Below are 144,179 nucleotides of genomic sequence, written 5' to 3'. Positions count from 1 at the left end.
ATGAAAATATTCATGCATTCGAGTGCTCAGGTAAGATGACCTAAAATTAGAACAACCTTCTGTCTGTGTTGTCACAACTTATTTGCTTGCTTTCATAACTTTTGCTTATATTCTCGTGAACTGACTGGTTTGCTATACTGAACAGCCAATCAGAGTTCTCTCTCTCGCCGACGGCCCGACGCCGATTCAACATGTCGAATCAGCCGAAAAAAGCCGACGAAGACCAACTTCAGCCGACGGTGCGGAACACACTGAAGAAACTTAGTCGGCCGACGCACAAAAACTGCCCGACTGCCAGCCGTCGGCTTGGCGTGTTCCGGGCTTTAGGGTACAAAATTGACTCTTAAGTGGTACAAAATTATAGGGTACTATTGTGTTCTTATAACTAGAAGTACCACCCCAGTGATGGCCATTTGTGCCTTAAAAGCTACAGTTTAGTGCTTCCCTGAGAGCGTCATTAAGAAGATACTTTCATGTTTTGCTCTTCAAATATGAGGGTAAGTACCTACTTAGAAAGATACAACACAAATAGAAACTATTCTTGAATGTACAGTATGTACAGAGTTTTAAAAAACTATGTTTGTCAATACAATATTCATTATTAAGGGTATATTTACACGACAACGATGTCCTAAAAACGGAAGTATTTTTACTTTGTGTTTTTCGTATACAGATGACAACGTTGTCAAAAACAATACCCGTTCACAAGGATCCATGAAAATGATTTAAAACGCTGTGTTATGGTGCCAGCCAGTAGCTGGCGATGTCACTTTGTAAAGTAACACTACGTGCCTACAGACTGAACACATAATATGCATGCGTGTGACGTCACCGTGTTCACAAATTCATGTTTTTGTAGTTTACATGGAGACGATAATGGTATCGTTTTTAAAAACGTGCACTTTGAATACGTTTTCATAAGTTTGCGTTTTCTGGCAAAACACTGTTGTCGTGCAAATGCATGGCCAAAACGCATAAAAAGTTTTCTGTTTTTAGTTGAAAACAGTGTCGTGTAAACGGCCCCTGAATCTTAAATTATAATCATTACTGTACACTTATTAAATAAAGAGGTGGATATTAATTATTTAAATTGTAATTATTTTATTGTCCTACTTAAAGATAAGATTTAAGTAAAGCTTCTGCTAATAAAAAGTTCATTATACTGTAGAAAACAATCAACCACTGCAACAATAGTACAATAAGAATAGTATATTATTAATATATTTTATTAATGTTTCATTTATAACATTAAAATTTGGATAATATTCTAAATAGCAGACTCCACCCTCTCAGTAGTGGATCTAATGCAGATCTGGTGGACAGTAATGTCCTATAAAATTAAAATCTTTACTGTGTCTTTCCTGGGAATTTTCTGTCAGTTCCTCTAAATTAGAGTTCAAGATAAATCTTTCCATTACTACTGGAGCTGCCAGTTTGCTAAGTTTCAAATGATTATTAAACAGCACAAACTATGCAAAAGCGGCAGTCCTTCCGGCTCAGTGTCTGAATTCACTCACCCCCTCAAGTGAACTATATTAGTGGACTAATGTAGGGAATAGTGAATGAGGGTATAGGAGGCGATTTCAAACACAGCTACGTTTTTTCATTTAGGTCTTGTTTGTTTCCATGGTTACTGAGTATGTTCACCACCTGTTTCATGGTTAGTTTCTTGTACAGTCCTGCCTCTTTAGTTTGTACTGTATTATTAATAATAATAATAATAATTAATAATTCATTACATTTAGATAGAGTTTTTCTCTGTACTCAAAGCGCTTTACATGGAAGGGGGGAATCTCCTCAACTACCACCAATGTGCAGCATCCACCTGGATGATGCGACGGTAGCCATATTGCACCAGAACGCCCACCACACACCAGCTTATTGGTGGAGAGGAGACAGAGTGATGAAGCCAATCAGTATATATGGGGAGGATTAGGAGGCCATGATGGACAGAACCAATGGGCAAATTTGGTCAGGATGCCGGGGTTACACCCCTACTCTTTTTGAAGAACATCCTGGGATTTTTAATGACCACAGAGAGTCAAGACCTCGGTTTAACGTCTCATCCGAAAGACGGTGCTTTTTTTGACAGTATAGCGTCCCCATCACTATACTGGGGCGTTAGGACCCACAGAGACCACAGGGTGAGCACCCCCTACTGGCCTCACTAACACACATTATTCTTTACTATAGCGTGTAAGGCTGTTATGATTTCCCCTACGCGCCATGATTTTGGTAGGGTTAGGGTTAATAATAAAAATAAACTGCTGCAATTAAGATCCACTTCTCCTCTCCTTGCCTGCCCCGCCATAATGGAATACAGGACCTAAAAAGTAATTTGGATTCAGCAGCAGTCTCCCTGAGGACCAACTTCTGTCCCTTTATCAAGGGGGTTGATAGCTGGAATGAGGGCAAGTTGAAGATGCTTTTGGAGTGGGCTGGATGACCACCTCCACAAGATGTTGCCCATGGGAGATACCATTAGCTCGATCCTCCAATATTGTGACTGGTTCTCCCCTAAGGCCAACTCCACTGTGATTGGACGGCTAAATCAAACTGCTACACTACCTGACTCCTGAGCCTCTTCTTTCCTTCAGTCCTGCTCAAACCATTCATGTTCTAATATATGCTCTAACGTTGGTTTGTTGGATTCATAATATTGCAGGCAATGCTTTATCAGATCACAGCATTCTGTACAAGTTTTCAAAGAGGAAAGAGCTGGTTAGTCATGTATGTTATTTATGACCATGTGGCACATGAATGCTGTCATGTACGAAAATAGCTTCTAAAATGCATGGTATTTAGTACTGCATTCAATTTTAAACAAACAAGGGCAATCTCCTGTCATCAATACAGTGGTTACCCATTGATCATTTTTAGGTGTTCCAACTATCCCCTTTTATATTCAGTGGTTAAACTCCCTGAGATTTTGCCAAGGCTTTGTGTGTGTTTAACGGTGTTGTTGTTGTTGTGTGCTGTGGTCTCACCATTGGATACATGCGGATCATGTTTCCCAGATTTTTGAAGAACACTTATGGGCTGGTCTCCACTCACCATGTCTAAAAGCACTCTACCCAGAGACCAGACTGTTGATTGGACCGCCAAGTCACGACCTGAGTTGAAAGGAAGAGATCATTTCATTTGCTAAAGTCACCTGTGAGCCATTAGTCTACTATTAGATTACATTTGAGAGAATCTATAAAAACTATAATGGCATCCAATCTAACACAGTAAATTCCAGTTGTATACAATAAGATTGAATCATGTACAATATCTGACATATTATGGCCAAGTCAACTCACCAATAGAGGTCTTAAAAAGTTCACTACAGCCAAAGTCTATTAATTGGAGCAGCAGCGTCTCTGTGTTGACCAGGATGTTGTCCGTCTTGATGTCATTGTGAAAGACGCCCCGGTCAATGCAGTGTTTGGCTGCAAGCACTGCTTGGCGCAATAATCCACGTGCCACAGTTTCATCAAGGAAACCTCTGTTGCGCATGATGAAACTGAGCAAGGTCTCGCACGGATACGGATACTCCATAATTATGATGTGCTGATTTGGCATATCAAACCAATCCAACATTTGTACAATGTGAGGGCTTTTCGGAGGTTTGCGCATCAGCAGATTCACAGCCACTTCTGCAAGCAGAGGTTCGGTAGACCCTGGCTAGAGAAACAGGTTTGACAAAAGATTAGCTGTGACCTTTCACTTTTATATTGAAACAGCAGAGGTTCAAGTTTTAGACAACTTGTATGTTATAATATAATATAATATATATATAATATATATAATATGTTTATTGAAAAAGATGCATGTATTAATCTTGCCAACTTACCAAATTAATACATTTGTCCCAGCTCCTCTTATGTAGAAATTTGATAGCAACCTGCAAAAAGACAAATAGTTTTAAAATCATTTTGATCTAAATAATCTGCAATTATCTATATGTTACATTTCAAAAATAAAGAAAGAAAGAAAGAAAGAGAAAAACAAAAATAAAAAAAATGAAGAGAAATTAAAGCAAGAGTGGATTACCATCTGGTTATCAAATCTACGTATCCCTTTACACACAGTCCCAAAGCCTCCACTTCCCAGCAATTCTTTCACTTCATAAAAGGAGGAAAATGATCCTGAAACAACATGTAAATAGAACAGATTATGATTCCTACATAACGTGGCTCAAAAGAACTAGATCCATCAGAATTCTAATACTGAACAGGGAATTAGACAAGTAGCATAAATACTAACTAACTAGGCACAAATGTGAATTAATGACAGATGACTCACCTGTAGCTGGCCAAAAACTAGATGGACCTGGGACAGGCTCTACATCAAGGGTATATGCACCTGGGGTGAGTTTTGGCTCAGGATCAGCCAAATCCATGCCAGGTGTCAGCTTGAGACTGGATGAACCTGGGATGGATTTTGGCTTAAAATCGGCCAGACCCATCTCAGGTGTCAGTTCAAGACTGGATGAACTGGGAACAGGCATTACCTCGTGACTGGATGGTCTCGGGACAGATGTTAACTCTGAAACAAGATAGGATGGACCTGGATCAAGCATTAACTGTGAATCGAAGCTGACTGAACCTGACTGGGAATCAGCTGGATCCTGGTTAGCCGCTGGTTCCAGACTGGATGGACCTGGGACAAGTGATGACTCAGGATCGTCTGGATAAGGATCAGATGTCCGCTCGAAATAAGATGGACCCGGATCAGTTAACACCCAAGAGAGGCCAGATATACGTGGCTGGAGATCTGCTGGATCCATTGGGTTAATTCCGCATGGATCTGAGCCCACTTTGTTGTCCTCGCAACAACAAAGAGTGGACTTTATAGTCCTCCATGCACGTTGGAAGAATGCCCTAATGTCTTTCTTAGTGCTCCTTTTTGTTTGTTTTCCTATAAAAAAAAATAAAATAAATAAAAGGTAATTGAAATCACACCATGCTAAGTTCAGACAGAACAGGGACTTCAAAGGAAAATCATGCTAAGGTAATAAAACAAAAAAATGTGATGGACTTATAATAGCTTGTGATTGTGACATGGGATACAGTAAAGAATCCCAAAATCATTTTCATATTAATGGTTGTTTCTTTTTTTGATACGACACTGTCCCAGTTTGCCACTGCTCCCTTTTATAAACATATCACTAAACTCACACAAACAAATACCTTTTAAATTGTCCCTTAAAAAATAAAATAAAAATTATACTAAAAAAACAAACAAACAATAGAACTAGATCCCTGCATGCTAAATCTTGAATACTAATAAAAGGGAACAAATACTTAACTAGACACAAATGTCAAACAGCAGAAAGTAATGACAGTAGACTAATAATGACAGTAGACTTACCAACAGCTTCCGTTATCCCAGAATCCAGAGTGGATGGACCGGAGACAGAAAATGGCTCCGGATCAGTCCAATTAGTGTTAAGTGTCAGCCAACTGAGACTGAATAAAACTGGCATGAGATCTTCTGAATCCTGTTGAGCCACTGGCTCTTCGGCAAACGAATCTGGGGCCACTTTGTTTTCCCTTTGAAAGCTGAAGACAGCACGCTTAATAGCCCTCCATGTTCGGCAGAAGAACTTACACATGCCTTTCTTCTTCCTTTTTTTTGTTTGGTTTTTAGCAAACCACAAGTCAAATACTGAGGAAAGACATCATGAAGAAATAATACAATTGTTAGGTGAGACAACTGGTAAAGTGGGATGCTTAAGCGTAATCTTCTGAAAAAGGATTAGACAAAATAGCATAAATACTAGGCACATATGTGAAATGGCACACAAGGGGAAAACAATACAACTAAATACTAGGGCTGGGACGATACAACTATCTCCCGATTCAATACTATCACGATACTGGGGTGCCGACATGATATGTATTGTGAAGGACTAAAATAAAGCAATTTAATATGAATTAATATCGATTCTAGAATTTAAAAAAAAATCGACTTTAAAATCATAAAAAATGGCGATAGGTGAATCATTTTTTTCCCCAGCCCCACTGGTTCTAGTACTGACAGTAGAATAATAAAGACCATAGACTCACCAAAAGCTGGCCCTAAACCAGATGGACCTGGGATCTCAGAATCCAGTGCAGATGGACCCGGGACAGGTGATGGCTCCAGATCAGCCTGACTTGAGTCAGGTGTCAGCTCGATACTGTAAAGGCTTGATACAGGTGTTATCTCAAGAATGGATGATCCTGAGACAAACATCAACACTGGATCTAGAGTCAGCTCTGGACCTGTAACAGATGATGGCTCCGGATCTGCCCGATCACCCTCAGGTGTCAGCTCAAGATTGGATATATCTGAGACAGACATCAACTCCAGAATGCATGGACCTGAGACAGATGATTTCTCCAGATCAGCCGGATCGCTCTCAGGTGTCAGCTCAAGACTGGATATGTCTGAGAGAGATGACAGCTCAGGATCGGCCGGATCTCCGTTAACTGGTGGCTCAATACCAGATGGACATGGTATTGATAACGCCCATTCGAGGCCAGATAAATCTGGCTGGACATCCGTGTGATCGCTGCATGGAAATGGGGTCACTATATCGTCCCCATTGCAACAGAGAATGTAAGACTTTATAGCCTTCCCTATTCTCCGTAAGAATGCACAGATGCCTTTCTTCTTCTTCTTCTTCTTCTTCCTTTTCTTTTGTTTTTCTAAAGAAAGGTGAAAACATTACCACAAGAAACTGTAAGTCAAATATTGAGGCTAGACATCATGAAGAAAGAAGAACATTAGGTGAACACAGTTAGGTGAGACAACTAGTGAGAACTACTGTTGTCAAAAATAGCGATATTTCGATATGTATCGATACTGACATATCTGAAACGATTCCAAAACTCCTTTTCTACAGTATCCATACACTAATACCAGCTGCGCGTTCTCACTTTTCTCTTCTCTCCGACGGCAAAGTGACACACACCCTCCTCCTCTCATGGTGCGTATCCACTGGCACGGAGCAGAGCGAGTGTTTTCAGTTGATTCTTATGGAAGTTGAGCTTCACGTTCACACACTCCACACCAGTGGACACGCACCATCACTCGTCTCATTCGCTGCGGTTGGATATTGCTTGCCTTGCATAATTTTACTCATTCCCACAGGTTTTGCACTCACACCAAAAGTGTGTGCGCCACTGATTTTTATAAGTAGCGCTCTCATAAAGCCGTCTCTCAAAACACCTCGCAAGTACCAAATTGACTTGGTTTTCGTGGCGTATTGCGCTCAAAGTTTTACTTGCCCTGCCAAACTTTTCACTGACCCCACCACAAAAAAAGAACTAAATAAAACAGGCCTAGTTATTGTCTTCATTGTTTTTGACCCATAACCTTAATAAATAAGGCTGTGACACCAAAAACTACTAGCCTAACTCATAAAAATTTCAAATATTGTTTAAAAAAGACAAGTAAACTGTCATTAATAAAATCAGAACAAGTAATCAAATTATGAGCAATAACACAAATACAATAGAACAAACATACAAATAAAATACAAAAACACTTTTCATGTTTTTCAGGTAAGTCTAACAGTAATTTTCAGTTAGAGGAAATGAATAATCAAATGTAAAATAGCACTGTATAGTCTTCACAGTATAAATTAAATACACATTAATCCTTATTAAAGTTACAAAAAGTTTTTCAGTCAAGAGCAGTGAGTGATTTTTTCTTCGTCCTTTGCCATTTGATTAACATTAAAACAAAGACAGAAGCAGGTTTATTAGGCTGCTGTCACTTTAAGAGCTGCACGAATCCAATATACTGTTAAGCATGCATTTTATTTCTCAACTGTTTATGTTCACTTGAGATAAAACACACTGTTTAGTAGGATACTCGCCGAGACCTGCATTTTTTGCCATAATTTTGTGTGAATATGTCCATTTAAGCGCAAGAAGACGTGAAAGAGAGCTCAATTCAGCATTCGTGCGCTGTCTGAGAAGCGGCTTTCTGAGCATACGCTTAGGATGGGTGCACTCACAAAACTTCTCACACTATCACACTATTGAGTTTCGCGTCTTCTTGCACTTGAATATTTAAATTGGCAAGGCTTAAAAACACATGCAAATGATAAACTTTCATCCTTATTGTCAAACCCTGCCCTCTGCTGAAATAAAAGATGTAACTTTCCTCTGCCTCGTCTATAAGCAAGGACTAAAATAAAGAAATTTAACATGAATTACGATCGATTCTAAAATAAAATAAAAAATTGATTTTTTCCCCATCCCAACTAGTTCTAGTACTGACAGTAGAATAATAAAGACCATATACTCACCAAAAACTGGCCCTAATCCAGATGGACCTGGGATCTCAGAATCCAGTGCAGATGGACCCTGGACAGGTGATGGTCCCGGATCAGCCTGACTCGCGTCAGGTGCCAGCTCAATACTGTAAAGGCTTGATATCTCAAGACTGGATGATGCTGAGACAAACATCAGCTCTGGATCTAGAGTCAGCTCTGAATACAGGATCTGTGGACCTGTGGCAGATGATGGCTCCAGATCAGCCATATAACCCTCAGGTGTCAGCTCAAGACTGGATATATCTGAGACAGACATCAACTCCCGAATGCATGGACCTGAGACAGATGATGGCTCTGGATCGGCCGGATCGCTCTCAGGTGTCAGCTCAAGACTGGATATGTCTGAGACAGACATCAACTCCATGATGGATGGAGCTGAGACAGAAGATTGCTGCGGATCGCTCTCAGGTGTCAGCTCAAGACTGGATATATCTGAGAGAGATGACAGCTCAGGATCGGCCGGATCGGCGTTAACTGGCAGCTCGATACCAGATGGACATGGATCGATTGATAACGCCCATTCGAGGCCGGATAAATCTGGCTGGACATCCGTGTGATCGCTGCATGGAAATGGGGTCACTATATCGTCCCCATTGCAACAGAGAATGTAAGACTTTATAGCCTTCCCTATTCTCCGTAAGAATGCACAGATGCCTTTCTTCTTCTTCTTCTTCTTCCTTTTCTTTTGTTTTTCTAAAGAAAGGTGAAAACATTACCACAAGAAACTGTAAGTCAAATACTGAGGCTAGACATCATGAAGAAAGAAGAACATTAGGTGAACACAGTTAGGTGAGACAACTAATGAGGACATTTAAAGCTGTTTCCCTAATAGACCTATTTTGTGTTTGCAAACAGCGATGACGTTCTTGTGGGCAGAGCCTATCTGGTGGCAGAAAGTGACAGTTCTGCAATAGCACTCTATGGAAGCCATGGAATAAAAGGATAAAAAATGTAATTGAGAGTTTAAATTTCTCTTTTAAATCTTTTAAATTTAATTTTAAATCATCTCTCTTTTAAACATTATCGCTGATTATGGCTAATACATTATGTCCCCTATGAACTGTGAATATTTTGTAAATCTGTTGTTTACACCAATGCTTTAACAGTGGACTAATCATTGCAGGTTTCATCAGCTCAGTTTGAGGCTTGCAACCATAAATGTCTGCATTTAGCATCAAAGGGCGTCTTTGACGGCGATATTCTCTAAAAATTAAGACTATCTTTTTTGTATTCTGCTTCTGACATCTAAAAGCATTTTTCTGTTCTTATTCCATGGATTTCGCCCGTTTTCCTGCACTTGTTACCACTGTTTTTCTGCCACTACAATGCGCGCGCAGCTGCAAGTGACGTAGCTGTGACGTCTGCTCCCAAATAATCTATTCCAGCGCCCCAATTACAACCACCCACACATAAACACAAACACCTGCTTTCCTTTTTTTCCCGTAAAATAAAAATTACAGCTATACAGTAGTGAACAAAAGTATTGTCCGGGCCTAGGAAAATTGACATCTTCACCCCTTATTTAAATATTATTAATAATATGTTAAAGATTTTGTAATCGTATTGCGTAGTTGTGCTTTGAGTCGATTGTTTTATTTGTGATAATAACACAATGAAACATGCCAAATTGTGCTGACAATTTTTTTTCCAGGCTGTCATACAAAGAAATCATGAACACATGCAAAAACAATAGAGAAACAACCAAATATTAATAACTGTTCATGTTGTAGTCATTGTATGATTTTTCCTGTCAGCTTTTTTTTTTTTTTTTTGCATAGTAAAATAAAACCTGTAGCTGTAGTTTGCCTTTTCCGACAAATAATTGGCGATAAATACCTTAACCAAGGTTAGTTTTTTGTTCTTCCCACAAATTTTAAATATTTAAAAAAAATAGTTTCCTCATATTTTGAGGAAATAACCCATCTGGACATCACTTTGGCCACTACTGTGTATGTATACAAAAGCTACACAGAATTAACAGCAAAGAAAAAGAGCAACCAGCATTTTTCCAAGTTTTTTTTTTTTTTTTTAAACTTAAAGGTAAAGGTCTTTTTAGGATTATACTGTACTAGATTAAATCCGTATACGTTATGAAAAAGATTTTCACTTTTTTATTATTACAGCTTTCTTTTATTTTTATTACAGTTATTAATTCCAAAATATTTCAGCTACATGAAAAAATACTATAGTAATTCACAGTAAATACTATAGTGTTTTTGAACCATACTATAGTGAAGTACTTTAATTTGTTTTAGTAATTCTATAGTTGCTGTGGTAATATAACAACTATAGTAATATAAACAAATTACTTTACCCAATACTGTACTAAGTTTTCTACAACTACAGGGTATATTGTACTACAATATACACTACAGTTTACTGTAGTAAAAACTAAAGTACACTACAGTATTTATTACAGTTTATCAGTTCACTATAGTTAATATGCTGTAGCATTCATTAACAAAGTGTTGTAAATACTATAATATATACAGTATATTACAATTTACTATAGTATGGCTCAAACACACTATAGTATTTTTTCATGTTGGTGTTTTCATTTATGTTTTTTTGATTGTTTTAATCTGATTCTAATGTCGTGTCGTCTCTTACCCGATGGGCTGTTCTCCACAGCGGCTGCGGCAGGAGAAGCCTCTTGTTCGGAAGCTCCTGGTGGGTCGGTGGTGTTTCCTCCAGCTGTCTGTGTAGAGTTACTCAACATCAGATGAGCATCTGCTGACACTGGACTGCTGGTTTTGATCTCCACTGACTCCATCGCAGGAGAAACGCGTGTGGATATACAGTACCGCTGTCAAACTCTCAGTATGTTTGTTCGCGAGTGTACTGTATCGCTGTCAAACTCTCAGTATGTTTGTCGACTTTATGTCTGGACAAAATACGAGTTTCTGCACAGGTGATTATCTTCGCTACTGCTCGGACTCACTGACTGAACTGAAGCGATCGTTATAGAGCGCGCGGATTTATGTGGGCTCCAGTGTGACGTCACAATCAACCTGTTTGAACGAAGAGCGACTGTTCATTTCTGCTCAGGAAGGATCTTTTATTTTATTATTATTATTTTTTTAATCTAATTTATATAAAATAGGACACCACCTTTATTACAGGGCTTCCGCACTTTGTCCATATAAGGGATTTCATAAGTTTGTTGACTTTATAGGCCTAAGTCATTTGTTTTTTCTGAGAGATGGTATTTAACATCTATATTGTTAATCAGTTGATAGATGACAATGGTCAGTTTTATTCCTTTTTTACAATTCTCCAGAAAATTTGACTTTGGGGCTCGTTAAATGAGTATAATATTGTATTCAATGCCATTCCTGGTGGTACAAAAACTGTTTTGAAAGGAGAGCAAACCTGCTGTAATCCTATTTATTTGTATAACACTTCTGTTTCAATTGAAGGGATTTTGATTACTGATGACAAATTCAATAACCTCTTTGTTCGCAATCACATCAACAGAAAATCTATTCCAGCATCTTCTTTTACAGTGTGTAACCAGGGCTGAAAATGGCTTAGATTCACTGGGGGGACTCTCGGGTAGATTTTTTTTTTTTTTTTACTTTCAATTACTTTTCAGATGTATTTAAATATAAAATATTATATAACCTATAATAACATTAAACAGGCCTATTTCATGTTTCCTCCAAACAATATTTTCTTAATTATCAAGCAGGCACATGAACGGTCAATGAACAACATTTATGAATTGTGTGTGGCACAAACATGTTCATTCAAAAGAATCTCTGCTTGGAGAAATTATTATTTTTTAAAAATCGGTTTGAATAAATGATTCAATGACTCAGTTATAAAGATGTCTCTTGTTTCATTACTAGATGAATCAACGTTTTTGAACAAATCTTTTTAATGAATGTTTCAATAACAAATACATTTTTAACAGTCACTTGTCGCCACCTACTGGTGTAACGATGTAACTGATGCAGTCTTTATTTGAAGCATCAAGTTACTTTCAAAAGGTGATTTACTCTATTTTGTTCACTTGCTTTTGGGATGGGGGACTCGTTGTCTCCTTCGGTTGCCAGGGTGTAGTTTGGGTTTGCTCCTTCGTGAGATTTATTTATTTGTTGTTTGTTGTATTTTTGCAAAAGGGTCCACACAAATAAAGTTGGTTGATAACACAACTGCAATAAAGTAAGGCTACTGGATTAATTTCCTGTCATTTCTTGGAATACAGCCAGGTTTTTCCTAATAGGCATATCTGTACTCACATTTTACACATGAGGAAAACCAATGTTTAGTCAATAATTTAAGAACGTCCATACTTTTAAGTGCTTGATTCTAACTTGTACTTGTACCATGAAAAAGCAGTTCTCGTAATTGTTTACCCAGTTAAGGATATAATTGATGGCTCCTCATTGCATGCTTAGGGCAATGTTAACTTTTTTTCTTTCTTATTTAAATCTATTCTCTTAACAGATTATATATTACAAATTCTTCAACAAGTTAGTTAAAATGTACCACAATAAACACAATAGATGTGATCAATTCTAGTAATGGTGATCATGAGAAGTTTAAAAAGCTTGCTGGATCATCATCATGTTTTCCCCTCTTTTCATCAGTCTTTTTAGTGGTTGTTTTTTTTAGACAATGTTTGACTTTCTCCATAGCGTTTTACTACATTCTCAATAGAATTCAAATGGGTTGCACAGTTTATCATAGGAACGGCTCGTGCAAATCTTATCACACGTTTGGAGCGCACTGGTGAATGCTTATACAGGTGCATCTCAATAAATTAGAATATCATGTAAAAGTTTTTTTTTTCTGTAATTTAATTCAAAAAGTAAAACTTAAATATATTCTAGATTTATTAAACAAAGTAAAATATTTCCAGACTTTTTTGTTTTCATTTTGATGATTACAGCTTGCTGCTCATCAAAATCAAAAAATCAGTATCTTAAATTATTAGAATATTTAATTTCAAGTTCTATTAAATTACCATTCTCAGGGTATAAATACTGGGTTTAGGTCAGTAATCCCAACAGCAGTCATGGGGAAGTCTGCTGACTTGACAGTTGTCCAGAAGACAATCATCAAGACCCTCTACACTGAGGGTAAGCCACAGAGAGTCACTGCTGAAAGAGCTGGCTGTTCGCAGAGTGCTGTGCCAAAGCACATTCATGGAAAGTTGACAGGAGTTGTACAAGTGAAAGGAATGACTGCAGGCTTGAGAAGATTGTCAGGCGAAGCCGATTTAAGAACTTAGGAGAGCTTCAAAAGGAGTGAACTGAAGCTGGAGTCAGTGCATCAAGAGCCACCACACACAGACGTCTTCAGGAAATGGGCTACAACTGTCACATTCCACGTACCAAGACACTTCTCAACCAAAGACAACGTCAGAAGTGTCTTACCTGGGCTAAGGAGAAAAAGAACTGGACTGTTGCTCAGTGGTCCAAAGGAAGAGTGGAGAGGCACAGAAACCATGTTGCTTGAAGTCCAGTGTAAAGTTTCCACAGTCAGTGATGATTTGGGCTGCCATGTCATCTGCTGGTGTTGGTCCACTGTGTTTTCTGAAGTCCACAGTCAACGCAGCCATCTACCAGGAAATTTTAGAGCACTTCATGCTTCCTTCTGCTGACAAGCTTTATGGAGATGCTGATTTCATTTTCCAGCAGGATTTGGCACCTGCCCACACTGCCAAAGGTACCAAAAGCTGGTTCAATGACCATGGTGTTACTGTGCTTGACTGGCCAGCAAACTCGCCTGACCTGAACCCCATTGAGAATCTATGGGGTATTGTCAAGAGGAAGATGAGAGACACCAGACCCAACAATGCAGATGACCTGAAGGCCGCTATTAAAACAACCTGGGCTTCCATTACACCTGAGCAGTGCCACAGGCTGATCGTCTCCATTGATGCAGTAATTCATGCAAAAGGAGCCCCTAAGTATTGAGTACATATACAGTAAATGAACATACTTTCCAGAAGGCCAACAATTCAATAAAAATGTTTTTTTTTATTGGTCTTATGAAGTATTCTAATTTTTTGAGATAGTGAATTGGTTTACAATTAAAAGAACCAAAGACTTAAAGTACTTAAAGTACTTCAGTCTGTGTGCATTGACTTATTTAATACCCGGGTTCCACAATTTGAGTTGAATTACTGAAATAAATTAACTTTTCCACGACATTCTAATTTATTGAGATGCACCTATATAAGCTCCGAACGTGCATTGTATTCAATAGACCTTTATCACACTTCCTATTTCCGGTAAGCGAAGCAGTGTATCGCTATTTCCGGTCCCATCGCAACGCAATCAAAACTAATGGCTGAATTCTCTCGCTGGTGTTACTGCTGGTGTTAATTCTAAACAACAACACCCTTACCTCAGTTTTCATGATTTCAGGACACAACAAGAATAGAGGAAAGCATGGCTGAGACTGATACGACAGGATGAAGATCATTCTTTTAAAATAATATGAGGCGCATACGTTCGTGTGTAGAAGACCTATGCATTTCCAAACTGAGGATGTTTACATCTCATATCTTCAACCTGCTGAAATGATCCTATAAATATATTTCCCTAACCTGTCACAGTCCAGTGCTCGTCTTTTGTGTTTTTCTCTTACTGATCATATTTCATACCTGATAATTTACATTTTTAAATGAATTTGATTTAATGAGAAAATTGTCCTGTCTCTGAAAATGTCCAGATTTTAAAATTATTCCACGGATGCTTATTTTAAGAAGCGTTTATTCAACTAGGTGTTAACATCACATTGAAAATATACATAACCGGAAGAATCGATGCACTGCTTTGACGAGCACTTCCAGTAATCAATTCCGCTGTGATAAAGGTCTATTAATTATTAGCCTGATTCTATGTTTCGGTGTGGGGGTCAGAGTACCGGCAACATGTGACCGACAAGTGTCGGTGAGTAAGGTCATGTGGGTATTTAAATCTAGATCGCGATCTTTTAATGATTAACCATGCAATTTTATTGCCCTATGATTTTGTGCTAAATTTGTATAGTTTTCATAGGCTATGGAGAGAATAAAATACAGAAATCCCTTCACTTCCCTAAAAAATAGAACCAATTTGAACTGGAATGCTGTCGCAGTGTCGCCCCTTTAAATTCACTTCCCAGACGCCGTCCCCTGCGTTATTCCCCATTTATTTCCAGCCCTGTGTATAACATCATCCATTCCACACAAATATCTATTAAAGGCACAATCTGTACATTTTCGCCGATAGAGGTCGCTTATTCAAAACAAAGGCATGGCTTGAAGACGCCTTGATTTCGCGGAATCATGGGAGGTGTTGTCTTCACATCTAAATGTGAAAATAATGTTCACTTTTAATTATATCAAATTTTGCACATATAATTACTATTAATATTATTTTTCTTTATCACAACTCAAATTCTCATATTCAATACATTGTTAATCTTTTTATTACACTTGGCAATTTTTTATTCACAAATGCAAATTTTTGGGTAAGAACCCATTACTGTCATTTTTTCTGGTAGACTATAAGCCTATGTTTTGTCTTTGATGGGCATAAAAAACAAAAAATATTTGAAAAGTAAAAGATTGCTTTCAGTGTTTAACCTTGTATAACTTTAATTTATTTATTTCCACTCTGGCTCTTGTTTAATTTGTATTTTTTTGTGATATATGTCTTGTTTTCTATTGTTCTTGTTGTACATGTGTGTACTTGTTACAATTCATCTAAGTATTTTGGAATTAAAAACAGTACTGAAAACAGTATACAACAAATGCATGCGAGAGATGAGCTATGTTGTTGTACAGGAGTTTTTCTCAATGGATGCGGCTGAGGCTTATATTTCATATTAAAGGCATCAATTCCGTTTTTTATTTTTATTTTTATATACAAATTAAGAAATTACTGTTACTATTAGATTTTTAGTCAAACATTGAAGCTTGAGACCTTTTGAATGATGTAGCCTATAGGTTGTCAAGTTAATTCTTTTACATCAAATCTAACAGAAAAAAAAAAAACATAAATCTAACAGCAACTTTGAACTAATGTAAACAAAGAAGAGCTACTCACAAGTGTCCAAGTCTATAAAATAAAAATAATAATAATAAAAAAGTTCAAGAAGCCTGATTATAGTGTTTCTGCCACAACGAACCCCTTCTACCTTCCTGTGAGCTCTTTCTTTTTCTTTCTTTCAACCTTTCAACCTTTTGTGTTGTTTTACCGGCGGGTCTCCTTCTGCACTGAGACACTATTGTTGACGAGAATTTCATAAATTTGGCGTAGACTAGGCTAATAATAATTTGCGTAACTTGTTCTGACAAGAAAATGAACGAAAGCAACACTCACATAGCCTATGTTAGCTCGATAAATCAGATTTCCCTCAGACGAGCCGCTAAAATAACCATTGAAATTTAAATGGAGATTCATTGGATTCGCAGGGATGAATTAGGAACTGTTTAATATTTATGGGCAGAGCATATGACATCACTGCGGGTGAGTAAAGACTTCAGTGAAAGTGAAACTGGAAACTTCTTCACACAACGTTTCATTTCCGAAACTCTGAAATTAACAATCAAATCTGATATTCACTCACAGGTAAGCGATGAAATGCAAGTTCTCTAGTTTAATAGCACGAAGCATAAGAATGTTGGTAAAATTAAAATCTGTGTTCATGTAAACTGTGAACTGCGTTCATGTGAACTGCAGACAAAATAAACAAAGTTTCGTGAAAACTCCGTTAAACAGAAATGACACCTGGTGTTTACAGATGTTTATTTAGTTGGTTATTTGTTCAAAAAAAGTACACTTCCACTCATTTTATGTGTTGTCTTTTATAAAAGATCTTTTCGTGATGGTATTAAAATGTTGTAAAAAAAAAAACTGTTACATTTGCTGTACTGTGGCGAGACATATCTAGTTTCTGTATTTAGTTTCTTCTGTTTTTTTTTCTACCACTCAATAGTACCCAACTGCGGTGCCACTGAGCTATCTGAAACAACAGACCAGCAGTCTCAGACCAGAAGATAAAGCGTTAGTTCACCCAAAAATGAAATTTCTGTCATTAATTACTCACCCTCATGTCCTTCCAAACCTGTAAGACCTTCGTTCATCTTCAGAACACAAATTAAGATATTTTTGATGAAATCCGAGAGGTATACAGTGGGTACGGAAAGTATTCAGACCCCCTTAAATTTTTCACTCTTTGTTATATTGCAGCCATTTGCTAAAATCATTTAAGTTCATTTTTTTCCTCATTAATGTACACACAGCACCCCATATTGACAGAAAAACACAGAATTGTTGACATTTTTGCAGATTTATTAAAAAAGAAAAACTGAAATATCACATGGTCCTAAGTATTCAGACCCTTTGCTCAGTATTTAGTAGAAGCACCCTTTTGATCTAATACAGCCATGAGTCTTTTTGGGAAAGATGCAACAAGTTTTTCACACCTGGATTTGGGGATCCTCTGCCATTCCTCCTTGCAGATCCTCTCCAGTTCTGTCAGGTTGGATGGTAAACGTTGGTGGACAGCCATTTTTAGGTCTCTCCAGAGATGCTCAATTGGGTTTAAGTCAGGGCTCTGGCTGGGCCATTCAAAAACAGTCACGGAGTTGTTGTGAAGCCACTCCTTCGTTATTTTAGCTGTGTGCTTAGGGTCATTGTCTTGTTGGAAAGTAAACCTTCGGCCCAGTCTGAGGTCCTGAGCACTCTGGAGAACGTTTTCGTCCAGGATATCCCTGTACTTGGCCGCATTCATCTTTCCCTCGATTGCAACCAGTCGTCCTGTCCCTGCAGCTGAAAAACACCCCCACAGCATGATGCTGCCACCACCATGCTTCACTGTTGACTGTATTGGACAGGTGATGAGCAGTGCCTGGTTTTCTCCACACATACCGCTTAGAATTAAGGCCAAAAAGTTCTATCTTGGTCTCATCAGACCAGAGAATCTTATTTCTTACCATCTTGGAGTCCTTCAAGTGTTTTTTCATGTGTCTTGCACTGAGGAGAGGCTTCCGTCGGGCCACTCTGCCATAAAGCCCCGACTGGTGGAGGGCTGCAGTGATGGTTGACTTTCTACAACTTTCTCCTATCTCCCGACTGCATCTCTGGAGCTCAGCCACAGTGATCTTTGGGTTCTTCTTTACCTCTCTCACCAAGGCTGTTCTCCCCCGATAGCTCAGTTTGGCTGGACGGCCAGCTCTAGGAAGGGTTCTGGTCGTCCCAAACGTCTTCCATTTAAGGATTATGGAGGCCACTGTGCTCTTAGGAACCTTAAGTGCAGCAGAAATTTTTTTGTAACCTCGGCCAGATCTGTGCCTTGCCACAATTCTGTCTCTGAGCTCTTCAGGCAGTTCCTTTGACCTCATGATTCTCATTTGCTCTGACATGCACTGTGAGCTGTAAGGTCTTATATAGACAGGTGTGTGGCTTTCCTAATCAAGTCCAAGTCCACAGCTGGACTCAAATGAAGGTGTAGAACCATCTCAAGGATGATCAGAAGAAATGGACAGCACCTGAGTTAAATATATGAGTGCCACAGCAAAGGGTCTAAATACTTAGGACCATGTGATATTTCAGTTTTTCTTTTTTAATAAATCTGCAAAAATGTCAACAATTCTGTGTTTTTCTGTCAATATGGGGTGCTGTGTGTACATTAATGAGGAAAAAAAATGAACTTAAATGATTTTAGCAAATGGCTGCAATATAACAAAGAGTGAAAAATTTAAGGGGTCTGAATACTTTCCGTACCCACTGTATATCTCGTCCATAGACAGCAATATAATCAACACTTTCAAGGTCCAGAAAGGTACTAAAGACATTGTTAAAACAGTCGATGTGACTGCAGTAGTTCAACCTTAATTTTATGAAGCGACGAGAATACTTTTTGTGCGCAAAAACAAAACAAAAATAATGACTTTATCCAACAATCACTTCTCTTCCCTGTCATTATCCATAAGCAGTTGCCCCAGTAAGCACAGTGAAGGCTTCAGTGTTTACACCTGAATGCCGGCTCAGTTTTGGCCAAAGCTGATCACGTGAGCAGCATGACACATGCGTGTGATGCTGACGCAGGAGTCGGCCAATAATGAGTCGGCGTTCTGACATAGAACCTGGAAGTGCTGGATGTAAACAACGTATGAGAATGACACAGAAGAGAAGAGATTGTTGAATAAAGTCTATATTTTTGTTTTGTTTTTGCGCACAAAAAGTATTCTTGTCTCTTCATAACATTAAGGTTGAACCACTGTAGTCACATGAACTGTTTTAACGATGTCTTTAGTACCTTTCTGGACCTTGAAAGTGTCAGTTAAATTGCTGTCTATGGACGAGTCATACACCTCTCGGATTTTATCAAAAATATCTTAATTTGTGTTCTGAAGATGAACGAAGGTCTTACGGGTGTGGAACAACATGAGGGTGAGTAATTAATGACAGAATTTTCAGTTTTGGGTGAACTAACCCTTTAAGGGCGAAGCTTATAGGCTCAGTGTGGTTAGGGTTAGTGGTGGAGGCAGGTTAGACATTCTTTGTCTTTGATATAAACAGTGGCACATCATTTATGTTAGTTATAATAGTATTTGACATGCAACATCCATTCAGTGCACTCAATTATTCAGTGCACTTAACTATCAAAATTCCTCTCTTCAGCAATGTAAATTACAGTATCTCACAGAAGTGAGTACACCCCTCACATTTTTGTAAATATTTTATTATATCTTTTCATGTGACAACACTGAAGAAATGACTCTTTGCTACAATGTAAAGTAGTGAGTGTACAGCTTGTATAACAGTGTAAATTTGCTGTCCCCTTAAAATAACTCAACACACAGCCATTAATGTCTAAACCACTGGCCACAAAAGTGAGTACACCCCTAAGTGAAAATGTTCAAATTGGGCCCAAAGTGTCAATATTTTGTGTGTCCACCATTATTTTCCAGCACTGCCTTAACCCTCTTGGCCATGGAGTTCACCAGAGCTTCACAGGTTGCCACTGGAGTCCTCTTCCACTCCTCCATGACGACACAGAGCTGGTGGATTTTAGAGACCTTGCACTCCTCCACCTTCCGTTTGAGGATGCCCCACAGATGCTCAATGAGATTTAGGTCTGGAGACATTCTTTAGCAAGGCAGTGGTCGTCTTGGAGGTGTGTTTGGGGTCGTTATCATGTTGGAATACTGCCTTGCGGCCCAGTCTCCGAAGGGAGGGGATCATGCTCTGCTTCAGTATGTCACAGTACATGTTGCCATTCATGGTTCCCTCAATGAACTGTAGCTCCCAGACCATGACACTCCCACCACCATGCTTGACTGTAGGCAAGACACACTTGTCTTTGTACTCCTCTCCTGGTTGCCGCCACACACACTTGACACCATCTGAACCAAATAAGTTTATCTTGGTCTCATCAGACCACAGGACATGGTTCCAGTAATCCATGTCCTTAGTCTGCTTGTCTTCAGCAAACTGTTTGCGGGCTTTCTTGTGCATCATCTTTAGAAGAGGCTTCCTTCTGGGACGACATGCAGACCAATTTGATGCAGTGTGCGGCGTATGGTCTGAGCACTGACAGGCTGACCCCCCACCCCTTCAACCTCTGCAGCAATGCTGGCAGCACTCATACGTCTATTTCCCAAACACAAACTCTGGATATGATGCTGAGCATGTGCAACTTCTTTGGTTGACCATGGCGAGGCCTGTTCTGAGTGGAACCTGTCCTGTTAAACCGCTGTATGGTCTTGGCCTCCATGCTGCAGCTCAGTTTCAGGGTCTTGGCAATCTTCTTATTGCCTACACCATCTTTATGTAGAGCAACAATTCTTTTTTTTAGATCCTCAGAGAGTTCTTTGCCATGAGGTGCCATGTTGAACTTCCAGCGACCAGTATGAGAGAGTGAGAGCGATAACACCAAATTTAACACACCTGCTCCCCATTCACACCTGAGACCTTGTAACACTAACGAGTCACATGACACCGGGGAGAGAAAATGGCTAATTGGGCCCAATTTGGAAATTTTCACTTAGGGGTGTACTCACTTTTGTGGCCAGCGGTTTAGACATTAATGGCTGTGTGTTGAGTTATTTTGAGGGGACAGCAAATTTACATTGTTATACAAGTTGGACACTCACTACTTTACATTGTAGCAAAGTGTCATTTCTTCAGTGTTGCCACATGAAAAGATATATTTACAAAAATGTGAGGGGTGTACTCACTTCTGTGAGATACTGTATATATTCTTGTTATTTTGACAGTCATGGCATCCTTCAGTGGTCCAGCACTCAATGAGGAGCTCCAGTGCTCCATCTGTCTGGAAGTGTTCACTGATCCAGTCACCACTCCATGTGGACACAACTTCTGCAGAACCTGCCTGAGCAAGTTCTGGACAAACACACAGACCTGCTTCTGTCCATTCTGTAAAGAAACATTCAGCAAAAGGCCTGATCTCAAGATTAATACAACACTCAGAGAAGTTGCGCAACACTTTAAGGAGAAGCTCAATCTAGGAGAATCTGAGGGGTTCTGTGACATCTGTGATGAAAGAAAGCAAAAAGCTGTAAAGACCTGCCTGATGTGTCAAAGCTCTTACTGTGACTCTCATCTGGAGCCTCATCGCAGGGTCCCACGTCTAAACAAACACACACTGATCAACGCTGTGGAAAATCTGGAGGATTATATATGCCAGAAACATGAGAGACCTCTGGAGCTGTTCTGCAGAGATGATCAGACGTGTGTTTGTCTGTTCTGCACTGAAGGAGAACACAGGACTCACAACACTGTTCCTATAGAGGAGGAGAGTCGAGAGAAGAAGGCAAGAATTAGAAGCAAAACACTTTAAAGGCCCGGGTATACTTCATTTTCCACGTTTCACTCTGTCTCGTGCACAGTTGAGAGCGCAAGCCTTTTTTAAAGTATACTTCTTTGGCCGAAAGTGTGGAAAGACATTGCGGACAGTGTGTGCGTACGTCCACGGGCCCTCCTAATGATGTAAATTACGTCACAAGGACAGTGCACAGACTGTTGCGGAACGTGGACGGCGAAGTATACTTTGGGCTTTTACCCTTATAAGCTAATCACATTGGCTGCTCCTAAGAGTAGTCAGTAAGCGTAGAAAAGTAAGAGTGTAATTTTTTTTTTTTAATGAAATGTTATAACACTATATTCCCTGAAGTAGTAACAAAAAATATGCACTTTTGGAAGGAATTTAGGTCCTTTAGGTCTTAGATCTTATTTATGTGCAAATTTCTCTATTTCATTTGTTTAGGCAAACCTTTGGAACTTCACTACAGTAAAAATCTACACTTCTCTAAGTTGAAGCATAAAGAAAATATTAAAATTTATGATGCATTTGGTACAGATTGCTGCCATCTGGTGAAAAAAGATCAATAACATTTCTTCATGTCAGGTCAAAATCATGTTATGACTATCCCGCAGACTCAATCGCAACAACAGCTGTCAATCCCCGTTTTTATAGCATCAGAAAATTTACTAAAACCAAACTTACTGGGAAAACGAACACTTGAACATACGTCTGCGTGAGGAGAACTACCTAAAATGACAGAAACCATCTCTGGAAAAAAATTATTTGAAGTGTAATTGGATTTTTTTATTTGGCTCGCGTCACATTACATGATTACATGGAGAGGGTGGGGTTTAAGACCTATACTGCAGCCAGCCACCAGGGGGCGATGGAAAACTTTTGCAGCACTCTTGTAATTCACACTGCACAGATGCCGACCAATGCAGACAATCACCAGATTATACTATGTCACTTGTCTGACATTCCAGGACCCAACAAACGCAAACAAGCACAGAATCATGATTTAGAATTACAAATGAAGTCCCTTTTTGCTTGTTCAGATTGCATATCTAAATAAAATCACCAAGTTTTGAACGACACAGATTACATCTAAAAATAAATAAATAATAAATAAAATGAAAGCTTATATGGGTTAAATACATGTGAAATGTATCTTTTCTGTGTTGTGGTGGTGCAGAGGATTTTGAAGGACTCGTCCCTTTTTGAACAGCCAATAGTATTTCATTATATCTGCTAAAATCTGATTATGTCAACTTTTAAGAATACAGTGTTATCTTCAAGCTGAAAGACATGGACTAATACCTACAAACATTTTAATTCATGGAGTCTTTAAGATTTTTTTTTATTTTTTATCATACAATGGAAGTTAAAGCCAGGCTCACACTACTGGAGTTTTAGGCCAATTTATATATGTTTACATCCGCTACGCCATGAGATTACGTGAGGTGCTCCTCTGGGCATGATATAATCTTAAAAATATACTGTAGTGTGTGCTGCACTACAGTTTTCAAATCTTGTAGTGTGTGCATGTTTATTTGCGAGAATAAAATCTGTGAAGATTCTCCTTATGTGTGTACTGCAACCAGATTTCACAGTTGGTTAGGATTTTAAAACTCTTGTATTGTGAGCCTGGATTAACTGTTTTTCTCTCTATGTAGAATCAGCTGGTTCAGACACAGACAGACATTCATCAGATGATCCAGGACAGAATGAAGAAGATTCAAGAGATCCAGCACTCAGTAAAACTTAGAAAAGTGAGTGGAAGATAAATAATGTAAAACTGATAATGCATTATAGTATTTCAATCTGCTTAATAAAGGTTGCCTATCAGTCAGTCATGTTCACCGTTACGTTAGAATGACTGACAAATTGGGATCTCGCCTGTGAGCCCAATCACCCTCGAGTGGTAAGACGCCACTTTTTTTTAAGACGCCACTTCGTCTGTGCATTTCTGAATGTGGTCGTTTCCTGTCCTCATCTGATGGCCACATTCGCTGTCCCACATGCCTGGGCATAAGCATGCTGAGACAGTGTTCATGGGTGGCTCATGTACTCGTCATGAGAACATGACCATGTCGGCACGCTGGTCATGACTCGCCTTTCTTGTAAAGGCACACCCACGGCACAACACTTTGAGCTCTTCTGCCGGGTCGTGTGCCATTCTCTAGCCTGTTGTTCCCGCTCCTCTAGCGTGTTGTGTGCCGTTAAGCTACTAGGTGATAGGTTGTCACGGCAACCCATCACGTCAAATTTGTGCCAAAATCAGCTTCAAAAGTTTTTCCTCTCTCACTATCCTCAATGGTGGGGAAATGTGGGGGTTTGCAGGGATTCCCCAGATGGAATGTGCAATTTCTGTGCATTTATGTCCGCAAAGTGCTGCCACCTGGAGGGGTCGTCTGCAACTCCCGTCCAGCACCTGTGAGATGACAGCAGCTCTTGGCTGCTAAGGCTTACAGTGCCACAGGACAGACCGCCTCCGCCCGGCAAGCAATGGCCACCCTGCAAATCCACCAGGCTAAAGCACTCATAATGCACAAGGGTAGTTATGAACTGGGTTTGATGCAGGAATTGAGCATTGCGTATGACCTTGAAAAACACAGCGCAGGCCCTAGGCCAGACGATGTCCACCTTGGTGGTCCAGAGGTTAAACCTTGCAGAGTTTCGAGATGTCAACAAAGTACTTTCTCGATGCTGCCATCTCGCAAGGTGGCCACTTTGGCCACACTGTCGAGGAATGTGTCCAGCACTCTCAGCAGTCCAGAAGCGGGCTGAGGCAATAAAGAGCCTGCCCTGACGTGACCTCTGCTACCAGACTGTAGCTCACTGTCCCTCAGTCTGCTCGTTGTCAAGGGCGTCCATCCCCCTGTGGCCAAAAAAAAGAGAAGCGCTCCGGCTCGGCCAGCTCAGTGACGTCGAGTCCCCTGCTTTCAGTTGCCGCTAAATCCTCCAAGCAGTCGGCAAAACACTAACCCCCGAGACGGGCGACCCAGAGATGGAGGGAGCTGCTCTTCCCCCGGAGGAGGGCCAGGTGGAAAATCTTTTGATGTTTCTTAAAGAGTTAATTTCTGTTCCTCTACTGGCCTCACGGCCTGCGGTACCCAAATTATCAATAATTTGGGTTGGATACGTGCCCCGGCCTGGATACGTGCCCAAAGTTCCCACCACTCCCTTCAGGGACCAGGTGGTGAACTTGCAAGCGCTGCCCCCCTGAGAAGGCAGACCCAGTCATTGCTGTGTCCCGTTTGAGTCTTGCCTTTGTACGTGGACCGTGGACCAAGCTTCAGGACCTCAGAATAGCTCTTTGTCTGCTTTGGAGGCCAGCAGAAGGAAAAGGCTGTCTCCGAACAGAGGTTGGCCCACTGGATAGTGGATGCCATCATCTTGGCGTACCAGTCCCAAGGCAAGCCATGCCCCCTTGGGGTGAGGGCTCACTCCACCGGGCGACACCTAACACATTTACGAGATTCTACAATCTCCAAGTGGAGCCGGTTTCTTCCTGTGTGTTGGGTACAAACAGAAATAATGTGCGGGAGGGCTAGCTCGGTGTCTCATTTGCAGCGCCATTTCCCTCTAATGACGGGATACAAGCACCTTTTTTGCTCCCCAGTTGAGTTGCCCATCTGGCAAACTCTGGATGAATTCCTCCAGCACCCTTCATGCTGGTCTAGCACTTGTGTGTATGCCCGGTTGGTCAGACCTTGTGCTAGACTAGGTGCCCGTATGTATTTATTCCCCCTCTGTGATCCCATATGTGTATTCTTCCACGGTACAACTTCCCTGTTGGTGAGCCCGCGTCTTTCCCACAACAGAGTCCAACTCTGCCATCTCTGTAATGGTATTGACAATATCCCTGACAAGGCATGATATACCACAGAGATTTTCCATATGTAGCACTGCCCTAATGGCCAGTCCATATATGTAACTCCACATGGTACCTCCCAACGGACAGGATGTGGTCTCTGTAGCGTCCCTTTCCGTTTGGAATAGGCATGCTACCCCAGTGTTATCCAATTATTCATGCTGAATAGGGTGTAAGAAGGAACTCAGCGATCGACGTTCCCTGCGTAAAGCCCTGTCCTTTTCCTGCCCCATCAGGTGCGGGGGGACTAAGCGGCTTACATAGGGCGCTGGGGCACTGGGACTGATAGGGAACGTCTAGGTTACTAAAGTAACCCCCTTTCCCTGAAGTAGGGAACGGAGATATTACATCCCTTCGCCACAATCCCTGTGCCACCGCTGAACGTCTGGTACACCGTCTCGGCTCCTTAGCGTAAAACTTAATGTGTGAGCGTTTGCACGCTGCCTTTATATTCGTATGTACGGGGAGTGGCTTGCAATGCAAATCTCACTGGCCAAATGATGTATCATTAACAAAATGAGGAGCATGTTCAAATGATCTATCCAACCAACCTGTCATTAGCAATTACCACGTCTATCCTATCAGCATGAGAAGAAGCGTATATATATATATATACACTGTTGACTTACCTACATTTCTCAACAGTTTCTCAGCATCCCTCCACCACCCCAACTCCTCACTCTTGGCTTGTTCCTACCACAGCCAGGAATACAGGGGGAGTACTCTGGATTCGGGCCAAATACCGAGCTCGGAGCTCTCTCCTCGGACAGCACGCCAAATACGCATATTTTCTATCTGACTTATTTGTAAGTGTGAACTCGTGAATGTTCATTGGCCTGTTTTGTTACCACTCAAAGGTGATTGGGCTCTCAGGCGAGATCCCAATTCGTCAGTCGTTCTGACATAATGTATTAAATGGATAAAATTAAATATTATTATATGGATAAAACACATTTCAAATAACATGAGGTCTGTATGATTACAAAATTTGTAATTTTAAATGAACCCTTTAAATATACATGGAAATACTTAAAAGATGAATTTGCTAATCGATCTCATAGAGAAACACAGAGGAAGAGAAATCATCCAGTGTTGAGCTCTTCACTGACCTGATCCACTCCTTTGAGAGATGTAAGTCTGAGCTGCTGAAGATGATGGAGGAACAGCAGAAAGCAGCAGAGAAACAGGCTGAAGATCTCATTAACGAGCTGCAGCAGGAAATCACTGAGCTGAGGAAGAAAAACACTGAGCTGGAGCAGCTCTCACACACTGACGATCATCTGCACCTCCTACAGGTATATGAACATCTGTCTCATCAGTCATAATGTAGAATATTACAGGACAAACACTGTTCCCAAACCTGGTGGACCTTTTTTTTTTTAAACCAATCTTTTAGAAATTGTACAAAAGTGAATCAAACTGTAATAAAGTCAAATTTTAAAAATGAACTGTGTTAGAAATGTATATATTTAAATGTACATATTTAACAGTCCTCTCTCCTGCTGTAGATGTACTTATCCCTGTGCAGTCATCCACACACAAAGAACTGGACTGAGATCAGGATTGACTCTGATGTGAATGTGAACTCACTGCATAGAGCTCTGACACAACTGAAGAAAACTCAAGAGACACTAAATGAAAAACTCAGTCAAAATGGTATGTGATTATCAAACACAGTAGATTTTTTTTGTCAGTAACTAAGACATTTTTTGCAAGGAATATTCTGGATTAAATCCAATTTAAGATCAGTTTGTAAATGATCACACTGTAAAGTTCAATCCATGTTAACTCATGTTAAATCAGTACTACTTTAACAACAGATACAGACTGTAACTATCTGTGTACAAACTATAAAAAAACTATAATCTGTCTAAAAAAAGTTCCCCCGTCACAAGGACAATTTAGACACTTTACAGCTCAAATAACAAATTTTTTACTGAATTATTGATAGAGCTTTGATAAAAAGTAGGGGTGTAATGGTACATGTATTCATCCTAAACCGTCACGGCACGGACATCACGGTTCAGTGCATACAGTCAGATGGCGAATACAGTCAATCACAGGCAATCCATACTACAATTTAGAAGGGGGCACACAAGGTAATGCATTGTAGCCTAACCACTTTTAACCAGCATTAACCAGCAATAATCGCAACAAGCTCTGTGTTTTGTTACTTTCGATAAGAAACAAAATGTCATCTTTCAGATTCTGTCCATTTTATCACGAAATTCAAACAATAAATGCCATTTTGACGCTTTTTGATGTGGCGTAACAGATCGCTGTATAGGCGCCTCATCTCAAACAGCAGCACAGAGTGTGAGTGAACCCAATCATCTCTTCCTCTTCACTAGTAGTTACAGAATGAACATGAATGAACATCTGAAGGTACAGTATGTGGAAAGATACAGAACAACTTACTGAAATGTATCATATCTCGTGTAATCACTCAATCTGTGTTTTAACCGCGGAAAGACGTCAATAAAACAGCTCGTAAACAGTATGCCACATAGTATTACATTTACCTCAGAAAAGCTATTCAGTGTCCACAGCTTGTTAGTTCGCTAGAGAAATGAACTCTTTCACTAAATATAGTATGCAGTATATTAGCAAATATATTAATTATATTTTACTTAACCTGTTAGTGATATCTTAATTATTTAATGTATGTTTAAATAAATCCGTCATGAAAACAAGTTATGACAACCACTGTGTAAATGATAATATTTCAACAACGAATTGGAGAAACATATAATTAGATATTGAAGTTAATGCACAAACTGCCTTATGTGCAATTTACATGTTTACATACATTTTTTATTATTATTACTTAAGCATTGATGATTAGGCTATATCTAAAAATAAATAGCAACTGAATTCAATAGTTTAAGGTCTGTTTTTAATTGTAACCTTTAATATTATAGTTTTTTTTTAATAATATTAATATTATTTAATATTATAATGTAGAAGTAAGGACTCCCTTTATAGTTCACAGCATTAGCAGAAGGTAGATTTTTTTTATCCTTAAAAATGTTTTAATTATAATTGAATGAATTTAAAGACAGAGACACGGTTTGTTCAGTAAACCAAAAAATGTCAAGTTTTCTCACCCTGCTGTACCAAACCCATTCTGAACGGTGACTTCAAAACTGAGGTACATACCAAACCGTCATTTTTGTGTACCGTTACACCCCTAATAAAAATACAAGCTTCATATTTCTTCTCTTAAAGGGTTAGTTCACCCAAAAATGAAATTTCTGTCATTAATTACTCACCCTCATGTCGTTCCAAACCCGTAAGCCCTTTGTTCATCTTCAGAACACAAATAAAGATATTTTTGATGAAATCTGAGAGATATATGACTCTTCCATAAACAGCAATTTAACCGACACTTTCAAGCTCCAGAAAGGTACTAAAGACATTGTTAACAGTCGACGTGACTGCAGTGGTTCAACCTTAATGTTATGAAGAGACGAGAATACTTTTTGTGCACAAAAACAAAACAAAAATAACGACTTTATTCAACAATCTCTTCTCTTCTCTGTCATTATCCTTAAGCAGTTGCCCCAGTAAGCACAGTGAAGGCTTCCGTGTTTACGTCCGAATGCCGGCTTAATATTGGCCACGACGCATGCGTGTGATGCTGACGCAGGAGCCGGCCAATAATGACTCGGCGTTCGGACGTAGAACGAGAATGACACAGAAGAGAAGATATTGTTGAATGAAGTCATTATTTTTTTGTTTTTGCACACGAAAAGTATTCTCGTCGCTTCACAACATTAAGGTTGAACCCCTGCAGTCACGTTGACTATTTTAACAATGTCTTTAGTACCTTTCTGGACCTTGAAAGTGTTGATTATATTGCTGTCTATGGACGAGTCATATACCTCTCGGATTTCACCAAAAATATCTTAATTTGTGTTCTGAAGATGAACAAAGATCTTACGGGTGTGGAACGACATGAGAGTGAGTAATTAATGACAGAAATTTCATTTTTGGGTGAACTAACCCTTTAAATCCTCAATGTTTGCCCCATAGACCTCCATTGTAAGTATATTTAATGTAAAATCATTCTACATTCTGTTTTATAAAATCAGGGATAAGCAACATGCCACTGATTATGTCAATAGAGATATACTCACTGTTAATCTAAAATATTCCTATAAATAATTCATCATTGTATTATCATCTGTGCCCACAGGGTTGAAGTGGACTCAGAAGTATGCAGGTACAGTGTGATTGACACCATTTTAAAAAAATATATATATATTTCAATTCTTTGTTTATTTGATTGTTCTGATGTTGACTGATAATGTCTGATCTCTCTCAGTGGATGTGACTCTGGATCCTGATACAGCGAATCCATATCTCATCCTGTCTGATAATGGAAAACAAGTCAGTCATGGAGACACTGAGCAAGACGTCCCAGAAAACCCAAAGAGATTTTATGAGGGTCTTTGTGTTCTGACAAAGAAGGGATTCAGTTCAGGGAGATTTTACTATGAGGTGCAGGTGAAGGGAAAGACTAAGTGGGGTTTAGGAGTGGCCAGAGAATCCATTGACAGGAAGGGGAGGATCACAATGAGTCCTGAGGGTGGAATCTGGATTCTGGGTCTGACTGATGACAATGAATATATAGTTTGTGATAATCCATCTGTCTCTTTCCCTCAGAGTGTGAGACCTGAGAAGATGGGTGTGTTTGTAGATTATGAGGAGGGTCTGGTCTCTTTTTATGACGTGGGCTCCAGCTTTCATATCTACTCTTTCACTGGTCAGAATTTCACTGAGAAACTCTATCCATACTTTAACCCAGCCGATAATGATGAAAGTAAAAACTCAAGTCCACTGGTCATCTCACCAGTCAGTTAAAATGAACAGATAAACCTGGAAAGATTATGGACCATGAAATTCCTAAATGAGATGTTCATTTACACAAACGGAAGCTCATTTCTATAAATATTGAAAATTTGTGACTTGATGTGCAGATATTGTAAAGGCACAATATGTAAAAAAATTTTGGATTAAAATATCCAAAAACCACTAGAACAGTGTTATATATTTTGTTAACTGTGTACTTACATTATCCCAAATGCTTCCAAGAATGTTTAAATCCAGAGAAATAAGCAATTTTAACCAGGACTCGGACCATGTCCGTGCGTCGCCTATCAATGAAATCATACCTGCGTTACCCTCGGTTTCTGGTTTTATTTTGTAGAAACCATGGAAACAGCAAAGACGCTTTAATATATTATATGTTTTATTAGACAGGTGAGCAACTGTTTGGATACATTCATCAACAGAAAACTAATCATGTTTTATAGCTCAACACAGCAAGTCTTATTGTTTGAATCTCGTTTCCTTGATTTACAAGTGTCTCATAGTAGCCGCCGAGCGAACGCACAGAGTAGCAATATAACAACTTTCAACACATGTAATGACTGAGACAAATCAGACACAATTATTTGTCACATTTAACAAATAATCTTTAAAACTCACTCTGGGGTCTGCGGAACCCTCCCCCAACGAGCCAACTTGGGCAAGGGCCTCAGTTACCATGGACACCATCTGATAAGACTTAGTTTATTGCCTAAAACTATGTAGCCACGTGGAAAAGCAGAGGCCATAGAAAACCCATAGTCCTCAAAACAGACTTTCCTGCATTAATTTATAGATTAACTGATCTATAAATGAACATGCATCCCAGGACATTGTGTTTATGATTATGGCTGTTTTGTGTAGTGTATTTTGTATGGTATTTTTGTTTTATGCATATTGTATGATAAGAACCAATGGTTAGCGTAAACTCACCTAAACCAAGTTTGGTGCCTATGAGTTTGTATTTTGAAGATTTAAATGCTTGTGTATATATGTTGATACCTGTGCAACATATCAGTATTACAAGAGTCTTTAATAGTTTCTTCTCCATCTGTAACCAATCCAGTTACATCTGCAAACGATCTGCTTAAGACAAAGGATCGTAAACTTTGCTTTCGGAAGCTCGAGTATGATTGGCCCATTGACCCAGAGGAGGAGAGGCCAGCACCAGAGGTTGAAAGCCAGCGCACAGTGCTCCTCTCTCTTTCTCTTGCCTGCTCTGACTGAAACTGCATCTGCGGGGTGTTGCCTGCTCCTCAACAGCTTAAGCATTTTGCAAGTATCGTACATTTGAACACTAAACAGCGATGTAGTATTAATTTGTGAACGCCTTTGTTAGCAAAGGTGCTTTATTACTGAGAAAACTGATGGTCCTTCCAGCTTGTTTAATTGACTCTTCTCATTGCTTCATTCCCGTTATGATATGGTTCCAATTCATTTCCACTCTCTCATTTCCTATGTATGCGTGAATTGTATGTTTGTGTTTGTTAGTTTAGTTATGTGTTCGTGATTTAATTAATAAAACTTGTGCACAATACATATTTGGTTCTGCCTCCCTGCCTGCTAATAACTGTCACTTAAATTATCTTGATTTTCTTACAAGCTCTAAGCACTGTAAATGCTAAGGAAGAATTATTTTTCTGTGGCCATGAAAAATACCCTTCTCTTAGAATTAATTAATAATCAATACTGAGTGTTCACAGAATGAACTGATAGATTATAATTTTAATGTAGCTAAATCAAGTTAATCTGATTACCTGATTCAAATATTCATAATTAATCATAATGAATAATCATACTGAGTTATGAATAATTATTAATATTTCCCCTTTGAGCTAAAATATCGCTACACACAAATGTATCTAATATGATAAACAGTGCTGTTACCCCTCATACGCTTGAAGAAACGAAAGTGGCGACTGTGGCATACTAAAAGCTCTACTGCTGTCGAGCTGCGTGTCGCGCCCGTCTCTCATTAGCAATCGCTCCAGCGGCCTCGTTCAGCTCCCACATCACTCCGCCCTGCTCTGCTTCATACCACAGTAACATTAATAATCTCATCCATGAACATGATTTCTGCCCAAGTCCCATCTGATTCTTTTCCACCGGCTGTAGACGTGAAGACAACACCTCCCATGATTCTGAGAAATCAAGTTGTCATCAAGCTAGTAACTTAGTTTTCGCTATAAGTCACCCGCGCACTCAGAGGATCCCCCTATTCTTGACTACTTTTCAGTCAGATTTGTAAATTCAGTTCACTGGAGACTCGCTCCGAACGGATCATTGAATAAGTGAGTTGTTGACTCGAGAACAGCTGCAATCTGATCAGTTCAATTCGCGAATGAATTGTTTGATGTGATTTGCGAACCGATTTAACAGGAAGATTAAAAAAATCAGTTTGTGCACGAATCGGACACCGCTTTTGCGTCTCTTGAACGAAGTTCGAAATACATGACCAGTGATATACTGTTAGTCAAGTCAAGTCACCTTTATTTATATAGCGCTTTTAACAATGCAGATTGTGTCAAAGCAGCTTTACAGTGATAACTGGTATATAATTTTGGCTGCACAGCAGCTCTTAAAGAAAATGGTGTCATTATCCATCTTAAGTAAATTCAATATTGATTGATTCCGATGTAAGAATCAGTCGTTATTAATTTAGTTAATTTATCTATATCAGCACTGGAGTAAACAGTGATATCATCCAGCTCAGTTCAGTTCGCATACAATGGTGTCAATGCAGGCAGATCAAAACACTGTTGAATATCAAATGTCCCCAACTAAGCAAGCCAAACAATTGATGAACAACCGATGCTGCCCACACTGTAACAGACACTGCCTGTCACATGGTTTCTCATGGTTTTTATTGTCAGTGCTATGTTCATCCCGGCCACTAGGGGACACCAGTAGCACACATCCATTTTGAATAAAAGAGGAAGCAATAGAGTAAGAGGTAGATTCAGTTTGATTTACCACATGGGGTGCTTTTCAATATCCATCCTCGTTTCCTCGCTCCTCCGTCCTCCGTCCTATGACCCGGAAACCAATTGAACTCAGCCATCTTGAAGGACATCTCAATTTTCTAATTGTGCCACGAGGAGGCGAGGAATGGGGAGTGAGGAAGCTTCCTGAGGAGTCATGAGTAAGGATACACAGGTGTATCCTTTGCGGAAGTCTTTCTCGTTGAAAAACCTGACGCACATATAAATTCTCCTCTCCCTTTATATCTGTCACAATAATTTAAATGTATGCTTTACTTTTGCAGTTTAAATAAACTTTACATCTCACATATTTCATCGTGGCATCTTGCTTTATTAATAATGATTATAATTTTTTCAAATAAATAAACTACAACATATGGGTAGATCCCTCAAGTACGCTTTGAAGTGACGCTAAAGGGAGAGAGGATATATCATTTCACTTGATTCAATTCCTCCGTCCTCGCATCCTGAAGGGGCGGAGCTAAGACGCGAGGAAAGGAAACGAGGATGCACAAATAAGAATTGAGAAGCACCCATGGTATCTGCTGTTCTCACTAACAATCCTGGCTTGAGAAATGTTTGGTTTGCTGCTCAACTGTGAGTTTATTGTTATTTATCTTTTGCTTTTGTGAAGAGTTTGTGATGTTCATTGTTTGGGTAAAGGTTACTTTTTTGAATGTTTTGGATGCTATGTTTGTTTGGTTTGTAAAAAAGTTAATGAGTTGTTTTCTTTTGTAGAGGATTTTTGTTACACATGAACTTACACTGCCCTTGAGGAGTGCTGAATTTGGAGCTTGCTTGGGTACTGTTGTGCAACTGCCCAAGGATTTTGTTCAAAGAATCCAGGCCTACAACAAGAAGGACTTATAATACTACCTTTCATCATTTCATCGATTCCTACCATCTACAGATGAGACTGTTCTTTCTAATGACTGCTCACCTTACCAAACCAAATCATTCATCAACATCTTTGGTGGACATTTCATGCTCATACACCCACACCATTACTTTGGACTTGACTATTTATTTATTTATTTATTTATTTGATCATTTAATGTGATGGAAGTTTATTTGTTTTGTGTTATTGAAGATTTGTGTTTTGTAAATAATTCAATATATGCTGGAAAAAAAAAAAAATTTTTGTTGTCATTTGTTTATTCATGCATTCATGACCCAAACCTGAACACAATATCCAAAAGGGTATATTGCAAGATTGATTCCCCCTCATTCCCCTGTAGCAGGCCTAGTTTGAAATAGCTGGGCCATTTCCTCTCAATAACAAAACAAACACTCAACAAAACTGAGAAAATAGCAAGCATTTTTTTCTTAAAATAAAGCATTAGAAAAGCATCTGATCATAGCAATTTGGATAAGTTTGCACAAGCTCTTCCATTCGGCACTCTAGTAAAGTCACGTCAGGTTTATTTATATTGCACTTTATTCAATAGATTGTTCACTTTGGCAAGCTGTTCTGAACTCCCAAAACAAACTCCAAACAATCTTCGTTTTGGCCTGATTTTGTCTGAAATGACGTCACAGTAGTTTGTTCTTTGATTTTGCTTGAAGTATATCGGGGCCTATAATGCCTATAAAAAGGACTTTTCTCCTTTAATTCATAGATAAACCTTTCTATGAATGAACATGCAGACTATACCCGGGATATGGTGTGTATCATTACTGTTTTGTATATTGTCTTTTTGTATTGTATACTCTGTTTTATGCATGCCTTATAATAGAATAATTCGATAATGTACCTTTTCCTACACAGTTCATCCTAATCCTATACCCTCTAAATACAATCCCTTCAGATGTGTACAATCATGTACGCAATTTTCCTATGTAATCATATGTTCGTTTATAGTGTTTCGCCTAAGTATCAATCTAAACTCTTATATCTAAACTCTTATATCCAAACTCTTTGAATGAATGTTTTAGTATTACTTAAGATCGCACATAGGGGTGGGTGATATACGGGTAGACACAATTAACTGGTAGAAATTTGTCACCCGGTAGAGATTTTGGACTACCGTCTCTATCGGGGTTACGCTCACATGATGTTGATATGCTGCAGGGTCACAAAAGCTTATCGTTTGCATGCGTTCGTAATCATTCAATGTAACAACATAACCGATACAATCGTTATTTGAAGCGCCATGTTACTTTCAAAAGGTGATTTACTCAATTTTGATCGCTACCGTAGACATCAGTGTTTATATCCAAACTATAAACTTTTATCCCGGTACTCCTGTTATCATTTACATATTTGAAATAATGATACTTTGTGGTTGAAAAGACTGTTTGTGAAGCTTTCATAGCCTGCCTAAACATGACAACTCTCTTTGGATCAGAGGCAGCACCAACACAGATTTGAATGTCCTGGTATGATTTCGTCAAAGGTTTAATAGACACAGGAGAATCGTCGCGTGGGTGTTTCAATCAAGATTGCAAATATTTTTATTTTATTTTTTTAACAATTAATCGTGCAGCTCCACACACACCCCCCCTACTATTATAGTAATGAAAACAAATTTCACGAGCAATTGACAGATAACACTGAAATAGGAGCGTGCAGTTTAAGTTGTGGATATTTTCAGCAGTTTGCTTAATACATTCAGTTTAACAGCATTAAAGTGATAGTTCATCCAAAAATGAAAATTCTGTCATCAAATTTCTTTGTTCTGCTGAACACAAAGGAAGATATTTGGAAGAATGTTTGTAACCAAGCAGAACTCTCTCTTAACTATTTGAAAGATTCATGTTTTCACTTGCTCATACGCATGTCCCGATCAGGTCATTCGGTACAACTGCTATAAAACATGGAAAATGTTGCAATATTTTAAAAACTTGTACTAAACATAAAATGTTTGGTTGTTAACACGTTTTTGTTTGATATTTTCAAACAGCATTGTTTGAAAAAGAACATCATTTGGTATAACCAAAAGTCATTCGGTTTAACCAAAATTTTGGTTTTACAGAATGACTTTTTTGGTTACAATTTTTGTCCATCTTGTAAAAAATGACAAAAGCAGTGTTAATTGATTATAAAAACCACATAATCTCATGAACACTTAAAAAAAAAAAAAAAAAAAAAAAAATTATATCTCCATTATGTTTTTTTTTTACACTTTTAAAAACCTTATTAAAACCAAAACTTATTCATCAATGACCCTTATATACAAATTAAGAAATTTTTGTTAGATTTTTATAATAAAACAGAAGTCAAAAATTGAAGCTTGAGACCTTTTGAATGATGTATAGGTTGTCAGATTAATTACATTCTTTTACATAATTCTAACTGTAACTTTGAACTAAACAAAAGATGAGTTACTCACAAGTGCCCAAGTCTGTTTATACAGTGTCTGCCACAATGAACCCCTATGAGTTACAACACACATATCATCAAAAAAAAAATGGTATGTCTTCAAACAGATCCACACACATAAAAACATTACAAATGTAATTACTACAACAATACTCTGTTTGCTTAAATACATTTTCATTAGGTCTATGCTTTTAAAAGCTTGTTTTATTTTAATTTTGAAGATTATAATTTTTCTAGAATTGAAAACTTTTTAGAATTGTCTTGAACAAGTGTGTATTGAGTAAGGAAAAGGAAGACAAACTGAGGATTGTTTATTGCACCAAAAGTCATTTGAAAAGAATCGGTTTATACAGACAAATTACATAGGAAATTAGTGCAACGTGCCAATAAAAATAATTTAGAACTAGAAAATCTGGGTTCACGGAGTAGTGTAGAAGATTCAGTCTGCATTTTTGCTCGATATGGCATTCGTTTTGGACTCCAAATCATTTCCACAAGAGAAAGTTTGTTACCAATGCTGTTATAGAAATGCATTAACAGAGTATGATAGAGTGAGTGAGAGACACGTTGACAAGCAGGCAAAAAAAGTTGCTGGTCATTTCTTGGGAGACAAAAAAAAAAAAAAAAAAAAAAAAAAAAAAAAAAAAAAAGGGTGCTAAAGAGTTACTAATCTAACGCCAGTCGTGTGCACAAGGTTTCCGATCTAGCCAAGGATGTTGAAATTTTCATGCAAGTATGAGAACAGACATGGTTTTTAAACATCCATAGCATAGCGATTTATTTCTCACATAATAGCAAGTTTTGCACCACTTCCCTTAAATGCACACACACAGATAACACAAACAAACACCCAGTCATGATCCCTAGACGACTGATCCATGTCAACGGGTCTCAGAGGAACACGGCTTAACCCCGTTTACAACAGGCAAGATATTTAGGGAACTAAAATGTCCATGAATTCATAGGCATTACAAAAACGAACTGTATGAAATAAAACGGAACAATGTTTTAATTTCAAACACTAAATGTGTGGGACTACTGCAAAAGATGGCGATGAGATGATTGACTTTGCTTTGGTCCACAATGCAAAACGGTACAATAATAAATAAAAGTTCTTCATGTCAGATTCAGGTTGTATTCGTTTTTACAAAAACAACTGAAGCTCTGCCAGAGAGCAACTGATGCCTCGCAACCAGGCACAATCATTTGAGTTTAAAACTGCAATAAATAAAATCCAATTAACTAAAAGAACTAAACTATTACTGTACTTTAACAGCAGTCAACTCAATCATATTTTACAGTATTCATTCTAATATTCCCGACACCGTGTAATCCCTACAGGAGTGAGGTCACGGTCAACTGGAGAACAACTCCACTGTGTAAAATGACCCAACACACTATTCAGGAACCAAACATGTGACTCTGAGTGAGAAGAATAACGTGTCTGTGGATACACAAGCCTAAGAGGATGATTTTAAAAGGCACATTCGTATCAGAAGCACCAAACCCAAAACTCTCTGAAGAGGAAAGCTGAACAAATAAGACCCTCAAGACCCACTACTGAGAAGCCCTTCCCTTTATGGGCAGCGTCTCATCTGTTGGTCTCTGTACTGGCTTTGACCTACAGCGGGTTTTTGTTGCACTGGAAGCTCATTGATTGACAGGATCCTCCAGCAGTCCATACTTGCCCTCGAGTACTTTCACTGTGGCAGAGAGAGCGCTGCAAGAGAACAGACAGGAGAATGTGTTATATGAAGCAGGGCCGTAACCACCACAGACACTGAGAGGGACACGGTTTGCTGACAGGAAGTTACATCTAAGGCTGCTCTGCCTCAGCGGTGCAACTGCGCTTGTCGATGTCAAAATGAATGAGATGGCCAATCAAATCAAAGGAGGCGGGGCTTAATGTTCACAGAAGACGAGTGCGAATTCCATCGTGATGCTTTCGTTTTAACAGTGAATGCGGAAGAGTGTGTGGAAAGATGCAAGTAGCAAAACATTTAATATTTGACAACTGTTTCACGATAGAAATGTTGATTGACCGACAGAAATATCCAGTGATACAAATTACTCACTGTTTTAAAGTGAAAATATGCCATCATTTACATTATTCAGGTAATTCATAAATGAATGTGACGAGACAACAAACGTCTTAGGTTTAGGGGTGCGATTACTTCGATAATTGATTAATCTGCCAATTTTTTTTTTTTTTTTTTCATTAATCGGATGAAAAAAAAAAAAAAAAAAAAAAAAAATTCTTTAAAATTAAAAATTGATTTTAATCCATTATTTTAAACAATGTTCCACATCCTGTCCAGTCCTGTCCTCCAAACAATGTGTAATATAAAGCCTATTAAAACACAAAGTGAATGAGGAACACACACATTCACTCGTCTGAACACAGTAATTATACTACATTAATGGGCTATACCAACAATAGTGCCTTTACTGTTACTGCTCTCAGAAATATAATTACTTGCATGTATATTTTTAAACCTACACATAAATTAACAAAATGTGTATTTAAGTCTGAAGTATTGCGCTCCTATTCTGACGCACATGAGCAAACCGGCGCTCGTGTTGTCGACACTTGTCAGAATCATAGATATATTATTCATATCTATGGTCATAAATATGCAAAATGGAAATACTCGCGGGACTTTCTAACATTTACAGATAACGATATAACCATAAAATGTAAGTTATGCGCTGAAGAAAACAGGTCAGAGACATTAAAGATGACCTATAATGCCCCTTTAACAAGATGTAATACAAGTCTCTGGTGTCCCTAGAATGTGTCTGAAGATTCAGCTCAAAATACCCCACAGATCATTTATTATATTTATTATCATTTATTATATTTATCACTATATCTCACTTTTCAAATTTGCCCCTATTTGGGTATGAGCATTTTTGTGTGTGCCCCTTTAAATGCAAATGAGCTACTGCTCCTGGCCCCCTTTCCAGAAGAGGGCGGAGCTTTAACAGCTCGTGCTTCGGTTGCTCAACAACAACAAAGCTGGAGAATCTCACGCAGCCAAAATGAGGATTGTCAGTAACGGTGTTCAGGCTTACATTGTTCAAACCGGAGTCGACACTGATGGAGAGACTCAGGAAGAAGTTACAACTTTTAGAATGAAACTGGACGTTTCTGAATGGTTAGTGGATAAATTTATGTAGTTGCTGTGGAGTTGATTCAACTCATCGACTAGCATGTGCCGTCATTTTAATCTTTTGTGCAAATCCAGCGTTGAATTGACCCTCGTTTGTGAAGCAGTCCAGTGTAAAATGACGGCATGTCAACAACACTCCACTACAACAACTTTTCCTCTTCTCTAAAGCAGCCCAACATGGCCTCGCCCCCTTTGTTGTGTGTTCTCAGGGGCGGGGTTTATGTAAATTTTGGGGTAAGTATGTATCTTTCCTGGAGCAGCTCACTCGGTGTCCTCCTCTATTTCCATATGTGTTTTGACCCATAGAAATGGGTTATTCCCTAGTGTAAAACAATGTGAGTGCCAGATGGGTTTCCTAAGCACAGCGTGCAGACCTGACTAATCGATAATCAAATTCGTTGTTGATCATTTTCATTATCGATGATAATCAATTTTTATGGATTAGTTGTTGCAGCCCTACTTGTGTTTTTGACATATTAGACATATGAATAAGAGTGAATGTGTGCATATTTGAACAAATAAATATTATTTGAAAATAGTTTAAATTGAATAGGCCTACTCAACAATTACAATTACATCTAGAACATTTACTGTTCTTATTTATTTTTCTTTATTCCCTTAAAACTCTTTTAGGGTACATTTACACGATGTACTAAAAACGGTAACGTTTTTCCTTTTTTTTTCTTCGTGTACAGACAAGAACAATGTCAAAACAATCCCTGTTCACACGGATCCACGAGAATTATTAAAAATGCTGTATTCTGCTGCCAGGCCAGTAGATGGCGATGTGACTTTGTAAAGAAACACTACACGCCTATAGACTGAACATGTAATACACATGCACATGACATCACTGCTTTCAGAAATTCACGTTTTTGTACACGGAGACAATAACGCTATCATTTTCAAAAACTTGCACTTTTAAACCAGTTTTCAAAAGTTTGCGTTTTCAGGCCACCAAAACGTGTTGACTTGTAAATGAACGACCAAATCGCATTAAAAAGATTTATGTTTTTAGTTTAAAACGGTGTGGTAAACGGCCCTCAAATCTTTGAATTATTTAATTTCTTTAAATAAAAAGACCAATTGCTCTCCTCTAGACTAGTGGATTAGGTTGACTGGTGGGTTTATTTTTATTTATTTTTTTTTGAGGTGGTGCATTTAAATAATTTTGCAACTCTCAAATAACTCAAAAAAAAGCACCTTTTAAGAAAGTGTTGTAGTTTGCTGATACAATGCTGTACTTAGTATTGTGCATAACACTGGCACAAACAAACGCAGCGTCCAGAATTGCATATAGTAGGTACTACATTTGGTTTGAAAATTACTTCACAACCGTTAAAAAGTATATTCTAAATAGTATGAATATAGGTTGTATTGTCATTGTCATGTGACCTACCAGCATTAGTTGTGTCACTTCATATGAGCACTTCAGAATCTATTAGTAGTAGCAGTAGGACATGAGGGGACTGTTCACCTACTGTTTTTCGAATACTATGCATTTTGGACATACAGCTGTTTTAGTGTACTGTTTAACACATACTATATAGTAGTGAAGTATTCGATTTTGGACGCAGCACAAGTCTTTAATGAACATGTTAATATGGTCCTGAGAGTCACTCACCATCCAGGTCTGATTATCCGGTATCTGCCACACACGGACAGATCCACAACTGTCGAACCCAAGCGGCTTTTATCTCCAATCGGGCCACCGTCCACCACAACCGCCAGACTGGGCCACAAATCCTCAAACTCCTGCAGAAAACATTAGACCTGTGAAACTCAAACCAAAGCCCCTTCAGAAATCATTGGGAGTTATGTGCTTACATTAACAGCAACCGTGCTGGTTTGAGCGCTGACGTTAGCACTGGTGAGAGCGAGCGGCTCGCCGCACATCTGACAGAGGCGTCTCATGAACGGGTGGTCTGGGATACGGACCCCTATGAGCTAAAGCACACAACATTAATGACACGTTCTAAACACAGACAACAACAGAGGACAGCGTTTAGAAACACACTAACAAAAGGCCACTTGTGAAAAAGAAGTGCGCTTAATTGTACTTCACATCTTAAATATATCTTAAAACCGTACTTGCAGATAATATAATATTAATGAAATAAAAGGCCACTTAAGTGCACTTAAAGAGACTTTCACGACTATGTTTGATAACACTTTATTTTACAGTGTCCTTGTTACACGTTACATGCATTTACTGTAGTAATAACTATAAATTATGCATAATTACATGCAACTCAACCTAAATCCAACCCTACAGTAAGTAAATGTAGATTAATTAATATTATTCTTACTTAACTGTATAATTACACTGTAACAGACACCTTAAAATAGTGCAGCCCTATGTACACTTTTAAGATGTGCACTTTATAATAGCTCCAAATAAAGCATTTTACCTTCAAGTACATTTTAAATCAGCGTTTTAATAATATTTTTTGCATGTTTTATAGAAGTACACTGATTTTGATGTGTTGACTAACATACTAAAGCACAATGTTAAGTTCTTGATTATAATTTTAGCTGTAGTGTGTTATTTGATATTACATTTAAAGTTAATATATTTTAAATGTACTACACTGCAACTTAATCATTAAAATGTGTAATTACAAATGGGTCAAAGATTTTATATACATAGAAAGCACATTAAATGCAAGTAAAATGTCTACTTTTAAGGTTTCAAATAAGTTTTGGGAGAATAAAATGTTAAAATGTGGGTGAAATAATGTTCCCTTGTCATTCAGTGTAACACATATTTATGTAAAAACTGAAACAACACACTTATTCTGACCTGTACGTATTAAAATATATAAAAGAATAAGTGCTAAATTATATTGCATTTTAAATAAATAAAAAAATCTTGCTGACAAATGGGCTAAAACCCTAGGATAGTGACAATTTAAAAATGTAAAATTACAAGTAATTAGAATTTGGGGTAAAAGTAATTAGTCTTTAATATGGCATAAATAGATGTTGTTGTAAATATTCCTGACAAGATTGTTACACTGAATGACATTTTAGTGGGTGTCTTCTGTAAATCATAGTAAAAATGTATGATTTCATTTTTGCTCAGAAAAAAACAAAACAAATTAAACAGGACCCATTCTGATGTACTGAAAAACAACAACAATTCAAAGCTGTATTACTCTTATTGTTTTGATGCTTGAAAACCCTTTTTTTGTCTTTGACCCTAATATATTTAAATACATGACATACAAGTTTGAATAGAACTATTTTAGTTTACCATAAATATTTTAGAACTACATATAAAGATATTTTTACGTGGGTCAAAAAAAAAGAAAGAAAGAAATGCATTTAGTATAAATCTCAACTATAATAGATTCCTATTTAATTGCAATTAACTTGCAGTTCAGTATCTGAAAACATTACATTCAGTTCAAATTCAAGTATATTGTTTTAAAGTTAATTATTTCAGTAATAAGTACTCTTTATACAAGTGTGCTAAAGTGTTCGTCTTTCACGAGGGGTGCATTTAAGCAAACAGAGCATAACTGAAAGCAACCTTGGTGAAAGGATTGAGATCAGCGTTCAGTGTGGTGGATCTTTCCAGAACTAGTGTAACGGGTCCAGGCAGCAGATCTGAGAGCAGCTCCTCCTTCACAGACACCTTACAGTACCTGAAAACAGAAACAGAACCCGTCCTTACAGTACAGTCATACCATGGTACTTTGATATATAGTAAACCAACATGAATTAAGTATTTGAACACTTAAAATCAATATTACTGCATTCGATCAAATAAAGTATATTACCATAATGCAATGTCAATATAAAACATGCAACAACAATACAATGGTACTTTTGATCGGTGTCAGAAAGATTTTTTCAATGTTTTTAAAAGAAGTTTCTTCTGCTCACCAAGGCTGCATTTATTTGATCAAAATAGTAGAAATTGCAAAATATTATTACAATTTAAAATAGATGTTTCCAATGTGAATATATTGTAAAATGTAATTTATTCCTGTGATCAAAGCTGAATTTTCAGCATCATTACTCCAGTCTTCAGTGTCACATGATCCTTCAGAAATCATTCTAATATGATGATTTGCTGCTCAAGAAACATTTGAAAACCATATTTTTGTGGAAACTAAGAAACATTATTTGAAATAGAAATTATTTGTAATGTTATAAATGTATTACTATCACGTTTAATAAACTGAATGCATCCATGCTGAACAAAAGTACTCATTTCTTCAGACTGATTAAGAACTGCGAGCGAACCTGTATATGTCCTGTATTTCTCCGACACAGATGGCTAGAGGTTTGTCTCCATTCCTGCCCTTGATGTCATAAACTCTGCGGATGGCCGTGGAGTTCTGAGCCACACAGGCCAGACCGTAGATGGTGTCAGTGGGAACAGCCACGACCTGCCTGGCCTTCAGAGCCGTTACTGTGGCGCTCAGGACCTCCGTCCACTCTGTGTGCACAGCCGACAAAAAGAGGATCAACTACAGGCACCAAGGGCTTTAACGTTCTTCAAAATAACATTTTTCTTCTTATTATTATTCATATATCAGGGTCACATCAAAAGTCTTGGAAACATTTACCATGTCTAATTTAATTTTTGCAAAAACCTTGTATTTTCAGATCCATCAATCCTATAGGCTAGGGATGCATTATATATCGGCCACCATATCAGTATCGGCCAATATGCAGTATGTTCATTTTTAATGTTATCGTTATTGGCTTGATAAGAAAATTTGGCTGATATATCAAAGCCGATAAATAATGGATTATTTCCTTCAGCTGAGACACTTTAGATGCGCACTGTTCGCCTTGCTTGAAATATCAAAAAGGAAAATACAGTTAAGCAAAACATTTACAGCGCAAGTTAATCATATAGGCTACATAAAATTATGAGAACATTTATAATTGTGTGCAAGGGTCATGGCTTTTAATGGTGAGACTTTTGTTTTTGTAATCAGACTCTCAAAAATTATATAAAAATTTGGATTTAGATTTATCAGCCAATTTATTGGTTATCGGCTTTCAAATATAAAGAATTAATCAGTTACCGGCCAAAATTCTCATATTGGCGCATCCCAACTATAGGCTATTATGAAAATTACATTTTTACAAATATGATGATCATAACAAAGACTGAAATAATAGCTACGAGTTGTGTGCGCAATTATATTTTAATTATAAATCGCCCCAGTGTTAGCACCACCAACCATTTCACCCCAAATAAAGTTATCAAAAAGTATGTATACGCGTTTCATATTTCATGTAAAGAGCATGCTTGACAATGACATAAAATATGAAACACATGTGAAGAAATTTAATTGTTAAATTTGCACAGTAGTAATATTCTGTTAATAAGTGATCACCTTTAAACAAGTAAATTATGCAAAAACAAAAGGTAAAATTATTTAATTCTATGTAATGAAATGCATAAAATGACATCTATAATATCATGACTAATATAGTTTAACAAAAATAGACAAAATAAGAAAAAAAAAAAAAAATTTAAAATGTCATTTACACCACAGCATGTTACTGCAGGGTCATGAACCCCCTTCTTACGCTCAACATGACTTGAAATATAATGGAAATGACTCTAGTAGAAATATTAAAGATAAAATTGATGTAGATCCACCGTTGGACATTTTGGAGGACAATTTACATACAGAAACCACATGTTAGCTAGCCTCTCTGAAATAGCGTACCCTACCTTTAAGTCCCTAGTTACTAACTAGCAAATGTGTGACGAATTTATTTTGATGATAAAGTGTAAAACACCGATAGAAGATCAAGTAAATGTCTGCGTTATAAAAAACGAGCAGAAATATGCCTGTTTGTTTATGGACGGATATCATAAGGGACATATGAAGCATCACCGAGGCGTCTCACCCTGCTGCTGTGAAGTCATATCGTCTGAGTTTTGAGGTGAAATCCGCAGGACTCTCGTCTTCAGCTCTTTACACATGCTGACACTCTTCAAGGACTTACTTCGTGTGTACGAGGAAATATTTAAAAGTACGCTGGTCGTACGAATAAACCTGAAGAAGACCATAAACAGCTCAGCTCAATGACAGCATACAGCATGCTTTCATTCAGTAGGAAGCCATGTTTGATTTCAAAATAAAAGTCCCGCTGAGGCAAACCTGCGGTTGTGGTAGAAATATTATTTAAATTATTTATTTATTTAGACAATTTCGCTGTGGTATTTTAGTCTTGTAAGAACAACACATTCAGTGTAAATACCGCAGGTGCATCTTGTTAAGATCAATTAACTTGCTGATGTAATTATGACTAATGAATAATTAATATAATTAAGCCCAACCGCGTCCGGATTTACAACCAAAACTAAAATGGCGTCAATTGCAGGTAAGATATTTTCGTACATTTAAAGTACCATTTCATAGGTTAATATTTCTTATAAATGTCCACGCTTCAGAAAAACCCGAAGATACAAACACCCAGATAAAAGATCTTCCTGTAAATCAGGTAATTACATGTTTTTGCATTTATGTTAGAAAACCACAGGTATTTAATTCAATAATAAATGTCTTTTTTGAAACAGTGTCCTTCTGTGAGACATCTGGAGGCTCTTGATGGCAAAATCTCTGACAGACAAGAGCAGATCGAGCTCTGCAATATGATCCTAAACGACCTGCTGGAAATCCAGAAAATAGTTGCTGTAGGTTTTTGTTTTATAGAGTTTGTTTTAAAATGCTGTTCGCAACACTCCTCATTCAAGTGTTTATTTTGGTAGGAAAGAGGACTTGAGAACACATCATGTGGAGACCCGGATAACTGAGCGGTTTCACTACGATTATGATTTGAAATCTCTACAAGTGTGTGTGTGTGTGTGTGTGTGTGTGTATAAATAAAATCTTGATGTTAAAGTGTTGGGATGGAACGATTTCTCTCTGAAACAAGAGAAATTGTGAAATAACAAATCACACAGGATTTTACTGGTATTGTATTGCTTTTTGATTCAAAAAGTTATTACTTTGCCATAATACATAATACTTTATACAAAACAAGCATATGAGAAAATTTTTCACATTATACATTCTTTAAAAATACAGATCTTTACAGTTTCCTCACACTTTGGGTATCAAAAGCAGTCGTTATGGAAGCATTTGTTTCCTCTTTACCTCAAGCTTTTGAGACTCAACTAACATGCCAGACCATCTTTCCCACTTGCCTTGGATGAAGCAGAAGATCAGAATTTCTGAATAAATATGTTTAATAAGCTATTTTGTTGCACTGAAAGAACAAATCATAACGTAATGCCTCCAAAAGACCAACGTGTGAATGAAAGATGATGATGGCACCTGACAAAGGTGGAATGAATGAATAAACGGGGAAAAAAAAGAAAAAAAAAAAAAATTGTGGGTTTACATGGAGAAATGGATTCAACATGGACAAAGCTGATCTTGAAGGTCAAGCAAGTAGTTCTTTCACCACTATTTTTCCAATATTAAAACAAATGCAAGATTTTCATGTCATGTGGGTGTCAAAGAAATTACATAAAGCAGCAAAAGTTTTTAACAGGAATATATATATATATATATATATATATATATATAAACATTGCAATGCCCAGATACAAAACAAAACAACAGATTAAGTCACATCAAACATAACTGTACACTACACAACATTTTGATGGGTTAAGGAAAACAACAAAGGCTTTTAAACATGAAATATTCAATACAACAGGACACAGCTGTTTTACTCTATGATGACTTGCATATGCTAAAAATGAGCACTGAACGCGGATGCATGATATTTCGCGTGTGAACGTACAGATGGAGTGGTTTGAGGCGCTATGACACATTGCATAGTTGTTTTTTAGTTGGTGAATAAAAACTGGCTTCAATCGAAATCTTTTTAAAGTAATTTAGTAAAGTAACTAGTTCTATGTGAAATGTCAACAAACAATAAAGTCAAAAAGCATGTGCATTATTATTATTATTATTATTAAGGTACAGTTGATCATGTTTATTGGCTGGACCCACAGTAAGTGCCGTTCATTGTGTTGTTCAAACTATAATGTTGAACTATAATGTATAACTATAAGTTTGCACAGGTCCCATTAATGGATAAAAGGAAAATGTAGTGGATAAATAAAGCAACTGATCAACATTAAGGGAGCGACACACTATGGAAGCTTGTTTCTGCCATGAAATGTGACTTTTTATCTCACAATTCAAACTTTTTTTCTCAGAACTGCAAGACATAAAGTCAGAATTGCGTGATATAAACTCAATTTGCGAGAAATAAAGTCAAAATTGCGAGTTTATATATTGCAATTCTGAGGAAAAAAAAGTCAGAATTGTGAGAATAAACAATTGCGAGAAATAAAGTCAGAATTTCAAGTTATAAAGTCAGAATTGCGAGACAAAATCGCAATTGCGTGTTATAAAGTCAGAATTGTGAGATATAAACAATTGCAAGAAATAAAGTCAGAATTGCTTGTTATAAATAAACAATAATTAGAAAAAATATACAATAATTAGAAGTCTTTATAACTAACTTTATAACTCACAATTCTGACTTTATATCACGCAATTCTGACTTAAAACTCGCAATTTTGAGTTTAAATCTCACAATTTTGAGTTTAAATCTCACAATTCTGACTTTATAACTCGAAATTCTGACTTTATATCACGCAATTCTGACTTTTTTTCTCGTAACTGAGTTTAAAATGTCACAATTCTGACTTTATTTCTCAAAATTGTGAGATGCAAACTCGCAATTGCGAGAAAACAGTCAGAACTGTGAGATAAAAAGTCGTAATTACCTTTTTTATCTTTTTATTCATTGGCGGAAACAAACTTCCGTAACACAGATTCTACGACGGCCTACCAGCGTACCACCCACAACTGAGGGTTTCGCTGTCAGCTCACGCTTTTTTATTTGGCACTGGACAGGAAAAGGCTCAGTGATATCTCGCCAAATCAAATTCTCCATCGATATCTGAAATGGTGTGGTTCACGTGTGAAATGAAATAACTATTGCGAGCTGTAAGGCAATCCTTGTCCTACGTGAGTCTGAGAACACAAGGATCTGTGGAGAACTACATACTGCATTAGAGATGCTCCGGTGACAGAAAAGGCAGTGCAGAGTCACGTCTCTCATCTCACACCCACAATCGGATATCACATAGTTATATACAAAAATACGAATACAGTCTAATGGCTTAAACATGTATCATTTCAAATGTACTATATATTTACATTACGGTCAGCTCTATACAGCAGTGGTATATAAGTGAGGGGCGCAGGTAACGCTGGCTGAACCGTGGTCGGGTAGTGCACTATAAGCAGGTTAAAAACAATAGGTGGGATGAGTTGTGTCTGGTTAACTGGTCAGGGACCCATTCGAACACACATACACACACACACACACACACACACACACACACATATTTATATATACTGCTGCTTGTTTTTCTGTATCCCTGAGCGGGTCACAACAGAGACTCACGTGGGTTTTAAAAGGGGTTTCATGAAATGAAAAGTGCAGAGACGCAGATGAGAGGCAGGAAACACTGCGATCTGTAACAACTAATGAGAGAAAAGAAAGGAAACCCAAGCACATGCCTGTCACAAAGGCAAGATGACAGCATCTGATTCCATCACAGAGTATTCAAGAGTGTTCATATTTCATCCAAAAATCAAGAGGAAAAATATATATTTTTTTGCATAAGGAAAAATACTTTTTTTTTTTTTTTTTGCATTTACACCATGAAAATTAAAATGTCTAAATATTCAACTTCAATTCAGTTTAAATAATATATATTTTTTACATTACATTTTTTTATATTAACATGATGAGAATCGTGGATGAAATGGTCATTAATAGTCAAAAAATTATAAATGATTCTAAAATTGAGTTCATTTTCTTTATGCAAAAAAACATTTCATATTTTGATTTTGATTGTGGGAAATATGACCCAAAGAATTTCTAGACAGGTTTCATGAGATCCACTTTAAAGTATATTAATCTGCCTAGTTAGGGAAGATAGAAAAGGAAAACTGAGCGAAAAGGTGGGAAATAGAGCTACATTTATCCAACAATTGAGTATTTTAATAAATTAACATATATAAAATTAAATACTAAGTTATAGGCAGCCAAGCAAACCTCTAAATTACATTTAAAAGGCAGGTACATGTTCATCGCAGTTCATCCAGAGTGACGAACTGTAAAATAAAATATCTCAAAAATCACATTATTATGACCACTGCAGCCTTTCCAATAAATTACACATCATAAAATACTTCAATAATTCAATGTGCAGGACTTTGCGTAGATGACTTCATTACCCACAAACCATGATGAAGGCCTTATTGTTGAAGTCTCAGATATATCAGTGAACATTCCCACGATCGATCTAGTGGATTTCAAGTTTAAACTCAAGTACGGCACATGGCCGGGCCAAACGCGTCTTGTTTTGTACGGTGAATCTCTATAAGCAAGTGTCAAATTTAAATAATTCTGCGGGGTTAAAACGCTAAAGCAGCTAACCTACTCTGCCTGATACCCTCCCTTAAAAGTGCACCAAAAACCACTCGTTCCAATCACAATAAACCTCTGGAAGACACGCCGGGGAAAAGCCGTGTGCCTTTAGCAGAGGTACGGGTGTATGTGAGCTACACATCTGTACACGGTACAGATGAACCTCTGCGTCCTCTAGGGGGCGCTGTTGCTGCTCCCTCCATCAGCCATGGAGAACTCATCTGCCAGCAGAGCCTCTATGTTGGCCGTGGTCTCTGGGCTGAGCAGATCTGAGACATCCATGCTGGCCAGGCCGTCGGTGGGAGGGTTGGGGGTCACCGGAGCGGACAGGCTGTCCTGCTGGGGTGGAGCGGGGTTCTGTTCTGATGGGCAGCAGGAGCGAGGTTCTTCAGGGAGGGCTGGAGGAGCAGGAGGAGGCGACGTGGTCTTTGACTTCTCCAGTGAGGAGGCAGCGCTCTTGTCTTTAGCTGAGTCTCTGCAGGCACACTGACACTGGCAGGACTCCTCCTGCTTGATGATGATCACCGGCAGGCTCAGACCGATCTGCTGCACTGCATTCCCTGAAACACAAACACAACTAGCTGTGACAGATGGCTGATGACAATCTGCATTACATTCTGTTATAGGGCTGCGCAATGATGGTTAAACTGATAATAGGGCTGCCCCCTAATAGTCGACTAGAGGCTTAGTCAACCAAAATTTTATTAGTCAGTAAGTCACAGAAACAAAAAAAAAAAAAAAAAAAAAAAAAAACTCGTGGCGAAGTCACAGTTTTTTTTAAGGATCCTTGTGGTAATTACAGTATGTCGGGCAGGAGATCCAAACATTCGCCTGTCATCCATCAACCTCAAATATGGCTTATCATCAGAAACATGCAAGTAGTAGCAACTTTACATGGCCGCTCGCTCTAACGTTAACATAGATAAATGTGCGCTATTCAGGGTTCGTACACATTTCTACCAATACATTTCCATGATTTTTCGGCAAATATTCATGACCTAACGTTCCATGAAACGTCTGTGTATACATGTAAAATAAGAATTAAAAATCCATGTTCAAATGTCAAATCACAGCATATCTGAACTAATTAACAACAAGCTATGTAGTTTAATACAAAATAAACGCTGACACACCAGTAAGACCGATAAAATACTGTGTCTGACCCTAGCAACAGATTAACATACATCAATGGGAGGCAATGATGTAAAAAAAAGTGTACAGTAACACTGACTGTAACTTTAAAAGGTTGCGGGGTTAGAGACAAACTTTTTGAATACAAAATTTGGTAACTAAGAAGATTTAAAAACAGCTTTGCCTCCTAGTCCTATTTACCATTAATCTCATTGGAAAACCATCAATCATTAACAAGATAACATCCCTTTTTAAATTCCCCCAAAACAGTTGAGTTTATTTATTCATTTCTGCAATTTACACCTATACAAACTGCAACTGCCAGACATTACCCCATGCCAGGGTCAGAAATAAACTTTTCCAATATAGGGCCCCTTGCAATTGATTTCCAGGGGCATTTTATTTATTTATAAGTGCAATTTTTTATGATTATCTGTGTTGTCGTTTGTCAAATACTTAACTTTAACCAATTACTTAAGTCAATCATAACACTATATAGACTGTTGACAATAAAATTTTAGCATTAACAAAAGCCATCTTTACACTGCAAAGGTGGAACAGAAGCTGCACCTGAAATAGCAAATGTTTCTTTACACAGACTGTTTAAAGTTACTCAAATTATAAAATTAACAGGAACTCTTTACAGAGTAATTTTTGTCAATTAATGCTCTTGATATTGTAATAATGATTATTAACGTTGATTAATAGATACATAAAATGTTTTTGTGTTTGGGGAAACTGAACTTCATATTCTGCTACAAAGATAAAACAATCTTAGAACCATTTATGAATTATTTTAATGCATTTTACACATTAGAAAATGAAGACTTCATTTGATCTTACCAGCATGATGAATAAATTATATTAACTGGAATAAACTGTATACGTTACAGAGGGAGCAGAGAACGGGACAGATTGTGAATCTGTCCATAACTTGGGTGTAGCGCGAGTTTAAGCGCTCTCACAAACACTCCTGTTAAAATCACGGACGCTGATGACACTGCGACATGAATCTCTTACATCCAATCTGGAAATTGGCCTTGACAGAAACGCATGTGATTGGTTATGTGCAGCAGTCGGGTGGATCGAATAAACGAAGTATGTTTACGAAGTTTCAAAGTTTGTTTAACCAATATTATCACTTAAACATATATTCTATTATTACATTAATATTTTCAAGCAAATTTTCATTAATTTTTTCAAAACTTTTCCAGGCCTGGAAATCGCTGTTTTAAAATTCCATGACTTTTCCGGGTTTCTCATGACTGTACGAACCCTGGCTATTATTAGGTGCATATCCAAGTGTTTGTGGAAGTGTGGAAGGTGAAGTATTAGCATGGAGGCACTGACACGATTACTTGCATTTCTTCTGATAGCAGTAGAAACAACTTAAAATACTCATTTTTTGTCATACAGATAAGAGTAATACATCATTCAAACCTGTAAAGGTTTACTTTTACCACTTTTATTTGTGTAAACTCACAATAACAACAAAACACTGTGCTTTTGTAAAATAAAGAAAACAAACAGGATGCACTTTCTGCCATCTCGGTCTCTGTAAAATGGAGCATGTCACAAAAATGAACCGAAACTCAGCGTATAAGCTACTTGCCTTGTTGACATGAGAAATATATCTATAGAGCTTGAAATGTCTACTTTTAAATGAACCAATTCAAATAGAAATAAATACTCTCTGCTTATCTAATCCACATGAAAGGTGCTTTTCTCTACACTGCGGAGTTCACTACACTGCGGAGATGACGAGTCAGAAAACACTAATTTATTGATAAATAATTAAAATGTGTCCTTGCTATTTTTTCCTCCGACACAGTCATAATCATAATTACTTTTGCAGGTGTTTTGTGGCAGCTTTATGCGTGTGCTTCAGCGCGGAATAGGCTATATATTACCCCCATATATATATTAAATGCTCATTATGGTTTAGTATTCTCTTCAGTATATATGTAAGTAATTAAATTAATATAAACATGTTTTTAGTCGACTAATGGCTTAAATGATTGACTAATAGAACAACTATTAAATAAAAATCTATAGTCGGGGGCAGCCCTACTGAAAATCTTGGTTATTTTGCTCAAAAATTACAACCACGATGACATAATACAGAAATCCAATTCTTCTTCATGCCAGTCAGATTCTGCACCACATTCCTTTTAAAACACTGTACCTCTGTTATTTCTGCTCCCATCTCACACCTTGTAAACATGTCTCTTATCTCTTCCACTGTCCCAATATCACTCAAGACTGCTGCTGTTACTCCTATTCTCAAAAAATCTAATTTTGATCCAGCAGACTTTTAATTATCGTCCAGTTTCAAATTTACAGTTTGTCACTGAGGCGCTGTTTTCACCAGTGTTGGGTAAGTTACTTCAAAAAAGTAATTAATTACTAATTACATCATCAATGTTGTATTTAAAATACTTTTCTAATTACTCTGTCTGAAAAGTAATTTAATTACTCAACAAGTAACTTACTAATTACTTCTTAAAATCCCTATAAACCTTAACCGGATAGATAATAGAAAGGAAACTCTTAATAATTTAGTCAAACATGGAATAGTTTAGCCTTTTATAGCTTTTTAAAACATTTTACCTTTATTAAAACATATACTATAATACTTTTATTTACTTTATAATACTTAATTTTTAGGGATGTCACAATACCAAAAATCTAGTAGTCGGTACCGATACCACCAGAAGTGCACAATACTCCATACCAAAGTCGATACCATGGAAAAAATATATAAAGATACAAATAAAACAATGCTATATATTTTTTTCCAGGTAGGTCTAATAGTAGTAAGTAAAAATACCACAGAAATTGATTAATCAAATATAAAATAACACTGCATAGTCATAACTGTATAAATTAAATATAGATTAATCCTTAAAGCCATTAAAGCTTTTCTTTTGTTGTTTGATTATCATTTATAATACAGACAGCCAATAGTAGACAGTAGCATGTTTTAAAGGCTGCTGTCACTAAGACCTAATGGACGGACACAATATGCTGTTACACATGCTGTTCACATTCACATAACCAACGCGAATATACGCCAAGACGGGCATTTTGACGTAACTGTGTGTGTATCTGAACGTTTATGTGTAATAAACCGAAAAAAATTTGACATTCGCGAGAGGCGGCTATGTGTGTGCGCTTTTGTCGAGAGCGCGCTGACTGAAGATTGTCTCTCAGAGAGCGCGTGCAGTTTTTTCTCCTTTAGACATAGCTTACATTTTACCGTAATGTTATTCCCTACCTGTGTCAAAAAAGTAAAGTAATTGGAATATTTCCATTCTGCAAAACAGCCACTCGCTTCTGCCGACATCTTCAGACAGCGACTACGCAGCCAACTGGTGCGAAGTTGTGAACTCACGTGCAACTGCACTACAGCTAACGATTTTAAAGAGGCAGCGTTCACTTTTACCTTTAGATGACAAATTTAGATTTTAAATTCAATATTGATTTAAACAGAACTGTTGAACTCATTTACAGTATGTAACGCAAGTACATTATAAGTAACTGTAATTAAATTACCTAAAAATGAACAGTAATCCCTTACTTTACTTTTTCAGTGGATAAGTAATTTAATTACAGTAACGCGTTACTTAGTAACGTAGACGACGCTTAATACAAGTGTAAACCGGGTGTAAAACGTTTTGAGCTTGTCCACTTTCAACCACTTCTAGAAGTAGTTAGCTTTCATAATGTAAACACTCATGTGATCGAATGGGTTCGAACAGCCGCAAAAGACTACTCTCCTCCTATTGACCTAATGCGTAAACATTATGGGAAGCGCTCTAGCCAGACAGGATTTAAACTTTGTTGGCTGAAGACCCAAGTTTAGTTTGGAGACAAAAAAAATTGTACCAAGCACAATGTTCTCTCATCATTCCTGATTTCTAACACACACTCTCCGCGTTCAGACGGTCTTGCCGCTATCAGAGCAGAAACCAAAGCTGATGCTCTCCATATGTTTTTCTGTCTTCGGGCGTGTTCATATGTAAACTGTGTGAGCTTATTTTGTCCCTTAGATCAAAAGATCTGAAAAAACCCATACATTTACCCAACCTTAGACCCTACCTTAGAAGAAATCAGGACAGAAGTGGATGAAAGTGGACAAAAGAGATGGATAAAAACAGCAGGTGTAAACGGGTATGTGTCTCCCTTGTGTACTTGTGATCCGAATGAACAAAATGCATCTTAATACCAGGTGTAAACAGGTGTAAACTTAAAATCATGGCCACTCAGCAACAAATCATTTCTAGCTCACTAGCACTGAAACTGCTCTAGCAAAAGTTGTCAATGACCTTTTACTCTCTGGTGACTCAGGCAATCTCTCCATTCTCTTATTACTTGACCTCAGCTCAACTTTTGACACTGTTTGCTACAAACTATTACTCTCTCACCTTTCAGAGATGGATATCTCAGACATTGCATTATCCTGGTTCTCTTCATATCTCAGGGATAGGCAGAACTACATCTCTAGCTACAATTAAAAATCCCCCACTGTCTCGCTTAAACAGGGTGTTCCCCAGGGTTCAGTTCTCGGCCCATTATTATTCATATTCTACATTTTGCCTCTTGGACAAATCATTCATTGTCATGTTTTTTATTACCACTGCTACGCTGACGATATTCAAATATATACAGTTTGCAGGACAGATTCCACCAGACTACCTCATTATCTTAATGTGTCAATGAATTGAAAGAGAGAGCGTGTGCACATGGTTGCCAGGTTGGGAAGATTAAGCAAAAAATTCAATTAATTCAACAGAAAAACCCTGATTGGGGGATTTAAACCCTTGACATCTGGCAATCCTGAACATAAACTCTCATCTTGGATAAATAACCAATGGGCCAATATCGCGGACAATTGTGCTTAATCGAGAGAAGCAGAAACTAGAATCGCAATTAAACATTTAAATGTGTAGCCCTATTCAGCATCAACAGAAATAGTACAGCAAAAACAACAAATAACATAACAAATATTCAATCATACCTGAATGTCCACCGACTGGTATGGCTGTTGTAAAAAAGACCTTCTCTACTTTTGGGCCCTGAAAATAAAAGCAGTAGTAATGTGAAAAAGGAAAGCATTAAGATTGTGGCATTAATTCAAACCCTAACTATACAATTACTAAGATCCTAACTACGACTAAAACACTCAGAATATCTGAATATCTCAGATATAATCAGACACATATTTCTGGCAAGATTAACATCATTAATGAAAACAAAAAGCAAACTGAAATATAACTTTCAAAATAAGTGCATTTGTGGGGGAAAAAAAAACAAGTGCTAAAAAAAATGCTAAATAATCAACCATAATAAAAATGAACAAACAATAAAAAAAATTGTCACTAATGTCCGTTTGAAGGCAGAGAGATGGTTGTTACAATTTACTTTTAAGTCAACTGCTACAATGTACTGCTGGATATGAAAATCATTGTGAGGTTTGCAGAATCAAATCTTTAAAAGTCTTTCTGGTTCGTGATTAAGTGACTGATTCTTGGCCAGAATAAATTACAATACGCACAAGACTCGCCTTCATGTCGATCATGTCGTTTTGGTGTAAATTGACTTTTAATGGGGCGACAGAAATCTCTTTATTAAAAATATCTTCATTTGCGTTTCGAAGATGATGAAAGTCTAACAGATTTGGACCGACATGAGGGTGAGTAAATAATCCATTTTTAGGTGAACTAACTCTTTCCCCATCATTGATGAGTTTTTTTTCCAGCAATCCATGTTTTCACTGTTAAAAATAGAGGCTCTGTTCTTTCTTTTGACATACTGAGTGTTTACATATTAAAATAACAAAATATTCTGAGGGCCATGAAAGTTTTGTGAATATGATAAAAAATGCTGGCACTGTCTGGGAAGTTTTTCAAAAAACACTGGCAGGGAAAGAGTCAATGGCATCTTAATCGCTAAAATCTTGCTTGTAAATGACAATGAAACCAAAGATAAAAACGTAAAGATGAAGCTAAAATAAAATTGAATTTAGTTGAATGATAAACTGCTGGACCTGTTGTTCGGGGTTTTGCTGCGCACTGGCGGCACTGCTGAGGATCCACTGCAGGTTCTGATCGGACATGACGAGGCTGGGCTGCAGGCCGAGCGTGGGGGCGATGGTGATTGTAGGAGGAGGAGGAGCCAAAGGCACTGTGTGCGTTACTGCCGCCGTCACCTCTGTTGTCATGCCCGCCACGCTGGAGGCACCGGGCGCAGTTGGCAGGGGACCCGGCGGAGCCGTGGGGGGCAATGTCACGTAGTGCTGGGCGACTGAGGGTGCAGATGGAGCGGGCACTTCTGGTGAGTGCGATGAGGTGGCCGGAGCACAGGGGAAAGTGGAGGTCAGTAATGTGCTGCTGGCAGTAGGAGGCGGAGCCGGCTGAGAGGGGAGTGTTGTGGGCGGAGTCTGAGCCTCAAGTGCAGGGGTTGGGATGGAGCAGGATGGGGATGAGGTGGATGAAGGGGGCTGAGGGAAAGTGGGGTGAGTGGACACATCTGCAGCGGCTGACTGAGGAGACGACTCCAGCCCAAAAGACTCCGTGGGGTTATCTGGAGAGACAGAATTGTGACGTCAGACTGAGCAACAGGACATGTGATGGGTCATTCCTGCTATGCAGTACATTGCATGTTACCATCATTAATCTACTGGTTAAGCTTTTCAAAGAAGTGCTAGCAAGCTTTAGCACATCACTAACACAATTCTATCATGTTTTAACACATTGCTAGCATGTTTCCTAACATGTTTTAACATGTCGCTACCATTTTTTAGCTTATTGCTAACATGTTTTAACATATTTCTAACATTTCTTAGCATGTTGCTAACATGTTTTATCGCGTTGTATGTTTAAACAGAATAACATGTTTTAACCCATTGCTAGCATGTTCCTACTATGTTTTAACACATTGATATTGCTAGCATGTTTCTACCCGTTAACAATATTAATGTGAAACATGCTGATACCATGTTTCTTTGCTTTTGCACATGGGTAGCATATTTTAACACATTGATAACATGTTTTAACATGTTGCTTCCAGGATTTAACAAAATGCTAATATGTTTTACTATGTGGTTACCATGTTTTAACACATTGCTAACACGCTTTAACAATTTCTAACATGATTTAACATTGTTAACATTTCAGCATACTGTTACCACATTCCTATCATGTTTTACCATGTTGCTGACATGTTCCTAACATGTTTTAACACCGTTAGAATGTTTTAACATATTGTTTGCAAGTTCCTAACGTTTTAACATTTCTTAGCATGTTGCTAACGTTTTAACACATTGACACATTTTAACCCATTGTTAGCATGTTCCTAGTATGTTTTAACTCACTGACATTGTAAGCATGTTTTAACGTTGTTAAAAGGTTTCTAACATGTTTTAGCAATAACAAGTTTTAACAATTGCTAGCATGATTTAACATTGTTAACATTTCAACATATTGTTACCACGTTCTTATGTTTTACCATGTTGCTAACATGTTTTAACACATTGACATATTTTGAGCCACTGCTAGCATGTTCCTAGTATGTTTTAACACACTGACATGGCTAGCATGTTTTAACATGTTGTTAAAATGTTTTAGCATGTTGCTAACATGTTTAATGTTTTAACACATTGATATTGTTAGCATGTTTCAAGATGCTAGCAATATCAATGTGTAACATGTGGATACCATGTTTAAAATATGGCACATGGGGAGCATATTTTAACACACTGATAACATGTTTTAACATGTTGCTACCAGGATTTAACACATTGCTAATATGTTTAAACATTTGGTTACTATGTTTTAGCACGTTGCTAACATTTTTTTAATTAGTGCTGTTTATAACTAATTAAATCACACATTATATAATGTAACGTTAGCCAAAGGTTGCCAGGAAAAAATGGATGTTGCATTAATTGCTTTAAATATTTTGAACATGTTAAAATGAAAAAAATTAATCACAAAATTAACGTTTATTTTTACAGCCCTAGATTTAACAATTGCTAACATGACTTAACATATTGTTAAACTTGTTCCTAGCATGTTTTAACACATCACTAGAATGTTTTACCATGTTTTTAACATGTTTTACAATTCCAAAAATAAAAAGTGTACTTTAAATACCTGGATGATGTGCTTAATTAACCGAAAAAATTAAGTGTACAGTGTTGGACACTTCGTGCACTCAACTGTCACAGCTTTCCTTACGTAGCGAAGAGGGAGGGGTGATCAGACTCCAATAATGAATGACGACAAAACCTTACAAAATTCATGCACCACACTGTAGAGTGCATAGTACAAGTGTAGAGTGTAATTTGGGACACAACCGTTGTTAATATGCTGTTGTTAACAACGCATTGCTACCAAGTTTTAACACATTGCTAGCATTTGTAACATTGCTATCATGTTTTAGCACGTTGGTCACAGGTTTTAGCACACTGATAGCATGTTTTCAACATACTGATATTTTGTTAACAGGTTTTTAGCATGTTTTAACGCATTGTTAACATTTTGTTAACAGGTTTCTGGCATGTTTTGATTCATTGCGAACGTGTTTCGAACAATTTTTAGGTATCTGAGCAAGTCTCTGAAGGTCCGGCATACACAAAAATAATAAAATAAATAATTCCTGCCCAAGGATCATGTATAATAAAGGGGTGGGGCCTGGTTAAGTTTGGTTTAATAGTGTGTTGAGGATGTGTGGCATTTCCCAAACATGCTCAAAGCCCTTGACCAATCACAACACACTGCTCCAGCCGACCAATCAGAGCACATTGTGCTTTTCAGAATGAGGGGCTTAATAGATACCCGAACTAAACAGAGCGTTACCGATAGCCTGGGAAGAGAGGAACTGCAACAATGACAAATATGGGGAAAAAAAAGTGTTTTTTGAACATTCAAAACATGAAAACCTGTTCTAGTAGAGCCCAAAAACAAAATCAAGACTTTGAAAAAGGGCATAATATGGTCTCTTTAGCACATTTAGCACAATTATTCATTTTTAAAAGTTCAAAGCGTACTGCATAACAGAAGTGACCCGAGTGTCTTTGAACACAGTGAGCTCTAAAAGTTCTTGCCTGTGGGTTTCGGCTCGTCCTGGCTGACACTGTTCTCAGGACTCTGGAACATCAGCTCAAAGATTCGTATGGGGGTGACGCTGTTCAGATCCAAACCCTGAGACTGAGACATGAACATGTGCTGAGATGTACTTGTATCTGGGAGACGACTGAAAACAGCTCTGTGTAAATGAGGACGCAACTCACATTATTATGGTTCTCCTGGAGCTCAGAGTCAGTGGAAATGAGGCTCAAATCACTGAGGCACAGCGAGTGATTCGCATCCTAAGGTTGAACAAGTACAACAGGACCAATTAAGTCCACTGTCAAAAAGTGTGGGTGTAATACAGCAGCCACAGAGGGCTGTGACCATGTGAGTGTTCACCTCTGACAGCGGATGACCGCTCACGGTGAACGTTGGACCTTTATCGTGACCTCGGATGTGACTCTTCAGGCTGTATTGAGAGCTGAAGGTCTTCTCACAGCCATCGCTCGGACAGAAAAACGGCTTCTCTCCTGGAACAGAAAAAGAGATAGTAGGAAAAGAAATGGAGAGGTTCTCTTGTCTAAAAAAAATGGACATTTTAGCAAAACAATTGTTTGTTGCAAACAAAGCCAGAATCAATTGCATAAGTATTGGTTAAGGTGAAAAAGCGGTGTTTGTAACGTATTCGTTACGTATTCGTATTGAAATATTACTAACAATATCAAAGTTATTCTTAAGTTTACTTTATACAGCAAAAAGACACGTGAACCACAAGTTGAAGGTGTATGTTTGTACAATCATACTGAAAGGCCTTTTACTTCCTAAAAAAAAGTTTAAACTATCAAATCGGAAAGCATGTAGTAGATCGTGTGCGACAGGTTTTTCAGGTCATCATTTATACACCTTAAAAATTTGCATATCAAATATGATGCAGTAGGCTTTCTAGGACTTAGTGACAGTAAATAGCTGCTTTATATTGTTTTGATTTTAAAGCTGACAGACTGACAGTGTCTTACCAGTGTGTGTCCGTACATGTGTTTTCAGGTGATGACTAGCAGCGAAAGCCTTACCACAGCCATCATGGTCACACCTGCAGACACAAACACAATAGTGTAATAGTTCACCAACCTTTGCTAATATGCAAACGCGTTCATGATTTAGCACGTGTTCTGCAGTCTCAAGCTGTATCAGGAAGCAGATCACTGTCTCCACTCTCAGTGGCAGGGAAAATTAAAACGGATCATTTAAATGTGATTGGCTGTTAATTTTGTAAAGCACTTCTGAACTAGGGAAAGGTGCTCTATGAATCAATCAGATGACCGTCACATGATCTCCTGCTCCTCACCTGAATGGTTTTTCGCCCGTGTGCGTGCGGATGTGCTTCCTCAGGTCACTGAGCGTGGTGAAGTACTTGGTGCATCCCTCTGATTCACAGTTAAACGTCTTCCCAGTGTGCAGCCTCTGGTGTGCTTTCAGTCTGACGAGAGAGCAATACAATAATCGCACACTGATCAGATGCCTTTAAACAAAGTACGAATGTAGGGGTGGGTGATATGACCAAAATCTTATATCAAGATAACCTTATTTAAAGCAAAAATAACTATTTTATGATATCAAATGTTTTGATACCTGTGAAATTTCATAATTATTATCACCAATAAACTGTATACGTTACAGAGGGAGCAGAGAACGGGATTGATTGTGAAGCTGTCCATAACTTGAAGTATGTTTACGAAGTTTCAAAGTTTGTTTAACCAATATTATCACTTAAACATATATTCAATTACATACATATTTTGAAAAAAAATTCCATGACTTTTCCAAAACTTTCTGGTTTATTTATTTTTTCAAAACTTTTCCAGGCCTGGAAATCGCTGTTTTAAAATTCCATGACTTTTCCTTGTTTTTCATGACCGTACGAACACTGCCAGTATCGTGAATCGCATTGCATCGTGAGTTGAGTGAATCGTTACATCCCTTGTGAGCATATGTAATTAGATAATGCCTCAATTGCATATTTAAAATAACATTTCAGAAAACTTGTAATACAAAACAAGTCTCCTAATGTACTGTGAATGATCAACTGTGGAATGTATGGTGATGTGATACCAAACAGGCGGCCAGGCCACTAGAGGGCCTCAGAAAACTTGTATTTGTGTAAGTCATACTGAGGCCTTGAGATGACTTGATTTACACAAATATAAGACAAAACAAACATTAAAATAAGCTAAAATAACTACAAATCAAGATATTTCTTATTTTAATTTAAAAAAAAATTCTATTAAAAAACATAAGAAAAAAAGAACCAGGATTCCCACTGAAAACCTGGACAAGTTTAGACCTTCTAGACCTGGAAAACTGCAAATAATGTTTAGAGAACAAAACTTCTCTAAACATTATTTGAAGCGCCTGCCATCCAATAATCACAATAAGCTTTATGCTTGGATACCTTTGGTATGAAACAAGGTCCTAACTTTCATATTCTGTCAATTTTATTACGAAATTCAAGCAATAAATGCAGCTTCAGCCAATGTGTGGTGACCAGGGGTGTGACGAGATCAAAATTTGGTCTCTATTTGCACTTTGATTATGGTTGCACTTATTGTTTGCACTTAATAAGACTAAGAGAAAACTGTGTTATTCATTTTTATTCATACTGTTTTTATGTTTTCTATGATCAATTTGTGGAAAGGAGTTCAGTTAGGAGGTCAAAAGTTGTAGAAGCTCATAAATCATGTACAGTAAGATCTGAAGAGAATCGTGTGAGAGAAGCCAGTCAGTTGAGTTTGTGGCAAATCCTTTTGCAGTGCTTGAGTATTGTTGTCTTTTACTGCATATGATAATTCACACTCAGAAAGTAGAACTGAAATTACTTTCATTACAAGATGATTAGTTAAAACATTTCAAATGCACCTGCAGACTATTTTTAGTCATTTATTTCGTCATTGACGATTTCTTAAAAATACTGTGTAAAAATCTTGTGTCTCATCTCGTGAGCTAAGTGTCTCATCACACCCCTAGTGGTGACAGATCGCTGTAGCGCCTCAGTTCAAGCAGTATATCAACTGATCATCTCTTCATCTTTATTATTAGTTACAGCACGAAATAACTCTAAATATATGCACTATATTACATATTCCTTATATTTTTACTTAACCTGTTAGTGACGTCTTATTTATTGTACAGTTTGATAAATCTGTCATTAAAACAAGTTATGACAGCCACCGTTTAAATGTTTACATTTCAACAAAGAACTGTAGTAGAAACATAATTATATCATTAAATCTAAAAACTTAAACTGCCAAATGTAACTAATGAGTGTTGCCCTAATGAGTTTTGGAGCATTGATTATCATATCTAAATATAAACAGCAATTGAATTTAATATTTTGACCTCTGTTGTGCACTGTACAGTTTACAGCATTAGTTGACAGAGATTTTTTTCTTAAGAAAACTTCACATGTTCTGTACCTGATATATATATATATATATATATCCAAATGAATCGATATCAAATGTAATTAAGAGCTTGTGAATTAAATCTAAGAAACCAACAACATGTCATGTTACTCTTAGCAAACAGAGGCTGACAGGAAGTGAATGGTGGCAGATCTGCGGCTTCAGGCCAGCAGTCACATGAGTTTCTGTGAGACCCACACGCTGCCATCCACACAATGCAATCACTGTCTAACAGCAAAGCCCACAGGGCAGAAGGAGCTATTTAGGCATGCTAATGCAAAATATCATATTCATATTCACCTGTAGAGAGTGTTGAAGGCTTTCTCACAGCCCTGGACATCACACTCAAAGGGTTTTTCTTTTGTGTGGACGCGGACGTGAATCTTCAGGCTGTAGGACGTGAGAAAGGCTTTGCCGCAGCCCTGCTGGTTGCACACAAATGTGTATTCGCCGCGGTGTGTCTTCTGATGTGTGCGCAGGTTTCCCGCCGTGCTGTAGGTGCGCGTACAGCCCTCGAACATGCACTGGTATCGCTTCACCTGAGATGATCAGAAAACAGCCAACAGTTACAAAGAAATAGGCATTATGCCTGTTTCACACATCATACGTTTGCAGTAAATATGCGGACCGTATTTTTTTCAGTGCCTGTCTTAACATGTTAAAGCATTCTCGATGAATTAAAATGAGTCAAAATGAACACCGATTGACATTTAAATGTGGTAATTTCAACATAAATGCATTTAATTAAAGTATACTACTATTTTTAATCTTATTACTTTAAGCAAAACACCAGAAGTCACAAAATTGTTTCTGAACTCCCTGAAATGCCTCCATTGTAGTCTTGAGTTTTCTTCCAGGAATGAACATGTCACAATATTCCTCATTTAAATAATTCCTGCCCCAAAAAAGGGGGCGGGGCATGGTTGAGTTAGTTAGTAGTGTGTTGAAACTCGCAGTTATGGTAAGGGGCGGGACATTTCAGCAAAAAGCGGTTGACTGATCACAACACACTGTCAAGCATTACAACCAGTTCTGTTAAAGGGGTGGTTGATCATGATTTCACTTTTTTAACTTTAGTTAGTGTGTAATGTTGCTGTTTGAGCATAAACAACATCTGCAAAGTTACGACGCTCAAAGTTCAATGCAAAGGGAGATATTTTCTTTTACAGAAATCGCTGTTTAAGGACTACAACAAACGGCTGGTAGTGACTACAACGAGCTTCTTCCCGGGTTAGTGACATCACTAACACTAAAACTTACATAAACCCCGCCCCCGAGAACACACAACAAAGGGGGTGAGGCCATGTTGGGCTGCTTTAGAGTAGAGGAAGAGTTGTTGTAGTAGAGTGTTGTTATCATGCCGTCATTTTATGCCGGACTGCTTCACAAATGAGGGTCAATTCAACACTGGATTTGCACAAAACATTAACATGACGGCACATGCTAGTCGATGAGTTGAATCAACTCCACAGCAACTACATACATTTATCCACTAACCGTTCAGAAACGTCCAGTTTCATTGTAAAAGTTGTAACTTCTTCCTGAGTCTCTCCATCAGTGTCGACTCCAGTTTGAACAATGTAAGGCTGAACACCGTTACTGACAATCCTCATTTTGGCTGCGTGAGATTCTCCAGCTTTGTTGTTGTTGAGCAACCGAAGCGCGAGCTGTTAAAGCTCCGCCCTCTTCTGGAAAGGGGGCCGGGAGCAGCAGCTCATTTGCATTTAAAGGGACACACACTAAAAATGCGTGTTTTTGCTCACACCCAAATAGGGGCAAATTTGACAAGCTATAATAAATGATCTGTGGGGTATTTTGAGCTGAAACTTCACAGACACATTCTGGGGACACCAGAGACTTATATTACATCTTGTGAAAGGGGAATAATAGGTCCCCTTTAAAGCCCAAAAGCAAAATCAAGACTTTATAGATGGGCATAATAGCTACTGCAATATACTGCAAACAGATCACGTGTTAAACGGGTATTACAGTCTCCTAAGGAGAAACGAGAGGTCAAAGCATGACTCAAATCAACAAAACATTTCCTTTTTGATGAACAAAACATTTCCCTTTTATTTAACCAAACTCCAATAAACTACCACAAACAATATTCTCCCACAGATGCCAGGCTCTACATTGAACAAAACATACTTTATCTAGAATATGTGTGTACAGGAATCACTTGACAAATGTTTATCAATTTGCATTCCTTTCTAATCACTTGTGGTTAAGTGGCACACTGGTCAGAGATGTGGCCTAGTGGTTAACTCACATGGTGCTCATGTGTGCTCATTTCCCAATACACCCACTCCTTATCTCCTCATTTCCTGTCACACTTCTGGCAAATGGTTGCCATACAACCGATACTACTTCTGAAGTACTGTATGCATACTGTGCATAGTGGACCTATGCAGATTTTCTGCATACACAGAATACAGTGGCGTGCAGCGGTGCTCTGAAGTGAGGCAAAGTCCTCAGGTTTTTTAATAAATCAAATGTAAATTCATGTCCCAGTTACACTTAGTGTTGTCACATTTTCCTGGTTAAATAAATATTACATTACAGGGCTGGGCGATATGGCCAAAAAGTCATATCTCTGTATTTTCTACATTTTTCTATTTGTATTTAGAAAAAAAATAATCTGTATTTACTTTTTAAAAATCTTAATTTAACATCCTGCCTAATGTTGTCCTACAAACAGTGTTTATATTGAAAGCTATTAATACAAATATAGTGAATGTAACCATGTAGTCTGGCACACTAATAGGCCTACAGATGTGCAAAAAAAGAGAAAGTTACTTTACATTCTAACATTGTAACATTACAACCTAAAAATAAAATAATGCTTTTTAAAGCAGAAGTTAAATTCACTAGTCTAAAAATTAAAATAGAAACAAAAGCACAGACTGATAAGCTATTTATGTATTTATATATATATATATATATAGTTACTGCTACCATAAAAATACATTTACTTGTAGGTTTAAAATTCTACATATGGCACATTTATTCTTCAACAACACACATTTTATCAAAATGTATATTTTAGTCAGAATTATGGCGATCCCGTCTGTTTGGCGGAAATGCGCGCGGCGGCGCTCGTTCACGGAAGTCTATGAAGTTTAGAGATTGAGATTCGCTAGCAGAAGGCTCGTCCACTCCTGACAGCACAATGGAAATATTTGTATGACTTTCTAACATTTACAGATGGAGAATATACCTGTGAAATGTAAGTTATGCGCTTAGGAAAACACCACATCACAAAAGCATTAAACAGCGCAAATATCTGTCAGCACATGAATCTGTCCGAGCATCTGACGGGGCAAGCCGCTTTAAACGATAGGCCTATGTGTTAACTATATCTTAATCTTATGATTTATTTTTAAAGCCTTTAATATTAAGCATATCTCATGTTTAAGCCAAATTGTATTATGAATTTCCCCCGCAGCAGCACTCTGCGACGTCCACCGCTGTTTGTCAGATGCGTTCGTATAAAACTACTGTATATCGATATAAACGGTATCGCCTCATTCCGTGTCGTATATTAAAAATATATCGGTATATTGTACAAACTCGATATACCGCCCAGCCCTACATTACATTAAAAAAACCAAACAAAAAACAAATACAATTCTATTTTGTATTTTTACATTAACAATGTAATTAATGTTCTATTTATTAAAACCAAGTATAAATCTCTTCAAATTAGTGTTTTAAGCATTTAAAAAAAAAAAAAAATCCAAAATAACTAAAGGCAGTAACAATTTAACCAATATATTTTATTTATGAACTGAAGTTCAATTGTTCTTTTTAATAGTCAACTTATTTTCGGATCATCAGTCAACCTCAGTAAACACTGTCAAAGACACGAAGATGTATCTTTAATTTCACCAAGCTGATTACTCACTAAAACCCCCACAGTTACAATTTTTTCAGGCCATTTCAAGTTTGATTTTGATGTGACAAAGTGGTGATATCTAAGTGGCTGAGTTGTTTACCTGCTTTTTAAATAGTCTTCCCACTGTTGCCGTCATTTTTTTTTATTCACACTGATTCGCAGGATTTATCACATTAACAAATCATAACCAATCATTCTCAATTACCCCCCACTAAACCCAGCGCATGCTTTAGGGGGTCTGTTAAAACTCAATGGGCTCAGGGGAGGCACGAGAGATGCGGTGTCCCGCTGTAACTTTACCTGCGGTTGTCGCTGTTGGACAGTGTTACTTTAGAAAAACAAGTGATTTATACATGTTTAGATGTCACATTTTGTAACATTTGCATTGTTTTATTTTTGTAATATGGATTATTTGAGGAGGCACTGCCTTCCTTGACTCCTCGGAGGAAACGCCCCTGATAGAATATCAACTAAAGGTGCAGAATACAGCAGAGAACATTGCATGGAATACTGTATCCCACAATGCAATGTGTTTGACTTGACCTTTCATTTCCAGTGTGATCAAATCACCTTAGTGTGATGGGAGCATTCTAATAAAGTCTTGCTACTCGCTTTCAACCTATTAAACAGCAGAATGACAGTAAAGACTCCTCAAAGAGTCCAGAAAAAATGTATCACAGTTTCCACAAAAATATGAAGCAGCACAACTGTTTTCAACATTGATAATAATCATAAATGTTTCTTGAGCAGCAAATCATCATATTAGAATGATTTCTGAAGGATCATGTGACACTGAAGACTTGAGTAATGATGCTGAAAATTCAGCTTTGATCACAGGAATAAATTACAGTTTACTATATGTTCATATAGAAAACAGCCATTTTAAATTATAATAATATTATTTCACAATATTGCTGTTTTTACTGTATTTTTGATACATCATTGGTGAGCATAAGTGACTTCGAAAACATTAAGAAATCTTACTGACACCAAACACAAGTCCATGATAAAATGACTTTAAAAAAAACAAAAAAAAAACAACAACACTTATATTCTTTACAGTTCAATGTAAAAGTAAAACCTAAAATATTAAAATAATAAGATATATTAATCAAAAGTCCAAATCAAAGGTCATAATTAATAATAATTAATACAATATCAAGTTATTATTTGTAACATTCTGTGAAGAATTCTGCTCAAATCTTTCATAAGCAGTGTGTGTGTGTGTGCGTGTGCGCATGTGTGTGAGAGAGAGAGAGAGAGAGAGAGAGAGAGAGAGTGAGAGTGTGTTTCAGCAGCAAACAGACCCTCTTTTACATCAAGCCAATGATCAGTATTCAGCAGCAAACTCTTTTGTCGTACATAACCGTCAGCAAAAAACATCAGAGCCCTGAGATAATGCTGATCTCTCCCTGCTTTTAACAGGCACACACAAGACAAACTACATAAACATCAATAGCTAAAAAAAAAAAAAAACACACATTAATTTCATTTGTTCTCAAAGTGTGTTAGACTCACTTTAAGACACAGCTAAATCTAGCCCAAATCTGATTTTATCCTCACATGTAACAGGTCTACTGTATGCTTCTATTGAACCTCAATGTTTCATCACACTATTTGCTTCTGACCATGACGTCTTCATATTTTACCATCTCCTCACATTTTCATATAATACTGTACATAATCAGCACTTTCATTTAGATCTCGTTAGTTGTTTACTGTAGAGCAATAACATTCGTTAACCAATAGCACTGGTCAAACAAATAGTTATTTCTCAGTTAATGATTAATCAGTTAACTATTTACATTCCCAAATTAACACTGTCAAACTATCACAAGTTGTCATACAGTAAGTCATATTTCAACAAAAATGCATCAGTGTCATCCAGATGGATAATGTTAGTTAATTAACATGACATCTTTAATCTTTGTTAGAAGATTGTTTGGAAGAACTAGTATGATTGACATCCCTGACAATCCTTGCTTATTTCATGTTAAAACAATCCATCAATCCAATCCTTGAATTTCCCCTTTGGGGATTAATAAAGTAAATCAATCAATCAATCAATCAATCCATTATGAAAATCATTACATTTTGAAAACTGATAAAATTAATATAGACTTCCATTCAAAAGTCTAGAGTTGGTAAGATTCCCATCCATCTTTGATCACTGGATATAAATTACACTTTACTATATATTCACATAGAAAAGAGTTATTTTACATTGTAACATATTATTTCACAATTTTTACTGTATTTTTGATCAACTAACTGCAGCCTTAGTGAGCAGAAGAGACTTCTTTCAAAAACATGACAAAATCTTACCGACCCCAAACATTTGAATGGTAGCATATATTAATATATTAATTAAAAACTTGTTTAAAAATTATTTCAGTGTTTTATGCATTTAAACCAGTTAAGGAGGTTCTTCTGTTCAGAGCAATGTCAGATATGGGTCACATGTGAAAAACATATGATTTGAGCATAAAATTGTAATCAGGATAATGTTGGATAATGCAGTCTCTCATACACATTATCAACATCAGTCACTTATGTAACAATAAGGCATACTAAAGATACAAGTTCAAACGTATTGATGTATTTAGGTTTATTATGAGACAAAGCTGTGTGGATTTTTAGTGTGTGATGAACAACCTTTCAATGTGTGTGTGTGTGTGTGTGTGTGTGTGTGTGTGTGTGTGTCAAAATAGGCAGTAAAGGACGTGATTTGCAAGTCTGTGTAATGCAAATAGACCACCTGGCGCCATTTGTTACAACCAAATTATTCTATTTGTGCTTCACGGTGGCCATTCCACATGAGTAATCTAGATTATGACTATATTTGAATTTTTAGTTTTTTTTGCATCTTCAGTCTGTTCAGCATTAAATGTCACATAATATCGGTCAGTTCAATAGAGTCAATCTTTCACATACAGGCTCTGAGACTACATGCCTTGATAATGTCAATGTAAGGCTTTTGGTAGGACATCTGAATGTCTTCAACACCACACTGGCCGTGTTTAGACTGAGTCATCATCATTAATCACAGAACAAAACGGATGCAGCACAAACAAGCTCATCGCACCCACAAAACTCTAAACCCACACCCATCTGAAGTGTAAAGATCTACTAGTGATTTTGGTGGTCGAAATAGTTTTGAAGGGCCGAAAGAAACAGTTGTTGCAGTATATAATTGTATAATTCGTTCAGCTGAAGTATCAAGAGGAGCTCATTGCCAAAGAAATGGTTTGAACAAAAACAGCATGCTGAATTTAAATTAGTTACCCAAATTTAATTACAGAAACTTTATTTTTGGTTTCAGTATTTATGCATGTTATAAGTCTTATTGTTCACAATAAGATCTATAAAATGCATTTAGAAAATAGGGTGAATTTTCTTTTTATGCCGACTTTAATGAATGTGTCAAAACGCGAACAGAACCGCAGAATCCATTCATAAAAATGGAATTTACTATAAAATGCAGAATGTGACAGAATTTGGCAAATTTTGGATGAATAAATCAAAAAATAGGGCTGTACAATTAATCAAATTGCGATATGGACTAGTGTTTGTGAACAATGAAACATGAAGTCACTTTGTTCGCCAAGAAATAAAAAAAATTGTTAAATGTCATTACATTTTAAAAGATAAATTCAATTGTTAAAGATTTATGCATTCATTCGATTATCATTTTTAATAATAAATTTGCATTAAATCATAAAACACAGAATGCCCAAATTGCATGCGTCACAAAAAAAACAAAAAGGGAAAAAAAGTGTGTTCTAAGTATTGGAACCGGACTTTGATGATTGATGATGACAATGTACGAGAACACAAGGATGCACGATCGCTCAAGAACACATAATAAAAAATGCCCTAGATGTTCAGTATGTGGTTAGGACTAATGTGGGGTCTGGGTTGTGCAAAAAACAGTCCTCTTGTGATTTTGCCTGACTCACAGATGGGGGAAGTTTAGTGGACCAGCAACCTGCTGTAAGAGCTGAGGATGGCTGGATCCAGAGCTCTGATGTGAAATCATGTGGAAACACAGATCCTGTGGGGATGAACGCAGGCCTGGAATTGAACACGTTCTCTATACCAGCTTATCTGATCTGCTTTCACTGAACAAGCAAATCTCTCAAACATGCATGACTGATGGACACACAACTGGCCTTACCGGTCCAACAAGATTTAAGCACAGACAAAACAACATCTGCTATTTCAGGATCAGAGGGTTTTCATGCTTGAAAGTTCAAAAAACACATTATTTTCCTCGTATTCTCCATTGTTGCAGCTCCTCTCTTCCCAGTCTGTCAGTAACGCTCTGTTTAGTTCCTGTCTCTATGAAGCCCCTCCTTCTGAAAAGAGCACTGTGCTCTGATTGGTCGGCTGGAGCAGTGTGTTGTGATTAGTTAAGCACTTTGAGTGTGTTTGGGTAACGTCCCGCCCCTTACCGTAACCACCAGTTTCAACATGCTACTAACTAACTCAACCAGGCCCCGCCCCTTTATTCTGCATATGAATTATTTAAATGAGGAATACTGTGATGTGTTCGTTCCTGGAAGAAAACTCAAGACTACAATGGAGGCGTTTCAGAGAGTTCAGAAACAGTGACACTGATATAGAGAAGAACTCCCACTGGAGGGACTTTGGAGCTTTCCAGAGCTTTTTCATGATCAAATAGCTACATTACATACATAAGAAAGATGAACATGGTAACATACAGGATGAAGTTCCCTACCTCTCTCTGCTTGGTCTCCGGGCACTCCGAGTGTAGCGTCAGCGTCGCGCCCTCAATGTTTCGCGGCATAGGTGTGGACCCCGGGTTAATGATGAACTGTATCTGGTCCGGCGAGATAGTGTGGTGTATGTATCCCTGCGACATGCCATCCGGGTCACCCATGAAAGCCAGCGATCCCTCGTCCCCCTCAACCTCTCCATCCGGCAGGAAGGCCATGCAGTCCTCCTCTCCCTCCTCATCCAGGCGGATGGGGTCTTGCTCGATGAGCACAGTGGTGCGATCATAGACCCTTCCCGAGGACGACGAGGGTCCCGAGATTATGTCGTCATCTTTGTCAAACCTGGCCATCTTATCCTCTTCTTCCTCGTCTCGGCACAGTTTGTCCACATCCTCTTCCTCGTCTTCAAAGAGCATGGCTGACTCTGTGAGAGGGCCATTCTCTCCCATGATCCTGATGGAGGAGCTCAGTCCTGGGTTTGTGTCCACACGCTTGCTTTTGTTGCGGCTGGAACGAGTTTAAAGAGGTTAAAGACAATATTCATAGTACCTAATACCAATTAGTCAAACTGAAAACAGGATGCACGTGCATGTGTAAAAAGTGAAGTATACTTTGGGCTTTACCCTCAATTTTTTTTATTTTGTAGAAACCATGAAAACACTAAAGACGCTTTAATATATTATGTGTTTTATTAGACAGATGAGCAACTGTTTAGATACATTAATCGACAGAAAACTAATCATGTTATATAGCTCAACACAGTGGTCTTATTGTTTAAAGGGGACCTATTATGCCCCCTTTTACAAGATGTAAAATAAGTCTCTGATGCCCCCAGAGTGTGTATGTGAAGTTTTAGCTCAAAATACCCCACAGATAATTTTTTTATAGCATGTTAAAATTGCCACTTTTCGGGGTTGAGCAAAAACGCGCCGTTTCAGTGTTTGCCCTTTAAATGCAAATGAGCTTCTGCACTCGGCCTAAGAGGGCGGAGCTTCAAGAGCTCGTTTTCCGATGTCAGGATTCAGTCAGGACGCACTATAATGTCAGAAACTGCGAATATATGCTGCATGGAACTATACAGGTATAGTTTAGTTCAATTACGGTTATAACTTACATTGTCTTCTTGTTTTTATCCACTGTATTAGCACAAGCCAGTTTACTGATGAGTTTTATAACGTTTATTGTACTTCACACAAAATATGAATCATCTGTTTTCACTCTAGAAAATCACTGTAAGAGCTTAAAACACAGTGCAAGTGTGCATTAAAATTTTATCCAAAAACTCTCTCTCTCTCTCCTTGCATTATCATCAACATACACAGCGAAGTACACAGAAACACTCGTTACAACTAACAGTAAACAAATATATACATTATGCCTTTTCGGGTGGTGCTTAATAAACTGGTAAACTTTATATCCGTAAATCAACTCCGATGAACTGTAATAAAGTGCTCTCACCTTCATTACTGCCGTATCCAGTATCAGATTATAAGATGGATCAGAACAGTTTGTACTAACCTATCCTTGAGTAACAAATTTTTAGCACAACCTCTGTTTTGTATTGTCCCTTTGTATTGACATTCGTTCACAAGGCAGAGTTGAGGGAGCATTTTCTTCAAAAACAAAATTAATCCACCTCATCTTCAGCGGCTCAGATTTCGGGAGTAAATGGAGAGAGCTATGTGGATAAATCCATCCAGCTACAGAACACCTAAAACGCTCGTCAGTGCAGTAATGGCGGACTGTGTACAATTCACTGTGAACTCGCTCAGGGCGGTTCTATGTTAAAACGGCAGTGTCTGTCGACATTCGTGGGCGGGGCCTGTGGCTTTTGTGACGTCACACTGCCAGGGATCTGGAAATGGCTTGTTCTGAGACACTGCTTATGATTTATGGGGATTAAAAAAAAGAAGTGGTTGGATTTTTATCATTATAGGGTGGTTGTGTACACACACTGCCAACACACATTTATGTCCAAACAACATGCAAAAGTGAATTTTGCATAATAGGTCCCCTTTAAATCTCGTTTTCTTGATTTACCATGAGTACCATGTTGTACCATGCCTATTATCAATCTAGCTTAGTGCAGTGTGCAACAAGTGTCTTACAGCAGCTGCCGAGCGAACGCAGAGTAACACTATAACAACTTTCAACACACAAATGCATCTAATATGATAAATAGCGCTGCGTTACCCCACATACGGTTGACCAGCATAATAAAAGCTCCACTGCTCTCAAGGCGTGTGTCGCGCTCGTCTCTCAATAGCAATCGCTCCAGCGGCCTCGTTCAGCTCCAACATCATTTGGCCCTGCTCTGCTTCATACTACAGTAACGTTAATAACCTCATCCACAAACATGATTTCTGATTTTTACGAGTCCCGTCGGATTCTTTTCCACCGGCTGTAGACGTGAAGACAACACTTCCCATGATTTCGTGAAATCAAGGCATCATCAAGCTACAACTTTGTTTGGAATAAGCACCCTTTAGCGGCGAAAAATTACATATTGTGCTTTTAAAATGGATTGTGAGGACTTGTCACCACATGACCATAAATGATTAAATTACTTCCTTGAAGTGACCATCGTATGTTCCCTTCACTAATGGACTTGTGGAAGGGCCCTTCGTGAAGGGATTCAGTTGCTCACTATTGTTTGGAATGCCCCTACAAATGGTGTCCCCTTCCTGAATTGCCCTTCAATGGTGTAAAAACGGCGCTTGGAATTCGCAAGTCTTTATAAGTGAGTCATTGAATCGTTCATTCAAGACACTCGTTCAAAAACGCTGATTCATCCAGTAATAAAACAAGTGAACTCTTTATGAGTGAGTCATTGAATCATTCATTCAAACAATTTTTTTTAAACATTCATTCTAATTAATTAAACATTTTTAAATAGACTACAGCAAATAATATTTTGTCAGAACCTCTAGTAATGTAACCTACTTGTTATTTTATTTAGTCGTCCATTCGTGGGAGTATTGTGATCTCTATTTGAAAGAAAAAATCGTGATTCTCAACTTATCCAGAATCGTGCGGCTCTAACTAAAACTAGTAAAAAATATTTTCAATAATTGAAATAAAGGTTAAATAAAATAAGCTATAAATTTTAGATTAAAATATTAAAACTTAAAAACTATTAAAAATTGTTTTCACTAACTGAAAGCTGAAAAAATTAAAATAATACATAATTATCATATGAAAAATTAAACTATTAAAAACAGTTTTCAGTAATTGAAATAGTTAAAATAAAATCTAAATGTTAGTTGCAAAATGTTGCCTCAGCAACTAACCAAAATAAATAAGTTTATGTCCTAAAATTACTAAAACTAAAAATGAAATACTAAAAAACTAAATAGAAATATAACTGATAATATAAAAAAAGTAATTCAAAATATTAATAAACGCTACATATATACATATATAACTAAAATAATAGTAAAACTAAAATAAGACTGTTCCTCTGTGAATCATTATAATAAACGCAGGTTATTACGTCCAGCTTGAACAGTGTTATGTGTGCACTTTCAAGCAAAATGTGTTAAAAATGCTCATTTGTAAGTTTGGGTACATTTAAATCAGTGTAAATACTATGAAATATAAATATCTACAACAAAGCTGTGCAGTTTGGTTGTAATAAGTGTTTTTTATTTTTTTTAAAACTGTTGGAAAATGACTGTCTTGTATGGTCACAAGAAAGTAGGACAATGCAGGGAAACTATTTTTGGCCGGTGTTGGACTAACTACTAAACAATCAGGGTAAAAGTGCATTTGTAAACTGAAACCACTGTTTCCATGCAACTATATCAAACACACACACCAAAACTAACCTAAACACACAACAATCCAGACACAACAAGGGCTATGTCACAACACTTAGCAAGCTGACTATCTAGACAGCACTTTGGACATCATCATCAACACCTATGATGCCAAAAAAAATGTCGATAAAATGTTTTGAGTATGTGATGCTATCTAAAAAGTTGGCTTACCAAGTTATAATGGCCTTTAATGCTGTCTAGGAAAGCAGTTTACTATGTCATGATGCTGTAAATGCTCTAGGAGGGCAGCTCACTAAGGTATAATGCTCCAAAACACTGTCTAGGAAGACAACTGACTAGGTTATTAATGCCCAGAAATGCAGTCTATGAAGGCAGCTGACTGAGGCCATATGTTTTGGGACAGCTACTGTACACTAAGAATGCTTTTCTCATACTACTAGACAGTTACAAAGAGGACATTGTGTCTCAAAGTGATGGACAAACTGTGACAACAAAGAAAACTAAACAATAAGTTTTGAAGCAGGTGAGTTTATCAGACTCTTGAGGCTTCTGTCATTCTGGACACTTTCTAGAAGTTTCCATTTTCACTTTGACATTGATGACAATCACAAGTCAAGCATGAATATGTTCACATTTATCAGTCTAAACACACATAGACAAACCAGCCAACACATTAGAGATCTTAATAGCCATGCAGCCATTAATGACATGCAGTCATATATTCATTTTCAAATGTATGTTTTTAATCAAAACAAGCTGTCATGTCAGTACTGCTAACTGATTAGCTCACCTGTGTATTGAAGCTCCAGTCATTAGTTCATCTGCTTCTGTCCGATCAACATGAATAATATCCCCAAACCAAAAGGGCTGAAATAATTAAGCGACACATATTTCATATAATTAAACCGGTGGTATTTTATTAAGACTTCACAGAGAAGCTAACAGGCTAAAGTGCTAGTCACATCAATGACAGGCGTTAGCTTCATTAGCACGTCATTAACACCAGTTTATAGACTATATTATACACTGTCGTTAGACAAAAGCGCAGTTTATTTGACGTTTTAACCAGTTAAAAGTGTAAAATACTCTGAAAACGGTGACTATGTGATGGTTAAAGAACTGACATGTAGGGTATAGGATGTATGCTAACAGATTTAACCCGTTAGCATTGAACAGAAACTCTGATATCAATACAGGCCATTAAAACATCAGAACGACAACGACACGCTCTTACAGCATTAAATCAAGCAGATAAAAATAATAGCATGTATTTACCAGTGTTATAAAGACGCTAGAGTTCTGTGTAATTTTGTGTATCGGGTCCTGTCTTCATTCCTCCCCAGCGGCACCATCATGAGAACAACAGCAGCACATACTGACTCCAGATCAGTTCAGCTCACTGGATTCAGATCCGTTCACTTCACTGCTGGATTCAGTCACTCACATCACAACATCCTGTACATCTTTTCTTTTTTACTTATATCAGGGTTTCTGCACATTTTAGGACGTAGATTTAAGACTTTTAAAAGACCTTTTAAGTAAAGAAAACTGAAGGGATAAAGTGATAAATGTCAATATGCTCTCAAAATAACACAGATAAACCACTAGAACACAGAGCTGTATTAGCAATGCTTCAGAGATTCAAAACGTTTCAAAATAAGATTCAAAATAACTTCCTACCGATCTCCATTGCTTTTTAATTCATTAAAAAAGATATAAATAATTGAATACCACATATTTCTGCAATAAAGTGGATTGCTTGATGTTCTCAGTATTTTTGTCTTGTTTTCCAGTGCAAATGTCTAAAGATTTTTTAAATAAAGATACATTTATGGGTCAGTTCAGGTAAATTGGGACATTTTTTTGCCATTGGGATGACTGGCAAAAATGTCCCTATTTGAGAAGCAAAATGATATCAGATAAGAAGTCTTGTTTTCTGTGAAGAAAAATCAGCTTAATTAAAAGGGATAAAACCCTTTATATCCCATTGACATATTTGTTTTTGTTTAAACATTTTGATCAATTTCTCAGAAAACAAAACTACATTTCTTCATTTTGCTTTTCAAGTAAATGTATCTTGATTTAAGGATGTTTATACTATATTGGAAAACACTGAGGAGTGTTGCAGGTCATATTATGTACGTGTCTAATTTGCATTTTTTCATATTGTGTAGGCTAAAATATGTACAGTAAGTGCGATAGGCTGTTATGTACAGTAAGTTGACCTCACGTAGAACAAGCCTTTAATGAATTTCACTCTGCAAAGAATAGTGAAAAGTAAACTGAAATTAATACTCCACTTAGGGGTATGGTGTCTTTTGTTTTGTTTTTTTGTATAGAGTTGATCAACACAAAGTAACATGTTGTTGTATACAGACACTGTGGGATGCAGACACATCTGAAAATAATGTAAGGGAATGTGTGAGTTAACCCGTGTGCGTCCTTAAGGACATTTTTGTCTTTTTCATTTTTTTAATAATTTTTCCTCTGTTAGTGCCCACTTCATATTTTGGCAGAAGTGTGTATTTTTATTGGAATTTTAATACTTCACCCTCATTTCCTTTCCTAAATCTATTCGACACTATAGTTACAGAAAATAGCTACACTCAGGGCCTTAAGGACAAAAATGTCCCCATTGAAACCCATTAAAACTGCAATTTTTAATCAAGGGCCATTTAACTATAACATGATGCAGGATTAACAGGAATTCTGTTGGCGAATTAAAAATTTTACTATACCATTTTCTCAGGTTTGGCGTATAAAGCAAATACTCGCTTTTGTTTCCTGTTTTCTGTTTCTGCTGTATTATAGAGCCAATTGGATAAATTATACAGCTATAATTGTGTAGGTGTGTTAGTATGGATGTCAGAGTGTGGTTTGTATGTTTAATAAAAAATTGTGTGCATGTAATATTTAAGAGAGAAAAACTCTACAGTACTGCAAATAACTAATCCAACCGCTGAGTCTACCAGTGGAGCTTTGCTGGCATCTAATGGAAAAAGTTTGGTACTGCGGCCAAATGAAATCTTACTGAAAGCTCATTTTTAAAGATATCAACCTCAAATTTACAACAGAATTTGTTTAGATAAGGCTTTGATTTTCTATCAGTTTTTGAGTTCAACGTTTTTTATGAAATACATATTGTTCATAAATAGTTTTTAATAAACTTTTCAATTTCTATTAGTACAATGCATTCAAAAAAAAAAAAAAAAAAAAAAAAATTATACTGCTCTCTGCAGCTCCACTGTGCAGGAGAGATTTCTGGCTGTGAGGTGCGTTTGATGAGAAGATTGTGATTAAATATATTTAAAAAATATTAAATATTCTAAAATATTATTACAATTCAAAATAATATATTTGAATATATTTCAAATGTAATTTATTACTGTGATCAAAGCTGAATTTTCAGCATCATTACTCCAGTCTTCAGTGTCACATGATCCTTCAGAAATCATTATAATATGATGATTTGATGCTCAAGAAACATTTCAATGTAACAACATTAATGCAAAAAACTCATTTATGTATATAATATATATATAAACATTTCACAAGAAATACTATATTGTCAGCAATAAAATGTTAATTTCAGTTAATCATTTAAAGGGTTAGTTCACCCAAAAATGAAAATTCAGTCATTAATTACTCACCCTCATGTTGTTCCAAACCTGTAAGACCTTCGTTCATCTTCAGAACACAAATTAAGATATTTTTTTATGAAATCCGAGTTTTTTTTATCCCCCATAGAAAGCAACGTAATTACCACATTCAAGGTCCAGAGAAGTAGTAAAGACATCATTAAAATAGTCAATGTGACTACAGTGGTTCAACCTTAAAATGGACCTATAATGCCCCTTTTACAGAATGTGTCTGTGAAGTTTCAGCTCAAAATACCCCACAGATCATTTATTATAGCTTGTCAAATTTGCCCGTATTTGGGTGTGAGCAAAAACACGCCGTTTTTGTGTGAGTCCCTTTAAATGCAAATGAGCTGCTGCTCCCCGCCCCCTTTCCAGAAGAGGGCGGAGCTTTAACAGCTCACGCTTCGGTTGCTCAACAACAACAAAGCTGGAGAATCTCACGCAGCCAAAATGAGGATTGTCAGTAACGGTGTTCAGCCTTACATTGTTCAAACCGGAGTCGACACTGATGGAGAGACTCTTGAAGAAGTTACAACTTTTAGAAGGAAACTGGACATTTCTGAATGGTTAGTGGATAAATTTATGCAGTTGCTGTGGAGTTGATTCAACTCATTGACTAGCATGTGCCGTCATGTTAATGTTTTGTGCAAATCCAGCGTTGAATTGACCCTCGTTTGTGAAGCAGTCTGGTGTAAAATGACGGCATGACAACAACTCTCTACTACAACTCTTCCTCTTCTCTAAAGCAGCCCAACATGGCCACACCGCCTTTGTTGTGTGTTCTCGGGGGCGGGGTTTATGTAAATTTTAGGGTTAGTGATGTCACTAATCCTGGAAGAAGCTCGTTGTAGTCCCTACCAGCCGTTTGTTGTAGTCCTTAAAAAGAGCGTGATGCCGATGCAGGAACCAGCCAATACGGAGTCGGTGTTCTGACAGAGAACCTGGAAGCGTGAACGTAAACAATTCATTTGGCTGCACCGATGTCAACAAATGACATCATGCATGTGCACAGTCGGATTCTGGAAAGGAAGTCGAAATTTGGCACAACACCGGAGCTGTTCAGTCCTCAGACTCAGATTTATGAGTTTCCGTCAACACTATTTACAAGAGCTCTGTAAGTTGTTTACGTTCATCACTACTTTAATGTATGTGCTTTGAAACATGAGGTGATTTGACGCTTTGCTAAATCTGCTGTGCACGAGCGTTCATGTGTTTTGAAGGAGGCGTGGCTTTGGAGAGCGTTCTGAAGGGAGGGTGGGATCTCATGCTTTCAAAGCTAACTTAAGACCAGCAGAAACTCTGTTATATGGAAAGAAAGAAAAATGTAAACAAGCAGCAAACATATTATTAATATATGTAACACTAATGACTAGAAGACTAGTACCACAGTAATTATATAAGAAATTTCTAGTTATTTATGTCAATGGTGACTATTATCTACAGGCAGGTACAGTCTGAGACCTGTAAAGGTTTTGAGGAATGAACCTTTAACCTGTACCAACATATGTACATTCTCTTTCTATAATGTTCTCTTAAACCAGTCATTATTTTAATGCTTTATTGATGTTGCTTGTGAAAAGACTTAAAAGACAAAGATCTACATGGTATAATACTACATTTTTTTAATTAAATTCTCTAAATGAGTTTGCATCCACTCCCCTAATATGAGCAAGAAAAACACAAACACTGAGATTGTTGTGATTGTTTAGATTTAATATAAAAGAACAGCTGTTCTGTATTTACAAACATCCAAAATACAAATATATTTCATTAAATAACCATTATTTTTCAAATAAAAACTCCCATCTGATTTGTCATAAAACCAATTAGTTTCAATGACGGTTTAAAATGCTCTGAATTAAATGGCAACTACAAAGTTTATGGACATAATTCTGCTGATACCTGGAAAAAACTAGGCATGTGAAACAAGGAAAGGCAACATGATGACGCAGTCCATTATTCAGGTAATTTATCATGAATGTCTCTGTCAGATGGGGTCTGGACCAAGAAATGCTGGAAAAACTCCTTCACCTTTCTTTTCTCTGTGGGATCTTGCTTTGTGGATGACCTAAGCAGAAGGCCAGCGAAGACCGGGCCTGTACACAAAAGAGAAATGTATCAGTCAAACTGTCAGCTCGGTGATGTTTTCCAGGCCTGGAAAGCTCTTGAAATACCCTGATACTTTCAGGTTTTCCATGACTGTAGGAAACCTGGAAAATCAAAAACTTAATATTTTCTTGTTTCCTTAACCAAGTGCACATGAGCAGACTTGTTAATAATGTTTTAATGACTAATAACAATATAGTGAAATTACAGAATGCAAAGTCAACATTTCAGCTTCAGTGTTTGCCATCTTTTAATCTTGAATAAAATAAGGTTTTGAGTTCTGCTTTCCACTGAAACTGGCCTGTGCTCTCAAAATCTGCAGACAAAAATACACAAAAACAAGTACTGAAAGTGCAACGCCAACCGACCTAAAATAGTGGCGTCCAGCCGATTGTATGCGGAGTGCTTCAACAACTCTTGAAGGAAGGCCATTAAATAGTTAAAAACATTTTTATGGCACTGAGGTAGAGTGGAAATTATCTGTGGACAGAAAGAAAAATGAAATGTTACAAATATATTGATTATAAAGCAAAAGCTTCAACATTTTCTGGTTTATTAAAGTTTTACGCCATATCCGCATTGAGGCAATTTGCATGGCAAACACAAGATAAACAACACAATCCATATAATTTAAAGTTTAAGTTCCTAGTTTTGTTTGGGAGTCTCCTACAACAGGTTTATATGCATCCAAGGTCAAAAAACACTTTCATTTTCTCATAATATCCATTGCAGCATCAGCTCTTTTCTCACAGTGTCTGAAAAGGATTCAGTCTCTCTAAACTCCTCCTTTCTGTGAGCCTGCTCTGCTCTGATTGGTCAGATTGTGATTGGTCACGCTCATTAGCATTTCAGCTCTTCCTCGGCACTTGATACACAGTATTATGAACAGTAATAATAGCGTCGGTTTTACTGTATCAATCTCATCAAAATGGATTTGCTTTCTCAGCTCAGAAAACAGCGTCTTCTTGACATGAACAACACAAACCAAATGTTGTTCAGCCAATGAAAACCATAGGCTGGCATTATGCAAATTTGTTATATTGTTACATAGGCTTGAGCAGGAAGTGAGACTGGAATTACTGACGACTTGTTTCAGGCAGTTCAGAATCGATTCTTTCTTTTGGGAAACAATAGCCCTCATTTAGGAAACAAAACGTACGACTGCTGGAGTTGCTGGAGAACTGAAATGAGAGCACTTTGATCATTTGGATTATTTTACAGTCCAAGAACCGACACTTTTTAAATCGATCATTATTCGTTAAACAACAAGATTAGAATGGCAAATTAAAATTAAATTCAATTAGAATAGATAGGTGTCTGTGACCCTTTAAAAATACCACAGTTTTTTCTCCCAAGGATTTAGTTTTACATGCGCAAATAGCAGCATAAAAAACACGCTCCACAAACAAGTTCACGGAAACTGAGCCGGCAGAAAGCACATTGTGTTTGTTTTCTTTATTTAATTTCTTTTTTTTAAATCATCTGGTCGAGCACACACAATATCAGTTCTACCACTGCTAGTTTGACATTTCAGCGAACTAAAATCAACCAAACACAAGTCACACTGCTGTACAATCTGAGCCGGTCAGCGTGCCCAGCGCCCCACCACACACATATTTTGGATGAATTACACATTTTCAACTATGATGTTTTACGTGGATATCGGAGCGTGAGTGAAGTACAAAGCCTTGTTTACATAATTAATATAGTCTAGCAACCAAATATTATATTGTGAATATGGAAACATTTGGATTCGTGCTGAATGAGCCTATGTGAGCCCAATGCTGTGTAAAATGAATTTCTCTTTCATGAGATTACTTCCTCTTCGTGGCCGGGTTACGTTTCTCCATGCTGTGAACTCCAGGGTCGAGGCTCCTAAACCGTGAATTTTAGGGGTGTGATATTTAAATGACGATTGTTTTCAGCCGCCACATTTATCAACGTACGATCGTTCGTACGATAGGATTGCCAGCATACGAATGTTTGATGAATCACACGTGAACCCTGTCATAAGATGATTTCTGCACTCGTTTCTACTTTACAATAAATGAGGCCCAAAACCTCCATTTATCTGCACTTTGATCTTCAAATAGCTGCTATATTACACACTACATGAAAAATTATATCTGAAAAAGCATAATAGTGACACTTTATAATACTTTATTAGGCATTTCAACTTGACAAGACAGAAAATCTAATATGTGTTCAGGTGAAACATTCTGAAGTATTTCAGAATGTTTCTAAATAAAAAACATAGTATCATAAAACTTACAGTCCAACAGGAAATGTTTAGGAACTTGAATAACATTTTCTAGAAACATCTGATTCTTCGGAGACGGCACTGACCTGTCTGCACTGGCTGCTGTCCGAGCAGCGGTCTAAGCACTCCGGGTAGAAGGAGAAGGGAACCACGGGTTCAGGGAGGGCATCGAGGAACAGGAGCAGGGCTTCAGCCACCGAGTGGTTACTGCCAGCTGACAGGGCTCCGGTCAAGGGCACTCAACAGACAGGAAGATGAGCACTACCAATAATTCTCCGCAGGGTTATTATTTTTAACAAAACTTAAACCATTAAAACATTTCTGTTAATTGAAATAAAGCGGAAATAAAATAAAATATAAATATTAGTTGAAAAGCTTAAAATGAATAAAAATTAGAAATGTTGCCTTGGCAATAAACTGAAATGGGTTTAAGTTGAAGCACTAAAAAAATTAAATGGAAATAAAAATAAATTAAACCTAAATAGCAATATTAAAAAAACAAAAAAAAACAACAAGAAATTACTAAACTACATTAAAAAAATATGAAAAATTCAAGATATCAGTAAAATTAAAATAACCTGATACTCCATCATGGCCAATTTTAATCATACTCCTCCTCATTTCCATTAAAAATTATACCGATATGCTTTCCATGTGCTCTGTTATATGCATTGCATTCATGTCCTACATAGATTTAATTTTTAAAAATGATAATTCGTAGCCAACTGTAGCCTGTCTGCACAACCTCATCAACTGTTTTACAGAAGAGCAGATCACCTTAACTAGTAACAATTCAGTACTCATTTGTAAGATAAAAGTGTCTGCTAAATGATTCAATGTAAATGTAGCCCAGGAAATTACTGGAAATAACTGAAGTCTGTATGTAATGTAATTCGAGTCATATTTGTTTAGGCTTATAAAGACCTGAACAAAAAAAATAGGCAAGATAAAGTTAAAAACTACTTTAAATAATGGGCAAATAACAAGTAAAAATAGCTTGAGTAAAGCCCAGGATACATTGCACAATTTTCGGCTGTTATTTTATTTTATTTGATTAAATTTTAAAGTGCCCCTATTATGCTTATCTGATATCCTCTTTCATGTAGTGTGTAATATAGCTGTTTGTGAACGTAAAAGGTCTGGATAGTTTCAAAGATGGAGTTTTGTCTCCTAAAAGAAAGAAGCGATTCTGACTTCCTGTTATCCGCTTGTTAAGTCGTGACGTAAGGAACGGCGTTTCTGGGTCTAAGCCTCGACTCGTTTCACTTGAGAATGTCATCGCGATGGCTGTTTATGAGCGTTATTTATTCATATTAAGTGTTTAACATTTAAAAAAAGTTAAACATTTAAAATACTTAGTCTACACAACATTCTCCGTGCTCACAGCGTCACAGACATTAATATTTTAATGATTTATAAAAGATGAATCACTATCTGGCCATCTGGGATTTTGGTATGGAGATAAAGGTTATGATTATTATTTTTTGATAGTATTACACCACATCGTGTGTGTATGTTAGCACAATTTGTTGTTTTCTTGTGGTACGAGACAACCGAATAAACCTACGTAGGTTTGTAACTAATTTGCATAATTCCAGCCTATGCTCTTCATTGGCTGCTGGAGAACAGTGTCTGCTTTGCCCCACCCTCAAACACTGTAGTTGTATCAGAGACTGGAAGAGTTTGGTTTGTGTTGTTCATGTCGAGAAGACGCTGTTTTCAGAGCAGGGTCACGGAGAGGTGGGGTTTAGAGAGACTGAATCCTTGACCGAAGCGTCTCAGACATTGTGAGAAAACAGCTGATGCTACAGTGGATATTATGAGAGAATTAAAGCGTTTTTTGACCTGATGCATGTAAACCTGTTGTAGGAGACCTTACGGACCTTTAAAATAGCATAATAGGGGAACTTTAATGTGACATAAATATTACGAAAACTCCTTCAGTCTTAACTGTTGTATTGTTCCATTATTCCATTGGACTACACTTGGAGTATCTCATTTTCTCCTGGTCTATTTGTGCAGTGGCAAAAAAGAAGAAAAGCACTTAAATTTCTGAATTCTCCAGAAATGAAGGAGACTTTGAGTTGAAGTAAACTCTGAGTCAGTTCAGACCACAGACATTTATTATACACAACAGTGACCGTGTGAAGGATACGGAGAGTGTCCAAGCTGCCCGTGTCCAAACAATCCCGAATCTCCTCGAACTCACTGCGCAGGCCGGGCTGTTGAAAGAGGTCTTCCTGTAATATAGACAAGGACAAATACTTCATCACGGCTGCTTTCAAAGTCCTTGGATGAACTCCAGGCATTGTACTTTAAAGTTTCATTTACAATCAGTCTCAGTCAATCACATGTGTAATTGTGCAGTACATTCAGTCAGCCGTCTCAGAACAACAATGGACGATTTGGGGAAGCTTTAATTTCGTGTTTCGGGTTATTGAAACAACTCCCACGGCAAGCGGAGGTTAATTTCCTCGACAGATTCCTGCTTTAGTGTTAGTGTTACTATGGAGAGGAGCTCAATGGGTAGACCATAACAAAGACAAACAGCTTTCAGCAGCACAGAATTACAAAAGCACGGTTTAAATGTTTTAAGACAGGCAAAGAGACGAGTTTAAGCAAGCTTAAAACATAAGGCAATCCTGATGTCCTGACCTGTTTTTTTGCATAACGGAAGAGATGGTCCACCATCATCCATAATTCCTTGGGGATTTCTTGAGGTTTATCCGTCTCTGGGTTACTCGCATCGCTATTTGACTTCATACTCTGATATAACAAATGAAAAGTATGAGGAAAATTAATAATTAACAGATAATTATATATAAGTTTTTGATAAACAGAACATTTAAATACAGAACAGCATACAGTCCACTCATGTCTCTGATTGCAAAAGGCCTTTTTGAATCTAAACCTAGAGACAAGGTTCATTTATAATACATTTATAATGTAACAAAAGATACTATTTAAAATAAATGCTATTCTTTCTATTCATCAAAGAATCCTGAAAAACAAGTAGTATCATGGTTTCCACAAAAATACAAAGCAGCACAACTGTTTTCAACATTGATAATAATCAGAAATGTTTCTTGAGCAGCAAATCATCATATTATAATGATTTCTGAAGGATCATGTGACACTGAAGACTGGAGTAATGATGCTGAAAATTCAGCTTTGATCACAGGAATAAATTACATTTTACTATATGTTCACATAGAAAACAGCTATTTTGAATTGTAATAATATTTTACAATATTACTGTTTTTACTGTGTTTTTGATCAAATAAATGCTTGGTGGACAGAAAGAGACTTTTTTCAAAAACATGAAAATCTTACCAACCTCAAACTTTTGAACGGTCGTATATTTTATTCAATACTACGAATTATCAATACAGATGTAATTAAAAATGTTTTTACCAGATATTTGAGTCCTATATCATTATTTGATTACTTGATTGATCTGATCATAACCCTTCTTCTTCCAGTGATATTCCTTTTTCTACAAATCCCGCTTGCTTACTCTCTCTCCTCCCCCATCATGAGTGGACACGCCCCCTACTGCTGATTGGCTACAAGTGTTGTGCTGCTCATATGATTGGTCCAATCCACTTTGTTTTTCTCCTATTTACGCAGCCAGGACTATGTAGAAACACAATTTTTTTCAGCACACACAGAACAAACATCACAAAAATGGTTTGTTTAGGTGTTGTTCTTGATTTTCAACAGTGTTTCTCAGAAAACGCTTTCTGCACCTTTAAACTGTATTGTAATTAATAAAAGTTCTGTATCAGTTAGGATGCTCCTAGTCTCAGCCTCAGACGTCACATGCCCATTAAGGCATAAAGTGCAAAATAAGGGAAACACTTTGAGAGTTTCAAAGTTGTCATCTAATTGGTTGAATTCTCCAGAATATCCTGGGAAATGCATGTCGTGTTCTGTAACGGGCCGCCAGGAAACAAACCCGCCATGACGCCAAACCCCCTCATGGAAGGAGAAAGCCGTGGTGTTAACAACTGTAACAGTTGCGCTTATCAGGATCAACTAAATGCTGTATTTTCAAAAATATATGTGAAGTTCACAGCTCCATTGTTGCAATAAACTTGCATGACTTTCTTGTATAAATAATTTATTAGATGCATGCCAATCTGTTATTGTTGGGACAGCGACTTTACATTTTCACAGCCCTAAACATGATACGGAACAAAACAAACTGTGATTGGCTGCTTTACATGTCAGTCAGACGGCCTCTGGGCGGCCCTTGGCCAATGAAAGCTGCAATAGAGTCCAGACCTTCTGCCGTCAGTCTGAAGATTTGGCTACACAAGACTAAGATGCTCCCTCAGAGAGTAGCTGTCTATGTAGGGAGTAGACAGCAGGGCAGATCACTAGGTTTTGAAACAGCTTGGTTCAAAATGATCTGTCACAAACAGCAGTACTTTTGAGTTTCTAATGGCAGATCTCACCAGCTCTCTGACGGTCTCCAGTGGCATCTCCTGGATGGGTTCCCTCAGCAGGCACAGTGTACTGAGAGAAGAGCCGAAGCAGCTGGGCAGGTAGGAGCCCGTGATGGAGATGAAGTAATCTTTACCCCTCTCCAGGTGCAGGATCAGGATGTCCTCCAGCTGCTGCTGGCCTGAGTTCAGCTCTGGAGCGGTAGAGCGGTTCACAAACACCTCCAGGTCGATGTCCACACTGGCACCTACACAAACACCACAATGACATCAGAGGAGCGAACAGTTTTCATTGCATTGGGAGAAGTGAAAGCAAATTAGACTTGGTCAGCTTTAATTGTTAATGTTGACTGCACAGTGTAGTTGGTACACAATAGGGCTTTTCACACTTGAACTAGTTAACCCTGGGTCATCTTAAAGGGGACCTATTATGACCCTTTTTACAAGATGTAAAATAAGTCTATGAAATATGAAGTCTTAGTTAAAAATACCCCACAGATAATTTATTATAGCATGTTAAAATTGCCACTTTTTTGGGTGTGAGCCGTTTTTGTGTGTGTCCCTTTAAATGCAAAGGAGCTGCTGCTCCCAGCCCTCTGTTAAGGAGAGGGCGGAGTTTCAAGAACTCATGCTCCGCTATACTGGCAACAACAAAATCTCACGGCACGCACCAAAAATGTCAGAAAGGGTGTGCAATTTTCATGTGCAATTTTTAACTAGGAAACTCTTGCTTACAATAATTCTGATAGTCCAAAAAATCCAGCGTTGAACGTTTGTGAAGCAGTCTGACGTAAAATGACTGGCACAAATGTACAAGACTTTACTTAGTTTCTTCAGGACATTTCCTTCGAAAATGAAATTGGCGCCGACATTGTACAACTCCAGCTGCTACAGAGAGGATACAGAAGTGGCGGACTCTGTGCTTCTCACTCAGGGGTGTGTCTATGCTAATAGGGCAGATTGTCACTGGTTGTGGGTGGGGCTTCTCCCTACGAAGATGTCATTGTAGGGGAGAAACTGAATCAGCTCATTTGACTGCTTCTGATTTATGGGAATTATAAAAAAAAAAAAGGAGTGAGTGGATTTTTATCATTATAAGCTGGTTGTTTACACATACTGCGGACACACGTCGGTGTTCAAACACCTTACCTGTACATTCCTTAACCCTGGGTTAACGTCCATATTTGCAAAATGTTTAAATAAAGGCTCTAGCGTTGCGCATCCTCATATATATATATTTTTTTACCCATCACCATTTGACATTTTCCCCCTCCAACTCTGAAAATGTTTACATAACACGCTGTTTCTATGACTGTCCAAAGCACATGAATACGAGGCATGTGATTGGCTGTCAGTTGCTAAGCATCTAGTCATAACATTGTTTCACACTGCACACGTTTGGCACCGCAATGTGGTGTTAACAGAGCAAAGGCTCTAATCCTGCTCTGGTGCAGGTTTTGATAAGCCTGGGTAAAAAGTGGTGCTAACCCCACTTCTAAATTACAAGTTAAATGCGGTGTTCAGAACGACGATAAGCACAGTATTGGAAAAAAATCATTTTGTGTTTTGATGAAGAAGAATAGCAATAAACATCCTGCTTCACATAGCTATAGAATACATATCAAGTATGTTCTGATTGGACGTGGCTTGGTTGTTTCAAGCAGCATTTTGTAAGTGAGGACAGAAAAATTACTTGGTGTTGAAACTAGTTGTGTCACACCTGCTTGTGTTGGGAAACTTAGTAAGTGAAATAACTGATGACATATTAGCAAATAGAAGAGGGTGTGAAACTTCAGGTCTCGACAATAACGACTGCCTGATGGCCCCGAGGCCAGCGTAAACGTCACTTTGGAACGTAGACGCAACTGTCACTTGCCTGATCAGGCCAATGCTGCATCATGAAAGTTAATCATTCGCATGTGTTTTTAAGCCTTACCAATTTAAATATTCAAGTGCAAGAAGACACGAAAATCAATAGTGTGAGAAGTTTTGCGAGCGCACACAACTGAAGCACGCACTTAGAAAGCTGCTTCTCAGACAAAGTGCAAATGCTGAATTGAGCTCTCTTTCACGTTTTCTTGCACTTGAACGGACATATTCACACGAAATGATGTCAAAAAATGCCGGTCTCAGCAAGTATCCTAATAAACAGTCTGTTTTCTGTTCTCAAGTGAACATAAACAGTTGAGAAATAAAAATAATAAAAATAAAATGCATGTGTAACAGTATATTGGATCTGTGCAGTATTCCTGCTGCTGTCTTTGTTTTAATGTTAATCAAACGACAAAGAAAAAAAAAAAAAAAAAATCACTCACTGCTCTTGACCGAATATCGTTTGTAACTTTAATAAGAATTCATCTATGTTTAATTTATACAGTAAAGACTATGCAGTGCTATTTTACATTTTCTCTACCTGAAAAGACTTGAAAAAGAAAACCATGAAAAGCAGTGTTTATTTTATTTGTATGCTTGCTTTGTCGTATTTGTGCTACTTCTCGTAATTTGATTATTTGTTCTGATTTTATTACTGACAGTTTACTTGTCTTTAACAATATTTGAACGTTTTGTTTATTAAGGTTTTGGGTCAAAAACAACAAAGACATTAATTAGGCCTATTTTATTTATTTATTACTTTTTTGTGGTGGTAAAAGTAAAAGTTTGAACCACTGGCCAGTAGAAAAAATCCTGATCCCTGAACATAGCTAGTCAATCTCAATAAAACAGTAACAGCTGGTCGTTTTAGAATTGCTACATAGAAGTCACTCTGAATATAATGGTGAATATAAGTGTAGTGGTGAAGCCATCTCACCCTGGGCCAGGAAGCCTTTAGACGGGTTTGCTGTTAACCAGGGCTTGCAGTAAGCCGGCTCGTCCAGCTTCTGAATGAACTCAAACTGACACGGCACCTGTCCATCGTTGTGAACGGTCACAGTCTGTGCCTGATGCTGCATGAACTTCACATCCTCGAAGTGGAACTACAGAAAGACACCAAAAGGAAACATGAAGCATTCGTTTTCCATTTAGAGACTAAACAAGTAAATACTGACTTGCGCTGCAGAAAAAAAAAATACAATAAAAACTGCAATAATGACAACTGAGACACCTGGGATGACGGAAGATGAAACGGCTCACCTCTCTTTGCGACAGCGACACTGAAGGAATACAATCATTCTCCAGTCTGTCGATGCGCCTCACGATCTCCTCGAACGTCCGTTTGTAGGACTCCTCGTTCACAACCTTGATCTGTGCAGAGTAATGGCAGATGTCAGTAAGGGGATAGAGAATGAGGACTGTGTATGATCGTGGCTGGTGTTCTCACCCCTATCTCTAGCAGAGAGCTGACGGGTTTGTGGTCACTGGTCTTCAGGGTCATGTGACTCTGGTAATTGAGCTGTTTAATGCTCTTCCCCCTCCACAGGATGCGGTCACACCACGCTGGAACTCGACACTTCTCACTGCATAAACACAAACACACACAAAAATACAGCTAAGAGCAGCAATAATGGGGCCAAGCCCTTCCAAAGGTTCTATGAGTTCAAAGAGCAGCTAAAAAAATAAAAATACAGTGAGGCTACAGGACCTTCAGTGCTCGGCCCCTAACTAACAGAGCGTGATGGATTAGTGCATTGCTGAGCCGACGATTTTGTGTCACACAGGATTTAAACTGGCAACTATCGCATGTGCCACTCATAGCGTCATAGCATTTAAAAATGACTGCAATTTATGACAAATTTCAAAATGGCAGACATGCAATTCATCCGATCCTGGATTAAATCAGTACTGATGGATTTAGCATGACCAAACATTTCAAAAGTTATGAGCAAAAAGAGCCATTTTTCAGATCTCATGACCTGTAGGTGGCGCTGTTCCCAAATTGCCAATTGCACCCTCAGATCATGGTGTTGATGAAGTGTACCAAGTTTCGTTTCGATAGATAAAACTATTGCCGAGATATTGCATCGAATGTAATTCAGAGTAATCAAGAGTAATTGGCTGTACTAAGAAATTTGTTTCTAGGACTTCAAAAAGGGCTCAAAAGTTATGACCAAAAGAAAAGTGAATTTTTGAACTGGTGGTGGCGCTATAGATTTGGTCCTAGAAACCTCAAAGTTGGTCAGGTTACTATTCAGGACCACCTCTATAAGTGTGCCAAATTTCATCATATTTCTATGTATGGTTCATAGGGCTGCCATTTACTATCAATTGGGAAGAATAATAATAAAGAAACTTGGGCAATAAAAAAAACAACAACAACAACAACACTGTGTTGATGAACTAGTCAGACAAGAAATAAAAGTGTTTTGCGAACAATTGCCATTTCATACTTGTATAGCATTTTATTATGTTTTTAAAAAATAGTTTTATTTTCTTCAATCTGTAAGGCTGCGAAATCTTGGCAAAAAACACTTGACCTGGTTTCAATATTTTGCTTTTCTGTGATATATATATATATAGCAATATGCAAAAACTGACTGTTCTTTGTTTGTTTGTGATTAAAAAATAAAAATATAAATAAAAATAAGAAATATATTGTAATAAAGTACAGCTGTAAAATTACAATACTTATATATTTATGTCTATTTTTATTCACTTTGAAATCAAACATTAATGAAATCAAAATTGAAAATTCTTGTTTAATATGGAATATTGCAGTGTTTATTATAAATGATTTATTGGTGCACATCAATATTGTTTTAACATCATGTTCCTGGTAATCTTGAATCAGAATATCTTCCCCTCCCTGTTCTCTGATGATGAGGGCGGGGCATCCTGTCGCTCACATCAGATCCACCAATAGCAAACCACAACCATCCAATCAGTTCTTCACGGACAAAATCAAGCCCCGCCCTACATTTGTTTTTGTTCCAGAAGCCGTTTCACTCAGATATACGTCACAATAGGGAAGAAGAGACGAGCACAACTTCCTTTTCATGTCGACTTTAAGCTTTTATTTTTAAAAGTTTATTGGCAAATAAATTTATCACGTATAAATATGCTACTTAGGCTTCTGGAGTCGTTTTTTGTGAGAAAATTTTACTTACGCATCTGAAAAATGCCAAATCGGAAGTGACGTAACGGGAGGGAGTGCGGTCAATATAAACAATATGAAAACAATGGATCGCAATGACAGTTCGGACGCTGAGGAAATTGTAAATGTTTATTCATACTCGTATAACAGACCACAGCCATAATTAGCCTGCTATGTGGCTAAGAGAGCAGGACTGTATGCATTTGTGAACATAATTTGTATTCATCAGTGTTGAAATTGATTCAAGTAAAAACGGTGAAGGAGCATCGCGTGTGTAAGTTTATTCATTTAATATCTTCACTTACAGGAGTATTACAATGTTGAACTCCCTATCGTCGGGATGATAATCCTCCGGTCTATAATGAACACGTTTTTCGAAGCAGATGCAGAAGTGAAGTCCCGTCTCTTCACCTGCACAAAACACACCCCGACACGGAAGATAGCAGCGTCCTTTTTCTTGTTAGTAAACCTGTGGACTCGATGTCCTGACAGGCTGGAGTTTGTGCAACCTCCACAAACACAATAATTTGCCATGACGATGATAAATTAAAATACAAAAACTACCAAAAACACACTGAATCACGACCGCAGTTACTGAATACCATCCTACTCTGAACTGAGTCAACACAGAGCTCGGCGAACGACTCCCTCTCGTGATGTAAAATGACGCGACGAAAAAGCGGTTTTTAAAGAGACCGTCACTTTATCTACTAAATTCATGCCCTTATGTCCTGCAAAACATTTTTAAATCCTGCAGTATCTTTTTATATGGCATTTTCATACATGGTTATATATTCATCTCGAAAAAATTTTTTAACCTGCAATATGCACTTTAAGCCATACTGTGATATTGATCTTATTTTGAATATCATGCAGCTCTATTACATTTAGAATGTTAGTAATTTTTCTTACAAGGACATCGCTATGTGGGGCTCTGAGTGTGGTTTTAGCACATTGTTATGTGTTCGTTTATTGTATTTTGTGGAGAATATTAGCTCTTTTATTGATAGTGTGACAGTGGGAATGATGTTTTCTGACCTCGTATCCCACTGATCTGAGCCAGTGTCGTATTTGTATGTGGGTTGGAAATCAATCTCTCCCTCTGTGAAGCCCACAAACACAACCTCCTCATCCATCTGCCGCTTCAGCTGAAACACACACACATCCACAGTCATTCATGTTTCCATATAACTTGACATTATCCAGAAAAACCACAGCTGTGTTCGTCTTACCTGGTCATAATTACACAGGGTCTCAAAATCCTTTTTAGCTATTAAGTCCTTCACATGATCAACTTCAAGTTCACTTATTCGGTAGTTTAGATCTCCCAGCCATAACACAACACTGGAAAGGGGAAAAAAAAGAGAGAAACTTGACGATAAAAGACTTAAACAGGGAGAATCTGACATTTGTCTCTAATTAAATCAGACATGGCCGGCTGTCGTGTTTAGTTCATACTCGTGTTTCATGATGGTGAGGGGTGGTAGTGTGGGGTCATCCTGCCGGAATTGAATCCTGCGGCAAATGTCCTTAAAGTCCTGATTGCGTCTTTCGAACTCGTCGGTGTGTGCAGCGAGGTGGGAGTTCACCACACAGATATCCGAATTGTGAAACTGGAAGCGGACGGCTACTGCACCTTTATTACCCTAAAGGAGAAAGAAGGCTATTTGAATGTTATATGCTTATGCTTACATTTTCTAATTTAGGACAACAGTTGGAGTCCATTTTTAGAGATGGTAATGTTAATATGCTACAAAAAACATGCACTCACCATCCGTCCCATGACGCCTGTGCCGACGGTCTCGGCCTCCACCTCAGAGATGTGCTCCGCATGCTCCTTCTTCACATAGAACAACAGCATGATTCCCACCAACCGCACCAGCTTCACCTGCACAGACAGCAATACTCTTACAATCATAATAAATGGTTGAAAAATTAAACAAAATGACAATGGGCATGTTTACACACACACACACACCGATACGCTGATAACTCCCAAACATCAGCTTAATGAATTAACCTGTTGACCCAGTTTACAAGCAAACCAATAACCCGGTAACACAAGTACACCACGTTTACAAGACTTTATTACATGTAGTGACATCAAAGCCTAATCATTCGTGTATCTGATGTTAAATAAATAAGCATTACTTTAAATAAACCACTTCTATACTTCAGCTGCACAGGACGCACATGCATTGTCTTATTAATCATAATCGGGGTAAGAATGTGCACGTAAACGCACTCAAAGCCATTTCAAAAAAATTCTTGACTTCATACTCTGAGATGAAGTCAGAGTATGGCAAAAATAAATAAAAAGCATAATAAAAAACTCTTTTTGTGTTTCACAAAGAAAAAACGGATGGAAACTTGTTTCTGCCACGAAATAAAAAAGGTAATTCCGACTTTTTATCTCAATTCTTTTTATCTCACAATAAACTCCCAATTCTGACATTTTTCCTCAGAATTGTGGGATATAAACTTGCAATTACAAGAAAATGCCTGAAGTGTGAGCTGAATAATTGTAAGATATAAACGTGCAATTGAAGAAAAAGTCAGAGTTGTGAGATAAAAAATTTGCAATTACCTTTTTTATTTATTCCGTGAAGGAAACAAACTTTCATAAAACAACAACAACAACAACAACAACACAGGGTCTGAAAAACATGGGGGAGAATAAATTGTAACTGTTTTCATCTCTAGGTGAACTATTATTAATATTATAATTCCTTTAATTGCTTATTTACTGACAGCTAGACTAGTAAGTATTTTGTAATTAATTAAAAGCCATCCATATCAGCAGGGTTTCTACAGGTTTCATCAAATCTAATTTAATGCTTTTTAATGCCAATTTTTAAATTTGTAATGCCATCTATATATGTCGCTAAATGTCGATAGATGACATCATACGGCAAATACAATATTCATCATGTTGTTGTATTCACATTCTGCCAAGTGTCAGCCCTTTACATTTGTTTGCTTCTCTGCTGCTACCCTTTTTGCTCACATAATATATTTTAATACAGCCAAATTCCCAATATTGTTGTCAGACAATATGAAATGTTGACTGAAACACGGCCCATTAAGACTACATACAGGCCTCGACATTAAGCCTTTTCATTCACTTGTACGATTCTTGTACGATTCATGTAAAATGTATGATTCATCTTTTATTTTAAAATCTTAAATTCGATCAATAAATTGAATTAGAATAAGACACTAAGGGCTGTTACCAATCAAATTAAATAATTTACAAATTTACAATAAATTACAACTGCATTAAATAATGTTATGGGATTGTAAGAAATGTTGGGGAAAAATGATACTTTAAAAAATTAAACTAAACCACCAGTAGGTGGCGTAAAGTAACCGTCTTAATAAGTGAGTCATTCATTTAAACAACAGTCATACTAAATAAACTCATACTAAAGATGTTTCTAGTCGACTAGTAGTCATTCATTTAAGCCATTAGTTGACTAGTCGGACGTTTATAATAATAATTTAATTACTTAAATATACTTAAGGTTGGGGAGTGGCATCTGAAAATGGTTTCAGTTTCAGGGCTTAGATAGAATATTATGTGTAACATTGTTCTACATTACAGAGAAATACTAATCCATAATAATGAGCATTTAAAATATGAATTAAGCGCTCAAGTGCACACATAAAGCTTGCCAAGGCAAAAGTACTGATTATGAATGTGTCGACAAACAGCAAGGAGAATGTCTGAACATTTTAACAATTTATTAATAAACTAGACATTTCGGTAACACTTTACAATAAGGTTCATTAGTTAACATGATCTAATAATGAACTGCACTTCTACAGCATTTATTAATCTTTGTTAATGTTATTTTCAACAGTTACTAATGCATTATTAAAATCTTGTTAACATTAGTTAATGCACTGTGAACTAACATGAACAAACAATGAACAACTGTATTTTCATTAACTAACGTTAACGAAGATTAGTAAATACAGTAACAAATGTATTGCTCATGGTTAGTTCATGTTAGTTAATACATTAACTAATGTTTAACTAATGAAACTTATTGTAGTGTTACCGAGATTTCTGAGTCAGTGTCGGCTACAAAGATGAATGCGGAAAATTGGACGGAATTGCGGAATCCAGTTATAAAAATGGAATTTACTGTATAGCACGGAATATCACTGAAATTGTCAGAGTTTTGATGAATAAATGAAAAGCAGGTCAGTACACTTCAGATCACAATATAGACTAGTGTCTGTGAATATTAAACTGCAAAAGGTCTATTTAAATATGAATCCTGCATGCTCTGCTTGTCTCTGCGTGAATGAATTTCGCAGACGTGCGTTTTCATTTACCTCACACACACACTGAAGCACGCGTGACGCTCGCAGTGTTTTCAGGCTCTGCCGCCTCACTATATGAGGACATGAACACTTGAACTTCATCTCTAGAGCTGCTCTGAGAGTCTCTTCATCAGCATTTTACTGTTTCATTTGATAAAAACTATCATCATATCATAAACACAAACTCAAAGGTCTTCACGGCAACCCTTCAAAATAAAAGTGTTGTACAGTAGAATTTAGCTGCGTCTCAATGTAATAAAACTAACACTAATAATAATAATAAATTATTATTGAAACTTTTTTTTTTTTTTAAAGGAATAATCAACATTTTTCTTCCATGTTTTAATTTTAACAGTAAAGCTCTGTTGTGCAGCACTTTGTTTGACAATTTCATATGATTAAAAGATAAATTAATGTTTTATGCCTTCATTTAACAGCCAGAAAAATTAAAATACGCAACACAAAATTTCTGGGGGAAAAATAGAATTTAAAAATGAAAAAAAAAAAAAAAAAAAAAAAAAAAAAAACCCTATAATAATTTTTTGTTTAAAATGTAATTAAACCATTAAAATGGAATCCAGACAACCTAAAACAGAAAACACAGAATTTGGAAAAAAATAAATAAAATGGAATTTGAGAGAAAAAAAGTATTTCATAAGGCCCTAAAAATGTCATTTTTGTTAAAATTTTGTTTGAAAATTGTTGTTAAAGTTTCATGATTTCAATTAATTAAGCTTTTTTGATTACTAAAATTCAATTTAACCATTAAAATGGAGTTGGAAAAAAATTAAAAAGGAAAAAACAGAAATGCTTGTTAAGTTAAACGTCATGCAGTAAAAGCGCGGCATTAATTTAGCTTCCACACTCCACAGGAAGCCTTGGATATGTGCCTAATAATATCCAGGTCAACGTTAGAGCGAATGGCCATATAAAGCAGCTAATGTTAAGATACTACTTGCATGTGTCAAATGATAAGCCATGTCTGAGGTCGAAGAATGATCGGATTTCCTGCACGACATAATTACCACATGACTTCGCCACTTCCTGTGGAGTCTTTTTTTGTGTGACTAATCGACTAATTAAAATTTCTTTGACTAAGCTACTTCTCGTCGACTATTAGGGGGCAGCCCTACTAATAAACCTGAGTTTTTGTGTTAGATCTGGACATTAGCGCACACTAGCTCATGGGTGAGAGGGCAGAGGAGGTCCTTACTAAAGCGTACTTGGCATCTGGATGGAGGCCCTTGTAGACGGCTAACATCCACTCCGGCTCTTTAGGAGTATCATTGAAGAGAAACGCCTCCTTGCTGAGGTCCAGCTCCTGAAAACTACAGCAGGGAATCCCAGTCACGTATCAGCCCATCATCATCACAGTTTAGGTTATTTTAAATATAATAATGTGAAGTCTTACCCCACAAGGTAGAAGTCTGGAGGGGTGGGGGTGGACGCCAGCCATGGGCTGAGACTTTCCTTTGGATTCTGGCCATTCACATTGTAGGTGCCCAAGAAAAAGCTGTTGGCACACAATGAGAACAGAGAGTGATTCAAATGATCTCACAACACCAGCCAAAGAGAGAAGCTGCCGGTTTAAATTAAGAAACATCTCACATACTGAAACCTCACGAAGAGCCTGAAAGAACTACTGCAAAGGTCAAAATAAAACATTATAAAGCCATTCCGACTCTGGACTTAATGCTTCTTGTCCTCATCAAGAGCTCATCAATTTGAAATGACTATGCTTATGACTTATGTTTCTATGAAAACTCTTCATGTTTTGGCAGCTATAGGACAGGGTTTCGTTCAACGTTGATGCAGTTCTGCAAATGTCCACTCAAGGGCGTTTGACACCATCAATTTCTAAGAGAGAGAAAAAAAAAAAGTACACTAAATCGAAAAAGGTACGAGTTACAAAAAAAACTGTCCCATTGAACATCCTGGTCATGGTTCTTGTTTCAAAGTGTTATTTATACTGAAAAGGCTGCAGGGATGATCTTTGAATTTGTTATCTAAATAAAGGCGACCAAAGGTAGAGTTAATCTACTTAGATCAGTGTTGAGCTTTCCAGTCTTTTGTGATTACTGTATCAGGTTTTTGGATAATAATTTAAGTGACTTTCCTCACAAAAAGGGATTTTGGTACATTTTAAAATACTGTTCAGTCATTAATGAATAACTACACAGGAACAAACGAGTAACGCGCTATTAACATTCTAGTAACTACTATTATCTAACAAGAAACTCTGATTAATGAATTAGTCGGTAATAGTGCTCAGTTGAATGTGGTAGTTCACTATTAGATAATCAATGACTACTTTGTTCATACCTCCCAGAGGACTAAGAACTACTATATACAGGCTCATAATTAACATGAATAATGTATAATTAATTCTAAAGTGAAGACCACGCTAAACCACCAGTAATGACTGAATGTTACCAAATCCTTCAGAAGCAATTACTATCCAAAACTTTGCAAAAACCTCAAAAGATTACAATGACTTCAGTCATTCAGTTATCATGCTTTTCACTTTAGAATATTGATCCGAATAATTAGTAGTTTCTTCTGAAGGATTTGGTAATACTCGAGTCATGTGTTACTCATTTGTTTCTGAGTAGTTATTCATTAATGACAGAACAGTATTCTAAAGCAGGGGTTTTCAAACTTTATGATGCCCAAATATGATGAACCTTCCTAAAATCATCTATATATTTTTATGTAGGTAAAAACAATTAAACTGTTGAATAAATAGTAAGCGTGACATTATAAATACAACATATTGTTTCCCAACTTAAACTGGCTGTTCTTAATGTTGGATGTATAAACCTGAAGAAGAGTATTTTCAATTAAAAATTATTTGTATAAGCAACTTCCACAGTAAATGTAAGCAGCTTACATACTGCGTTAAGTATACTGCCTTACAACCCCAGCGAGCGAGATAAAGGGGACTACAGTGAGAAAAACTCACTAGAAAGATACAAAGCAAACATATACAATTCTGGAAAGTATGTATACTGCAAGAAAGGAGAGAAACATTTAGAAAACAATATTTCATAGCAATGCCAAGAAAATAACATTTCTGTGAAATGCAGGACACGTGGGACAGTGAGGTGCTCTGAAAAGCATCAGATGCAAATGTTAAAATAAGTGTCTGATAATATAACAGGCAAATGTTAAAGAGGACCTATTCTGCTTTTTTTCTATGTTCATCTTTCTTTAGTGTGTAATGTTGCCGTTTGATCATGAAAAAGGTCTGCAAAGCCCCTCCAGCGGGAGTTCTTCTCTATATCAGTGTCAGTGTTTCTGAACTCCCTGAAACACCTCCATTGTAGTCTTGAGTTTTCTTCACAATATTCCTCATTTAAATAATTCATACGCAGAATAAAGGGGCTGGGCCTGGTTGAGTTAGTTAGTAGTGCTGAAACTGACGGTTATGGTAAGGGGCGGGACATTTCCCAAACACACTCTCCAGCCGACCAATCAGAGCACATTGTGGTTTTCAGAAAGAGGGGCTTCATAGAGACAGGAACTAAACAGGGGTGTGTTTACTGAAAGCATCATTAGCCAACTATGGTCACAAGTTCCGTCGTTACTAACATAGTTCAACGATTTGGTGTTTCCTGAAACCATTGTTCAAGCAAACTGCATCGCAAACTTGTGTGGTTGGAACGACAACTCTCAAGCTGTGGTTAGAAGTGTAGTTTCTTGTTTTTATGACATGTGGACTCTCGTTATCCTGAGCAAAATAAGCAAGCTGACATTAAGTATATACAAATGCCATTTACATATTCTAGTTTGTCAAGAGATTTTAAGCACCATTTTTGAAGAGTGTGCATGTGCGTACGTGCTCTAGTACGTAAGAACGAGCCTATGATTGAATCTGGAAACAAAGCAAAATAACTGAGAAAAATGAGAATTAGTCCTCAGATGCCATGTCTGTAATTTACAGCAAAAGATTGGGCATTAATTCGATCTCAAATAGATTCATTTAAAGATTTATTCCTCCTCCACCTGCGTGACATCATTCACCAACGTGGCTGAACAACTGGTTTGCAACAATACGGTTTTGGGAAACAGTCGTGACTAGCTAGTTGATTTCTTTGTTCTAGTAGAGCCCTAAAACAAAATCAGACTTTGTAAAAGGGCCTCTTTAACCTCAAGCATGACAACTGGAGCTTATCCTCACCTGTAGTTCTGGATGTAGGTGTAGGCGTCCTCGTTCTTGAGGAGCTCACATTTGATGAGGTTATCCCGCAGGCCGAACTGGGGCATGCCGATCATCTGGTCTTTATTTGACAGGATGTGCTGGGAGTTTCGGATCAGGTCATCTCTCACCTCACCCTTCACTCTCTCCTGACTGAAACAAAACCACAGGACAGAAATGTTTGACTTTTATTCAGTAAGGATGCATTAACTTGATCAAAAGTGTCAGTAACGGCATTTATAATGTCACATAAGATTTCTATTTCAAATAAATGCTGTTCTTTTGAACTTTCTGTTCATCAAAGAATCCTGAAAAATAAAATGTATCATGTATGATTACTGAAGGATCATGTGACACTGAAGTGTAGTGCAGTAATGATGCTAAAAATTCAGATTTGATCACAGGAATAAATTACATCTTACAATATATTCACATAGAAAGTAATATTTGACTGTTTTTCCTGTATTTTGATCAAATAAATGTAGCCGTGGAGAGCAGAAGAGACTTTTTTCAAAAACATCTGAGTAACAAATTATATTTTACATCAGGACTCTTAATGTGAATAAACACAATATTAAAGTATGTTTTAAGGTACTAAGGTTAAAACATGACTTCACACTCTCAACTGACAAACATGCTATTAACTTTACCTCGAAGATAAAACCATAATGGTTTTGTAGAGCTATCAGAAATTAGGAAAACTAAGGACTGAACATTTAAAATACTGCTTAAAGAGAATGAAAGCAAACTTTTATTTTTCTTTCCTTCTGAAGGTTTGTTTTTATCCTTGACTTCTCTTGTTATAGTGTATGACACGTCAGCGTTTCAACTGCTGTGACTCATCTTGTTTTGGTGGCTGAAGATTAGTCTGCAAATTATTGCCTTGAATACATCGCATGAAATAAAACGTGTTTTGGAAACATATTTAGCATAGCTGAAAATATCTGCTTTTGAGATTTGAGCTGTGTTGAGCAGAGTGCTCTCAGATATCAGCGATTTCATCAAAATCAATAGGACAGCCGAATATATTATACAACGAGAAGCTGAATCTGGTCGCTGACAAGCCCTGGTTTAAATCAAGAACAGCCAGGAGAAGTAGAAATGTTATACCTGCATAGTGCAGGTAGCTTTACAAAAACAACGTAAAAAGTAGTGCTGTCATACTTAACGCGTTAACGCATGCGATTATTTTCTTTCAGTTTAATGAGAATATTTAATGCAATTAATGCAGCATCAGTTTATTCTGTCATAATTTGGCTAGCGTTTCACTATAATATGATCACGCACTTATTCACGCAAATGCTTTTAAACCATTCAAGTGCCACAAGACAAACTAGAACACGCTGTCTGTGAATGTCGTGTCATGTGACACACACACACGACTCGTGTGCACAGAAAGACGCGCCAGTATCGAGTTCTCTTTCACGCTTGAACAAACAATAACACACAGAATTGTCAAAATGCCCGTTTTGTCGAGTATCCTCATAAGAGCAGTCTTAAATGAGTTAAATAATGTCTTAAATGCACTTAAAAGAGTTGTGAGAAAATGAGATGCAGGTCAGATTGGCGTCATGTTCGGCAGTGGCAGCTCTTAAAGTGACAGCAGCCTAATAAACCAGTTGCTGTGATGATGTCTGTCATTAATGTTCATCAAAGAACAAAGGTAACAGAGAAAATTGTAGCTTTAATAAGGATTAATCTATATTTACTTTATAATTTATGAAGTGAAGACTGTAAAGTGTTTGATAACTTTTTCAATTTCTATATTTTATACCTGTTAGAAAGGTAAATATGACATTTATTATCATGGGTTTATAAGGAGATTAAAGCCTAATAAATGTTGAAATTGATAGCTTTCAGTTATACTATAATGTTGAATGTCTATAATTAATGTTTAAAAAAAATCAGTAGCAGTATTAGTATCAGTGATACTGGCCTTCACAAAGATGCCATTAATATAAACAAATATTTAAAATATACTGTCTTTAAGTTGTTTCTACATTGGAAAGTATTGGAAAGTAACTGAATTTATTACAATATAAAAATATTAAAAACAGCAATGTTTTTAATTGTGATTAATTACAGAAAAAAATTGTGATCCATTAGTTAATTTTTTTAATCGACTGACAGCACTAGTAAAAAGTCACCTGAGCTAACAGTGTCAAACGTACCTTTCATGCACACTGTCTCTGCTCCGCTCGTCCTCTTTCTTGCTGCTGGCTCTTTCTGCAAAGGAGGAGACAGATTTCACAGGTGAAGCTTATCTCAGATTAGTCCACAGCATTACATAAACAGCCCTTAAACACAAGTCGTTCATTATACAGACTGCTCAAAGCTCGTGCCATCTCAAAATTTCAGGTGCGGGTTTTTCAGAAACCTGCAATAAACGAGTCTACAGCTCTATTCTCTAGCACTCAAATCCATGATCAGATTAAAAGTTCGTTTATTACAGCAATCAATAGGAAATTATCAGTTCTGATAACGAGCAGACCAGAACAGGTCAAGAGTTCAACTACAACACCGTAAATGATGTCAAAAGGGTGTAGAAAAGAGGAATGTGGGAGGGGCCAAAACAAACCCGAGCTTCCTCACGGTTTCACACACGGCAGGAAATTTCAAAGCAATGGTTTGGCAACAATGGCTTGTGCTAAAACAGTTGGCTGAGATCTCAATAACAACTCGTAAAGACTGAATATAGACGGGCAGTACTTTGCACCAGCCAATGCTGGAGCTACATGCTTCAACACCAATGAAGAAAGACGTTACCAGATAGAAGATTTGTTTACTTCATAAACTAAAAGAAGACTCACCTGCTCATGTTGTGTTTGATTAAACTGATTCACATTAGATGCTTGAATATTATGCATTCATTTCTGAACAAAAAGTCAATTTTTGTGACCTTGAAATGGACTAGAGATACTTATTATTTCTAAAAGACACTCATGATGTGGGGAGAGAGGAGACATGACAAAAATCATGCGTTTCAATTTGGCTAAAATTTATATATCCAGTATGGTCTGATAAAGACTTTTTATGGCAGCAGCTATTTACACTAAGTGACAATAGCAGCATATTCTTAGCGATATGCCATTTACACTAGATTTTATTAACATGTAAAAGTATCAGTTCTTTGCAATAAGAGTAAATAGTAATTAGATCTATACTTTATATTGGCAGATACTATTTCCACCTCAGTATTTTTGTACATTAACAGGATGCAATAATATTAGAGTGTAAATTATTAAATGGATGCTGCCTTATTAGGAGAATAAAAAACCTGCCTACACCTTCCCCTAACCCTACCCAATAAACACTTTTAATATCATTAAACACTCGTTCACAGTTTATTTCCACTTTTAGAACATTACTTTCATTTTTATTGAAAGTAAATGCAAGCTCAAAAAAGGCGGGTTCACATCTGTGTCAATCGCGTTAAAAGCCATGTCTACTGCTGCACCACTGAAGACGCTGAATTAGCTAGTGTAAATAGCGTTTGCCAACAAGGGACAATATTTGCACTTAGTGATTTGTCTAAGACTTTTGATTTGTCTCATTTAATACAAATTTGTTCATTTAAAATGGATCATATTATTTTATAATATTATGCGTACAGTATATATATACACAGTACATTTGTAAATATATGTATACTAGTTAGCTAACCTACTGTAAGACGTGAACTGTGTGTAGAATTATCTTGAATTATCAGAATAATTTAAATGTAACAATTTACAAAGAACATCTTAAACTTAAAATGGAAACAAGAAAGTCTGACGGCCTGTAAAAATGCTCAAAATTCACAAATTTGCTTAGGCCTATTTGATTTGACTTATAAACAGAATCGGAATCAAAATCTGATTTTTATTTCCCAGACTTTCCAAGTGGTCCCAGACTTTTAAATATTTATTTTAGATTATGTAATTGGGTTTCCATGAATTTTAATTTCTTCTGATGTAATACAATGAATTTTAAAAGAGCAAATGTTCTGTATATTCTCCATACAAGGGCTCCATGAATGATAATTGTACATATGTAGTTTAAAATAGTTTTATAGAGAAAATGTCACAAAGCAGATCACTATGCTCAACTACCCTATAACGCTTAATAAAGTGATAAACAAGTAAACAATATATTAATGAAGAAAAGTAAATAAAGATACAAACAAGCACATACACGGCTTATAACGCTGACTGTGAGATTATCACATTCACATGTACATTCACACAATACACATGCTCAAAACAAAGGATAACTCATTTATGTATTACAGTTCTACATCAAAGCGGCACTAAAAGGGTTCCTAACGTTAGAATATTCGAGCGTTTTGGCCCAGAATTTAGGTTCGGAACGCCCAGCAGTGCTGTCTAGGTAGGCAACACACTAGGTTTTGAGACACAGCCAGAGTCAATCACGATTAAAACACTTCATTGTGAAGACCAGAAGAACTGGGCTATTTGATCTGCTCAAAATTTACGTTACATGTCGAAACGAATTGCCAGAAAATATACACGTTCGTAGATTTATACACATGTAGCTATCTGTAGTTATACGTTTACTTTGTTTAAATTGATATTTAACCGAAAACACTTTTCTTACCATTTAGTTGAGTTGCATTAAACATCATCTCCCTGTTATCGCATTCTGACTGTAGCTACACACAGACCGACTCGAGTTCATTTGAATCCAAAAGCGATTTTGGTAGCGAGTCCTACTATGCCGAAGGCTTGGCTCATGAATATTAATTATGTCACACTGACGTCGCCTCGTAACCTTCCTGTAGCGTCCACTCACGAGTCTTCACAAGCGCTCATTTACCAACGTCCGCTTTGGAGCCAATCAATTAAGCTATTGGTTTAACGTCACATTTCTCAATTATTATTCATGAGCAGAGCCTTCCCATAGTAGGATTCGTCTTGACGCTGCAAGTTCGTTTGCACGAATCAACCGATCGAGAATCAGACTCAACTAGCCGATTGTGTTTTTAGTATTATTGCACTTTTACAGCCAGCGATCACATCTGATTTACTAGCCCAGAGGACATTTAATTTTAATTTAATTTAATAAAATGACACATTAGTCTAATGCCAAGCTTAAGGAAACACAAACAATTTATATATATATATATATAAAGACCATATTTTTCATGAACATCACTGATATTTTAGCCTTAATGCAATCTTCCTTTAGTTCTATAATACACCTGTAATGCAAATAAATTCTGAAAACACCTTATATTGTGAAAAGTGTGGTTGAGGTCAGTGTTATCGTTAACTAAACCAATTAAAAATTAAAAATAAAGCTAAAAATGTTTTAAAACTAATACAAATGACAAAAGTCACATAACAAAATGACTAAAACTTAAAATAAAATTTAAATGAGCTAATTCAATACTACAATAGTGTATAAATAATATTAAAATAAGGCTGTTAAGGATTAATAAAATGATCTGTGACTTCCTATGACATTTCTCCAGAAGATCCAGATGATTATTAACGAGCTGCTGGTTTCACTGAGTGCTGGTGACGCAGTGGCGGCATGTGGACATACTGGTTTGTTTACTAAAAGAGGTTCATGCAAATTGCAAAAGCAATGATCACATTTCTTCCCTAAGAGTTTCAGTGTTTGGATGATAATAGAGACTACTGTACAGTAAACACTAAAAGCAAATGTACCATTTCATATCACCAATTAGCACAGAGCAGAGACATCTCACAGGTCCATGATAAATGCAGTGGTCAGGTCACATGCACACATGTGCTTTGTGTGGTTATAGCTACAAAACTAGCACATTCATCTGTGACCTACTGATGTGTTAAGCAAGACAAATGCAAGGCTTTCTGTTTTAAACAAATGCATCTAAGGAAGTTCTCAAGGATTTGATAGTACATGATGTTATGAACACATGCATGCATTGAGAACTGTTTCTTCTGCTCTCCAAAACTGCATTTATTTCATTAAAAATGCAGTAAAAATAGTGAAATAGTATTGCAATTTAAAATGACTGTTTTCTATGTGAGTATATTGTAAAAACGTAATTTATTCCTGTGATGCACAGCTGAAGTAGCAAATGCAACACTTACCTGATTTCTTTATTTGACTCATCTTGATATTCGTCGCTCCGATTGACTTTCTCAGTGATCTGGCTCCTTTTGACACCTTGCGGTACTTGGTAAGCCAGTCAAACTTTGGCTCTTGCTTCGGATATTGCTCACAGACATCTAAAAGTTTAAAAGACAAGTATACATTTTCAGATTAAATCACATAGAATAAATGATACTTCAGACTAAATAATATTAGTCTGACATATTAGCTGATTAAGAGCATCATTGATTTCTATGTGTTCTGAGAAAGCTAAAGAGGAACGGTCTCATTTCTTCCTTCCCTCACTGCCGTTCTCTCACTACTTCACACTATCAGCAAAATCCAAACACAAGTCGTGACTTCCTTTTGCACAGCAGTGACTGCTGGTGTCTGGGTTTCTATATGACCACAGTTTATCTACTATCTTACCTTGTAAATTTCTAATATTCTTCTTGTTAATGAGTGCGTTTACTGAGCCCCTGATACTGGCCATCACTGTTCGAGCGACGAAGGTCTGTCCAGCGTGTGTTAAACATCACTTCGCAGAAACATAATTCCTCTTTACATCGCCTTGATTTTAGGTTGATCCGCCAGACGAAATTACTTGGAAAAACGTGGATCCACAATCACTGGAGCAAACAGCAATCTGCTGCTTATTCTGTGTGTTAAAAACCATAAGTGAAAGCAGCAACCTGCTTTTTTTGAATTCAAACTCCTCCTCTTACACCTTTCTCATTCTGAATCATGTCTTCCTTAAAGCGCAAGTGCCAGATCTGACTGTTGTCTGAGAGTTCACAGCGCTGGATGTGTCTGAATAGCTCAGTCTGAATAACTTATAGACTATGTCGGTTTATTTTACAAAGAAATATCCAGTATATGAAGGCTGTATAGCTGGGCTTCAATGCAAACGCTTCTTACACAATGATTCCAAAAGTACCATTTCACCAGGTGAATGAATGACAGAACAGGTCATGTGACGCCTGTCGTTCACTTTCAAAGTCAATGGCTTTCAGCATTTCATGAGTATGAATGGAGAGGGAAAAAACACACGGTGCAACTCGCTTAGCAGGTTTGCTATGGATGGTATCATGGTTTTCTTTTAGCTTTCTTCTGCATCAGGGTAAATTCCCTTTCATTTGATGGACTACTAAATGTGAAAGCATGTCAAGCGAAATGGTTCTACGCATCTTAAATGTGATCTCAAGAGCCTACGGCCGAATCACAGCCGTACTGATATAGAGTGAGATTGTACAGCTATGAGTGTGATATTGCGTTTATACAACAGTTCGACGGCACGAGTGTGTAAATAAATAAGAACAACAACGGAGTGTCTTTAAAACCCTCTTGTGTGAATAACCACTTCCTTCCACCACGGATTCAAATCTCAATTTGACAGACAATTTAACAGTTCCCAAGATCTGTTACTAATTCTAAGACGGCACTTTAGAACTAGTAATGAAGGAACGTTGAGTCAATTCATTGAAACTTAGTGTATTAGGTTATTATGAGAGAGAGAGAGAGAGAGAGAGAGACGAGTGCATTATCTGCATCTGATATAGCATTCATTCTTCAGGTCAATGTCCATGTTATATCCATTATAAAAAAATCAGTTTGACTGTCTGCAGAGAAAAGCGATATCTTTGTCTTTGTTCTTTTAACAGTCAAGAGGATTTCCCATGACAGCGCAACTCAATGCATTTATAAGTTGCGTCTTATAAGGTGATGTTTAAAGTAAAAACAACAACCTTGTTTCAGTCCCTTTCAATATAAATGCCTTCACTACTGACTCACTCACTCATAAAGACAGTCTTTGCTGCCATCTACTGGCGTAATAATGTAACTTTCACTGAAGTCGAAATCTGACCCTGCGTTCCATTCAGAAGGGCTCATCCCTGTGCCCTAATCCCTTCAAAGGGTTTACCCTCCGGAGTGAGAGCTTCGAAGGGATGAAGGGTCAAAAAAAATTCTTTTGGAATGCACTTCTGCGTCATCTTAACGAGACAATCAAGGAGGTGCCTTAGTCACACATTTTGTATGCTGGTTGACTCCCAAAAAAACACACTCTGAACGATGAGTAGATTGTGCAAGCTGCGCCTTTTGTTTAACGTTAGTTAATTTATTTATTTATTTTTGGTTTATCGCACCATATTGTATATTGTGTCTATGTATTTGAAACATTTGAATGGACTGATAAAGGGAGCTGTAAAGTATCTTTGTTGAAGTACAATGTCGTTTTAACCATAATAATGGACCAAATCTAACTTGTATAAATAGTAGTAATAGTAGTATAGAAAAATAAAATACTATACATACATTTATAGGTAAAATCAAACTCCAAGCCTCCTGTACCCATTCTGTGATGCCAAACAACTTTACTGTGCAAAGGATCATGGGGGCCTGAAATGTCCATCAGTTGTATTCTTCGAAATCCTTCATTCTGAAGGGCCCTTTGAAGTAGCCAGTTTTGAGCACTTCGGTTTGGAACGACCATTCAATATGGCGGCCATGATTGTTTTCAATCCGAAGTGCCCTACGGAGGGCAATATATCCTGTTTGGAACGCACCGTCAATCACTAACAGACCATTTCTTATGGAGCCCCACACATGACATGCAGGCTTGTGGGCTAAATCGTGCTCACGATTTAGTAAATCGAGGGAACAAAATAGTAAATCACGCTCACGATTTAGTAAATTGAGGGAATGAAATAGTAAATCAAGCTCACGATTTGGCAAATCGAGGGAACGAAATAGTAAATCACGCTCACGATTTAACAAATCGAGGGAGCGAAATAGTAAATCATGCTCACGATTTAGGAAATCGAGGGAACGAAATAGTAAATCGCGCGCACAATTTAGCAAATCGAGGGAACGAAATAGTAAATCACGCTCACGATTTAACAAATCGAGGGAGCGAAATAGTAAATCACGCTCACGATTTAGCAAATCGAGGGAACGAAATAGTAAATCACGCTCACGATTTAACAAATCGAGGGAGCGAAATAGTAAATCATGCTCACGATTTAGGAAATCGATGGAACGAAATAGTAAATCGTGCGCACAATTTAGCAAATCGAGGGAACGAAATAGCAAATCACGCTCACGATTTGGCAAATCAAGGGAATGAAATAGTAAATCACGCTCATGATTTAACAAATCGAAGGAACGAAATAGTAAATCGTGCACACGATTTAGCAAAACGAGGGAACTAAAAAGTAAATCTTGCGCACGATTTAGAAAATCGAGGGAACGAAATAGTAAATCTTGCGCACAATAATTTTTTTTCCTGCATGTCGTGTGCGGTGCTCTGTAATTTCTCAATACCAAATACGGCTAGTTATTTATTTATATGACTTATTGAACAATAATATTTAAATAAACAATATATGCCATTATAAAAGTATAAGAAGTTTGTACAACAGGAAATAAACACAAGCAAACAGTTCTGTCAAAAGTACAAAAGCAGCGCTAGTTATAGTACAGGATTTCAGTTAAATAAAAATTAAGTTATGAAACTTTGCCCTTAGCCAAATCGATTAGCTCTGGAACAGGTAATAGATTAATCAGACCAAAGATTGCCCGTTTGATATACCCAAAATGAATTATACCTCGTGTTTAAACACTATCTACATAAGAGCCAGCGGCAAATTCCTAAAGGACTGGCCGAGATGAAGCTGTTCTCTGCGGGTATACAAGCACTGAACAGCCGCTGGCCTGGTGCTCACATCTCCAAAAACGTCTAAACTAATTGTCAAATAGGCGCTATGTTTATATATAAGTTGCATATTTGAGGTCTAAATAACTACATTCTCGCCTAAAACCTCTTAAAACTACATTCTGTGACACAATAATAGTAGTATCTGTAAAATGATGGTGGGTTTGCTCGTCTACCACGACACTCCCTGTGAGAAGCGGAGTGATACAAATGGTGAAACGGTTCCCGTGGTGATCCTGGTAGAATATCGCATGGCTGGAAAAGGCTCTCAGCCAATCAGATTCGAGAAAGTATGTAAATGTATGTAAAAAGCACTTGTAAATTATGAGACACACAGATAAAGCAATGACGGGTCAGGTCTTACCGCTCCACGCCCGATTGACTTCGCTGAGGAACAGACGGGTATGAGATCCAAAAGGTAACTTCAGCTCCAACTCCTCTTCTAAAAAAGTAACTCGTACTCGAGTATCCGCACCTTTTGTAGTAACAAATCAACTAGCTGTTAAACCAGCCCAGAGATACTGTAACTCTGATATTGTGAAGCAGCAAACACAAACTGTAGAGATGAAAATAAACACTCACCGACAACAGCAAGCTCATCTGGAGATGAAACTGTGGAGATATCAGAGAAAAACATTATAATGGACCATAAACGCATGTGGATTTGACTAATTAATTCAGTCGTACCTTCAACAACTGAAAAGTCATAAGAAATGGGTATGATTTCATCCAGTGTGACATCATCACCAGTGATGGCCATTCGTCGATGGGAATATAGGAATAACCTGAAAAATAAAATAAATTTGAAAGTCTGCAAACGCTCATCTTTATAAACAGATTTTGTCTTTAAGATTGTAATTTAAGATCACATAACTTATGTAATTAACTAAAAACACACTATTGCTAAGATTACATGCTATTGTTAAATAATATATCATTAATAAACATCAGAGTTTTCACACTTTTTTGTTTGTTTTCTCAGAAGGGACTGTAAATTTTACGTTTTTTCATTATTAGATGTTACGCGGACTAAACCCCAACAAAATTTCAGCCGTACATAATGTATTAATATATGTTAATGTTATTGCTGAAAGTTATGAAGGGGGTTAAACTCACGCATGCTCCTTGTCCTGCTGCACCAGTCCGATCAGTTTGCTCTCTTTCACATCATTCAGCAGTGAAACACACTCCACAGCATGTGTACGGCTGCTAAGGATATCTACATGTTTAATACAACACAATTCCTTACGTTTACTTTCGACCAACCAAAATATTAAGATGATGACAGACCGACGTTCACGGTATAAGAACAGCCATTTTTTTGTTACTGCACATTAACGACATCTAGCGGACATGTCAGGAATGGCGTACTAAAATTTCCCTTTTCCATTAAAACTGGACATGCTCAAGAAAGACAGCAAAAACAACGTATGCTTAGTTAGACACACTGTAAATAGAAATTACAGACTACGTGATATTCATTAGACTATAATTTAAAGATATTTCTAATTGGTCTACATTAAAGAGTGCAAAGTTTTGCAACAATCTGTGTATCAAAACATGCAGTCGATTTCAAAAGCACGGCTTTATTTTGAACAGAAACACCCGTTTGCAAGGCAATAACGCTTTCGGATGAGTGCTGAGAGGATACTATAGTGCAGTTTTCCCCTTTGGACAAAGTCTCTTGAATTGCCACGGACTGATCCATTATTCACAGCAAGTCCTCAGCCGATACTTCAAGCGTAAGACGTGTCATTCAAGATCGTTTTACATCGACAGACGTTTAAAGTGTGCCGGATAACGGTAGTGTTACTGTCTGTCTTCATGGTTTCCTCTGCAACTTCCCGTCCGAACCTCCCTTAACGCCACGCAGCACACTCGAGTTCATGATCACCACTCAAATCATCAGTTTATCACAGCATCTGTAATCGAAGAGTCTCGTCGGCAACGCTAATGGAAACACTTATGATTTTCCTCTTCTTTTACATATAACTTTTCTTCTGGCCGTCAGAGTCTGCAGAGAGACATCAAACTTAGCAGAATGATCAAATCCCACCCACTAAGTTACTCTTTTACGGCATATGCACTAGTTGGCGCTTTAGCTCAAAGAGTCCAAGAAACTATGTTTAGAACACCATGGCTGTGTTACTCTCACTTACTGTTCCCTACATTACTCCAATATAGCTCACTTGAAGGAGTAAATAAAAACGAGAGAGTGAATTAGGACACTGAGCCAGAAGGACTGCCGCTGCTGTTTAATAATCATTTGAAATTTAGCAAACTGGCAGCTCCAGTAGTAATGAAAAGATTTATCTCTGTCATGGAAACTAGCATGTGTAAACCATTTATTTAATAATCAAAAATGAATTTATACCTGTATATTACGCCATATCCACATTGGACCAGCAGTTTGGAAAACGAATGAATGGATGATTCAGCTGCAGGCGCCATCTTCTGGTTAGACGCGGGAATTCATTCGGCACGACCCTCACAGTGCATTATGGGTATTCTCTAGCCGTTGAGCTTAAGCAAAGTCCCTTTAAGACAAGTCATTTAACTCGGCGGCCATCTTTGAAACGCCTCTCGGGCATGCAAGTGCAACTCCTATCTCTTTAAATGGGGAAACATCAAATTCTTCAAAGCTGTTTGCCAAGCTTTCGATTAAATTTCATATTTGAAATCACCAATGAAATCTGACAACAACTGTCTCATAAATGTTTTTTTCCAAACGCTCGAATCATGACAAAAAAACTGTATTTTTTAGGCTGGATCAAGCTATTGCGCATGCGCAGACCTAAATGCGCGTCTCTTGTGCCTCGTTTCGGAGGCGCGCGTCTGACTGTTTCTCTAACGGCCGCTGCAGTGACGCGATGACTTTACCAGTCGGTGATTGGCTCTTATTTTGAAGGCGGGACTTATTCCGCCATATAGAGTTTGGCAACCGACCTCACTGCGCAGTGCATTCTGGAACGTAAACAAGAGGGCGCCGCCATATTGTGAGGCCACATTGGGCGATAAAATATCTGTAAAACTATGTTGAAAAGTCAATTAAAAGAACAAAATGTACTATACAGAGACAAACTTCTACCGGACGCAAGAAAACGGTACCTGGAAAAGATGGCATTGATCGGAAATCTGGATCCCTATGAGGTGCCTGCAAGAGAATGTAGTCGAGACCCCGACGATTTACCTCCTCTGACCAGTGTTGTTTGTTAACTTAAACCACTGTTTAAGTTAAAACAGAATGTGTTCTAAACAGAAATTGGTGTCACATGGCCTCCTCTCACCAGGAGAATGTAAAGCACAAGAAAATGTACAAATAAACACTACACTGGGTGCTGAGAAGAAAAGTGTTTATTCATTAATTTCAAAAGCAGTTTATTAAGATCTATTGTTTGCGTAAAGGTGAAGCTGGTTATCATACCATCATTAATCACTGCAACCCTAATCAACTGAGCTGTCAAAATCTTTATCATGACCTTTATTAGATTATCAGTACAGTAGCGTTATCCTGCAAAGTTATGAAATCAGATGTCATTTAATAAAATAAGCATAGACTATGTGTTTAGATCTGTACACTTACATTTAAACACATTTCTCTGTAAAAATAAAGCTTTATGTTTATGAGTATGGGTTTTACCCACAGGCTTCATATGTCCGATATTATAAATGCATTATAAATATTTTACATCGTCTAATTTCTGTTTAGATGCATAAAGTGCATATTTCATTTGTTTGGCTTTAAATGGTTCATACATAAATATTATTTTGCATGTATTTTAGGGTGAAATCTGCCTAGTTGAACAATCAGTTTGTTATTTTATATAATTAGTATAAGAAATTGGATTATCTGAGCATTCTAAGGATATTCTTTGGAGTATTTTTGAGTAATATGGAATATAAATTTGGTTGTTGTCACAATAAATATATATATTTTTTAGAATGCACAAAACCTGTGTACAACAGACACCAAGCAAAATACGAGCAAGAAAAAGAAGCTTCAGAAAAGTACATGATTGACTGCAGTCAGAATTTATACATACACACACTCTGAGAGAAGTTTGTAAAAATAGTGTCCAATGTATTGTGTTAATAAGGGAAATTTCTGTTTTGATTTTTCACCATTGTTTTGAATTACGCATTGCCTTGTGCTTTAGTGTTGAAGGAAATGTCCTTAAACTTAATGGAAAAGGTCATTTTCTGTCAAGACATTCTCACATTAATGCCAAAAAAGAGCAAGAATTAATCATAGATACACAAACTCAGTAGCGATCTGTACGTAAGAGGAAGCAAACCTCATACTTGTAGCTTCAGTGTTAATATATTCCTTGGTGGATAATTTCTGTGAAATGAAGAGTCCAACAACAGGCACGCTCCCACTTGACAGAACTCTCTACGGATGCCCATGGTAAAGCTTATTTGGCATCTATACACATATATACACATGCACACATTCTGCTTCTCACACTGATCTTGTAGACACACACACCTTCATTTGCTTTTATGACAGTAAAAGAAGTACAAACAGCTTTAGAACACACATACACTCTCCTATTAAGAAAACTGCGTTTTCCTGGATTGCCTGTAAATGTGACTATATTGCACTCAAGTGAAGACTCTCACTATCCAGAAGAGCAGTAAAGAGGCCATCAGCAGCACGGGACAGTGAGGACCCCTGGTGGCGGAGCTGGGCATGTTCACATCACCAGTCAGTTTGAGGCATGAGGCAGCCGCAGTGGCATTGCAGCACTCCAAGTAGCAGGTAGTAACAGAGGTTGAACAAACTGTCATCTTTCTGCAGTCTTCACTGCAACCTCCCTGCCAGCTCTCTATGCTGCCAGTTGTCGTCTTTTTTAGCTAAGAAATGAGACAATGATTTGTTTTGATTAAACAAGAGCATGAGCATTTAGCAAAGTCAACATGAAATGAAAATGAACCCTATTTACTGTCTTAAACCAGACCTATTATGATGTTTCACAAAGTCTTGTTTTTGTTTTTGGGCTCTACCAGAACAGGTTTTCATGCTTGAATGTTCATTATTTTTCCCATATTCTCCATTGTTGCAGCTCCTCTCTTCTCAGTCTCTCAGTAACGCTCTGTTTAGTTCCTGTCTCTATGAAGCCCCTCCTTCTGAAAAGAGCAATGTGCTCTGATTGGTCGGCTGGAGCAGTGTGTTGTGATTCGAGCATGTTTGGAAAATGTCACACCCCTTACCATAACCGCCAGTTTCAACACACTACTAACTAACTCAACCAGGCCCTGCCCCTTTATTCTGCATATGCCTTGGGCAGAGTATTTAAATGAGGATTATTGTGACGTGTTCGGTCCCAGAAGAAAACTCAAGACTACAACGGAGTAGGGTTGGGCCGATAACAGTAAAGATTTTATTGTGCAAAAAAGGGCAAACGAATTTTAGGCTACTGTGTGCGTATCCACTGGCACGGAGCAGAGAGAGTGTTTTTAATTCATTCCAATGAATTAAATCCCCCCACCTCCCACCACAATGTCTTTGTCTATTGCAATGTTTCAATGTAGACATCAGTCCGATGCCAATTTGGTAGACAGTGCCCAACCCTTCAATGGAGGCTTTTCAGACCTCAATGACATTCACCACACAAATGTTTCCTGTAGCGGTGATTACTGTAGGGTAGAATGCATGTGCATTTTAGGGATAATGATTTGGGACAAGGTTTAAGGAGACAACCAAGAACTTTTAACTAAAGGCCCGTCCACACTAAGAATGATAACTATAATGATAATTATATTAGCGTCCACACCACAGGATGATAGCATTCTGTTCATAAGTTTTCGTAAGTTTTAAATGTTCAAGCTCTTTAATGACAAGAGGTGTCACGGTTAGGTTTTGTTAGTGTCGTTTTCATGGACTTGGAGTTTGTATTCATTAGTTCCTGTTTTCCTTTGTTTAGTTTGCCACCACATATGACTTGTCATGGGTACTGATAGGATTAGTCATTCTGTTCAGCTGTTTGTCATTAATTAACCTTGTCTGCCTGAGTATTTAGTACCTGTGTTTTCAGTTCTGTTGGTCGGTTGTCATTAACACATGTCCTGAGTTTGTTTATGGTTTGCTTTTATTTTATTAAAGTTTATTTTGTATTTATCTTCATCAGCCGGTCATCTGCCTACACCAGCGCTTAGACTACGTGACAAAACAACCAACCAAAACAGAAGATAGTTTATGCAGTGAGATTTACTGCTTTAGCCCAGGACGGGCTTCCTTAATTGGACTTCACTTTAGCCAGCTCGCTTTACAGACAGCCTTTGATGATGAGACTTTAAAGTCTCTCTTCTGGATCGAGCCTAATTATTACCACCCAGTAGACCTCCCAGACATCAAAGGACTTAGTTGAAAGGAGACTATCAGGTGTCGGGAGAGCATCTACCCTCGATCCAGAACACAGCCAGACCCAGAGCCCAACCCACCACCACCACCCTTGACCGCGGAGATTTCGACTGAGCCCCCAGCAGACGGAGAATATCCGCAAATGTGAGTAGCCGGTGACAACAGCACCAACCATTGCTCCGGAGCAGATGCCCTAATGTGAGTCTGACCAGGGGTGTGAGCTGGCAACAACTGTGCCAGAGGGAATTTTGGTGGTTTTGGACACAGAGGACTGGTTAATCGATTGAGACTCAGAAGTACTATTTCCCACCCTACCGCACCCTGAATCGTCTATACCTTCATCGTCTGTGCCTTCATTGCCGCTGGTTCAGCCCAGCATAATGACTGTATCATCACCCTGTATACACATTGAATTACCATCATTGATCCCACCCAGCCTCCCTCTCCCACATCCACTACAAAGCTCACCCAGACCTTCAGCCCCGCCTTAGCTGTTTACTGCAACTCTTTGTCTTGCCCCTTGTGGCATTGTTAAGCCTCAGGTCATGCAATCACCAGCATCACCCAAGCGTGAGGATCCTCCAGCTCCTTCTCTGGCCGCTGATCCCTTCGCTCCACCTCGGCCTGTCGGCTTCGCCTTGGCTCCTCCCACCTTCAGCTTTCCGATTTCCCTCATCCTTCCGGCTCCACCTTGGTCATTTCGTCCCCTTGGAATTATAAGGTTCTATCTGCATTCCGAGTAGTTTAGAGATATTGAGCTTCAAAGTTTTTGCATTCCATTCAGCTATGTAGATAGAACCTTTTTGTTTTCTAAAAAAAAAAGTCCTAAAATGTACACAACATTAAAAAAAAACTATAACATAATGTAAATAAATTGTCACAGAATAAGAATATGTGAGTAACTCAATTTTGACAAAAATGTCAGATAGAACCTTATAATTCCAAGGGGACAATTTGTCACCCTGCCTGCGCCATGGACTTGCAAGCCTTCCGCTGCGACCCGTCTCTCCACCCCTACAGCTTCAGCGGGGTCCTCCTTCCACCTGGCTCCACCTTGTTCCTTGGTCACACCAGCTCTGCCTCAGTCCTCGGACAATCTGGTTCTGCCTCGAATGCTCATCGTCGCTGCTCCTCCTTGGCCTCCAGTGCCAGCTGTGTTGCTCAGTTCCATCGGCTCTCCGTCTGCGCCTTGGGATATCCTAACTACAGCTCCATCTCTGCCGGTCATTCCCCGGATGTCGCCTGCCAAATCACTATCATGACTCCTCCCTCCGTCGGCTCTGCCGTGGGCTGAGCCGACGGAGGGAGGCTGTTATTCTATCTGCGCTCTGGGTCTTCACCATCTGGCCACTCATCCCGTCATCTCCTCCATGGATGCTGGCACCATCCACTCCTTCCTGGTTTCTGCTGCCTGCTTTCACCAGGCCTTCACCTGCTCCTTTCACATCCCTTCGCCTGCTCCTCCTTCACCTTCAAAGCCCCCACCATCCCACCATCACTTCATTTGTTGAGGCGCAAGGTCGTGCCTTCTCGGGGGGGCAACCTTGTATTCATTAGTTCTTGTTTTCCTTTGTTTAGTTTCCTGCCAGTTTATCCAGATCTTTAGTTTGTGACGTGTTGAAGGCCACTATGCATAGCACTTTCAGGAAGCATTTCAGGAAGTGTGTGCATTCGTGTAAGCATTATCTGACACCTGATGACTCACACGACCTGTGTGTTATTTGCATGGGCAAGGAGCATGCTCCCTTAGTCCTCGAGGGAGCTGAATGCGAGCATTGCGAGAGTTCATCCATGAAGAAACTCTGCTCTTGTTTGTCCCTTTTTTCGAGGGAACTGGGACAAGCGCCTATGCCCCATGGATTGGGACCTACTTCTCCAAAGGCAAAGAGGAAACTGTTCGTGGGGCTCACAGCTGTAGCTCGGCGAGGAATTTGAGAGCTACTTGAGGTTATGTCCTGCACTACAAATTAGATCTTCCTTGGCGGTGCAAGAGATGTAAACTCGCTTGTGGAAGGTTAGATGAGTGTTTTTTATCCAGACATCCTCCCTGCTCCCGTGAGCCTGCTGTTTCTTCCTGTTCTTCACACTGAGGTAGAGAGAGATCATGGAGGAGACCATATTCGGCCCGCATCCATCCATTTCAGCATGCAAATTATGCGAATGTGGAAGGGATGCCGGAGCATGGATATGTGTTGATGCCCCGTGTGGAAGAGATGCTAGCAAGCTATCTCTCTGTGGGGGAAGCATCAACACTAAAGGCTCCGGTTCTGCCCTTGAAACCATTGTATGTTAAGGCCAGTTCACACCGCCAACAAACACGCCTGCTGGAGTTTGTTGGATCAGTGTGATATAGGGGTGAAACGGTTCTCGGTAAAAAACGAACCGTACCGTTCTGCATACACGGTATGCAGAACCGTGTATGCATTTATGAAAATAAAATAAAACAGACAGACAGTGTTAGGCTAATGTATGTTTCTGTCGATGGATACGCATTCTGGCTTCCTAGACTTTGTTCAATGCGAGTGTCGTATACTCTATCTGACCAGTCATTATGCCGTCATCATCCGGGTGTTGATAGCGTGCGAGCGCAGGTGAGACCTGAACAGCATGTGTTGCCATCTGTGTATAAACTAAACTTATTTAAGCCTTGCTAATTTAGAGATTCGACTGCAAGACGCGAAATAAACTCTCTGTGCTCTGTGTACACAGTGGTACTATTGTGTTGGCTCACTGTGAGCCACCTTTGGTGAACTGTTTATGGATTGGGGTAGACTCGGATTCCTATGTCCCCAGAAAGTGACAGGCCAGGATTGTTAGTTAATCCATGGCCATATTCCCTTTAAAGAACTGATGATATACAATACCGAGCCATTGAGCTGCTTGTGGGCCGAGACTCTTCTCTGCCCTGCATAGTCCTACAGTATGTTAGGGTATCTTGGGCTATGGCCATAGGGAATAATGTCATAGACAGCAGCTGGTGCTTACCATGGGATGTGGTGACTCAGCATGGCAGAGTGGGTATTTGTTCCCCATAGCAGATGCAGTGTGAGTTCCCATTTGAAAGGCAACGTTTAAGTTACAAATGTAACCCTGTGGAAGCTTCTGGTATGCTTGCTATACATCTTCTTCAGACAAAGAAATGAATGACATGTACTAGGGATGCACCGGGATACCAGTATCAGTATTGTGCCCAATACCAAGCTCATGTACTTGTACTCATAAATATACCACCGATACCAAAGACCGATACCTCACATGACGTAACTGACAGAATTTTCCATGCACAGAGACACCGGCGGCAGCAGCAGAAACAATGTCAGCCTCAGGGGTGTGGAAATACTTCAAAATTAATAATGACAACCCACACATTGCGAACTGCATGCTTTCAATCACAATTCGTTATCGATTAGTGAAGGCGGGAAAGGCGGAATCGCGCTGAATGACACAGACCAGAAGCGTTCTCTCTCTCGCGCGCTCTCTCTCTTTCTTGCTCACAATCCTAGTTCTCTCAGTCCGCGCACGATCAGTTCTCCTCGCGCCTGAACGGTCAAATGCACACATGGTTGTCAAAATGTCCATGGTATGGAGTATCTCACGTAAATACAGTCGGTTATGGCTTAAGTGGACGTAAATATTTGGGTGAAAACAGGATATGTGTCAGTATCCATGGATTCCGTCTTAAAGTGACCGTAGCCTAATGAAATATTTGTCATTAATATTAATAAAACAACAAAAGATGTTAAATAAATGTATACATGGTAAATAAACCTACTGTATCTGAAAAACAAGTTTATTTAATTTGTATCTCTTTAGTATTTGTTTTATTGTTTGTAAATTTCTTTTTATATACCAACAATTATATATATTGGTAATTATGCCCTTTGAAGGTTATTGGACACTGTGAAATTTTTGTTCTTTAAGTTTGTGACAAGCACATAAAAATTATAACTTTTTTCATTGGAGTAATAAAAACAAAGCTGTCTTACATTTCACTGTGTTGTGCTTGGAAAACGGCAACATTACCAAAAGAAAAAAAAAAAGAGAGAGAGAAAGAAATTAATAAATATATAGGCATCGGTATTGGCGAGTACCAGAAAAAAAATATTGGTACTTGTACTCGGTCCTTAAAAATGGTATCTGTGCATCCCTAAAGTGTACTAAAGTCACCCTTTTATACTCTGGTCTCACCAGTAGCGATGTCATAGGATGTCGCAGACCAGTGTTATTGTCGTGTTTTGACACGTGCTTCAGACACCGGTCATGCTGAGGCATTCCCCATAGCATCTTGTTAAGACGCAATGTCTCGTTCCCCTTCTCAGGGAACCAGGGTTACATTTGTAACCTAGACATTTTCACTTGATATAAAACTAAAATCATATTGATAGTCAATGTGAAAGAAAGATAGTCAATAGACACTCATTTTTTTCTATGTGGAGTGTTATTTCCTTTTAGACAAACTGAACAAAATGAGTTCAAACCATGATTTTCGAATAGACATACACTACCAGTCAAAAGTTTGGAAACATTACTATTTTTAATGTTTTAAAGTCTCTTATGCTCATTAAGGCTGCATTTATTTCATAATAAATACAGAAAAAACAATAATATTGTGAAATATTATTACAATTTAAAATTATGGTTTTCTATTTTAATATTCTTTAAAATATTTATTTCTGTGATGCGAAGCTGAATTGTCAGCATCATTACTCCAGTCTTCAGTGTCACATGATCCTTTAGAAATCATTGTAATATGATGATTTATTATCAATGTTGGTAACAGTTGTGCTGCTTAATACTATTTTATAACCTGTGATAATTTTTCAGGATTCTTTGATGAATAAAAAGTTAAAAAATATCAGCATTTACTTAAAATAGAAATCGTTTGTAACAATATACACTACCGTTCAAAAGTTTGGGGTCAGTAATTTTTTTTCTTTCTTTTTTTTGAAAGAAATTAATACTTTTATTCAGCACGGATGTGTTAAATTAATAAAAAGTGATAGTAAAGATTTATATTGTTAGAAAAGATTATATTTTGAATAAATGCTGTTCTTTTTAACCTTTTATTCATCAATGAATCCTGAAAAAAGTATCACAGTTTCCAAAAAAATATTAAGCAGCACAACTGTTTCCAACATTGATAATAAATCAGCATATTAGAATGATTTCTGAAGGATCATGTGACACTGAAGACTGGAGTAATGATGCTGAAAATTCAGCCTTGCATCACAGAAATAAATTATATTTTAAAGTATATTAAAATAGAAAACCATAATTTTAAATTGTAATAATATTTTACAATATTATTGTTTTTTCTGTATTTATTATGAAATAAATTCAGCCTTAATGAATTTAGCCTAAATAAATATGAAGATTTTTTATTTTTTTTTACCATGCAGTAATCTTGACCAACGGGACACATCATGCTGGTACTGATGGATTTGTAGCACGTTGTCCCATCACACTTGATACTATGACATTTCTTGCCCTTTTGGGAGAAAAGAAATCAAACAAAAGTCAGAAATCAACTGGCAGAAAATGTTTATTTGTGCCCTACAGTGACAAACGGCTGAGAGTGTTCTTACATTATTTGCTGGGGTGGTTGGAACCGTGGCCTTTGTGGTTGTTGTAGCGGTAGTGGATGTTGTTGTAGCTATTGATGGCAATATGGCAGTAATAAAACAGTTAATATTTAAAGTTTACCACTCACATATATTAATAAGACAGAGTTTGAGGTTACCTGTAGTGCTGAATGAATTGGTCAAGGCAAGCAGAGTTTCGTTGAGGCAGTTGGCTGTGCTGCAACATTTCCAAGAGCAATTACTTTGAGTCATGTTCCCGCAGGACACGCATGAGGCACTGCAGCTGACAGTGTAACTTGTGTTCTGTTTCATTATCTGAAGCACAACAGAGCAAGATGTAACTCTTTAAATCATTACGAGTTCATGAGCACATGATTTGCATTATTTATTTTCCACTGGAGGATCCCATCTGAAACTGGCACATGGTGGACTGACCTGACAGGTATTAAAGCTGGGTGGGCAGGGATTCGCCGTCGCATTCATGTACTGGACGTAACAGTAATCTGCAGTGCACGAAAGTTCTGGACAGGACATCTTTCAGGGAGGAATAAAGTTAGGAATAAATTCAAGTCCTGTATTGTAAGCATTGTTCACATTTTATATTAGGTGTATTTAACTTCTATGCACTTGCAATAATAATAATAATAATAATAATAAAAAAAATAATTGTTAGGTACAATGTACTTAATGTGTTGATATCGTATTGTAAAACACTTGTGCTGCTATTCATTTGGGACACGGGTAAGGTTAGGTGCTATATGTGTGGGTTTAAGGGCGAGTTTATGGGTAAGGGAAGGTCAACAGTGAAATTATTGATGTAATTACAGAAATTAATTACAGAAATTATTTTTTTTATAAGCACAATGTAAAACATGTATGTACACAATAAGTGCATTGTATCAAATTATTCATTTAAATGTTAGTACGTATTAGTTAAATACACTTAAAGTGCCCCAATTATGCTTTTTGTGGATATTCCCTTTCATGTAATGTGTAATATAGCAGCTGTTTGTGAATGTAAAAGGTCAAAGTGCAGATATATGGAGTTATTGTCTCCCAAAAGAAAGAAGCAATTCTGAACTGCCTGAAACGAGTCGTCAGTAATTCCAATCTTACTTCCTGTTATAAAGCTACGTAGGTTCATAACTAATTTGCATAATGCCAGACTATGCTCTTCATTGGCTGCCAGCGAACAATGTCTAATTTGCCCCGCCCTCAAACACTGTAGTTGTATCTCAGACTGGAAGAGTTTGGTTCGTGTTGTTCATGTCAAAAAGATGCTTTTTTCTGCTGCCAAAGCAAATTCACATTGATGAGATTGATACGGTAAAACCGACACCATCGTTACTGTTCGTATTACTCTGTATCAAGTTCTGAGGAAGAGCTGAAATTCAGATATGCGAATGTGCATGTGACCAATCACAATCTGACCAATCAGAGCAGAGCAGGCTCATGGAAAGGAGGGGTTTAGAGAGACTGAATCCTTTATCGAACCGTTTCAGTCATTGTGAGAAAAGTGCTGATGCTGCAATAGATATTATGAGAGAATTAAAGTGTTTTTTTTTTTACCTTGGATGCATGTAAACCTAGTAGGAGACTCCAAAACAAAGTTAGGAACGTTTAAAATAGCATAATATGGGCACTTTAATATAAAGTGGGTCCTAATCATTCTTATGCAAATATTACTTGCCCAGCACTCACCGTAGAGTAATTTCCTGTTACTGACGATGCATTCTGTGAAACTATAGACAAATAAACAAGTTAAACATTGTAATCGTACACAGAAGACAACGTAGATATAGATAGGCAGACGGAAAGAAAGAATACCTGTGTTCATACTAGTAACGCTCACTGTGGAGTCAGTACTACTGACAGAAGAAGTGCTCTGTGTGTTACTGTGTGTAGTGGCTGTTGTGTAAGAGGCTGATGTGGCCGTAGTTGACATCTGGTTTGTAGAAGTGGGGGAGCTCGAGCTCTCTGGATTCGTAGTTTGAGTTGTCAGGCTCTGGCTTACAGTTCCTCCTGTTGCAGTTGATGTTATTTCGGTTATGGTAGAGGCTATAGTAATCGTTGAATTGGAAGACACTTTAGAGAGCAGACTCATTTGCAGTATTAGAAAAAACAGGAAGCCTGTTGGACAAACAGATGAAGGACAGAAAATATCTGTGACAACTAGAGCATTTTGCATGTGGTTAAATGTAACTTGACATGCACACTAGAAGCATGAGCAGAATGAATTTCTAATAAAATTATTTTTTATGTACTATTTATATTTATACTATAGAGCATTTACTGTATTTGCATGTGGTTAAATGTAACTTGCTCAGCCGAGAAATGCATGGAAAAACATGCACACTAGAAGCACGAGCAGAATGTACTATTATGTACTATTTACACAGAAATTCCCAGCTTTATAAAGAATGTGATTAATACTGGTTTCTATTGCCATTTATTAACAACAAATCAAATCACATCAAATATCTATTTACCTGTTATAATAACAAACCTTTTTTTGAAGACAGAGTCTTGCTTATTCCGATTTCTCCCAGCGCCATCTGAAGACATGAAATAACGTTTGTCATTTAGTTGTGATGCAAAACACCAAGAACATTGATGTGTTTATGGATGTTGGTGTTTTTTGGTACATTTTGCTGATTCACGTTCAACTAATCCAGCAACCAACAAAAAGTACGGCAAGTATCAGTATCAGAAAAATTCCTCTGCCTTTAAATGAACCACTGACGGAGGTTTGCATCCATGACGTTAGAGATATATTTTCACCGAGAGCTATGCAAACATGGCCTGTGATAATTGTCGCTGCGGAACATGCTTAACCTCCCATGACCTCGGAGCATGATATTCTGCTTTGATCTGCAGTGGAGCATGTCATCAGAGTCAATTTCTTCTAATAGATGCCAATTGTTTAGCTGAAACAGAGGCGCACTTATTCAGTTTCCACAGGTGCATGTATTTGAATTGGAAACAGATGGCATCTCGGAGTGGTTATATGGTGCTATCGTTCAATGTTACATCACAGAAATCACAATCCTTGGCTCAATGTCTCTGCCAGACACACCGGTTCATAGTTACAAACGTTCCCTTGCAACGAGGCCGCTCACACAATTAACAACTTGTTTGTTCTTTGTGAATCCCCCGGGTGTAAGTGCAAAGCACGGCTTGTTACTCCGTTCCCCGTGAGGCAGTGATCAACCCCTTCAGGAAACTACCCTGGAAACCACGTCTTCATTGAAAACATTGGTTCGCCCAAATTATGACTTTCTATTTCTATCCCACAGCAGCACAATCATGTTATTGACCATATATCTGCATTTCTTTTCTTCCATAGCTGGCTTCCTAATCCAGTTGACTAATAAACCTGACATTATATATTTCAAATATTGTGGGCTCTTTGACAAATTGCTTTTGTAATAAAAAATTTAGATGCACTAAAAAAAATTGGTGTAGGATTTACTAACACTTTTCACTCTGAAATTGCTTGTGAATTTCACAAAAACTGACAAAGAAACGGCAAGTAACGCACTGAATTAAATGTGGAATTTTGAAGTAGAAAGACTGAAATAGAACGTACAGCAATAATCTTTTATTTACAACTTCAAATAATCATATATATATATATATATATATATATATATATATATATCCTGTGCTTACCAATGATTTGATATTATAACAACATTTATTTAATAATTTTTTTTTGCAACCGACATATTTTACAACAAGCCTGCACAGATGTCATTCTCACAAAAGCAAGAAATCTCAGCCTACATTCACAGCAGTATTTCTCAACACACACACACGTAACATTTAGCATCTGTCATATGCAGCACATTGGATCTTAATGAATTCCAGACTCACGGAAACACCTGTTTGAAAAACATGGCAACCTTCACTATGCAACAGCATCTCCTGGTCCAGCTAAACCTATAGCCTGCAGCTGCATCCAAAATCTATTTACACTTTAACAACATCATACGGTATATTGGGAAATGCTGCTTACCTTCACTGTACAGTGGGAAAGCACGAATTAGACTGGAGTTGTTTAACAGCTGTGGATGAAGTTAAGTGTGCCAATATGATCCTCTACCCTTTCCTCTCTCTCTTGCTCTCTGTTGCTATTTGCTCCTCCAGCCTGGTGACATCAGAGGGAAGGTTTCCTAATTAGTGGAAACTCTGATGGGATTGGTCTGCTGATAGCGTGCTTAAACTAGGATGATGGGTTGTGTCTTTACCGAAATGATATACTCAGCTCTCTATGATATTATGAGTTATGCTCAGTTTTGAATTCAACTAACTAGCTGACTTGAATAGAAGCTTAACTGTTTAGAAGCACTTCTCAAGTTTCTCATGACATTAAAAACACTGGTTTAAATGCTTGAAATGTGAGTTTTGACAGATAAAAATTTTCATTTCATTTTAAAAAGTGTTAAAAATGGAAATGCAAAAACAGTTCAAATGAAATTTAAATTAAATTGTCCAACATAAAAAAACAAACAAACAAAAAAAACCCTCATATCCTAGTTCTGGCTGTGCCTCAATATTTGTTTGACAACAGACACCAAAAGTCAAATATCATGATTCCATATCAAATATCATATCTGGCCAACTCAAGCATGGAAAGATAATGAAAGTAGGAAATACGTTTATATTATAAGGTGTAAAACAATAGCTTGACAGCCCTAATAAAAAGTAAACCAAATGGATTGTAACCACCATCCGCAAATCTGAAAAACACTGAAATATCCAAAGTTTTCACAATACTACAAAAAAAATTCAACTTCAGCTACTCACATATTAACATTAACGGGTCATTTGAACAAAGGAAACTGAAATTCACACCTATCTCATCTATTCTGTACAATTACAGTTTACAGCTCTTTGTTCAGCAGTAACTTTAACTCACTGCATACTTGACAAAGTCTGGAGCTCTGTATTTGGGTCAGGTTGGGAGGAGTGGAAACTGTGGCCTGTCACAAAGATGTAAGACGGACTTTGAAGGTGATTTCAGCAGGTGAAATCAAGATTTTCCCTGAACAATTACCCCTTTGTAGTGGCGTGTATCACAAAAATGCACAGCACTAGCTCTGAGACACAGACGGATTGTGGGTGCTCAGATGACAAACATGGATTTCTGGGATTTCCTAACACTATAACATCTTTCAGTACAGTTTAGACACAGTCATTTCTCTAATACACTGTACTGTGTTTTGGTTTGGTTTAGTATCCATGGTCAAAGCACAACTGATGGCGAACCTAAAGGGAGTCAAGTTTTAGTGCTAAATGTCCTGTATGATTTAAGGCCTAGGAAAGCAAGATATCCAAGTTGCTGAAACTAATGGTACTGGTAGGCAAAGTCTCTATGCAAAGCTGATGTTCGACTATTAAGCTAAAACAACAACAAAAAAAAATAGAAACTGAAAGTTTGTCGAGACAAATCTGAATGTTAGTTCAAAGCAGTTTGAAGATTAGTTTGAATTCTGAGGAAGCCTTTGTTTATTATTTGATTATGCTGTGCTGTGGTCAGGTACAACATTAACTTGACTCAAGCAACAGTAAGTGGTGTGATTCTGAAAGGCTCCTGTAAATAAAATAAAAAATCCTTTCATTAACTCAAAACTCATTAATATTTAAACAGTGGAAAAGTTTTTCTTTAACTCCTTTTCTATTTAATTCTGTAAAAGTTTTTGTTAATTGAACATTTGCTGTGTCCCACTTCAGAGGCTGTATCCTTCAAAGTCCGTGACAGCTGCCACTGACAAGCGGCAGTAACATTTGAAAAGTTTGAAAGTTATATTTAACTGTTTGAAAACAAAACAAGGTTCACAACCTGTCTAAATATGTTCACCTTGGTCCATTTCTGTACATAATAAAGAGTATAAGCTATTTATCTTAGTAAGATGTAAGTCAACATTTGAACTGCTTCAAAGTTTTGTTTACTGTTATTAAGTTTGTATCGTTAGATATTGAAACACAATACTTACATTTAAAAGTGTAATCCTTTTAAAAAATATACAATCGTCATCGGTGTGCAATGAATCTGGGGATAGGCTAGGCTGCGAAGGATCAACTTGTTCTATCCTTTGTGGCCCGGGAAACAAAGAACACTTTTCTAGGCCACATTAGAAGGAGTCTTTGAATTGGGACAGCCTTCATCACGCCGCTGTGATCACCTGGGGAAGGCAGGACACCCATTCCCTTTTTTTGAAAATGCCTATTGTTATTTGAGGAAAACTACAGCCAAGCTTTTGCACCTGCTGTTGAAAAGCTGCAAAGATGTTGAATTGAAGATGATCTAAAGCTCCAACCCTGATTGGAATGAAGATGGACATGAGGACCTTGTCCATTGTCTCAGCCAGGATAATTACATAATTTACTAAATTAAAATTACATAAAAATTACATAAAGCATAATTTACTATATCTGGTTTCATGTACGTGTGATCTTGTGAAACAGTAACAACCAGTTAGTTTCACTTGTACTACTAACACAAAACATTCAGCCACACCATTTTTCTACCAAACTTTTTCTATCAAAGTCCTCTGAATGTTTACTGGAGTAATGACACCTGACATTGAACCGTTTTTATTGATAATCTTAATGCTAATTGTTTTTTAAAATTCCTTATGCAGTTATGAGTTTTATGTCAAAGCAAACATATTATTGTATCCAATATATATAATTCATGTTGGTGAATTGCCAATCTATAAAACCATGTCAATTATTTGGCTGAAGACTGGCCTGAATTATTCTCTTCTTTTTTTTTCTCCACAAAACGGTATCTCTGGGTACAATGTGCCAGAGGTTTCTGCGTAAAGTGTGACAGTTGCTCAATTAATAGTGAGAGTTTTGCATACAAATGCAGGAAATTGATATTGTTGACAAAACATTGTAACGTGTATATTCTATTATGTTCTGTTTTGGTTATGTTCTCTCTGTTTGCTCTGTTGCCGTCGTGCCTGCCTGAGTTCTTGTTAGTTGCCTTGGTTACCCATTAGTTAATCATTCTGTTCAGCTGTTCATGTTTAGCTCCCTCATTTAGTCTGTTTATATATACTTCCAGTTTTGTTCAGTTCTTTGCCCGGTCCCGTTTATATCAGATGTGGTTGTGTGGTTTTAATCTTGTTTTCTTCTACGTGTTTTCCTAGTAAAGACTTTGATATTGGATTTATATTTATTGTGTGCTTCGTTGTTACAGCCATACCATTACAGAAGACCGGACTCTCACAATGAGTAAATAAACATGGACTCGCCAGCAGTGAGCATCCTTCTCCTCCTCCTCAAACAAAGGCTTATGCTGCAGTAATTGTGTTTGATGCTCCGGCACGGTGGACACTCGATTACTGCCTGCAAACCCTACTTCACACCCATCATGCAGTCTTACCCAAAGCCCAGCCAGCTGCCCCCCACAGCATGCACGGAGTACAAGCCTAAGCTCATCATAGATCGAGAGCTTGAGCGAGTTTCCTGTTCCCCCACTGGTCCCGTCCAGCTCAGAGTTTCCTGTTCCTCACTGGTCCTGCCTGGCTCAGAGTTTCCTGTTCCCCACTGGTCCTGCCCAGCTCAGAGTTTCCTGTTCCCCACTGGTCCTGCCCGGCTCAGAGTTTCCTGTTCCCCCACTGGTCCCGCCCAGCTCAGTTTCCTGTTCCCCACTGGTCCCGTCCAGCTCAGTTTCCTGTTCCCCACTGGTTCCGCCCAGCTCAGTTTCCTGTTCCCCACTGGTCCCGCCCAGCTCAGTTTCCTGTTCCCCCACTGGTCCCTCCCAGCTCAGTTTCCTGTTCCCCCACTGGTCCCGTCCAGCTCAGTTTCCTGTTCCCCACTGGTTCCGCCCAGCTCAGTTTCCTGTTCCCCACTGGTCCCGCCCAGCTCAGTTTCCTGTTCCCCCACTGGTCCCGCCCAGCTCAGTTTCCTGTTCCCCACTGGTCCCGCCCAGCTCAGTTTCCTGTTCCCCACTGGTCCCGCCCAGCTCAGAGTTTCCTGTTCCCCACTGGTCCTGCCCAGCTCAGAGTTTCCTGTTCCCCACTGGTCCTGCCCGGCTCAGAGTTTCCTGTTCCCCCACTGGTCCCGCCCAGCTCAGTTTCCTGTTCCCCACTGGTCCCGTCCAGCTCAGTTTCCTGTTCCCCACTGGTCCCGCCCAGCTCAGTTTCCTGTTCCCCACTGGTCCCGCCCAGCTCAGAGTTTCCTGTTCCTCACTGGTCCCGCCCAGCTCAGAGTTTCCTGTTCCCCACTGGTCCTGCCCAACTCAGAGTTTCCTGTTCCCCACTGGTCCTGCCCGGCTCAGAGTTTCCTGTTCCCCCACTGGTCCCGCCCAGCTCAGTTTCCTGTTCCCCACTGGTCCCGGCCAGCTCAGTTTCCTGTTCCCCACTGGTCCCGCCCAGCTCAGTTTCCTGTTCCCCACTGGTCCTGCCCAGCTCAGTTTCCTGTTCCCCCACTGGTCCCGTCCAGCTCAGTTTCCTGTTCCCCACTGGTCCCGCCCAGCTCAGTTTTCTGTTCCCCACTGGTCCCGCCCAGCTCAGAGTTTCCTGTTCCCCACTGGTCCTGCCCGGCTCAGAGTTTCCTGTTCCCCCACTGGTCCCGTCCAGCTCAGTTTCCTGTTCCCCACTGGTCCCGCCCAGCTCAGTTTTCTGTTCCCCACTGGTCCCGCCCAGCTCAGAGTTTCCTGTTCCCCACTGGCCCTGCCCAGCTCAGAGTTTCCTGTTCCCCACTGGTCCTGCCCGGCTCAGAGTTTCCTGTTCCCCCACTGGTCCCGCCCAGCTCAGTTTCCTGTTCCCCACTGGTCCCGCCCAGCTCAGTTTTCTGTTCCCCACTGGTCCCGCCCAGCTCAGTTTTCTGTTCCCCACTGGTCCCGCCCAGCTCAGAGTTTCCTGTTCCCCACTGGCCCTGCCCAGCTCAGAGTTTCCTGTTCCCCACTGGTCCTGCCCGGCTCAGAGTTTCCTGTTCCCCCACTGGTCCCGCCCAGCTCAGTTTCCTGTTCCCCACTGGTCCCGCCCAGCTCAGTTTTCTGTTCCCCACTGGTCCCGCCCAGCTCAGAGTTTCCTGTTTCCCACTGGCCCTGCCCAGCTCAAAGTTTCCTGTTCCCCACTGGCCCTGCCCAGCTCAGAGTTTCCTGTTCCCCACTGGTCCTGCCCGGCTCAGAGTTTCCTGTTCCCCCACTGGTCCCGCCCAGCTCAGCTCAGTTTCCTGTTCCCCACTGGTCCCGCCCAGCTCAGTTTCCTGTTCCCCACTGGTCCTGCCCAGCTCAGAGTTTCCTGTTCCCCACTGGTCCTGCCCGGCTCAGAGTTTCCTGTTCCCCCACTGGTCCCGCCCAGCTCGGTTTCCTGTTCCCCCACTGGTCCCGTCCAGCTCGGTTTCCTGTTCCCCACTGGTCCCGCCCAGCTCAGTTTTCTGTTCCCCACTGGTCCCGCCCAGCTCAGAGTTTCCTGTTCCCCCGCTGGTCCTGCCCGGCTCAGAGTTTCCTGTTCCCCACTGGTCCTGCCCAGCTCAGAGTTTCCTGCTATCCCGTTGGTCCCGCACAGCTCAGTTTCCTGTTCCCCACTGGTCCTGCCCAGCTCAGAGTTTCCTGTTCCCCACTGGTCCTGCCCGGCTCAGAGTTTCCTGTTCCCCCACTGGTCCCGCCCAGCTCAGTTTCCTGTTCCCCACTGGTCCCGCCCAGCTCAGAGTTTCCTGTTCCCCCGCTGGTCCTGTTTAATATTTGTTCATGGACTTTCAGTTTGTTTTTATTTGTCACGTTTCTTTGTTCAGATTCCCACCAGTCATCTGTCTCCATAGTTCCTGTCAATATTAGTTCACATGTGTCAGCTGTGTTTAAGTTATTATCCTCGTTGTGTTCACTACTTAAGTTGTTCCTTCTCCTGCACTCCTTGTCCGGTCACCGTAATACCTACGTGTGTGTGTTATGCTTGCACCTGCTTGATTTACCTGCTTGGATGGTTATAAGTAAAGTTACCTGTTTGAATCTTCATTTTCTGTGTCAATGTCTTCCTGCCTGCACACACACTGTTACAACATTATGATGCATTATTACATTATATATTAGATTACACTCTACTAACTATAAATAACTTTGCAACTACATGTCAAGTAACTCTCATTAGAGTATTAGTAGACTGTTAGGTTAGGGTTCGGGTTAGTAGAATAAGTTGACGTACTTGCAAAGTGACTTACTGTATAGTCAGTAGAATGTCTGTTGAGAGCATCAAAATAAAGCAGATTTTACACAGAGAGTCTACTAACACTCTAATGACTGTTAGTTGACATGTAGTTGCAAAGCAACTTATAGTTAGTAGAATGTCTAAAATGGAACATCGAAATAAAGTGTTACCAGATCTCCTTTTTACTGACTTTCTGGAAGAATATGGTGATTACTTTGTTGTGGATTAGTTGATCATGGATTAGTTGACTAGAGGACAATGCAAGTAAATTATGGCACAGCTTACCCATTAAGTCATTTAGACTTAAACTTGACCAAATTGTCTGAAAAAGAACAAATACTATTAAACATCTGCCATTTAAAAAGTCATTCTAATAGGATTCCTCAGAAATAATTGTATTAAACATTGAAGATCAAGAGAAGAAAATAATGTTCAAAGAAAAGGAAATGACCAGAAATAAGGCCTTCATTCGTAGTGAGCAGGAGGAAATAAAGTATGTTTCTGCCATCTGCAAAATTTTGCTCTCAAATATGTGGCTTTGCATTTCCATTTGGCAGCCAGGGGACACTTTTGCATCACAGCTCTCATTTTCATAATTACTGCACTACAATCGGGACAAATGCATGTTGTTGAACTGCAGTAAAACTATAATCAAATTACATGGTCATGTCTGAGACAACAGGCAAATAACTTTCCATTTAACTTTATTAATCACATTGCTCATTAAATAAATAAAAAAATAATATCCATGTATAATCACAATGGATAATAGTTTAATTTATGTGGTAACACTTTATTTTAAGGTCTTTTAACTAGTTGCTTATTAGTATGCATATTACTAGAATATTGGCTGTTTATAAGTACTTATTTAGCACATATTAATGCCTTATTCTGCATGACCTTATTCTACATTCTTAATCCTACCCAATACCTAAACTTAACAACTACCTTACTAACTATGAATAAGCAGTAATTAGGAGATTATTGAGGGAAAAGTTGTAGTTAATAGTTTATATGTGTTCCCTACACTAAAGTGTTACCATTTATGTTTATTCAATTACCAGAGCAACTTACTGAACATGGCATTCAAGGTTTATACATTTTCTGGGAATTGAACCCATTTCATTGACATTGTTAGCACAATGTGTATCTGTTTGAAATACAAATAATACATACGATACATACAATACAAACTAAAAAGTACCAAAAAAGTATCCTGTTAAATATTTTACAAGTATTTCAGTTATTTAATATGACTAAATCAGGATTTGATCAAGTAAAAATAGATCCTTAAAATTCCAACAACCTATATTAATTTGTGTGTGTGTGTGTGTGTGTGTGTGTGTGTGTGTGTTTTAATGGTAGTACCATAATATTCTTTAAAAAAATATCTTGAAAGTACCATGTAGTACAGTAGTATCCAAAAGTGATGTCCAGAGGGATATCAAGTTTGATTAAATCATCAAAATATGTGGAAAATATATATACATATATATATATTTTTTTTTAAATATGGGGGAAGAACAAAACACAAAACTTGGTTCAGGTATTTATCTGACAAAATTATTTGGAAGATAAAGTCAAAGGTTTTATTTTACTATGAAAAAAAAACATTTTCATAGACTACAACATACAATATTTTGTTCGTTCTCTCTTGTTTTTGCATGTGTTCATAATTTCTTTGTATGACAGCCTGGCCAAAAAGTATGTCTGTCATGCTTCATTGCATATGATGGTTGACTGACATATCAAATGAATGTGACACCTACAGCATCTGATATCATGGTACAGCTGCTACTGACAAACAGGCTCAACATATATTTACTGCCATGACAGGGAGACAGCACTGTACAAACACTGTAAACTGAATTAAAGTGCTCAGTCATATATAACAATGCAGGTAATTCATAACTGTGAATGAGAGGACATGACCTGAAAAGATGCCTCATTAAGACGCCTGCATCTGAATTCATAAGCCTGTATGGCCTCTTGTGTCTCTGCGGACAGGTGCTCGGAGAGCCAACTAATGACACCCCCGAGAGTCAAACACTCCACTGCTAACAGCACTTTAATATGAGTCACGTTATAAACGCACATCCATTCACCAGCCGTTCGAAACTGTGGAACTGAAAAGGTGAATTTTTGAAGAACTTCCTAAATGGAGACTGTGCCTGTCAAGCTGCAGAATCACAAAAGAAGCACCATAAAATATAATAATAATTACAAGTGCACAAGTCTCATGCATTATATTTTCCTGACAGACCAAAAGTGTTAGCAGATATTAAGCAGACAATCTACTAATATTCTTGTTGACATGTATCTGCAAAGTTACTTGTAGCTAGTAGAATGTCTAAAGTGGACCATCGAAATAACGTGTTACCGAATGTTCATTTTAAGGTGAACTATCACTTTAAGATGGATAAAACAGTGACTCCCTAGAGTCACTGTTTTGATGGTAACATTACACCGCTGTTTACACCAGGCTACAATTTTCCACCCATCCCACGTCTGATAATCAAAAAATACACAGCAGACTACTATTTACACAGAACAATCAGTCACAGTGATTTTAAGCTCAAATTTCATTTGAAAGCTCAGGATCAACATTTGAATTCACACTGAATGGAAAATGAGCCTTTTATTGCGACATGCTTTATATGTTATTATGGACAAACACATGTGTCTGGACTGATTGATGAAAAACTCTTAAACAAACATGCCACAATGTGGAGAAAATTTATTTGTGATAATGAAATGCTGAATGAAACACAACTGAGTGGCTCATCAAGTCATCCTACACAGCCAGTCCACTGATGTGAAAATATGAATATCTGTACTGCATTTTCATATTCCCATCGTCCTATTATGTTTGAGACAATATTAAGCTAAAAATGTACTTAGGTTCATCCTTTCCTTAATATTACTTTTAGATAACACTTTAGAATAATGGTCTGTTATTAACAGGCAACTATGCAGAAAGTAATGAGTAGTTATTCGTTATCACTTCAGCTACTATTAACTGATATGGAAACAAGATTAACTAATAGCAAAGTTATGACTGAGATAGTTCTTTATTAGGTAATCAATAATTACTGAATGAAATTACTGTCACGGTTGTGGACTTCTGTTTTGTTATTCTGTTCTGTTTCTTATTTGCCTACTCCGTTTAGCTCCAGCTTCAATGGTTTCTAAATATCTCCTTGTTTGATTCTGTAGTTACATATAATCATCACCTGTCAGTCATTATGTTTGTCATGTATTTATACTCCCCGTTTCATTCAGTCCTTTGTCGGTTCTCGTTTCAGGGTGTACTCACTAAGGTGACCAGATTTTTGAAATGGAAACCGGGGACATTTCCTATTTGAGTGGCCAAATATTCCAGAAATTTCATTTGTTATTATCTAATAATTTAAACGGGGACGATACATTTTTTAATATTTATTATTATTATTGTTATTACTACATTAATAATTTTTATGGTTTAGTTTGATTATTAGGATTTTTGGTCTGGTTTTAATACAATTCACCAAAACTATTACACTATTAATAGTAGGCCTAACCGTTGTAAAAGCAGGTTAAAACAATATGCCTATTATGTTATAACAAAAGTATAACTTTACAAAAAATAAAACAACATAAATATAAAAAGATAAGATAAATAAAACGGCATTAATATTTTTAACATTTATTATTGAATTTAATGTTCTCATTTTCACAAGCTGTTTATACTCTAGGCCCTATACAACTTTTTTTTTTAACTTTTAACTATTTTTAACTATTATTTTGCATTTTAGACACATTTTAAGCACAAAGTTGCAAGTGTATTATTATTTATTTTTTTATTATTATTTTATATATTCATATCTGAGTCTACCTTCACCACGTGATATAATTAAGACGCGTGTGTGTGGAAATGATGCGTTGTGACTGCGGAACTTCTAGGGACGTTTAAAATTTATCAAAACAATCCCTCACCCTGTTGAAGCCCTGTTATAAAACACATACAAACAGTATTACTTTAATTTAACATGAATAGTTAGTATGTTACTACTACCTTGAAACCGTTAACGATGTTTTAATAATTGATAATAATGACGCTCTGCTCTGATCCAGGTTACGTTCTTCATGAAGTAGCGGTGTAGTAGTGTAGCTGCACAGCTCCCTCTGTTGGTCAAAATAATCACTACACGATTGCTCCGATAACCAACAGGCTGTTGCGGGCTTTTTTGCAATGTATTTGTGGGTTGTTTGGAACGAGCTGTAAAATGGGGACATTTCCGGGGACAGGACACCAAAAACCGGGACTGTCCCCAGAAAACGGGGACGTCTGGTCACCCTAGTACTCAGACTAGGCACGGCTGCCATGAACCGAGCCCGAGCGTGATTGTCCCCCCTCCCCACTCCTCCGCTGGCCCGCACTCACACTTGCACTCAACGTTCCAGGCCGGAGCACACTTACGTCATATATGATGCAACTTTTTGTATGGAAGAAAACAGGAAGAAACGCACTTTCGCTAAAATACCGCCTGATATATTTATCATTTATGCTGCGCAGCGGTTTTCACTTGATTGTGCTGCACGTATCAGAAGATTATTATGAAGGCTGACGTTAATAGAGGAATTTGCAGCTTTACTCTAGCTTTACTACAACTTTACTTTACAATTCCTGATCATCAATAAGGTGAGAATCAGACCCTTTATAAACCTAAGTGTACTATCCAAGTAGTAATAAGATGTTTGCTGTTATAATGATGACAGTAGCGCACACAAAAGTAGTAGCTGTTCCGTGCTCCGGCACGGTTGGCACTCACACTGCATGTGTACCGTGCTCGAGCCGAACTGAACCGTGCTCTGGCCCACCTGTTCCAAGCGGGCCAGGGATGGCTAAACGAACTGCATCTGGGCACAGTACGGAGCGATCACACTACTAAACGAACCGGGCCTTGGGGGTCAAATGCGCTCTGGCACGGTTCAGAGAGCCTAGTGTGAGTACACCCTCAGTTTAGTTGGTCCTCTATGATATCTCCTAAGTGTTTGTTATTCTGAATAAAAGACATTGTTTATGAACTATATCATTGTGCGTGCAGCAGACCACCGTTATAGAAGAACCGAAAAAGTTTTTTTTTATTTTTTATCATGAACCAGTTTTGTGAAGACTCATCACCTGCGGGAACAAGGCGCTGGTGGAATACTGGTGGTGGAGGATACAGCAGGGCGACTCTCCGGGTAACATCAGCGAGGCAGAGAAGGAGCCCGTGCCGGAACCAGATGCCCGGGTCTTCCCTGAGCCAAAGAAAGCTGCCCAGCCCATTTCAGAGCCAGGAGCAGAACACTGCTTGATAGATCTGTGGTCCACGCATCCAGTTCCCTTCCGAGTATCCACCCTCGAGTCTTCGCCTTCCATGCTGGTTCCATCCAGCCATCGGGATGCTCCGGTTCCGTCGGGAAATATTCCTCCTCCGATATCCTTGACTGACTTCATGGTCCCATTGCCTCCGCTGGTTTTATCCAGTTCCCTGGATCCATCGGAACCACTGGTGTCATCCTGCTCCTCAGCTCTGCCCCCGCCCCTCGCTCCGTGTGGCTCTTCGGCTCTGCCTCGGGCCTCCTGTCTACCAGCTCAACTTAAGTTTGAGCCCACATCAGGCCTCCAGGCCCTTGTCTCCACCTTGTCCTGTCAGCCCATCTGCTTCACCCTGGCACTACGCTCCTTTGACTCTGTCAGTGGTCTGCCAGTTCTGGGACTCCTCTGGACTCCCTCATCCATTTGGATCAGCCTCGTTCATTCATCGCTCTGCTTCTGCCGCGAACGTCCGGGTCTCTGGCTGCGCCTCGATTCTTCACCCCTTTGGCTCCACCGGGCTTCTCCTTCCCTCTGGCTTCCCCATTGTCCTTACTCCCTCTATAGTCGCCCTGGTCTGCTGAGCCCCCCCATCTCGGTCCCGCGAGCCAGCAGCACCACCTTGGGCTTCCAGGCTGGAGATGTCATCCTGGTCCGTCGGTCTCTCTGCTCCGCCAGATAACGCATGCACCATGGCTTCGCAACCAGTCCCCAGATTCCGTCTAGCCCTTCAGTGAAGTCTCCACCATGGTGTCTGTGTTCTTCGACTCCTCCTGGTCCATCACCTGCTCCACGCCCACCCCCAAAGCCTCCTCCCTCCTCAGTTGGACACTACACGGCACAAGGACGCGTCTTTTCGGGGTTGCGCCTTTACTGTCACGGTTGTGGACTTCTGTTTTGTTAATCTGTTGTTAGTTTCTGTTTTGACTACTCTGTTTAGTTCCAGTTTCATTGTTTTTTTCTTCTCGTTTGTTTCTATAGTTACATATAATCATCACCTGTCAGTCATTATGTTTGTCATGTATTTATACTCCCCGTTTCATTCAGTCCCTTGTCGGTCGTCATCTATGATATCTCCTGAGTGTTTGTTATTCTGAATAAAAGACTTTGTTTATGAACTCTTTATGACAACTGTTACAATTAGCCTCATTAAGACCAAATTAAAACCATGACAAATTATAAAGAATTACCAATTAATTACTTATCACAACATTAATGTTTCTGAGATGTGAGCAAAACTGTTTTGCACATTAATATAATGGCTAATAGTTCAACACTTGAGTAATTAGTAATTAATTGGTAATTATTTATAATTTGTCATAGTTAATAGTCATTAATTCAGTAATTAATCAAGAACTACTCATTTGCACTGCATAGTTACCTATTAATGATGGACCATTAATCTAAAGTGTTACCGATTTCAATAACATTTGTTTGAATTGTAATCATAAACTCTCAAATGTATTGTAAACTTGTCTTATGGCTGATATGTTTCAGCTAATTCTTTGCCTTCACTCTGTTTACATACATAAGTATGAATTACATTAAGAATCGCATGCTCTAACAGACATATTTTCAATTCAAAAGGTGAATGTCGCCAAAAAGCAAGTAGTTTGCATCCCTGGTGCAAATTACTTTTGTTGGATATAAAGTTAGCAGCTTATATCTTACCTGGCACTTTTACCATTTAAAATGCGCTTTACCATTTAAAATAACTTTCATCTCGAAGGTTTTGATACGTTACATCAGGAAGGGACATAACTGTGCAGAAAACAAAAGCACAAACGATATGGATTTGATGAATTCTGTGGTGATTTGTGATATAGATTGTCTCACTCTAAAAAAAAAAAAAGAAAGAAAGAAAGAAAAAAAAGTAAATCTGATAATAATACCAAAATGTGGTTATTTACACTGTTTCTTGCCATTGTGTAGATAACAAAGTTATAACCAGTAAAGTTTAACTGTCTGAGCTTGACCAGTGCATATTTGCAAAATACGCTATAAACTACCTATTTATTATTATTATTATTATTATTATATTACAAAAAGGTCCTGCTTAACAGAAGCAATTTGTCAATGAGAATGCTTAGAAAATATTTTAATCCATACATCCATGATAATTTCATAATTCCAATGTATTTGTTTATTAACAGTAACTGTGACAGACTGCACTTTAGAAATGAAGAATATTGGATATCCTGTAAACATTTGAACTCTTTATAATTTCTAGTTTAAAATCAGGAATGTCAAATGGATACTTCTGCCATCTAGTGGCAGGACCAAAGCACTTAGTGGCCCCAAAAACAGCCAATCTTAAAAATGTCTGTATGTCACTTCATTGGAATGCCAATCAAAACAAATAAGTCTTTAAGTGATAAACCAATATATATAGTGTTGAAAATGAAGACGGAAAGTATTGTGCCACTTTGTGGATGTCAAACATTAGTGGAACATGTTCACAGTTAATGTGATTGAGGAGAACTCATACATCCACTGCGAATCCAAATGATTTATGTGGCCACCTATATCAATGAGAGTATAGAAATATGAAGTTAACACTTTACAGTAAGGCTCCATTTGTTAACATTAACTAACATTAACAAAGATTAATAAATACTGTAACATATGTTAGGTAATGTAAGTTAATGCATCTACAAACATGAACTAGTGTCGAATCAGTGGTTCGGAGCGCCAAAGTCATGTGATTTCAGCAGTTTGGCGGTTTGACATGCGATCCGAATCATGATTCGATAAGCTGATTCATAACGCTCCGAAGCTTCCTGAAGCAGTGTTTTGAAATTGGCCATCACTATATAAGTCGTTATTTTGTTTTTTTGGCGCACCAAAAGTATTCTCGTCACTTTATAATATTAATATTGAACCACTGTACTCACATGAACTGATTTAAATATGTTTTTAGTACCTTTATGGATCTTGAGAGAGGAAATGTCATTGCTGGCTATGGAGGCCTCACTGAGCCATCGGATTTCAACAAAAATATCTTAATTTGTGTTCTGAAGATGAACGAAGGTATTACGGGTCTGGAACGGCATGAGGGTGAGTAATAAATGACATTATTTTCATTTTTGGGTGAACTAACCCTTTAAGTTTATGTAATAATACCTTCGTTTTTGTTTTTCATCTGCTGTTTTCAAAGTAATTTTATGTTGTTTTTATTCTGTTTTTACCATAATTGACAAAAAACACGATATGGTCTCTTTGCGTCATGGCAACATCATGTGGTCAACATGTGAACATGACGTCTGATCGCCTGGAACTCACCGAGGTCTGAAGTGGCACATTTAATTTGGGATATTCCCACGTCCAATCTCGTCTGGAACGCAGCATTAGGCTAAGACATTAATGTCATTGATTATGTATTGATTCTTTTATTTAAATTTGTTAATTTTTTGTACAAAAAAAGTTACACCTTTAACTGATTATTTATAATCTGTTTTATAACTAAATTATAATTAATTTTCAAACTACATAAATGATAAACAAATCATTAATTCATGGTTTTTCCCTAGACTGTGAATGGCACAATAAGCATCAGTTTGCTTCATAGTGTTCATGTGATGTAATTTGATCTTTTAATATCACTGTCTTAGTACATTTGGGCACATTAAGCATTTTAAAATGGCCTGCTGTTTTTAGTGATTTAATCACTAGTGTCCAAGACCTGCAGTTTGTTCATCTTTGTTTTTTCTTTTTCTTTTAAGGGGTAATCTAAATATTCATGGATTGAAACAGATAGAAAATATACAGGCCTGTGCTGCAGTTCTATGGATGTTTTGCCCTCCATAACACTGGATTCATCAGGGTTTTAAAGCTTATTTCACTCAAACAGAAGCATCTTGTTAGACTGGGGCTTGTTTTAGAGGAATCTGAGGGTGTTCGCTCCCTGATCACTACCCACAGCAATACACCATGGATATGGACTTGGGAAAAATAGGATCAGGTACCAAAATTAGTATGATGGGACACAAGAGGAGCACGTAACCCCGTCACTAATC

At 37.9% G+C, this 144,179-nt stretch overlaps 5 protein-coding genes and 1 long non-coding RNA gene across 13 annotated transcripts; 2 read left to right on the top strand and 4 right to left on the bottom strand.

The window, feature by feature from the left end:
• Window positions 1-16,769: 16,769 nt before the first annotated feature.
• Window positions 16,770-32,376, top strand: LOC127497219 (E3 ubiquitin-protein ligase TRIM39-like). 2 transcript variants are annotated; one of them, XM_051865553.1, is made up of 7 exons: window positions 16,770-16,887; window positions 21,543-22,099; window positions 23,767-23,862; window positions 27,029-27,262; window positions 27,476-27,623; window positions 30,166-30,192; window positions 30,295-32,376. In XM_051865553.1, exons 2-7 carry the CDS (start codon window positions 21,545-21,547, stop codon window positions 30,831-30,833), a joined length of 1,599 nt encoding a protein of 532 aa, XP_051721513.1. In that variant the 5' UTR covers window positions 16,770-16,887; window positions 21,543-21,544; the 3' UTR covers window positions 30,834-32,376. The 2 variants fall into 2 exon arrangements, with proteins under 2 accessions (XP_051721513.1, XP_051721512.1); XM_051865552.1 differs by lacking the exon at window positions 16,770-16,887 and adding an exon at window positions 19,720-19,971.
• A 5,061-nt stretch (window positions 32,377-37,437) lies between these two features.
• yrdc (yrdC N(6)-threonylcarbamoyltransferase domain containing) lies at window positions 37,438-46,506 on the bottom strand. Its single transcript, XM_051865567.1, has 6 exons — window positions 46,202-46,506; window positions 44,570-44,765; window positions 43,851-43,965; window positions 42,143-42,262; window positions 41,940-42,070; window positions 37,438-38,862 (listed from the first exon to the last, which is right to left on the bottom strand). Exons 1-6 carry the CDS (start codon window positions 46,362-46,364, stop codon window positions 38,793-38,795), a joined length of 795 nt encoding a protein of 264 aa, XP_051721527.1. The 5' UTR covers window positions 46,365-46,506; the 3' UTR covers window positions 37,438-38,792.
• A 99-nt stretch (window positions 46,507-46,605) lies between these two features.
• On the top strand, window positions 46,606-47,203 carry LOC127497229 (uncharacterized). The gene is made up of 4 exons (XR_007925482.1): window positions 46,606-46,678; window positions 46,749-46,798; window positions 46,875-46,991; window positions 47,067-47,203. It is a non-coding gene; the product is annotated as an uncharacterized LOC127497229 (long non-coding RNA).
• A 57-nt stretch (window positions 47,204-47,260) lies between these two features.
• Window positions 47,261-78,335, bottom strand: mtf1 (metal-regulatory transcription factor 1). 3 transcript variants are annotated; one of them, XM_051865546.1, is made up of 12 exons: window positions 78,179-78,335; window positions 77,694-77,770; window positions 73,127-73,631; window positions 64,788-65,026; window positions 62,375-62,506; window positions 62,046-62,119; window positions 61,429-61,559; window positions 61,251-61,328; window positions 61,065-61,167; window positions 58,005-58,540; window positions 56,976-57,033; window positions 47,261-51,384 (listed from the first exon to the last, which is right to left on the bottom strand). In XM_051865546.1, exons 2-12 carry the CDS (start codon window positions 77,714-77,716, stop codon window positions 50,999-51,001), a joined length of 2,265 nt encoding a protein of 754 aa, XP_051721506.1. In that variant the 5' UTR covers window positions 77,717-77,770; window positions 78,179-78,335; the 3' UTR covers window positions 47,261-50,998. The 3 variants fall into 3 exon arrangements, with proteins under 3 accessions (XP_051721506.1, XP_051721507.1, XP_051721508.1); XM_051865547.1 differs by having other exon boundaries at window positions 61,065-61,161; XM_051865548.1 differs by lacking the exon at window positions 77,694-77,770 and having other exon boundaries at window positions 78,179-78,286.
• Window positions 78,336-82,236: 3,901 nt separating this feature from the next.
• Window positions 82,237-114,774, bottom strand: inpp5b (inositol polyphosphate-5-phosphatase B). 5 transcript variants are annotated; one of them, XM_051865545.1, is made up of 23 exons: window positions 114,363-114,774; window positions 113,827-113,907; window positions 113,398-113,495; window positions 113,293-113,322; window positions 113,075-113,185; window positions 108,998-109,135; window positions 105,089-105,143; window positions 102,900-103,070; window positions 100,131-100,232; window positions 99,933-100,047; window positions 96,159-96,275; window positions 95,846-96,033; window positions 95,620-95,731; window positions 95,426-95,535; window positions 92,678-92,813; window positions 92,491-92,601; window positions 92,168-92,333; window positions 89,371-89,606; window positions 87,566-87,676; window positions 87,066-87,150; window positions 84,997-85,124; window positions 83,019-83,130; window positions 82,237-82,640 (listed from the first exon to the last, which is right to left on the bottom strand). In XM_051865545.1, the coding sequence occupies exons 1-23, from the start codon at window positions 114,416-114,418 to the stop codon at window positions 82,501-82,503; spliced, it is 2,709 nt and encodes a 902-aa protein (XP_051721505.1). In that variant the 5' UTR covers window positions 114,419-114,774; the 3' UTR covers window positions 82,237-82,500. The 5 variants fall into 5 exon arrangements, 4 of the variants coding, with proteins under 4 accessions (XP_051721505.1, XP_051721502.1, XP_051721503.1 ...); XM_051865542.1 differs by lacking the exon at window positions 114,363-114,774 and having other exon boundaries at window positions 113,827-114,286; XR_007925481.1 differs by lacking the exons at window positions 82,237-82,640; window positions 114,363-114,774 and having other exon boundaries at window positions 87,066-87,154; window positions 87,569-87,676; window positions 113,827-114,298.
• Window positions 114,775-116,046: 1,272 nt separating this feature from the next.
• LOC127497225 (uncharacterized) lies at window positions 116,047-128,827 on the bottom strand. The gene is made up of 9 exons (XM_051865563.1): window positions 128,675-128,827; window positions 127,163-127,211; window positions 126,484-126,786; window positions 126,358-126,398; window positions 125,092-125,190; window positions 124,815-124,971; window positions 124,660-124,727; window positions 124,467-124,562; window positions 116,047-117,567 (listed from the first exon to the last, which is right to left on the bottom strand). The coding sequence occupies exons 2-9, from the start codon at window positions 127,209-127,211 to the stop codon at window positions 117,316-117,318; spliced, it is 1,065 nt and encodes a 354-aa protein (XP_051721523.1). The 5' UTR covers window positions 128,675-128,827; the 3' UTR covers window positions 116,047-117,315.
• Window positions 128,828-144,179: the final 15,352 nt, after the last annotated feature.

The sequence above is a fragment of the Ctenopharyngodon idella genome, chromosome 16 (assembly GCF_019924925.1).
Source record: "Ctenopharyngodon idella isolate HZGC_01 chromosome 16, HZGC01, whole genome shotgun sequence".
Lineage (NCBI taxonomy): Eukaryota > Metazoa > Chordata > Actinopteri > Cypriniformes > Xenocyprididae > Ctenopharyngodon > Ctenopharyngodon idella.
This window is presented reverse-complemented; position numbering and strand designations above follow the sequence as displayed.

Excerpts from the sequence above, each read along its gene's own strand:
- LOC127497219 (XM_051865553.1), top strand. The coding sequence starts at position 21,545 with ATGGCATCCTTCAGTGGTCCAGCACTCAATGAGGAGCTCCAGTGCTCC. Across the intron at positions 22,100-23,766 it reads AGGAGAGTCGAGAGAAGAAG|AATCAGCTGGTTCAGACACA; the intron begins GCAAGAATTAGA and ends CTCTCTATGTAG. Across the intron at positions 27,624-30,165 it reads TGAAAAACTCAGTCAAAATG|GGTTGAAGTGGACTCAGAAG; the intron begins GTATGTGATTAT and ends CTGTGCCCACAG.
- yrdc (XM_051865567.1), bottom strand. The coding sequence starts at position 46,364 with ATGGTCTTCTTCAGGTTTATTCGTACGACCAGCGTACTTTTAAATATT. Across the intron at positions 43,966-44,569 it reads GAAATACAGGACATATACAG|GTACTGTAAGGTGTCTGTGA; the intron begins GTTCGCTCGCAG and ends TTCTGTTTTCAG. Across the intron at positions 42,071-42,142 it reads CCAGCACGGTTGCTGTTAAT|GAGTTTGAGGATTTGTGGCC; the intron begins GTAAGCACATAA and ends TGTTTTCTGCAG.
- LOC127497225 (XM_051865563.1), bottom strand. The coding sequence starts at position 127,211 with ATGGCGCTGGGAGAAATCGGAATAAGCAAGACTCTGTCTTCAAAAAAA. Across the intron at positions 125,191-126,357 it reads TAACAGGAAATTACTCTACG|ATGTCCTGTCCAGAACTTTC; the intron begins GTGAGTGCTGGG and ends CCTCCCTGAAAG. Across the intron at positions 124,728-124,814 it reads CAATTCATTCAGCACTACAG|CTACAACAACATCCACTACC; the intron begins GTAACCTCAAAC and ends TGCCATCAATAG.
- mtf1 (XM_051865546.1), bottom strand. The coding sequence starts at position 77,716 with ATGACTGGAGCTTCAATACACAG. Across the intron at positions 73,632-77,693 it reads ACTGGAGCTTCAATACACAG|CCGCAACAAAAGCAAGCGTG; the intron begins GTGAGCTAATCA and ends AACTCGTTCCAG. Across the intron at positions 65,027-73,126 it reads CGGAGACCAAGCAGAGAGAG|GTGAAGCGATACCAGTGCAT; the intron begins GTAGGGAACTTC and ends TGATCATCTCAG.
- inpp5b (XM_051865545.1), bottom strand. The coding sequence starts at position 114,418 with ATGGATCAGTCCGTGGCAATTCAAGAGACTTTGTCCAAAGGGGAAAAC. Across the intron at positions 96,034-96,158 it reads CAGGCGTCATGGGACGGATG|GGTAATAAAGGTGCAGTAGC; the intron begins GTGAGTGCATGT and ends TTTCTCCTTTAG. Across the intron at positions 92,814-95,425 it reads TCAGATCAGTGGGATACGAG|TGAGAAGTGTCGAGTTCCAG; the intron begins GTCAGAAAACAT and ends GTGTTTATGCAG.